The 113,100-nt window shown below is 45.8% G+C and overlaps 5 protein-coding genes across 15 annotated transcripts; 2 read left to right on the forward strand and 3 right to left on the reverse strand.

Annotated features, from left to right (window-relative positions):
• Window positions 1–3,760: 3,760 nt before the first annotated feature.
• ZNF597 (zinc finger protein 597) lies at window positions 3,761–16,156 on the reverse strand. Its single transcript, XM_079121031.1, has 3 exons — window positions 15,798–16,156; window positions 14,890–15,016; window positions 3,761–12,685 (listed from the first exon to the last, which is right to left on the reverse strand). The coding sequence occupies exons 1-3, from the start codon at window positions 15,828–15,830 to the stop codon at window positions 11,571–11,573; spliced, it is 1,275 nt and encodes a 424-aa protein (XP_078977157.1). The 5' UTR covers window positions 15,831–16,156; the 3' UTR covers window positions 3,761–11,570.
• Window positions 16,157–36,982: 20,826 nt separating this feature from the next.
• Window positions 36,983–42,825, forward strand: NAA60 (N-alpha-acetyltransferase 60, NatF catalytic subunit). Its single transcript, XM_079120803.1, has 5 exons — window positions 36,983–37,100; window positions 38,429–38,558; window positions 40,348–40,444; window positions 41,324–41,558; window positions 42,529–42,825. The coding sequence occupies exons 1-5, from the start codon at window positions 36,991–36,993 to the stop codon at window positions 42,683–42,685; spliced, it is 729 nt and encodes a 242-aa protein (XP_078976929.1). The 5' UTR covers window positions 36,983–36,990; the 3' UTR covers window positions 42,686–42,825.
• CLUAP1 (clusterin associated protein 1) lies at window positions 36,983–86,988 on the forward strand. Of its 10 annotated transcripts, none has more exons than XM_079120789.1 (13): window positions 36,983–37,100; window positions 59,032–59,143; window positions 60,369–60,453; window positions 61,429–61,608; window positions 64,155–64,250; window positions 66,724–66,807; window positions 71,686–71,819; window positions 74,011–74,152; window positions 76,125–76,197; window positions 77,183–77,290; window positions 79,783–79,838; window positions 80,109–80,165; window positions 83,086–86,988. In XM_079120789.1, exons 2-13 carry the CDS (start codon window positions 59,043–59,045, stop codon window positions 83,233–83,235), a joined length of 1,266 nt encoding a protein of 421 aa, XP_078976915.1. In that variant the 5' UTR covers window positions 36,983–37,100; window positions 59,032–59,042; the 3' UTR covers window positions 83,236–86,988. The 10 variants fall into 10 exon arrangements, with proteins under 10 accessions (XP_078976915.1, XP_078976916.1, XP_078976913.1 ...); XM_079120790.1 differs by lacking the exon at window positions 36,983–37,100 and adding an exon at window positions 38,429–38,558; XM_079120787.1 differs by lacking the exon at window positions 36,983–37,100 and adding an exon at window positions 56,287–56,442.
• Window positions 45,114–55,728, reverse strand: LOC306649525 (uncharacterized protein C16orf90 homolog; the record flags this gene model as incomplete). The annotated part of the gene is made up of 3 exons (XM_079120533.1): window positions 45,114–48,638; window positions 49,216–49,640; window positions 55,652–55,728. The coding sequence occupies 3 exons, from the start codon at window positions 55,726–55,728 to the stop codon at window positions 48,481–48,483; spliced, it is 660 nt and encodes a 219-aa protein (XP_078976659.1). The 3' UTR covers window positions 45,114–48,480.
• A 2,215-nt stretch (window positions 86,989–89,203) lies between the features above and the next one.
• NLRC3 (NLR family CARD domain containing 3) lies at window positions 89,204–111,059 on the reverse strand. Of its 2 annotated transcripts, XM_079120086.1 has the most exons (18): window positions 110,810–111,059; window positions 106,307–109,146; window positions 104,459–106,208; window positions 103,279–103,365; window positions 101,171–101,254; window positions 100,576–100,659; window positions 99,204–99,287; window positions 97,815–97,898; window positions 97,142–97,225; window positions 96,457–96,540; window positions 95,843–95,926; window positions 95,139–95,222; window positions 94,649–94,732; window positions 92,573–92,656; window positions 92,173–92,256; window positions 91,446–91,529; window positions 90,976–91,059; window positions 89,204–90,711 (listed from the first exon to the last, which is right to left on the reverse strand). In XM_079120086.1, the coding sequence occupies exons 2-18, from the start codon at window positions 106,482–106,484 to the stop codon at window positions 90,621–90,623; spliced, it is 3,198 nt and encodes a 1,065-aa protein (XP_078976212.1). In that variant the 5' UTR covers window positions 106,485–109,146; window positions 110,810–111,059; the 3' UTR covers window positions 89,204–90,620. The 2 variants fall into 2 exon arrangements, with proteins under 2 accessions (XP_078976212.1, XP_078976213.1); XM_079120087.1 differs by lacking the exon at window positions 97,142–97,225.
• Between the last annotated feature and the right edge of the window lie 2,041 nt (window positions 111,060–113,100).

Raw genomic sequence — 113,100 nt, forward strand, 5'->3', positions numbered from 1 at the left:
GGCGGGCAGGAAGCGGGCGAGTCAGCCGCAGGCCTGTCGCGCCCCGCACCCGGGCCTTTCACTTGCCAGCACACTGTGGTCCGACCGTTCCGACCTGTCCAGGCGATGACGGCGGTGAGCTCGGGAAACGCCGAGCACCGGCAGGGCCTGGCACATTACCAGCCACTTTATTTTATTCTAATTATTCTCTGCGGACTTACCTGTTACATTTAGTCCAAACACCCACCCTCTCTTCTTTTCATAACAGTATCCCAAGTATCTCTTGCAATCACCTCTTTCTTCACGTTAACCGTGATTTGGGGTCTCCTGGGCCAGGTCTCTAGGAGGGCAAATGAAAACCAAGTCTGGTCCACCAGCCACTCCATCGTCCTGGCCACCGCGGCTGGTTTAGGGATGGGTCCATGAACCAAGTAAATCATATACTTTTTAAAACATATAACCACACATATTTAAGGTGTACAGCATGATTCTGTGTGTATGATTGCTACAAACTAACATACCCATCTTCTTGTGCAGTTACCTTTAATTTTTTTTGTAGAACACTTGAAATCAACTCAACATATTTTCCAATACTACATAACTGTAGTCATCTTGCTGTACTTATTCATCCTACATATTGCAACTCTGTGCTCTCACCCATATCCAGGATTCTACAGAACGCCCTTAGTGACCACTATTCTACTTTGTTTCCATGTATTTCATAATTTTTAGTTTCCTCCTGTAAGTGACATCATGAAGTATTTTTCTTTCTGTATCCAGCTTATTTCACAGTGTAAGGTCCACCAGATTCATCTGTTGTAAATGGTAGACTCTCCTTTTTTAAGGCTGAATATTATTCTACTGTGTGTGCGCATATATACACATTGTATATGGGTTTATCACAATTTCTTTATTCATTCACCCATCCAAAGACTGTTTCCTTTATAGTTTGAATATTGTTACAATAATGTTTCCATTATTCTTTGTATAATGTTGCAACGAACCTAGGAAACTTAACTCTACAAGGTGTTGACTTCATTCTAGTGACATATATACCCAGAAGAGGGACTGCTACTCATGTGATAGTTCTATTTTTAATTTTTTGAGTAACCTTCATACTGTTTTCATCATGACTGCACCAACTTATATTCACATCAATAGTTTACAAACATTCCCTTTTCACCACATCCTCACCAACACTTTTCTCTCTTCCCTTTTTGAGAACAGCCATCTTAATAGTTATGGGGCGGTGGTTTGATTTGCATTTCCCTGATGATTAATGATGTTTAGCACCTTTCCATATCCTACTGGCCATTTTTTTTTTTTTTTTTTTTTGAGGGAGTCCTGCTGTATTGTCCAAGATGGCCCTGAACTCCCAATCCTCCTGCTTCAGCCTCCCAAGTAGGTGGAGGGTGTGCTGGGCTGTGCTGGTCTGCCTAGTGGCTATTTTTGTGTTTTCTTTGGAAAGATATCTATTTGGATCCTTTCCCCTTTTTTCAATCAGGTTGTTTTTTGCTATTGAGTTGTATGAGTTCCTTATATTTTTTATATTAACTCTTTATCAGATATATGGTCTGCAAATATTTTCTCCCAGTCCATAGGCTGACTTTTCGTTTTGTTGATTGCTTGGTTGTGAAGCAATTTTTTTAAGTTTAATGCTTACAACATTTGCTTTTTTTGTTCTTGCCTGATATTTTGGTGTTATTTAAGAAAAACAGAAAACAAAAACCACTGCCAGGACTAATGTCAAGGAGATGCTCTGGTTTCTCCTAGGAATTTCGTAGCTTCAAGTATTACACACTTGGATCTTTAACCATTTTGAGTTGATTTTTGTGTATGGTATAAAGTAAGGATCCAATTTCATTCTGGACATCTGGTTTCCCCAAAACCATTTATCAAAGAGATTCTCATTTCCCCATTACATATTCTTGGTACTTTTGTCAAATTAGTTGACTATATGTTTAGGTTTATTTCTTGGTTTTGTATTTTATGCCACTGGCCCATGTGTACATTTTTATTTTATATTTTAATTTATATTTTATAGTTTGATTGCTATAGATTTGTAATGCAATTTGAAATTAGGAAGTGTAATGCCTCCAAATTTGTTCTTCCTTCTCAAGATTGCTTTGGCTATTCTGGGTCTTTTGTGGTTTCATTCAAATTTTAGAATGTTTTTTCTATTTCTGTTAAACATACTACCCTGGAACAGTCTGCTTCAAATACATGAGAATCAGCACCAAGTTGCTGTGAAACTAAAGAAAAGAGGCAAAAATATCCAGAATTATACAGAATGCAATTTATTTGGGGACTTACTGACAGAGTGTGGTTCTGAGTGGCAGCAAGATTAATGGATCCCCACAATGTGAGGCAGAAGTAAAGGCAAACATAATGCCAGGACAAAACTGACTGTACCTAGTTTATCTCAAGTAAAATCAAAGACTTCAAGTGTATTCCTGGTACTGAAAGTGCCTGAGTCCAATCACAAAGCTTCACATGACAAGCTAATGGTTTTGTTTATAGTATGCTGGGAAACTGTAGGGTTGGAGAGTGAACAGGGTTATTTAGGTGCAATCATGGTGGTTCCAACTTAAGATGGCTACCATGATGTCAAGCTGAATCCCTACACATTCCATAGGAATTTTGATAAGGATTGTATTGAACCCAAACCGTTGGTAGTATTCATATGTAAGCCATTTTAATTCCTTCAACCTATGAACATAGGATCTCTTCCCATTTATGTCATCTTCAATTTCTTTCATCAAAGTTTTTGAATTTCCAGTGTAATTTATTCCTAGATATTTACTCCTTTTGATGCTGTAATAAATGGAAACTTTCATTGAATGTGTCAAATATTTTTTCTGCATGTTGATATGATCATGTAGTTTTAATCTTTTATTTTTTAATTTTATGTATTTATTTTGTACTACAGATTAAACTCACGAGGTTACAATCCCTTTTATTTTGAGACAGGGTTTTGCAAAGTTTCTTAGGGCCTCGATAAGTTGCTGGGGTTGGCCTCAAATCTGCTATCCTCCTGCTTAGCCTCCCGAGTTGCTGGGGTTCAGGTGTGCACCACCATGCCCAGCTAGTTTTAATCTTTCATTCTGCTAATGTGGTGTGTATCATATTGATGGATTTGCATGTGTTAAGCCCAGCTTGCATCCCACTTGGTCACAGAATTTAAAATTTTTGATGTGTTGAGTTTCTGGCATTCTATTAAGTATTTTTGTATCTATGTTCATTAAAGATACTGGACTACAGTTTTCTTTTAGTGTTCTTGTTTTTTTCAGTATCAGGGTAATGCTGGCCTTATAAGAATGTGTTTGGAAGTATTCTCTCTACTTTTATTTCTTAGATGCACTTAAGAAGAATTGGTATTAATTCAGCTGTAAAGTCATCAAGTCTTGGGCTTTTCATTATTGGGAGGTTTTTGGCTACTATTTCAATCGCATTTGTTAGTGGTCCGTTCAGACTTTCCATTTCCTCTTGATTTGCCCTTGGTACCCATCTCCTATTGACTACCAATTTATTGCTGTATAATTATTCATAATATTCCCTTGATCCTTTTTATTTCTGAGGAATCAATTGTAATATCTATTTCATTTTCTATTTGAGTCTTTTTTTCTTCATGGTCTACCTAAAGGTTTGTCTATTTTGTTTAATTTTTCAAAACACCAAGTAATGTTTTATTGTTTTTTTTCCATAGATTTTCTAATTTTTACTTGATTTATTTCTGTTCTGGTTTTTATCATTTCCTTCCTTCTGCTAATTTTGAGTTCAGTTTGTTCTTTTTCTAGTAACTGAAGTGTAAAGTTAGGGATTTTTTTTTTTTTTTTTTTTTTTTTTTTTTTTGTATTGTGCTGGGGAACAAATTCAGGTCCTTGTGCATGGCACTCAATCACTGAGCTACATCCCTAGTCCTGAAGTGAGATTGTTCATTTGAGGGTGATAAACTGCCTCAGTTTTTGTTTGATACCATCTTCTATCTCTCCTTTATTTTTGGAGAGTATTTGCTATTCATAATATTTTTGGCAGTTTCCTCCCCCCGACCCCAGCATTTTGTACATATCATCCCTCTGTCCTAAAAAGTTTGTGCTGAAAAATCTGCCAATCTTAGAAGTTGCTTTTCTCTTTATTTTTTTTTCATAATTGTTTTTAACTTTTAACAATTCTGATAATATAGCTTGGTGTGTGACTCTGAATTCATCTTATTCGGTGGATTTTTGTTTGTTGGTTTGGTTCCAGGGATTGAACCCAGGGGCACTTAGCCACTGAGCCTGAGCCACATCCCCAGACATTTTTATTTTGAGATAGGTTGCACCAAATTTCTTAGGGCCTCAAAGTTGCAGAGGCTGGCTGTGAACTTGCAATCTTCCTACCACAGCCTTCTGAGCCACTGGGATTACAGGAGTGCACCACCATGCCCGGCTTCTATTTTGATTTTTGCACATTAGATAAGACAAACCATTCCCCAGTCTTGATGACTAGCCTTGTATAAGAGATGAATCTCACCAGTGAGCCTGGCCACAGATTCTAGGTGCCTCTTGATCTTTTGTGCTTCTCCAAACTGCTGTCTGTTCTCAGTAGCCCCAAGAGACCAGAGTGCACCAAATGCCATCATTACCCCAAGACAGGTGAAATAAAAGCCAACTGCTGGAGAGACAACTGAAAAAGTTGGGGTGGCAGATGTATAGTCTAGTTGCTTCTAACCTCAGGGAGAAGTTGGGAGCTGGAGTTTTATCTTCTTACTCTGCACTAAGTTGGAGAGAAAATCTGTGGCAAATTCCTAGTCATTTTTAAACTGCATTCTTCGGCCCATTACTCTGCTCTTTATTACTTTCCAGGGCCTAGAAAATGCCAGGTCCTGTATGCTCTGAGGCAGGTGGGTTAGTTGGAAGCATGTATTTATCTCTGAAGTTAGCCAGCAAGAGGAAGAGTAGGAAGTGCCTGCACACACTGCAACTCCCAAAAGACTACTTATTGCCTGATTTGTCAGTTCCCAGATACAGACTACTTAAAAGCCTGACCCACAAGCAGCAGCCATGAAAAGTTGAGATATTAGGTGTGCAAACCCTTTCCAAGGAGAAAGCTGGGACTGAGCTAGGGGAAGTAGCTGCTGGTGATTACATGCCTTTATGAAACCATTTGTTTGTTCTCTGTGATCCAGGGGGACTCATCAATGCAGAGTCCCCTCAATTCCCAGGACTAGGTGATTTAGGAACCAGTCCTTCAGGTGAGAGCTATAAAAGTTAAGATACTACATGTGAGGGCAAATGCCTTCCATGGAGAAGCTGGAGACCTGCCTTACCTAAGGAGGGAACAGTAGGGATACGAGGTGAGGGAAGAAGTGAAGTGACTACATGCCTATTCAGGCTCCCTGATGTTTGTTGTTTACTCCCCCTATCAGCTACAAGACACAGGCTAGTCAAAAGCCAAATCCTCAGGCAGCAGCATGGAAAACGTGCCAACTAATCTCTTCTAGGGAGAAACTTAGAATTGGGTACATTTGCCTGTTTGCTCTGCACTGAACTCTGGAAGTGCTCATGAACAAGTTTAAAACTGTTTCTTTTTTCTCTGTTGTCTTAGGGAACTCACAAATGCTGAACTCTGTTTACTTCCAGAGCAGGTGATTTAGGAACCAAACCCGGTGGAAACTATATAAGTTGGGGAGCTATGTGTGGCCCAAATCCGTCAATCCTCAGAAAGTTGGGATTTTGAAATTCATTTCCAATTGTATGATGCTATGCCTAGGTTGGGATTTGTGGTGCCTGTGTCTTAGCTTTTCCTACTCATTTTGATGTGGATATTTTTTCAGTTGCCTAGTGTGAAGGAGTATCTCACCCAGTTTCTGGATTTCTCTGAGAAAGAACTGACCCATGTTTAAATGTTTATTTGAACATCTATGGAAGAAAGGAAAGTCAGGAGCTTTCTATTCTGCATCTTTCTGAAGTCTAATCAGTCAAATGAAATCTGACTTCTAACAGAAATATGGACCTACATGCCAAGCACATTTGTTCCACAGTTTTCATGTTATCAGCAGTCTCCCCTCTAGGAATTTCCCAGGTGTCTTATCCTTCATGTGTAGCACCATTTTGCCCACTCTGGATACTTGTTCTACTCCTGCTAGAGGATCTTCTAGGATGGGGATAGAACAAGCAACAGTGTTACTGGACTAGTTACAACTCTTATCCTGTTTTGGTGCAAGCAGAGATGTAAGCTACTTTAGTAACTAACATTTTACTACCAGGAGGTTCAAGGAATCAGAAGACTCAAATTGTTCAAGTGGCCTTCTCTGTTGTATTAGCTCAAAAACAATTCTATTTTAAAGCACAAAAATCATTTCAACTCCTTTCTTTAGGCTTAGCAATTGTGTAGTTCTGCTAAATTATGCCCTTCAATCCTGTACAACATCATTACATCTTGATCCTGGGTACTTCTTCAGTCAAGGTTTTTTTCCTAAACACTGTATAGCTTCTCTGGGTCTGTCCAGTCTACTTAAAACTGGCGGCACAATTCCCCTTTCACTTCTGACAATCTCTTAGCTGCAACCAATAGAACAAAAGTGAGAAACCACAGAAAGTCCACTCATTCACTAAATAATTTTAAGCACCTACCATGTGCCTGGTTCTTGCCCATATAGAGTTGATTAAACCATAAGTTTTAATAATTACAATTCAATCACAAGTACAGTAAGTGCTATAAAGATGAATCAAAAGAAGAACGGATGGGAGGAATACTTTAGGTAAAAGAGAAAAGTATGGGACTCAGCAAAAGTCAGAAGTAGAGCACTTGCCTAGCACGTGAGAGACCCGGGTTTCTACCCCCAGCTCCGTCAAAAGAAAAGTATGTGCATGTTATTAAAGAAGTAAAGAGTTGGTATATTTGAGGAGATGAAATAAAGTGCAGTTAGAGGGGACAAAAAGAAGAAAGAAGGTAGAAGTTCAAGTTCAAGTTGGCAGGGAAGTACAAGAAATCGTCAGTGGAAGTGTCAAGTTGGATGGTGACATGATCAGTTGTTTTAGTTGTGCTGGAAAAGAACAAAATGATAGGAGACAGGTTAGCAGGCTATTTCAATCAACTGTGGTGAGTACTGTTGGATACAAAAGAGGCGAGGACAGTGAAAAGAAGCAGTTAGGTTCAGGAGGTATTGTTGGTTTCATTTTTGCAGTGCTGGGGACCAACCCAAGGCCTTCACACATGCTAGGTAAATGCTCTACCACTGAGCTACATCTCCAGAATATTTAAGAGATTTTTGAGGTAGAATTCAAAGGTCTTGATGACTTAATGGATGGTGTCTCTATTCATTCTGGCTATTACTAATTATACCATAAACAGGGTAGCTGACGAACAACAGAAATTTATCCAGGTTCTGGACGCTGGGGAGTCCAAAATCATGGGGCTGGCAGATTCCGTGTCTGTGAGGTCACTTGCTAGATGGCACCTTTTTGCTCAGTCCTCACACAGCAGAAGGTGCTACCTAGCTCTCTGCATTTCTTTTATAAGAGCACCTATATGGGCTCGTATTCATGAACTAATCACCTCCCAAAGCCCTGTGCCTCCTAATACTAGGCCCTTATGGGGTAATATTTCAACAAGTTTCTGGAGACACAAACATTCAAACTGTAGCAGGAGAGGAGGAAGCAACAGGGTGTCTGTTATTAGCATGTATAAACATATGGATATCCCATACTGGAAGTAACACATCAGGGTCAAAGCACCAGTTCTATTCTGGGCCTGTGTTTGGATTTCTCAAAGACACCCAATGGATGATCTCTCCCAGGCACCTGAGACTCTACAGGGGACCGGGTAGGTCTGGCTGACATCAAATGAGGTATGAGTATTCACAGAAGTGGTTAAGGTAACTTGGGGAAGCCATTATGCAAGATGAGTCAAGGGTATACAACAACTATCCAAAAGCGAGTTAGAATATGGCTGCAAGGAGCCTGCATTGGTGTTGTGTTACTATAGTTCTAGCTACTTGGGAGGCGAATCACTCGTGCCCATAAGTTCAAGACCAGCCTGAGCAACAGAGCTACGTCCCATTTTAAAAAACAAAAAAACGGCCTTGGGTCACACCTAAAGTCTGACACTGGCGTTGGTTCTAGAGAGAACATATTGCACCCAGAATGATTTTGAGACGCATAAAACACCCCTTTCAACAAGCCAGAAACACTGGGAGGACAGTTCCACAGCTCCCGTGTTGGGATGGGGCCAGTGCCAGGAGGTAGGCCAGGGCTCCTCCTCCCGTCCAGCGCCTGGCATCACGGGACGGAGATGCCCCTCCTGCGAGTGCGAAGGAGAGTCCTGTGGGGCCTCTGTGCGGACACTCGCATTCCCACTGCCCAGTTTCTGCGGAGACCCGTGGTGCACTGTGGATCTGAACCGGAGCCCACTCAAACTCCGCTGCGGGATGCCGGCCGCTCAACGCCCCACCGGCCCAAGGAGTGCGCAGGCGCCGCCGGAAGCGGGCACCGGAAGCGGCCCGACTTCCGACTTCCGGCCAGCGGATACCTTGGAAAACCCCAACTGGTAGGCATTTCCGGCAGCCTGTAGGGTACTGGCCAAGCAGGAGACCCCGATCTCTCCCGTGCCGCGCGAAGCCTTCTGGGAGAACTACTCACCATTTTCCTACCCCGGACTCCGGCACTGGGCGGTATCCAGTGCTGGACAGCTGCTGCCCAGTGGAGCTGGAGGTACTGGGCCCTGTACCGCTGCTATGCAGCAAGACTGGAAGGCAAGTGGGCGTCTAGAGCTGTCTTCCTGGAATAGCGCTGGAAGTTTCTGTCGAATTCCGGGGAGCAAATGATTTTACTTACTTTATTAGATGGCACAAAGTCATTCAACCCCTCCAAACCACAAATCAGTAAGTCTTCAAAATTCACATTATTACCATTTAAAACCACTGGCGTACCAAAACAAAAAATTTCACTTCCTTGCCATCCTCATTAAAAAAAAAAAAAATTTATTAGATGACAAATTGCACATCAGATACACATCACCACTGCTGAAATATTGCAATCTAGAGCTAAGACCAATGAGAATGCACCAAAAACAGTAAAGTTGAAACATTAAACAAACAGAAGTGCTTACAGCAAACATACTCTGAGGTATCCAAAGGAACTAAAGATTACAGCATATTCTTAGGTTTATATATGACATATGTTGTATCCCTCTCTTCCCTAGATTATTCATGCAGGGAGGGTTATCAATTTTAAAATAAAAAACACCTGAAGTCAGATGGACCTTGGAAAGATGGATAATGGCCATCAACAGCTCTCCTAATCTACAAGACAAATACAGATGAATATGCACATATCTAATTAAGATCATTTACTTTTTAAACAGATGGTCCAAGCAAAAATACTTTCCTACTAAGTTCTCACAGGGAAAATGACATTAATGAACATTCAACATGAACTTTTTATTCAGACCAACTATAACCTGCTGTCTCCCCTTGAACACATTCACAATAAATTGCCGCTTATTTTGAGCAAGATCTGCAGTTTCAGATTGTATTACATCTTCTGTTGCAGTCACCAGAAGACTGCCACTTTATTGTATGGAATCTCAGGAATAAAAGACTCATAATTGGCATTTACTAAGAAATGTCATTTGTTTTTCGTTTTAACACACTGAATAACTGAGTTAGTCATTTTCAGTGTTACACAGGGGACTATGAATAGACTATTACTTGTAACAACACAACTCTGAATGAAACTATTTTTAGTTCAGCTCCTTCAAGGAAAACACAATTTCACCATTTCTTAAATTATAAAATGTAAACTGTTGGCATCTCAGTTCCATTAGGAAAATGTTATTTTCATCAATGATGACAGTTTAGCAGAAACTGATATTCCAGCAATCACGTTGAGGAACTGTATAATATACATTTTCATTACTGTATCAACAACCAAACCAACTAATTAGTTCAAAACCACCTTCCAGATACTACTTCCATCCAACTGGTCCTCAAGAGGCCTTTATTTCTGCTCATGAGATTTCCCAGCAATAATTCCACTTTAGTAAATACTGTACTTTTATACTATTTGAATAGAGTAAGACCATTCTTATATCCCAATCAAAAGACCACGTAAATGTTGTTTTGCTGATGGGTATACAATCAATTTTGCTGTAAAGAGAAATTCTATTTATATATTTATAACATCTCTGCTTAACATTAATAACCATACTATTTAATATTTTGCACCAATATTTTTCTGTATAGTAATATCTAAGAATCTATATGTTATCAAGTATTTTGGTTAAAATTCTAATAATTTTCATATGTATTTGTCTTTTGAGATGGAGAGGAAGTATTATGATTTTTTGGAAGCTAAAAGCTTACAGAGCTTGAAATCTCAAATCTGATTGTAGGGATGGAAATTCATACTTCAAGTCCTGGAGGGTCTTCTGTTGCTTTATAAGCATACTTGAAATTCAGGCTTTGGATAAAGTGCAAAGGGAATGAAGGGGTTCCATTATGCAAGAACACAGGGTGGCCTCCATAATAACCAACCTTCCTCCACGCCTCAGCCTCCCTGGCTGCTTGCAGTGCTAACACACGGTAGGAATGCCAAAACATAACAAAAAGTGTTGCAGAATGCAAAGCCTTTGGAATTAGAAGACACCCAAATTTAAATGGCAGCTTTGCCACGGTGCAATGCTTTGTGTGCTTGGCAAGGTACTGACTTTACTCTCTGAGGGCTTCAGTTTCTCATTTATGAAACAAGGACAGCCCTTTCTCTGTCACATATTTAGTCTTAAGATTAAATTAGATAATGTATCTAAAGTATCTAGCATGCTCAGAAAGTTATGACTGTTCATAACAAGTCAGGGAATGTGCTTCAGTAGGGGTCTGGAGGCAAATCCCCCTAGAGAGGATCAAATACCTTACTCTCTTAAATTAAGTCTAACCTCCAGAAAAGGGGTATAAGACTGCTGAAACTCCTGGCAAATGTTTGAGCAACAAATGCCAAGACCTTCCCCTGACATCATATCCGAGAATGGGAACTCCATAGACACTAGTTGCCATCAAGATGTCAACCAGTCCCATTCATTTTGGAGATTTTAATGCGGTGGGGGGAGAGTGCTCTAAACTCTTCTAGAAATTCACATGTAAAACAATAACCTCATACAAATATTACATTCAAATAGTTGTAACAAAAAAGTATAAAACATATAAAATGATTCACTTTCCTAGGTACTATATGTGCAAAACTGGCAATAAATAAATTTTCCTCTTTCTAAAACTTACTCAGAAACCACATACACAAAATTTTAAAAGAACTCTAGCAATAACCTTCATTTTAATGAAAACTGAATTTTTTTTAAAAAAGTACTTTGTTTCTCTGGCTCATACACATGGAATGTGAATAGTAACTAAGTTCAAATCCTGGCTTCATTCACTAACTATGTGACACCAATGATGTTTCCTTAGTTAAAAACTAGAAACAATACTGCTGAAATCAAGGTTGTGGTGAGAATTAGCTATTACATGGAATGTATGTAAAGTGCTTAGCACAGTGTCTGGCACAAAACAGTAACTGTTTCCACCATACAGATACTGAAAAGCCCAAGCATTAAACTTATGTTTACATGGTGTGTTTTCTATGGGTTCGCTTATGAGTAATAAGATGCGTATTCACTCTAAAACTCTTCCCACACACAGTACATTTGAAAGGTTCCTCTCTTGTGTGGCTCTTCTGGTGGCATGCAAGTTCTGAATCCAAAGCAAAACTTTTTGTACATGTTTTACATTTATGGGGCTTTTCCACTATATGAGTGTTTTGATGAGAAACAAGCTCAGAGAAACAAGGAAAGGTCAGGTCACAGTCAGGACACTGTAAGGGTTTGAACCTGGAGAATGAAAAAAAATTTTCATCATCAATATGGCATTTGTGAGAGACCTCCTTGTGGTCCTTCTCAGGGAGGTCAGGGTACAGGGGCTGCCTGAAGTTCTTGACACGCTGGGTATACTGGTATGGTGTAGTTGATGTGTGTGTCTTCTCATGCAAAGCCAGATTTGTTTTCTGATCAAAATATTTACTACCATTAGCACATTCATATGCTTTTTCAACAGTGTGGCTTTTCTGATGCTGTGCCAATCCTGGGAGCCACATAAAACCTCTCCCACATGTGTCACATGTGTATGGTTTTTCCTTTATGTGGCTATTCATATGCCGGGACAGATGTGACTGCTGGCGGAAGCTGGCACCACACTTGGTACACTTATAAGGCTTCTCACCAGTGTGGATTCTCCTGTGTGTCCTCAGGTTGGCTCTATGATTGAAGATTTTCCCACAGTCACCACATTTGTACTTTTTCTCTGCTGAATGAATTTTCTGATGTAAAACAAGGTATGAATTATCACTGAAGCTTTGGTCACATTCAGGGCACTTGTACACATTTTTTACTTCTTCCCAGGGAAATTCAAGAATTTCAGAAAGTGCTCTGGTTCCTAAACATTGAGAGAGTTCTACTAATGGGGTATGGTTGTCAATGGTAACTAAAAGGCTTATCAACTTTTTCTTGCAAGTGGAAGTTCCATCTGAGAATTTCCTTTCAGGGACTCCAACTCCATCCTCAGAGGACTTTTCTGGGTAATGGACAAGGGGTGCAGCAATGGAGTACTTTTCTAAGGAAAGTTCTTCAAGTTCCAAAGACTCTTGGTTTAATTGCTGATTAATCTCAGTCTTCCCTTCCCCTCCTGTTGATTAAAAAAAGCAAAACACGAAGAACACCTTCAAATGATACTAGGGAAAGCAGCAGCTAAGAAGCAATTACACAGAGGACCAGGAAGCTGCAAATGGATTACCTTATAACCTAGACACTGACAAATAAATAAAATGAGAAGCCAGGAGGCTTTCCTGGCTTCCCAAAAGATCCAGGTCCAGGTGAACCTGTAAGGGGAAGGAGCAGAGAATGGCTCTCACTAAGTCCAAGTCCAGTGGGATATATATTAAGGATAATCTTGGTATGCACTGTCTAGAGATGTAGAGGTGTAGTCTATTTAAATCTCAAGAGTTTTTCTTCATTTAAGCTAATTCAAGTGACAGCTGAACAATCAAAACTGGAATGAGACTGGGGTTCATATTTATCAAAAAAGAGGGCAAGTATTTTTCTACTATAATAGAGAAACAGGTTACAAAATATAGTTTTATTTCACCAGGAGATGTCTCTAAAATTTCTGGGCCCTTCACTGAGGAATGACAGAAGTATGGCTGCTGAGTGTACAGCAGACCAATAATGGTCAGTCTTACCTCAAGGATGACTGACAAAACTTGGACCCGCCAAAAAGAGTTCCTTTTGAATATTTTTCCAAATACAGCCAGCCCTCACATGTTATGGGTTCTGTATGTGCAGATTCAGTCAACCAAAGATTGAAAATATTCTAAACACAAACTGCATTATACTGAACATGTACTTTTTTTCTTGTCATTATTCCCAAAACAACATGGTATAACATCTATTTATGTTATACTTACATTGTATTAGGTATTATAAAAAGCTAGATGTGATTTAAAGAACATGGGAAGATGTGCATGGATCATATGGAAATACTAGGACACTACATAAAGGGACTTGAGCATCTGCTAATTTTGGTACCCTTGAGTGGGGGGCAGTATCCTGGAACCAGTCTTCTGCAGGGACAAATATATTCTTCATTTATAAACCTAATATGTTAATACAAAAAGGACACTGACTATAAAAGGTTTCTGGGCTATCGTATAGTGCATGGGAATTCAAACAGTACCCATTGGATTTTCTGATTTGAGGAGACTTAGTTCAGAGACCTGGGATGCCAGGTCAACAGGATTTGAGAGCAAAATAGTAAAGAAGGAGCAACTTCTTAGAGAACTTAAGCATCTACATAGGGTCCCTTAAAGACTTTTGCTGGGTATTCATCTGCATGTACATGGAGAAACTATCCAAGGCCATGGAAAGAACCACCAAAAAGAAATGCATAGAACAACACACAAAGTTCATACAATAGTTCATATTCCCACCAGCCAAAGTGGAAAGACCCACTAACACACAGGACATAAAGCAGTCTCCTCAGGAAAATAACTCCCTTACAAGTATGACCAATCAGCTCTAGAATACAGGTTGATCTAAATCCACACTAGCAAAGCAAAAATGCAACCCTGAAAGAATCAAACTGACCCCAAGAAATTTAACTGCATCCCACCAAAAAATCCAAAAATATTTTTATACAACAAAATCAAGCAACCAACAAAATAAAATTTACAAATGTCCAAAATCCAATCAAAGCTTACCAGACATGTAAAGAAACAGGAAAATATGACCCATAACAAGAAGAAAAATCTATCACTAGAAACAGACCCAGAAGTGACAGACAATAAAACTAGCAGAAAAAATATTAAAATACCTATTATAAACATACTCTATATGATCAAGAAGGTAAGGGAAAACAGACATGACAGAGAAATGGAAGATATAAAACAAGTTATGGAATAGTTTAGATACTCAACCCAGTTCAGAGGTAAAATATACTCAGGCATAAAAATACTGCAAAAGTCCCCCATGGGTGAGAAAGCACAGCACCCCCTTAAGAGCAAAACACTTTTCAATTTTTAGCAAATGACAATAATTTATAGTAATGGGGTTTCCCAAGTGAAACAGTAAATTGACTGAAACAAACATTTGGGAAGATTGCCAGACATTGCCATGTGTTATGTGAAATCACAGGTACTATATTAGACTGGATATTTATCTCTAAAAAAATCATCCTAGACTTTGAAACTTGTTCCTTCATGCAATCTTCTATCACATCTGTATAAGTCATCCAGCAATGGGTCCTGAACCACCATATCAACATGTGGACAAGGAATGAAATCCTCATCCTAGAACTGACAAAATTCCCAAAATGCAGAAAAACAATTGCCTTACCCATCAAAACCTCATCTTGAAAACACTCCTGTTTGATTTCTCTGCTGAAGGACTTCTGGGCAGGATGCAGGCTCACACATTCCTCTTGAGAAAAATACACAGCTAGGTCGTCATACAGGGTCGATCCCTGAAACATGAGAACCCATCTCAATACAAGAGTCTAATTGGTCAGCCCCTCAGTCTAGGGAGGCAGAGAATAGCTAAAAACATCAGATGCAAGGGGAAAAGGGTTTAGCCTAAAAGGTTCCTGAATGCTAGGATGGGATATAAACAGGGTCCAGGGGTAGGGTGGGGGCAGGCAGGACAGAGTAAATATGGACATAAATTTCGAGGCAGTAACACGAGGGTCAAGAAAGTGTGTTGGGAGAATGATGGAGTCTCTCTTTCCTTTAGAAAGGATGCTCTAAGAGAAAGAAGACTGGCCAGCCCAGGAAGACCCATGAGAGAGAGGTTTTAGGACTCTCCCAGTATCTCTTCCTTTGCTAGTCTCTCTTCCTTCCCCATGACACTCATTGTTCAGCTCCCTTCTCAGTGCATCTGGGCCCACTCCTCCTTCCCTACGTTTACAGAATTTTGCTGTGATTAGGAATCACCTGGGTATATTACTGAACGGGTGTGGAGTGAAGCCTCGAAATTTGCAATTTCCAGCAGCATTCCAGAAAGACTGTGACAAACTGCTATGACTCCCTCCCAGGGGCTCTGCTCCCTGGTGGGTGGTTCTGAGAAGAATTCGGTAAACCACTTCTCCCGTGAGTCTGATCTAGGAACAAAGAGCGCCAGGTGAGGGGCTACTCGGGGATCGGGGTACTCCCATCAATACAGGCGTACCTAGCCTTTCTCCGAGGAGGTCAGGCGGGGGCCGGAAAATAACGACTGAACTCGGACGGGGAAAAGGTAGCTCGTCTCACCTGGGCGTCGGATGTCGCGAGCGCAGACGCCATCTGCAGAGTGGGGGGCACCTTCTGCAGACCGCCTCGGGGACGTCGCAACAAAGCTTGGAGGAGAAGGAATAGTCCCTGGAGGGGCCCACTCGGTGGCCACGCTCCTCGTGCCTCAGCCTCCCTCGATCGCCTCAAGCTCCCTTGACAACCAGAGCCAACTGCCCCTCTCCCCGTCTAGCCTCGAAAGGAGCCCGCTCCCGGCTCCGGAGTGGAGAGCCTCGCCCCACCCCGGTCGAGGCAGCAGGAAGCAACGCCCAGTGGAGACACGACGCCCAAAGACCCGGCCCCCGCAAACCTCCCACGCGCCCATGCTCCCCACGCAGGCGCCGTGGGGAGCCTCGGGGAGGGACGCGCTGCGGCCCCTCCGCCGTGCTGCGCTGCGATTGGCCAGCATTCCCCGAGGGGGCGGATCTTCTTCCGAGTGGACCAATCGAGCAGCTTGACCGAGGTCTGGAAAGCGGGGCGAGCGGGAGACCTCGGTTCTCCAGCCTTTCTACCAGCAGCTACTTCCGCTTCCGCTGGCGGGGTCTCCCCTGTGAGCTCTAGGCCTGCTGATCCTGAGAGACGGGGTGTTTACGAGAAGGCAGGCATGAACCCAGAAAGACTCCAGGACTCGAAAGACAGTCGGTAACGAAATCTAGGAGCGGCCAGCAGCGCCTTGTGCACCTCAGGGGCGGGCCTGGCGGGGGCGAGGGACTCGGCCCGGCCTAGCCGCGGACGAAGCACCCGGTCTTCGGGGCGCGGGGCCGTGGGTGTAGACGGGTCTCCTGCGCCCACGAGGTTCAGTTCAGCGCAGGCCTGGTTTCTCGTCTCCAGTGCGCTTACCAGTGGCTGCAGCCCAACCGAGTGACTCAAAACCACGGCGGACCTCTGGACCTCTGGCGGGAGTAGAGCCTGTTTCCTGCGCGAGACTTCGGTCCACTCCTAATCCCTCCCATTCCGCCTTTCCAGTGCCGGACAGGTCCCACACCACGGGCGCTGGGTGCGGTGGTTAGAAAAGGTCAGAAAGCCGAGCTCTTTCCCGAACTCTGCCACTGGTTGCCTGTGTTATCTCGACCAACTTTTAACTTGGCTTAACTCAGCTTTTTAAAAATTTTACTCTTTCTGCTGAACAGAGAGCTCAGAATGTCTCTTTTCAGTAACTTAGAGGGCAGTTTCAAAGATGAGGATGTAAGTAAAAGAAATTGTCAGTTTATGAAATTGTTTCAGAGGGCAAAAAAAGAAAAAGAAGAAAACAACGACAGGTACCATAAAAATTCTAAGTGAATCTCAGCATATTTTCTTATTCTAGTGCCAGGTTACTCAGGGAATGATTTCACGCTTATTAAAACAGTATTAGAAGAGTTGACAAGTAGCAGGATTTGGTGGAATATCAACAGGATAATTTCAGCTGCAAGTAACAGAAAGCCCAACAAAACAATGTTCAAAAATCAAACAGTTGGTTAATTTAGTGACAGCATCAAGGTCCCAATTCCTCCATATTTCTTCTCTGTTATTCTTAGCCTGTTAGTGAAAGGGACAATGCAATCTAGATAATACATGCAGACACGTATTATGCCATGTACTTATGATAAACCAGTCATTTTCAAGGTAAAAAAAGACTATCATAATTGGGTTTATTCCATTATCTTCATGCCGTGTCATTGGGAGCAAGACCCAGCCTTCCCTTACCATCTACTTGTACAAAATCAGGGCTCTATTAGAAAAGAAAAGGAAGTTGGATAAGTAGCAAATAGTTAACACATTACTAGTGACATCTATTGACAGCTATGAAGGAATTCTTGTTGAAATGGGTCACAAAAAAGGTAGCTGAGGGTCCCAGAAGGAGAAAGGTGCTTCAAGGACAGATGGAAGAATAAGAACAAACTTCCCTTTAGGCTAGACCAGTCCAAAGCATATATGTAGAAGAGCAGATGGCCTGGTATATGGAGGACTAAACTAAAGGTATCTTCATCATAAAGTCATGGTACAGCTCATATAGTCATCTTTCTGCTTTTAATTTATGCTTCATGCTAATTTTTTTCAGGGATACCTTGTTTGAGGATTCAGAATCTTCTAATCTGGATTTGCAGCTCTTTCACAAAGAACAGTAGGCTTGCATGTCTCTTGCCTTTGAACCCCATTCCCATTACTACAGAAAGATAAGCACAGTTTCCAATGCCTAGATTTGAAGCTTGTAGTATTCACTTTTTAAATAACAAAAGAAAGTTATCCCTGAAACGGCAGAAGAAACAAAATCTTCCCTAGCCCTTCTAGCAGCTAACTACCAAAACTATAAACAAGTGGACCAAGAAAGAGGAAACTTGAAAACTTGATGAGATGGAGTCTAAGCTACACTAAGATTGAAAGAATAAGACTGAATTATATACCTAACTCAATTTTAAAAAACCAGAGATGTTTGATTGTATGTATACATATGATATGCTCAAGTGACGTATTTTAATAATTAAAATTTTAAAATCCACCACCTCCTTTTGGAAGGTTCTCCGTTTCCACCTTTAATATACAAAGAATAATACCAATCTCTATGTATTGAAACGCTTTTGGTAGCCCAACATCTGCTTTCTCTCATAAGATCACATCTTTTTTCATTAAAAATAACTTGCTGGACAATATGGTGCATGTCTGTAATCCCAACAGCTCAAGAGACTGAGGCAGGAGGATTGCAAGTTCAAACCCAGCTTCAGCAATTTTGTGAAACCCTAAACAACTTAGCGGGACCCTGTCTGAAAAAAATAAAAAGGGTTGGGGATGTAGCTCAGTGGCTAAGCCCCTCTGGGTTCAATCCCCAGTAAAAAAAAATCTTTTATTATTATAAAAAGAATTATAAAAAGATTATAAAAATAATCTTTTATTATTATAAAAGCAGTATGTGTGTTTTAGAAAGTTCAAAATAGAGATAAGCAAAAAGAATTTTTCAAAGCACCACATTCATATCACCTGGAGATTACCACTGTTTACTCTTAAGTACATATTTTTCCTTGATGAATTTCAAGATAATTTCCAGAATTAATTGCTCATTAGATTTGGAATGGTTCCCTTCAGAGATAATGCTGCTTTTTAGGATCCATTACTTAAAATTAAATGTATCTCGTTCTTATGTCTGTTACCCTATCAAAAATTGGCACAGGGCCCTCTCATGGTACACTAAAGTACAGGTAAGGAAGATTATCTTCCTCCCAACTTTAGAGAGGCTCTTCTCACAGGTATCCAGAATGCTCAACAGAGCAGTTAGAAAACTGGTATTCTCTGATTCCCAGTACCTTATCAAGGGAATGATGGCTGCATCTTATTCCTGCAAGTTTTACTTTCACCAAAAATTAGAGGCTCTAATGATTGCAAGACCAGGGTTATTTCTAGCTGGATAGGAATCTCTTCATCAGAGAGATGGTGCTGTAAAATTTCCTCCAACATGTTAATATCATTACTAGAAACTAACTTTGCTCTGTCGATTCCAACCAAATGGTTTTTCAGTCACTGAGGCCAGAGCAGCTTCCATTCAAAGATTCTGGACCTGCCAGTACTGATTAATTCTTTTTTTGACACAATACCTTTATTATTTTTATGTGGTGCTGAGGATTGAACAGTGCCTCACATGTGCTAGGTAGTCACTCTACCACTGAGCTACAACCCTAGCCCCTGCTTGATTCTCATTAAATGAAGCCTCAAACAGAGACTCCTGAAGGGTAATGAGACCCACAGAGAAAGCAGGTTAGACATAAAGAGGACAGAATGAAATGACAGGATGGATAGTAGGTTAGAAGACCAAATGTTTAAGTTATTGTCCCTCATCAAATGGTTCATCACATTGGGACTGCTGAGATCCAGGATTTAACTGAGACTTATTGCCTAGGAGTTACAGAGATGAGATGGCCAGGGGTAAAGTGATGGCCTTGCCTCTTTCTGCCCTGAAGCTCACAAAAAGCCTGAGCATGGTGGTGCATGCTTGTAATCCCAGTGACTGGTGACTGGGGAGACTGAGGCAGGAGGATTACAAGTTCAGCCAGCCTGGACAACATAGTGAGAACTTAACTCAAAAAAGGACTGGGGATGTTGCTCAATGATACAGTGCTCCTGGGTTCAATCCTCAGTACCCTGCCCCCTACACACACACACACACACACGAAGGCTGTTTTTTAATAATGTCATTGCATTTTAATATTTTTATTTTTATATAGTACTGAGGATCAAACCCAGTGCTTTACACATGCTGGGCCAGTGCTCTACCACTGAGCTACAACCTCAGCCCCCAAAAGACTATTTTTTACCCTGAAGGATGAGGCATGGATCCAACCTAGTGGGCAAAAGAGTTCCAGGAGGGGAGTCAATGCCTCCTCTGTCCTACTTGGAATGTTGCCCTTGTATTCAGAGGAAACTAACTTAAGTGAAATCCATTTTTTTAAACTTTATTTCATGTTTTATATGATGCTTAGGATCAAACCCAGTGCCTCACACATGCTAGGCAAGTGCTCTACCACTGAGCCACAACCCCTGCCCTGAAATCCATTTTTGACCTGTCAATTATTTTACTTTTTAAATTATTACTACTGAATGATACCGGGGACTTAGTAAAATAAAGGCTTTCACTTACTTGGTAGGAGGGTAAATGAGTGTATTACTTTGATAAATAAAATGGATTTGAGTATTCCAGTCACTTTTAACTGTATGCAAATAAATACTTGATTTAAGCAACAATCCCTTGTGAGTCTGATTGATAAGCCCGATCTTAGGGTACACTAACAGTATAAATAGAGAAACAGACCCTTTGTTGTACTGCCCTGACCCTCTGAGACAGGAACTATATAGCCACGTGGTCCTTCTCCTCCTCTGTTTTGGTTCTGATCACAAGAAGTAGTCTCATCCTTGATTATCCATCTTATACACATGCATTATTTCACACCAAAAGAGAATTTCCAGATATTTTGGACAACTTATAAAATTAAAAAAAAAAAAAAAAGAATAGCATCCCATGATGGCAAGGGTGTGGGCCATTTGTCCTGATGTAGCAAGTGTAGAGTCTTCTTGCTCTTGGTATGAGAACACATTAGTAAAAACCTTTCTGGCAGTCTGGGATTTGTTTCCAACATTAAAATGTGGTTAATTAAAATAATCTAACCAACATTCTGGAACTTTTTCCTAGGGAAATACAGATAGTCCCCAACTTACTATGGTTCAGTTTAATGATTTTCCAGCTTTACAATGATGCAAAAGCAGCACACATTCAGTGGAAACCACAGTTCAAATCTTGGATCTTTCCCAGGATAGCAATATGTGGTACAATACTCTCAAGATGGTGGGAGCAGGTAGGAAAGAAATATTCATTGGCTTAGACACAGGGGAATGAAGGGAAGGGGGAATGTGAATAGGAAAGACAGTAGAATGAATTAGACATAACTTACCTATGTTCATATATGAATACACAACCAGGAAAATTGCAAATCATGTACAACATCAAGAAAGGGATCCCAGTTAGAATAAGTTATACTCTGTATATGTGTAATATGTCAAAATATACTCTACTGTCATATATATCTAAAAAGAACAGGTTTTTAAAGTTGGAGGATAAAAGATGTTGGGCAGTGAAAGCCACAGCTGTCAGTCAGTCATGATCAGGAGAATTAACAATCAATATGCTCCAAGTATTCAATATTGACAGTGTTTTTGTAGATACAGGTATTCAATAAATTACACGAGATAGTCAATATTATAAATAGGCTTTGTATTAGGTGATTTTGCCAAACTATAGACTAATGTAAGTGTTCTGAGCATACTGAAGGCAGGCTAGGCTAAACTATGATGTTTAGTAGATTGGAAGTGTTAAATGTAGTTTTGACTTAATATTTTCAGTCTATGAATATTAACCATCGTGAATTGAAAGCATCTGTAATAAAAAAGCGTGCAGGTGTGTGTACAGGGCTGTGAGCTGTGGTTTCACCACCTGAATGTCCAGGTATTGGTGAGAAAACTGGATTGCCAGTCCTTGCTGTCCTCCCTCCCTAGCTATAGGCCATCTTACTGATCACATTTTCCAAATGGAGCAGTGGGCCATAAGTGGGCAGCATCCAGAGAAGGGAGGCTTTGGGATCACCTGGGCTTGGAGTAAGAGAGCAATACTGGACTTTGATCCTATGTGGACCAGATAAGAGCCTCATGACAATGAAGAAGGGTGGGTGAACATGAAAATACCACTATTTTTAGAGATTTTAGTCTTGGAGCATCTTCAGAGGAGGACAGAGACTGTCCATGCAGATGGTACCTTGCTACTCTCCTTAGGCCAGAGGAACCTGATTACATCCTTGTCTCCAAGGCTAGGAGAGAGCTGGGCAGCTGAGGACACAAGAATCAAGGGCTTCCTTTTAAAGGCCCTGCTTGGCAGGTTGGTATGTGACCAGACCATGGGAGAATGCAGTTTTCCACCACCAGTTGTGCCTTCTGGTGTCTCTCTACTTGACCCAAGGCCAGAGGGTGAAAGGATCCAGGAGTAGGCAAGATAATAATAGTGATGTCCCTGATAATACACTTAGTGCCAGGGGGAGAAGAGACAGAGCTCTCCAGAGGGCTCCTGATGAAACAGAACTTCTAGAGGAGTGAGGTCGCAGCTCTGCGCTGACTTCACAACTGGAAGGAATTCAGTTATAGCAAAACTTTCAGTTCAGTAGATTAACTGAAGAGGAAGATAGTCATTACAAAGCTAGTAATTTGCTGAATTAAGTGGAAGAAGTAGAATACAGCAGAGGGAAACCAAGAAGGTGAAGACTTGGGGGACAGATCAGAACTGCACTTCCTACAATTAGCTGTGATCATTCTTGAGACAATCCCCATGACCAGGAGATGCCCCTCACCTTCTCTTGCTTACACCAGGGTCATCTGAACTATCACGGTACCAAGGGAGAAAAGTGTGATCTTAGTTGATTAAACCAGTTAGGGACCACTTTGGAACCGAGGGTGGAGCTAAGGCCACCCCCAGTGGGAAGGGTGGGATATTTTCTTAGGGAATTTTGAATATCCCTGTAGCAACACATGGTGCCCAAGGTATCCTGAGGATAAATGAGAGCTTGTGTAAAATACTTGACACAAGGCCTGGCACATAGGAAACCCTTGGGAAACTGTAATCATTTTCTCATTTGTGTTTAAAAAGAGTGTTTTCAGGTTTGAGTGGATGTATATGCCAGTTCATCTCAGTGCAATGCATGGAGCCCTAGAAACAACAGAAATGTCCTCACTGTGCCATCACCTAGGGAGTGTGTCTCAAATTTTAACATGCTTACCATTGTTCACCTGGGGGTCCTATCAAGTGCCAGTGCTGAGCTAAATGCCCTTTGATTCAGTTGGTCTGGGTGAAGCCTAAGCTGCATTTTTAACAAGTTCAAGGTCAGATTCTGAACCACAGCCTATGCTGGGGAGCAAGGACCTAGGTTGGTTTTTGCCTCTTATATATATATCTGAAGGGGTTTACTACTGTGTTCATGTCCTAGCAAATGGGAGAGGTGGGAGAGAAGCAGTGGAGAGTAGGTGATTTCCTTTTTTAACCCACCATTTTTACTTTGAAATTTTCAGTCTTCCTGAATATCTGAAAGAATAATGTAACCACCTATGTATCCTTCACCTAGCTTCACCAGTTAACATTTTAGCAATGTCCTTTTAAGGATATGACCCAGAAGTTGCCTTTCCTCACTTTCCTTCTTGGTTACCAGTAAAAACTTTAGCATAGAGCCTGTCCTTGATGCAAGGGAGTCTAAGTATAAGGTTATCTTGACAATGATTTGTTTTGCTATAAGGAATGGGATTCTGTCACTACAAGAAGATATGACAGCATGGTGTGGTGGTACATGCCAGTAGTCCCAGCGACTGGGGAGGCTTAGGCAGGAGGATCTCAAGTTCAAGGCCAGCCTCAGCAACTTAGAGAGACCTTGTCTCAGAGTTTAAAAATAAAAATAAAAAAGGCTGGGGGTGTAGCTCAGTGGTAAAGTGCCCCTGGGTTCAATCCCCAGTCCCCCCCCCCCAAAAAAAAGGCAAAAAGAACATATGACAGATTAGAATTCCTTCAGCTTTCTTTTCTGAAAAAGGAAGAGGTATGGGATAATGGATTTCAGGGGATACTTACTCTCTCAAACAATGGTTAGATAAATCTTGTAACCAATTGTCTTCAAGGTGGATTTTGGAAAGCTTGAGTTAAAATTGCAGCATATGTTTAGAAAGTAAGTAGGACTTCATAATGTGCATTTTACATGCCCACCACATTCTAGTTTTCTAACCTCATTTTCCCTTTATCTTGCCATATTGTGTGAATCTTCTAATCCATCCTAATTTTTGTAACATGTTTAACTAGGAATAATTCAACGATGACACACTAAATATAATCCAATGTTCAAAATGTCTTAAAAAGGTCCAAATACTCACTACACCTGCTGCTAACAACAGACTGTGATACTTAAAATGTAAGTCTACAGAGTTGTAAATAGTATATCGATCTTCATTTTGGCCAAGTGATTTTTCCACCCTTTTTTAAAAGTTAGAAACTTACAGAAACTGTTGCGAAAATAAAATACAGATTGCTTTATGGAAATCAAGATTCTGCTAGCCACTATATGGACGGCAATAGATTTAACTATTCCTTGTTGATTTAGTGCCTTGCCGTATTACTCTTTGTGTAGTTATATCAAATTACCTTTAAAACTTATAACATCTTCAGGAACATTTTCCTTCTCAAAATGTCAAAAGTATTTAATTTTAATATTTCTAAGTACTCGTGTACAGTATTGGGGGCACAAAAGTGTTTGCGATGACTTATTCTCTTGGATAGTAATTAAATCCTTTTAGGGTTACTCGTTTGAGCCTGGCCTTACGCAGGTTCTTGTTCCATCCTTTGGGTATGTGTGTGGATCTTTGTCGCTATTTGAAAGCAACGTATGCGTTCCTGTGAAGTCTGCTCTGCGTGTCCCCAGCAGCAAGCTCTGGACGAGTTCCTCGATGCTGAGGAACCACCTGAGGCCACCTCCCACCCGCTGCAGGAGCCCGCAGCGCTGACGGAGGGCTCGGGCTGCGGCGGGCGCCCGGCTCGCACTCGCAGCTCTCCGCGGCCGCGCCCCTCCCCGCCCGCTTTCGGGGCCTGCCCGCTCCCAAGATGGTGGCGCTGGCGTCAGGGGGCGGTGTCGAATCCGCTTCCGGGCTGCGGCGCGGCCGGGCGCGGGAGGCGGAAGTGCCGCGGGCCGCCGCCTCCGTCCGGGCTGCGGCCCCTGCCGGTTACATAACTCGTTGCGGGCCCCGCGCGGTCTCAGGTCCCGGCTCCCTGATTCCCCAGGATGCGCTGAGTCCCGCGACGCCTCAGCTGCCACCGGCTCCCGCCCGAGGTGAGACGGCGGGCTCTGGCCTGCAGTGGGGAGGACGGGCGGCGGCACCGAGGCTGCTGCGGGCCGGGCCCCGGGGAAGCCAGCGCGCCCTCGCTGCTCAAGCGTACAGCCCGCGGGCGGGTTCCAGTGGCGGCCCGAGTGCGCCGGCCGGGAGGCGGGCGAGGGTTGCGGTTGGCCAGCCGTCTCCTGGGGTCATTTCCGCTCTGGACCCCAAGGCGAGTGGTCGGGGAATTTGAGAACTGCCGGGCGGTGCGCGGTGTCCCGCCCCCGGGGCGCCGGAGGCGGAGGGCCCGGCCGGTGTATCCGCGGCCGCCCCGCGCGGCCCTCGCCTCTGAGTACTTGTTGCGCCGCGCTGACTGGGTGGACTCGTTGACCCTCCTGTGGGCTCCTGAAAGCCCAGGACTCTGCCTTGGTCCCTCACGTCTTACTTTCCCAGCCATACCTGATGGTGTTAAGACAGATGCTGGCCTTCCGGGGAACTTACGGACCGGCCATGCTGACCCTCCACCACCTCTCCAAATTGGGCACTTGCCAGAGGGATGAGGGGATCTGTAGCTTGTGTGGTTTGTCCCCCTAGCAAAATTAAGGGAAAGCTGTGGGCCTTCTGTGAACCTCCAACAAATAACCTGTGCCCTGCTGGTGTCAGCCCGGGGCCTGGAGATGAGGTACAGAGGTACTCTGCAATAATCGTGAACTTTGGCTACTTCCTTGATCGCTTTTCCCTCTACCAAGTCCTTGAGCCGTGAGCTTCTGTGCCACTGTTGTCACTCCTTGGTCCTGAAAGAAAAGAGTATCAACCCATCAGAGTGACTCTTCGTGATGTCTAGAATGGTACCAAATCCCTGGAGAGGTGGTTTCCAGTTACAGAGATTTTCCTTCTACCAAAGTATCTAAGGTATAAAACCCTTGGATGACACATACTACAGAATAGGGCAAGTTGTGTGACTCAAAATGCAAATTCTGTAGTCCATGTGACACTATGAAGTCCAGGGAAGTTGTAGAAGTTCTGCAGTGGTATTTCTGACTGGACAGGAAGAGGAACACCTTCAGCATCGTTGAGTTAAAGGGGGCCTGGAGCAAAAACAGGTATATTCTCTGTGTTTGCATTTGTCAGTGAATTGGCCTTAGCTGCAGTAGAGCAGATGGAAATAAAGACTAGAAGAAAATCAAGGGCTGTCTTATCAGGCCAACAGATTGATCTCAGTAGGGAACACAGATCTTCATCCTCCTTGTAGAATTTAGTACCCATCAGAAATAACATGCAAATCAATCCTTTGAGATTGTGGCATTCATGGGCTCCTCTGCTGGGCTGTGGTTTGCTGGAATTCCACCTCGTGGAGCTAGGAGATGTGCTAGGTTTGTGTTGCAAAGTCAGGCATGTTCTGGTGTCAACACACCAGCATAAAAGCATAGTTTTTTTCTTTTTTTTTAAAAGTCTCCGTGTGTCCTATCTTTAGCCTCTCCCAGTTGTAACTTAAAGTGACTTTATCACCCTGTTTTAACCACACCCACGCACAGCGTGGAGAGCCTCTTTAGATGTGCGTTGTCCAAGTTGCTTAGCAACAGCATGCTTCTGACTGGAATGGAAGGAAATTCCTGGATGTCAGGAGATTTGAAAATAAAAGATACACCTGAAGCAAGACCAGGAAGAGTGCTGGTGCTCATGACCTGCAGGTCACAGTTTGCTGATGACCTGGAGGCTGCCTGTGCCTCAGTGTACCTGTTGACAGCATTGTGGCATCCAGCAGCCTGAAAAGTGTTTAGGTCACATTGGTATAGAATCCTTACCTTGGCAGTCACAGGAAACCGATGTAGACAAAGTCTTCAGAACACCTCTGAGTTCAGGGCAGTGATTGTCTTTGCTCAACCAAAATAGGCCAGAGGTCCCATTTCTTTGGTGCCAGCTTCCCCGCCCCCCAACCGAATGTGGCTGCTTATTAGGCACATCTCTTAAATGGTGGCTTCATATCTATGTTTAACTCTCCTTTATTTCATCCTCATCCCTTGCAAGGAACTCACAAAGCCCTCCTGGTTTGGACACCTCTGTTTCTCTTTTGCAGAAAGCAAGGCTGAGGTGTGGACTCTACTGAAATGTGTGTCACTGGAAATACTTTCAAGCCAAATGCTGGTCTACAGAGTGATGCTAGAAGTGCTGGCTCTTTTAGGCTAATTTCAAATGCTGACTGATTCAGCAATGGTTGTATGTGCCTGTGGTACTCCAGAGTCGGGCCTCCTTCCCTATGATCACTCTTTTCAGCATAGCCTCTGGTAGGAGCTGGCAGAGCAGTTCAGGGACTGTCAGGAGCCCAGCTGTCACAGTGCTGATTTAAAAATGTCCTGCATGTCCAAACACACACTTGAAAGAGATTATACTCTGCTACGCACAGCAGGGCAGTTGCTTTGGGCACTTGTGGAGTGAGGAAGGGGTCTGAATGGAGAGCCAGGGCTTTCTGCAAGAAATGGTTTGGGGTCCAGGTCAGTGTCAAGCAGTGCAGCTGGAATGCCCCAGTGCGGAAGCTGATGGGAGAGCACGACAGTCACCCTGAGGTAGCCATAGCTCTGAGCCATAATGGTCAGGTAGTTGGGGGAGAGACAGCAAATGAGTGCCAGCCCCCTCCTCTCTTTACCTCAGTCAGGCCCCATGTGGCCTGGAGGGGCCAAGCATACCAAAAACAATGGTGAAAGCAACCATGAGTGTGACAGCATAGGAATTTCAAATGTCTCTTCAAGTTATAAGGAGGATGACTACTTATTTTGCCCTAAAATAGACTTTTTTAGTTCTGGCTTTTACACCTGGTGCCCTTGAAATAGCATGGCATTTGGGGCACCAATGCCAGAAATAAACACAGATTCAGAGTTCCAGGGAAGTAAAGATGTGGTCTTAGATAGGGACACAGATCAAATGTTGGAGAAAGTCCCTGTTTCTTTTGCTTCTATAGTAGACAAAAGAAAGATATTCTGTCATCTTTAGCAAACTCCATATTCAAAAAATTTTCCAGCTCTATTTTTTGTGATATAGTTATTATTAAAAGTCAAGTGGAGTTCCTCTTTTTTGTTTATTCCTAAAGTAGGATTGATTAGGCAGCAAAGTATTGAAATTTGGGCCTGTCTTGAAAAGATTAGAAGAAAGCTATACCACTTTTGTAGTATTTCCGTAGATACTGAAAAGGAGTCTTCTGGAAAATGTTGACACAGCACTATTTCCATCATTCCCTTGGCAATCGTGGAATGTCCTTGGATACTTTTCCCACGCTTGTTTCTCTTTGAAAGGTGCTTGTTCAGACCGCCCTTGTAACCTGTTCCAGGATGATTCACTCCTGGACTTTGTAGCATTCGGCACATCTTACCAGTCAGACATTTGTTGCTCCTCTTTTATCCAGAGTGTCAGATTACCTTGCTTACCCTCAGGCCACCCTGGTAGCCTTCTGTTGAAGTCTACAGGGAGAAAAGGAAACTACCTACCCAGTCTTCGTGGCTCACCTGTGCAGCCTGCAGGCCCCTTACCAGGCAAGACCTTGCCTGTGTCAAAAATGTTTTTCTTATACCACAAGAAATCCATGACCATTATTATTTTGGGGAGATGAGTACAGAATTCTTTATTTTTGCTCCTGAATCATTAACTTCACTATGAACGTGGATTACTTTTACACTTTTATACTTTAAAAACAAAAATATTCCATTCTCCAAAAATAAGCCCTTTTGGAAATGGTTGTCTTAAAACTTCAAAATAATTTTTAAAATTGGATTTTGGCTAGCCATTAGAGTTGCTCTTCTGTGGTCACAAGAACCCTGTTAAATGTCTGTGATCCTCCCAGCTGACCTGTCCACAAGCTCCTCTACAACTTGCAGTCTTGTTGAGAATTTTTATTTCTGGCATCAGTGCCCCAAGTGCCATGCTGTTCCAAGGGCACAGGGTTTAAAAGTCAGTGCTTAAGTCTATTTAAGTACTAATTCTACTCATAATTTGAAGAAACACTGTAAAACTTCCCAGTCATTACTAATTTTAAATATCCCATAAGACTATTTTAGCATGTGTTTCACAAACCATCTAAAAGTATTTATTTATTTATTAGATGATTAAAAACAACCCAAGATCATTGCAGAAAACTTAACTAAGAGGGAAATGAGTGCCATAATTCCAGAGGCAAATTCAGACAGGAGTTTGAATTACTTCTTAATATCATTTTAGTTATAAAAGTTAACCTCAGGACTGGGGTTATAGCTCAGTTGTAGAGTTCTTACTTAGCATGCATGAGGCCACGGGTTTGATTCCTCAGCACCCAAAAGAAAAAAGAAAAAAAGTGATCATGATCAAGTGGTAATTTATGCCAAACTTGACCCAATTTCATATTTAGCAAGTATTTGATTCTGGAAGATCTTAAATGCAAACCTAGAGAAGGAGCTATTTTAAAACAACAATAACCCTCAGTAGAAATCCCAGCAGAAGGGAAAGAGCAATGGGGCAAAGAGGGCTGGGTAACTGAAGGGAGGCAGGGGAGGTGAAGTTTTCTGAAACTGAACTCCCCCTGCTGCAGCGCTCTGCCCCTTCAAGCTCAGCAGCCACCGTTTCCATTGCACCCTGTGCCCCCAAGCAGTGCAGAGTACCATTTGTTCCCTTACAGGAGTAGACAAGCTCCAGGATGGGTGTGAGCCCTAGATGGGGTCCAGTCTCCCTGTTGCGAAAAGTAATGATGAAACAAATACGTTCTTCTGTCTCTTGATTCCTTCCCCAAGATCTAGTATCATCTATAGACAATTTTGTTTTCAAACCAAAACCAGGTGATTCTCTCACCCAATCTAAATTTAAAATTGCATTGTGGGTACACCCCTCAGACAGCTTCTACCAAGATCCCAGTGTGAAGGGCCATGGAGGTGGGGGAGGAGGGGTGAGTGCTGTCCTATTGGCCCCAACCCATGCTTTGTTGTCATTGCTTTGAGCACTGACTGCTCTTCCAGAACCGACCGCAGCGTGGGGAAAGCAGGATCATCCTTCACCCTGTTTTCTATGTGGGGAACATGAGACTCCCCTGAAGCTTTTAGGCAGCTTGGCCATGGGGTCTGGTTTTGGCTTCACCCTTTCTGACCCCCAGTCTCCCATTCTCTCTTCCTCCTGGGTGGTCTTCTCTCTCTGTTCTTCCTCTTTGTCCTTGTCATTCTGCAGTTCTGACACTGACTGAGGGGGCACAAAAGGGGTACCATTTGTACCCCTTCCTTGAATCTGACTTAGCCCACAGTCTGGCCCTAAACCCCTCTAGTAGAGACCCCATAGTGCCTAGGGGGTTCAGCTGATTAGTGAACAGGAAAGCACTGCCAGCCTGGCAAGGCAGATGCCCAACACTGAGGCATCTTCCGCCAGCTTTGACCCTGTGTACCTCAGGTGTGGTGTCCAGGAAGGTGCAAGGGGATGAATTTCTTTGTCCCTGTGGGGAAGAGTATCCCTGTCCAGGTCAGGTGACAGCAGTGTTCGCTGGTGTGCTGTTTACCATGGAATCCTCTAGCCAGAGCAGCAGTTTCTATGCTTAGGTCATGGTGCAGGACAGCTCTGTGGCTCCCATAAGCCCCTCCTGCTGTGGTTGAGATTCTGACTGCCCATTGATGTGACTCCAGTCCCCAGAGCAGGGCCAGCTTTGATAAGTTAATGGGCAAATGAATTCACAATATGAAGTGAAAGGAATGTTCAGCCTGAGGAAGGACTGACTCTGGACCTGGAAGCTGACCAGAACCATGTGGTGCTGTTTTTAACTGAGGCATAATGAACATGGGGCCAAACCCACAGCTTAAGGGAGCAGATCCATGTCGAGTTTTTTGTTTTGTTTTTTGTGATACTGGGGATGAACCCAGGGGCACTCTTGACACTGAGCTACATGCTCAGCCCCCTCTTTTATTTCCATTGTTTATTTTGAGACAGGGTCTTGCTAAGTTGTCCAGGCTTGCCTTGAACTTTTAATCCTCCTTCCTCAGCCTCCTGAGTGGCTGGAAGTAGGTGTGTGGTCCAGCTCCATGTGGTTTCAACAACCAGAAGATAGAATGTAGCACCTTCCCATCATCCTTCTCTAGCCCTCTCCCTTGACCCCACTTTCTGATTGCTAATACCATTCCTAAACAGAATTTCCAACAAACAGAATCCTCCAGTGTCATTTATTGCTGTTAAAGATGTATCTTAAATTGTATGTGGTCAATATATGGGCTTCCTTCAGAGCAAAAAGATTTGAGTAAAAGGCCACTCTTCAGAAAAAGAGAGGTGGGTGTTTGTTTCTTGTCACCCTGCAAATGATTCATCTTCCTACTACACTGAAATTTTGGAAGAAACCCAGGCTGCTGTGGAGATGGCTTGCTTAGCCAGGGCAGCTGCTTACTTGAACAGACGAGCAGTGAAAGGTGCTGTTGCCTCCTCCATGCTCCACTTTCAGCCCTTAGCGTGCAAGACAATGTCTGTAGCTGTCACTGGCATGTTTTTCCTTTTCTCCTCCATCCATCCTAAAGGCAAGAGCTGAAAATTGACTGTTGTGGGTTTTCCCAAGCCAGTAAACCTTTTGTCTGCAGAATCTTGCATTCCCCAGGCCTTGCTGTCCAGCTCCTGTGCATGGAAGAGCTTGCCCATCTTCCTTCACACTTTGCTTAGGAGGAAGCCTGATGTGCCAGGGCAAGGGCAAGGACAGTGCTCTGTCATGGGACAAAGGGACATGAGAGTCTGAGAAGCGCTCCAGGGAGTTTGGGGAGGGGTTTTCCTGAGTTAGCGGCTGCTGGGTCTCAGAGAGGGGCAGCTGGGGTACACTCTCCTGAGCCACAAATAAGTTGTTGAGTGAAAGAAGAGAATGAGGGAGGAAAGCAGGAGGCGGGCAACAGCTATTGTGCTACAGGTCATGACATTGAAGGCGGAGGAGGCGTCAGGAAGTCCTGTAAAAAGGGGTCTTGCACAGTGTGTCTACAGTCCCCTAGAAGGGATTTTGTGCAACAGTAAAGATTTTAAAATGCCAGGCAGGGGCCTGTGTGGGCCAGGGAGGAAGAAGATGGAGAGCTGGCCAGGGCCTTGTGAAAGTTGCCGTCTCACATAATCTCCCTGGAAACTCAGAGGGAGGTGATAGAATCCTCTTAGAGTCACAGGTAAGAAGCTGAAGCACAGAGCTGGAGAGCCATCCTGGGACACATGGTTGCTGGGACTGACTTGGGGATCTGGGACTCCAGATCCCTGCAGGGCCTAGGAGCACAAGGGGCACAACATAGAAGTCAAGTGGCAGGCCAGCCTGGCCCTGGCAAAGATGAGCCGTGGTGAGAAAGAGAAGGAAGGGCAAGGTGCTGTGGCCGTGCTGGCCAGACCCAAAGGCTGCTCCTGGAGGTTGATGGTGGAGTCCCGTGCACCTCTCAGGCAGTTAAGAGAACAGGATAGTCTTTCAAAATTCTGCTGGTTCGTCTGGTAACAGAAGCAGCATCTCTGAAGAAGGGGGATGTCCCTTGGGGCATCAGGACCAGGCCTGCCTAGGAAAGCAATCTCTAGGAAATAGGGTTGCTCCCACCTTTCTTACTTGGGGTGTGAGTGAAGTGCTTCTTCACATCATGACAGTACCAGGAAACCCCTCCTCCCTAAACTAGAACATACTGTATTCTATGTTCCTGGGATCCTGAATGCCCCAGCACTTTGCATTGGTGTGTGGCAAGGAATGTGCTTATGCCTGTGGATGTTGGGGCATCTTGCAGCTGTTCCACTGTTTCCCTTTGTGGGCCAAGCACATGGAGGCCCTGGGAAGTGGTATTGGTGAGGAGGGTGCCCAGCTTGGCTCTGCCAGCGGGGATGGTGACAGGTAGAGGTGCCAGCCCCTTCCTACTTCCACAAGACCTCAGGGGAAAACAGCCTTCAGTCCTGTGACTGGAGGGATTATTTCAGTGTGAAAGGGGTGGGAGTGGTTTGCAAACAGCCTCACAAAATTTGGAGGAAGGAGTGATTAGTGAGGAAACCAGAGCCAGCTGGGCACAGCTCCCAGCAGGGCATGCTCTACATTTGGGTCTTGGAGGATGCCCTGTCTGCCTCTCTTTAGATTGCTTCACTTACCCACGTCCTGAAGGCAAAGGGCCAGGACATCCAGGGAGGAACTCTTCACAGCTTGTGTTCTGCCTTGAAAAGTCAGGTGCACTTCTGATTCTCCTGTACACTATGTCTGTGCTTGTCATAGAGAATATGTTTCAGGCCTTTTTAGAAAAATGTACAAAAAGATGGCTCGTATATCTGTGACTTCGGTGCCTCCATCTCCCAGCACAGCCATGGTACCTGTTCCATTTGTAGGGCCTGAGACAGACAGTGCCAGCCTCCAGCTCCGGGGACCTCTGTGCTGGCTCCGCCCTGCTGATCCCTTTTCTGTAGCTGAGTCATGGAAATTCTTGTCTCATGTCTAGGGATAACTTTTGAGCAGTGGAGCATAAGTATTTGTTTTAAAGTTCCAGGTGGGCACATGAGGGTCCCCACAGGTGCCAGCACGAGTGTTGGTCACATGAATGGCACATGAAGTCATCCATGGCTCAAGTCTGCTCTGCTCTTGTCTCTAAGCTAGTCACTCTGTCCTTCCAGCATTGGTTGTGCCTGGTCACCTGAGGAAAGCCTCTCAGATGAACAGAATGCATCACCGTAGGCCCTTTGCCCTGGGCCTGTAGGCTCTCTGGGGGCCTGGAGAGTTCTTTGACCAAGCCCTGTGTCAAGAGGGGGCCGAGGTGGGTTGGTTGGAACATTCTTTGCCATCTGCTGAGGCTTTGGCCCTGCGGTTTCTAGGGCTCCCACACTTTACTGGTTTGATTCAGTATTGTTTGGCACAAGAACTGGCTGTTGACAGCACTGAGGGCCTGGGAGATGGGTGGCCCCTTGTGAGCACACAGTGTGACTCAGAAGAGCAGCTTCCTGTGTGGTCTTTCAGCCTGTACAGATAGAGAAGCTTTGGTATCTGTTCTCACCTATTCTCACAGGCACAGACCTCCCACAGAGCAGGTTGGATGACAGCAGTGATCCTCGCAGATGTTCAGGCCCCTGGACCCCAGAAATGACTTGCCAGACCTGAAAGGAGGGCCCTGCTTTGTCAAGAGACCTCCTTTAACCAGCTCCATGTCTTCTTTCCATATTCGGACCCAGGATGCTATTTGCAACCAGCCCCTTCCCCTCCCTAAGGCCTGCCTTCCCAGGAAAGGATGTGTGGGGTGGGAGCAGGGTGAAGAGAAATGGGCCCCAGCCCTGCCTCAGGGAGTCTGCCTCTAGATCAGCACAGACCCCTGATCTGAAGGGAGGCTGGCAGACCACAGGCCCGCAGCCCCACCCCTCCTCTCATGGCACAGTGTAGCCAGTGTCTCCCACCTCTTTGCTGCCTGTCAGATCAGGCACTGTGGTTGCAGTGTTCTCCCTCAGTCGAATGTGGCTTGTTTTTGTTTTTACACCGAAGCCTCTAAAGAACAAGCCTTTGGAAATGTGGAAATGCTTTTAATAGGAATGAGAGAGTCTACAGTTGTGCTTCTCACAGCCTGTTTTTTTCTTCAAAGTAGAACTGGGAAGAGCCTGGTATCCCAAGGATACTAGGGGGAAAAAATATGTAAATCCCAGGACATAAGAGACCCTAGTTTAGTATGGATCTCTCCCTTTGCTATCAAGCCTCAACAGAAAGTTTTAAAAAGCTTTTAAATCATTATTATTTGTAAACATAAAGACAATGTGAGTCTGTTCATAGAGTTCAATGAGTTTGGACGGGTGTATATGGGTATATGGAGGTGACCATCACCACCACAATCAACGTACAGACACTTATGACTCCAAGTAGTCGTTCCCTGACCCCCAGGACCTTTGTGGTCAGCCCCCTCCCCCAGGCAACCACAGAGGTCCGAGCCTTGCTTCTTCTACTTCCTGTGTGTCAGCCTCTCCTCCCTTGAGGTAGGTCTGTCTGTGGTCACCCAGGCCGCGGCTCTGCTGATGGTGTCAGTCACCCATGCACATCCTGCTCTCTTTGGGAGAGCTCAGCAATGGTTTCCTGTTCAGAATTGGCTGTGCTGTGGGAGTTCCACTGATGTGCCTTCTAGAGCTCCGCCCAGAGGGAAGTGACGGGCAGGCATCTCTCTTCATCCTTGCACTGGGGCCCTGCAGGCTGTTGAAGCTGAAGGCAGTCTCAGACATAAGCTGTGGTCAGGTTGGCTTGAGCAGCTGAGTGTCTCAGTCCCTTAGCTCTCTGTACAGTGTGTGCACTATGGCAAGTAATGATAGTCCTTCCCCAACACCAACATTTATCACGAGAAATTTCAGATATAGAAAAGTTGCACATTCAGGGTGATAGATGCCTATGATGTGCCCTGCCCACAGTTGATAGCCTTTTGTCTTACTCGCTTTATAAGTAAATTTTGGGGGGCTCAACCATTTAAAATAGACATGGTGATGCTTCACTCCCAAGTATTTCAGCAGCATCTCCTTAGGAAAGACGTCACCCTCTGCCTTATCATACTAAGAAAATCAGTAGTGGTTTCATGGCACCACCTCTTGGCCAGCCTGTTTGTCTCCCCAAAGCGTTGTTTCGGCTTTTTCTCTCTTATAGGGTTTACTCATCACATCTAGTTCTCCTTGTCTCTTCTCGTTTACTTTATCTGTGACTTTGACTTCCTAAAGAGAACTAACGTAGAATGTCACGCATCCAAGTTTCTTGGAGGTCATTTCTCTTGTTCTGTGCTGGGTGTCACCTGCAGCTAGGACTTTGGGTCTAAAGGCTCCATTGGGTTCAGGACCAGTTTGGGGCAGGAATGCTTGAGACTTGGGCCATTGCCCATTGGTCGCAGCCTGAGGCCTGGAGGCAGGAGGGCCTGGCCTGAGGCTGGGGAAGGCCCTCCCCTGGATGCCTGTGGCAGCAGGGCATTGCCTCCCTGCCTCTCACCTGCTGGTTTAACAGTCTTTGATGGTTCTTGGCTGGGTTCAGAGATTTCCTTTCGTGGTTTTAAAATAGTGACTTTCTGATTCTGTTTTTATTTCTACTTTGATTGATTGTTATTCTTTTGTTATAAAGAACTTTTCCTCAAAAGAAAAAAGAAATGATAAATTAACACATGAAACAACTTTTCCTCAGCCATTTAAGGTGAGCTACACAGTTCCTCCTAGGAAGTCAGGATGAATGTGTAACCCTTTCCCTTCTGATTACCAGTCTCCAACTAGAAAAAAAAGAGGCAACTGTTTTCCCTTTTGTCAGAGCCCAGCACTTAGCCTTCCTCACTCACTTGCCTTTTCTTCCTTTCTTCTTTCTCTCCTTCCTTCCTTCCTGAGTAAAAAGGAGGCTGCTCCATCACTAGCCTGGACTGAGTGTACTTTCAGGGTTTAAAAGTTGTTGGCAGTTGATTTGAACTCTTGGTGCCTTTGAGTGTCTGCTGGACGATGGAGGAGTTGAGTGTGACCCATTGTGGTACTAAAGCCAGCACTGCTTGCCCGGGACATCCAGCCATTCTCTGGCCCCAGGAGAAAGAGCCCCATATCTGTCTTTGGTTGCTGCCGAGCCATGCCCGAGAGAAGTCGGGCTGGCTGGGACTGTTGTGCTGTCTGAAGTGGTGGGATGTAGTCAGGAGTCGTGAAGCCGGGGCACCTTAGAACAGAGGAGAGAGAAAAACAGTCCAGAGGCAGCTTGCCAGCCCTTCCTCATCTGCAGAGAGGAGGTGACCATGACACCTGAGCCTGTGTGGATTTGAGGGAAGACACTTCATTGTGGAAAGCCCTGGGTGCTCTCCCGCCTCGCCTGCCTCCCAGGGTCAGTGTGTGGAAAAAAACAGGTGAAGGAACTTCGAGGTAATGCTGGCTTCTCTCCCTGCAGGTGTGAATGACAGAGGTGGTGCCATCCAGTGCCCTCAGCGAGGTCAGCCTGCGTCTCCTCTGCCACGATGACATAGACACTGTGAAGCACCTGTGTGGTGACTGGTTCCCCATTGAGTAAGTGTTGAGCACCTGCGTCTGTCCCAACTGCAGGGTGCATAGGTGAGGGGAGAACATGGATCCATAGGTCCTGAAACTGGAAGAGGATCTATCAGGCCACGTTGTCACAATGGACAGTCAAGAACAGGCTTGGAGGGGCTGTACTGGTCCAGAGTCACCAGGTGGGCAATGGAGCTCAGCCCCTGTGCCTGTGTGCTCCAGGGCTCTTCCCACCTTGCCTCCTTCCTCATATGAAGCTCACCAAAAGAGATGTGCTCTTTTGTTACAAAGGTATTCAGTGAAGTGCTGCATATAATGCAGGGGCCTCTTCTCAGAGCTCAGTGGGCCCACGCCTCCAACTCTCAGGAGGTAGAATGGTGGTCTGTGCTCTGGGCTGAGGGGGCAGCACTACATCCTGACTACAGGACCAGCTGTGTACCCCTGGGGTTCGGAGGAGCTTAGACAGTACTCAGGCCTTGTGAGGGACTTCTCAGTGGATGGTCAGTGTAGCCTTTGCAGAACTGAGCAGGGCAGAGCACTGTGCCCCTGTGTCACATCCTCCTGCTCTTGGTCTAAAGAAGGTGTCCGATCTAACCTGTTAGGTCTCTCAGCTTTAAGGAGGAAAACCCAGGGCTGGGCTTGTGGCTCAGTGGTAGAGCACTTGCCTAGCCTGTGTGATTCTTAGCACCACATATAAATAAATGAATAAAATAAAGGTCTACCAACAACTAAAAAAAAGGAAGAAGAAGAAGAAGAAGGAAAACCCAGTCCTTTTGTTTGATCCGTGCTGAATCTGCCTATCCATTATCACATCCTGGACCTTTGCATGAGGTGTTCTCCTTGTGCCCCTGGGGGCAGGGGGCACATCTCAGCTTCCTTAGTGAGCAGGCCTAACCACACAGTGCCCTGGAGGTCGTGTCCCCACCCCTGTCCAGGGAGGTGTTGGAAACTCAGAGCCACTCACCTGTGAACTTGGTTCTTCCTCAGATCACTACCCCCCACCCCCTGTCTTCAGTGCCAGAAAGTCTCACAGAATTCTTGCAGGGAATCACCAGGTGATGATGGGTTCCCAGGCCTAATTTCTCACCTTTCCAGATGAGAGCAGGCCACCTTGAGCAGCACCACGTACTGCTCCATGGAGGCAACTTTATTGAAGTTTTCTTTCCTCTGTCGTATTATAGATCTGGTAATTTCTGCATCAGAAATTCCCACTCCTGTCTGGAATGTTGTCTGCTTTTAGAAGAGGACTGTGACAGGTAGTTAAGTGATGACCAGAGCAGCCTGGGGTCCCCAGTGGCTCTGGCATTGTAAGTGCCACAGGCTTACCTGAGTGCCTCTTTCCCCAGGTACCCAGACTCATGGTATCGTGACATCACATCCAACAAGAAGTTCTTTTCCCTTGCTGCGACCTATAGAGGTGCCATTGTGGGAATGATAGTAGCTGAAATTAAGAGCAGGACCAAAATACATAAAGAGGTACGTCTGTGTGGTGATGGCCACCACAGTCACCGGACATGGCTGCAGGGGGCTTACGATACAATCATGATGAGTGCACTGTGGCCCTTTGTCTCAGGAGCCTGTGACCTGAGGGTCCAGAGCAATGCATGAGACTCCTGTCCAGTTGGTTTGTGTGTGTGCATGAGATAGGAGTACACGTGTCTTCATGCATGCAGCAAGTAATAAGAACCAAGCAGACCTAACAAGGATAATCATTTTGTAGTAGGAATGAGCAGAAATGATACATTGAGTATCTATACAGTTGTCATAAGAAAATGTCTGATTTGTGTGGGTAGCAATGCCATAGAAACTGCCAGTCCTGCTGTGGTTTGTTGAAATGCTAAGTTCTAGCTCAAGTCTAGTGAAAGTAAAGATATAATTTCATCCGACCTCACAGACCCTCCTCAGGCCTCCCTCCCGACCTCAAAACCCATGAGCATCTGCAGCACCCTCAGGTTAGCAAGCCCTGCTAAGACCACAGGCACACACCACATTCCTACTGGCTGACTTTGATCAAGACTGCTGGTAATTGTGATCACAGTGACTGAGTACTGTTTACCACGCTTGTATTTACTCCAAGGAGGGGGAAACCGAGCGCCTGCCTAGCTGGTGTAAGGCCCTGGGTTCTACCCCAGCACCAAAAAAAAAAAAAAAAGCAAGCAGGTGAGATGTCTCTCCCACTTAAGGAGCCAGGTACTCTGATTCTACACTGTTTTGTGTGTTATTGTTTTCCGGCACAGTTGTTTTCATCTGAGAGTACCTCTTTCTAGCCTAGCTTCTCCTGAGCTGCTTCTTCCATTGTTCAGTGCTAACATATGGCAGAAAGAGAGCAAGATCGATATTCTTTAGATTTTTTTCCTCTTCCATGGGATACCGTCCCACCTTTCCCTACCTTGTTACCTGATTCTCCCTCCTATAGATTTTCCTAGATGCCCCCAGGCCATCAGCCAGCTCCCCCAGTATGACTAGAAATCTTTGGAATATGTTTGTTTTCCCTCTAGGCAGGCTTGGGGACCCTTTTGCTTCAGCTCCTGGGCCTCATGAGGGGAATCTCTACACCCCAGCACTCACCTAGGCCTTGCTAGGAGGCTGGGCACCCTGGGGCAAGGCAGGTCCAGTTAAAGATCATCAGCCAGGGCTTTGACCAGAGTCTGCCATGGCCTGGTTAACTGTGAATGGAGTGCTGACTCGGAGTAGGGCCCCTGCCTACCTCACCCCTGACACAGTTGGGGAGCAAAAAGGCTGAGTCACCCAGCATCCACGCACCTGGCCAGTCCTTGTTCTTCATGAGGTGGAAGAATGTAAGAAGCTGGTGTGCTCCATTCACTACTCCCCATGCAGTGCTCCACGTGGAGATGCTGCATGGGTGAGCGGCTGCCCACCCCGCTCCTCAGGACCGCCTGGGCAGCACACACTTCTTTTAACCTCCATACTTGCCCCATGTTGAATGCCTGCTCCATGTCCATGCTGGGCAGGTTAGCCTTTGTACCTGCTGTGAGCTACCTGGCTCTGGCACAGAGCACCCTCCTGACCTGTGAGCAACCCCTCAGTGCATCCTCACTGTGGCAGCCTTGGACCAGCAGGGCCAAAACCCTCTCTGTTCCATGGGCAGGCGGTGACTTTCCCTTGCCCTCATTGTTCTTTGCTTCCCACCCATGTGTCTCCCAGTCTCGGGGCCAGTGGGTGGGCTCATAGACCATGGAGGACTCTGCCGTGAGCTCGAGTACCCTGAGCCTTACCCTGACTCTCCCTCTGACTTTCTCTTTAGGATGGAGATATTCTAGCCTCCAACTTCTCTGTTGACACACAAGTTGCGTACATTCTAAGTCTGGGAGTAGTGAAAGAATTCAGGAAGCATGGCATAGGTAAGGGGCAGCAAGCGGGCTTGTGTTTTGGGCAACCCCCACCCCCATCATGTCATGTCCCTTGTCCTGATGAAACCAGCTTCTGAATGATCCTCAGTCACCTCCTCATCCCTGTCTTGAGTCAGACCCCCATTATCTCTCCTCCCAGCACGTCTCCCATCCCATGGCCTTCCCCATCCTCTGCACACATCACAGACCTCTCCACAGTAGCCTCCTTCCTAAATCTGTCACAGTCAGATTAGCAGCTGCTCCTGGGCAGCCTCACAAGGGACCACCCCTCCTGCCCCTCATGCCACCACACACACAGCTCCGTTCGGTCGGCTAGATGCTCTCTATTAAAAGTAGAGAACATAAATGAAGAAAAAGAACTTGCCAACATTCTTCAGATGCCATGTCATCAAATTCCCATCCCACTCAGTCATAGTGGTGAGCGGCAATTAATTTTGAGCTCAGGGGCTTCAGTTTATACTTATTATCTGGAAGGTTGGTATGTCTGCACTGTGGGTCCAGCCCACAGGAGAGCACCTCCAGGCCACACAAGTGGCCCACAGTGGTCTGCAGCTCACAAATTCCATCTGGCCCTGAGCTTTCAGGGGCTTTGACGGTGGGAGGTGATATGAAGCTGGTGTCTAATTTGAGGGCAGGGACCTCGGGACTCCCACAGAAGTCACAGCCCCATCCTCATCACCCTTTCTAACTGGCCTGCCATGCCAGGTGCAGTGGCACACACCTGTAACCCAATGACTCTGGAGGCTGAGGCAGGAGGATCATAGCTTTGCGACCAGTCTGGGCACCTTAGCAAAACCCCCAGCAACTTGGGCCCTGTCTCAAAATAAAATAACTGCTTTGCCGTGTGTAACCTGCATCTCCTCTCTTAAGGTTCCCTTTTACTTGAAAGTTTAAAGGATCACATATCAACCACCGCCCAGGACCACTGCAAAGCCATCTACCTGCATGTCCTCACCACCAACAACACAGCGATAAACTTCTATGAAAACAGAGACTTTAGGCAGCATCACTATCTGCCCTATTACTACTCCATCCGAGGGGTCCTCAAAGATGGCTTCACCTATGTCCTCTACATCAATGGCGGCCACCCTCCCTGGACCATCTTATATCCTTTGCTGCAGGGGGAGGACATGTGGCTTCCTGGCTGGGGGCTGCCGAGTCAGTGAGTTAGCTGGGGCCGTGCTCACTTTCAGTTCGTAATCAGCTGTGTACAGATCAGATCTGGTCACATGATCTGGTCACATGTGAGAAAAGGAGGTTCCCAACTTGAGCCTGGCAGGAGGGATGGGTTTTAACCCTTTTGGCCTAAGAACCATGCATCCACTCCATAATCATTGATGAGGAACCTCCTGTGCTGGGTGTGCACAGTAGACCAGAGCCGCTGCCCAGGCAGCCTGTGCTGGCAGGGGAGAAGAACAAGTGAACACTTGGGTTCAGACCTTCCTCATGGTAACACACAACTTCAGAGGTGTCCCCCACCCCCATGCCTCCTCTAGATCTTTGTCCAGCCTTGGCAGAAGGGAGACCAGGAGATACCACAGCAGTTTTGGGGTGGAGGTGGGGGATTCAAGTGAGTAAGTGTAGGGTTCATTCACCTCAAAGGCAAACGTGGAAGAGGGAGGTGACCAGAACCACAGAGGCCTCTGAGCTCATGTAAAGTCAGGCCCCTGTGGGCATCCAGGCAGCACCATTGAGCCCCACCTTGAAGGGAGAGGGCTCTGTCCCTCGTGTGCAGAGCATTGGGAGTCTGTGGAAGGACCAGGAGCACTTGTCTCCTGCCAGACCTGTGCCTCATTCCCTGTGCATCACCTTAGAAGTGGCATCCTGTCTGCAGGATAGAGGCTTTGCTCAAAAGGTGCTTTTATTATCAGCCTCCACCATTGCTGTTGTTCAGAGTGGAAGCCTCCTCTACCAAGGCTTTCCAGTGCTCTGCAGTGTTCAATGGGTGCTTGAACCGCCTTTGAGTGCAGTGTGCAGTCTGCACACCAACTGCGTGTCAATGAGGGAGCTCTCAGGACAGTATGTACAGGCGGGCAGGACTGAGGAGGAGGTCAGTCTTCCTTGACAGAGCCCACGGACTACATCCAGCACCTGGGCTCAGCACTAGCCAACCTGAGCCCCTGCTCCATCCCACACAGGATCTACCGCCAGGCCCATAGCCTGCTCTGCAGCTTCCTACCATGGTCAGGCATCTCCACCAAGGGTGGCATTGAGTACAGCCGCACCATGTGATGGCAGCTGGGCAGCCTCTGCCAGGCCGCACCCCTCAGCACCCTGCAGAGCCTTCCTTCCTGTTCATCTGACCTTTGCTTTCCTCTGCAAGGAGCTGGCGGCCACCTGCCAGCCTGTTGGCCTGCCCCAGCTGCAGGCCCGGTGCTACGCAGGCTCAGGAGCAGAGCATGCATCTGGTCTCCAACAGGTAGGAGCAGATGGTAGGGCAAAGAGAGCCTGGCACATACAACAGCAAAAATAGAAGTCCCTAGATTGGCACCTGTATGAGGGTTTCCCATCCAGCTCAGAACCTTTGCAAAGGAGAGCAGGAGACCACTTTTTGTTGTTATTGTTAAAATAATGCAATTAAATGGTTCAAAAATCGAAAAGGTACGAAAAGATCCAGTCCCTCCTACCTGTGTCCCTAGTTGCTTAGCTTCTTTCAAGCAGTGCCCAGTGACCTCTGTCTTGGGTCTGCTTCCAGAAGTTCCACATAATCTCAGCTTTATCACCAGCACCACTGCCAGCATCTTGCCACGTGGCATTTCCAAACCAAAGCCCCATGTGTAAGCACCACATAGGTGAAGCTTCTGCTCACATGGGGCTGCACTGGTCACTATGGTGTCTTGAGCCTGTACTCCAGGCCCCAGAGGACATCAGAGCTGGAAGGGACATAGGGATCCAGAGCCACTCCCTGTGTACACCACGTGGGGTGTTGGTAACTTAGGCCAAGCTCACATAGCAGGCGCTGTGGCTATCTGGTTGTACACCCAAGTAGGGAGCCATTAGTGCTTTTATTTGCACTGGGACTGAGGGGAGCCTGGTGGCCACTGGCAGGACTGATGGACCCAGAGAAGAACTCGTGCTTTGGGGGCACCCTGGCCCCCAGCTGCAGGTCATAGGCCAGACAGTGGGGATGGGCAAGTGTCCCACAATGCCTTCACCCTGCCCTGCTCTCCCTCTTCCCTGCAGGCTCCCCGGCTCTCCTGCCTGTTTTTGGAAACCTCTGCCTCTACCAGGTGCCCTGGTCCTGCCTCCATGCACTTGCACCATCCCCTCTGCCCTGCCCGGTGTGGCTGCATTCGCCAGGTAGGGGCTGTCCCACCAGCCTCTCCCACTCCACTGCCTGTTCCTTCAACTCCTTCCTGCAAAACCAGGCTGAACTTGCTGCTGTGAAGGAGAAACATAAGTATTGTGGACACCCTTGACCCTGAAGACACGGGAGCCTCAGAAGAAGGGGGTGCAGTAAAAGGAATTCCAGGCTTTTATCCAGGACCAGCCCCAAGAAGCCTGGCAGGGACACTGCCCCTACCCTCCACAAGAAGCTGTGGAGGGGTGGGCAGAATGGGGTTGATGGTTCAGGAGAGTAGAGCTCCAGAGCCCAGCTCTGGCACAGGTGGTCAGATAATGGGACAGTTCCTTCTTCCTCAGTGGCCTCCTGCTGTCTGCTTCCTGCTTCTTGTTTCTGGAGAGATTGTCCTGCCGGCTGGATTGTGGCGTGCTGCATGCAGCTGACCTTCCTGGGAGCAGGACTGAGGACAGGTGCCCATGAGGCCCTTGCCCATCCTTCCATGAGGTGAAACTACGAAGCTTGGTCAGATGCAGGCAGGAGGGTGCTGAGTTCTGCATTGGGCATCATGGCTTCCAAGGGTTTGTGGGGCCTGGCCTTGGGGTCAGGGACAGTCAGTGCCTGAGGCACCTCAGCCTCTGAGGGCCAAGGCCATGTCAGCAGTGTGCGTGTCTCCCACTTCCGGCATCCCTCACCCTGCATCTCCCAAGCTACCAGTGTTCTGCCTGGTGTTGCTACAGTGTCATAGGAGCCAGTGCAGAGGGTCCTCCTGCCCCTCGATTTGCCAGCCCTTAGGAGGGAAGAACTGCTCAGCAGATGGGGCCTTGGTGACTGTGCCCCCCTCCCTCGGTGTTTTCCAGCCCGGGGCTCTTGGTGCTGGAGGTAGCCCAAGGCCTCTGCTTGTCCTCGGGCAGTTCAGGCAGGAAGAGTGTCCCCCTCCCTGGACAGCTCTGGCCAGTGGGTGGCCCCTAATGTGCTGACTGATGTCAGCTGTATGCTGAGGCCCCAGCTCTGTGTCCTCTTCCCTCTCAATCAACGGTGATCATGTGATTTTCATTTCTGCCCCACGCAGTCCAGGAAGAGTCTTCCAGAAGGTTCTGCCTTGGACATTCATAATCCAGCTCAGAGGCCTTGCCCCACCCCTCCCTCCTTCCCCTAATCACTGCAGTGTCCAGCTCAGTGTTGAACAGATTGTAGTGTTTTGTCTCATTATAAACAAATAAATAGATTTTATCTGGTCGCATCCTGTTCCTAGAACTCAGCTTGATGCACTTCGGACCCTGCTCCTGTGTCTTCAGCCCAGAGAGCTGCTTGCTGCTGCTATCCTGAGGATGGCTTCAGTCAGATGAGCAGTGGCTGTTAACCCAGCCAGGGAACACAAGACAGGGAAGGGCTTCTAGACTTGAGGAGCCACAGCTGGGCTGTTTCCTAAAGGGTCCTCAGCAGCTACCCGTCAGTTTGGTCTGGCTCCCCAGCTCTTCACTTTGAGCTGGCACCTGGTCCATGTGGATAGCTCTCCTGAGAGCTTGCTCCTGGTTTGGAGAAGGTTCCCAGAGCAATTCAGTGCCACAGCAGAGGCCCTAGATCAGCACATCTCACCATGGGAGCCTGTGGTGGGTGCCCACCAACCTGTCCTTAGAACCTCTGGTCACCCGCAGAGGGATCATGTTTGCTTCTCCATTAGGCAGGTGAGGAAAACTGGCTTGAGGCTGAGAAGTTACCCAAGATCTGCAAGTGACTGGTGAACCCTCTGAAGCCCAAGTGTGCTCCTCTGATCACGTACCTCTGGTCTCAGCCAGCAGCAGGGACATGCTGCTTCCCGAGGGCCCTCCCTGGGAAGTGTCAAGTCACCTACAGAGTAGAGTCAGGGTAGGGGCTGGTATCACTGCCAGACCATGAGGCCCTGATGCTGCCTAGGCAGTCAGGCAGCTGGACATGAGTGGCCGAAGCAAGTAGAACTGGAGAAGACTGCTGAGCTTGACCCCACCAGAGTGGCATGCTTCTGAGGCTCAGCCTTGGTTATTTAGGCAAGGACAACTGTCACTTTTGCTGCAAGGTCAACTTTGGGGTGAAGGGATGATTCCAGAGGCCCTTGGTCAATTGTGTGTCCAAGAATCCGGGGTTTCTGCACCCTACCCTGAAGGCAGGCATGGCCCTCCCAACTGGCCTCCCAGCCTGAAACTGCCACCTGCCTGCTGGGCCACCTGTGATACCTGCTGCTCCTGGACTCTCAGCAGCTTGCCCCCACCCCAGACCATAGCCTTTTTTAACTCCCAGTTGCTCAGGGGCTTAGGACAGAGACCACTCAAGAGAGCCAGCTCTGCCTCTGGCTGAGGGGGGATTTCCCAAGAACTCACACGTGCCTGCATGTCTCCCTGCTGGGAGGGCTCAATCACCTCAATCTCTGCACACTACCCAAGGATCTACAGGGCCAGCTTGAAGAATCTCTCAGCAGCCGTCACAAGGGGCCCTGTACTTCTAGGACAGTTTCCCCAAGTGGAACAGACTCCTGGTCATTCAGCTCCCAATCCACCAATATTCAGGGAATCACAGGCAAAGAGTGCCCAGTCACATTTCCCCAAATGTCTGCTTGTTTGGGGCCTATGGGCTGCTTCTACACACCAGCCCATTTCCAGAACACTGTCACAGTGAAGTTTTCCTGCTTCTTATCAAAAGTGCTTTTCAAGAAAGTTTGTGCAGGGTGTGTTTTGGTTTTTGGTACCAAGGATTGAGATTGAATCCAGGTGCTCTACACTGAGCTACAGCCTCAGCCCTTTTTGTTTTGTGGTACTAGGGATGGAATCCAGGGACACTTTGCCACTGAGCCACATCCCCAGCCCTTTATTATTTTGAGACAAGGTCTCACTGAGTTGCTTAGGGCCTCACTGAGTTGAGGCTGGCTTTGAACTGTGGTCTTCTAGCCTCAGCCTCCCAAGCAGCTGGGATTACATGCCTGGCTGTGTGCAGGTTTGTCTAAAGGCCAGTTTGGAACCATCTCTCTGTGGGGCCAGCATGTGGCAATAGCAGATGTCTTTCCTGTGGGGAAAGCGTGGTCTAAGGCTGCAGACTAACCCAAACCTGCAGCATGAACAGCAGCCACATCACTGTGATGTGGTAAGCAGAGGTCAGTGGGGAGGGCTCACCTGCTCTATGGCACCAACTTGGGCAAGCTGACTGGGCTGGAGGATCTACTCTCACTGCTGCCAGCATTGACCATGGCCTCAATTGATCTCCCACTGTGTGGCAGCCTCAGGACTATCAGCTCTAAGTGACCACTCATCTTTACATAATCTCCCCCATAGTACGCGTTGAAAACAGCCAGATCTCCTTACCACCCAAACATGACACCACATTACTTTGACATTTTACTGGTAAAGCAAGACCCAGAGCCAATCCCTATTCAAGGGGAAGGGACTGTGCAAGGGCCTTAGGCAGACAAGTGGCCACTGACTGGCCACAGCCTGGGTATCACAAGGTCTTGAGTCTGGGGCAAACTGCTTCTGAGCCTCCACTCTTCAAAAGTGAGAGAATCCGTCCCTTGTTGGTTTCCAAAGACCTTGGATTGCCGGCTTCTGCCCAGCAACCTTGGCAGCAGCCTCAGCAGGTGGTGGGGGCAGCAGACTCTGTTTGCCTTCCTAACATCTCTCTTGGGTAGTTATCTCTCAGGTCCATCTGACCTCCAAGTCCAGGAGGAGTGTGGTAGGAGAGGACAAAAGCAACTGCCCTTCTGTCACCCACTGGGTGATCACTGGAACCAGGGTGCAGGAAAAGAGAAGGAGACCTGCTCCCCCTGACACCACCACGTGTGTTCTGGCAAGAGCCTGAGGTGGGGCCAATGCTCAGCCCAAGCCTGGCCTGAGCTGCTCAGACTGGAAGTGAGACAGATAGGCAAGGGCCATTGGAGCAAACCCAGGAGCTCCATCTCCCCAAAGGACTGAGCCCCCATGGTGCAGAGTGAGGATTCCCTACCAGAGCAGATGTGCCCCCAGGGGATACTGGTATGATATCTGGAGACTCTCAAGAGTGGTCACAGCTGAGAGGAGGGTACTGTTGGCATCTCTCCCAAAGCTGCTCATCCTGCAGTGCACAGGATGGCACCACAGCGAAGATCAATCCAGCCCAAGGGTCAACAGCCTGGTTGAGATACCCAGTTACAAAGGAATCCCATGCCCGCCCGGTGCCTGCATCCAGGCCAGCTGGGAGAAGAGCTGTACCTGTCCTATTGAGATCCCAAGCTCTCAGTAGGGGTCATGCAGGGTCCAGACTAACATTTCTGCCTCCTTTGCTCTCCCCGGCATCCTCCTGAAACCCAACCTCCTTTCCTTTCCCCCTCTTTGCCCCTGGACTTGGAGTTGACATGAAGCTATTTTTCTGACTGAGCAGACACACACAGATGGACAAGAAGGTGCAGGCCTTGGCTTTTACTGAGATTAGACCTGAGGGCTCCCTGGCCTCTCAGGAACCCGATTCTCCACTCGGCCCGGCCTCCCAGGTGCAAGTGGCTGACTGGAGTTTGAGCAGGCTGCAAGGGCAGGGCCATGCTTCCATCTCTTCTGTCCCTCTCTCAGGACCTCTTCCTCCCTCTCCCTTTGCACTTTCCCGAACTGACCCAGATCTGGTGCTGGGCAGCTGTGGGGCTGTCTCAGTGAGCAGGGCTACTGTGCGGTCTGAGCCCTTCCTCTTTGGACCTGCCTCCTCTTCCTCGGCTATCCTTCCCCTCTGTCCCCAGCCCTGGCATTCAGGATCCCTATGGCCTCTCCAAGGCCCCAGAGCGGGTTCTCTTGCACAAGGGACACATGGCCTCCTCCAAGGCCCCCCAGGACCTCTTGGGCCTGAGCCCCAAGCCCTCGGGGGGACCTGGCTGGGCAGGGACACCCTTGGCTGGGTCCATGCTGGAACTGGAAGCTGAGGAAAGAGGAAAGAGAAGAGCCATTCAAGCCTCAAGGGAGACTGGCAACCCACCCTAGGGTTCCCAGACCCTGACACCTTCAAAACAGAAGGGGAGGATTGGCACTCCTTCCTTGGGAGAACTGGGAGACGGAAGTGGGAGGTGAATGGTTCAAGCTAGAAGGACCCTCACCTAACCTAAACACCTCATTTCACAGATGGACAAACAGGCCCAGGAAGAGAGAGAGTTGTCCAAAGTTGCTCATCAAATGCGGAGCTAGAACAGGAACCCAGAACTCATTCCCAGAGCCTTCCCTTTGCTTCATACCCACTTGCCCTGACACTCTCCATCCCTGGCTCATCTGTGCACCACCACCACTGAGACCCCATGGGCCTGGGAGTTTTGTGACCTGGGCACATCCATAGCCTTAATCCAATAGTAGGGAACAGGGATGGGAACAGATTCACCAAGATCTGAGCTCCTGAAGCATAACATCACTTCTTGGGGTTGTCCCTTCCTAATCCCTGAAGAAGCCCTATCTAAGTTCCTGGGATCTTCCCCTCCTGTCCCCAGTGTTGCCTCTGCAGAGCTCACCTGTATCTCCCAGGCTGTCCCTGGGTAGTTGGGCTTCCAGAAGGGTTGAGCAGTGGTTGTTACCTGGGCCCAGAGTCCCTTGTGGCAGGTCCAGGGGCCAGGTGGAGCCCTCAGGCTGTGGTAGGTAGCCCCCAGCCATGAGCCGGCCCAGCCAGTGGCTCTCACACTGGCCAGCAGGCTGCATATGGCCTGGCAGGTAGAGAGCCAGGGTCCGGAGGTGGCGCAGCCGGAAGTTCTTGGGCTTATTTCCCTGGGCACTGGGGCACTGCTGCTGCTGGGCCCCCAGGCCCCCCTCGTAGATGTTGGGTGGTGTGTCCAGGTGACTGGGGCGTCCTCGGGCCCAGCTCACTGCATCTGCAGGGGAAAAGCAGGAGGGTGGTGGCCAGCTGGCCCAGCATCCATGAGGGGAGAATGCAAGCACCTGTCTCTAAGACCAGCTCATATGATGATCCGCACCCTAGCCTGCCTAGCCTTAGCTTACTTATCTGTCAAATGGGCTTGGCTTTCTGCCTCTGCCCAGCCCCTGCTCATCATATTACCCTTCTTCTCTCCCGTAAGCCAACAGGGAGGCCTAAAGCCTGACCTTGGCACTGAAATCCCTTTTAGCACTTCAGGCCCTTTGTGCCCCTACCCTAGAAAGAGTATTTCGGTCTCAGTATAGAAGTTGCACAGTGGGTCCAAGAGGAAGTGACCAGCCTAGGATCACATAACCTGAATCAGTGAACATTTTCCTCTACCAAGTATGCATGTCCCTGAGGCCACACCAGTGGCTTTGGGCCCCAGCTGAGACAAGAGAGCATCTATCCTGCCACTCCTTCCCCCAGCCCAGCACCTTCTCTTATGCGCAGCTCAGAGAACGCACAGACCAAGGCTTCCATGGAGGGCCAGTATGGTGGGGAAGGAGTGGCCAGGCCTTGTGCAGCAGGGCCCTGCTCTGCCCTGCCTAAGGGTGGGCTTGCAGGTCTCCCATGACAACTGGCTCTTATGATGTCACAGGGAAGACTCTAGCCTTCCTGGACCCCCTAGTTTGGGAAAGGATGATGCCCAGGGCAAAGTCAAGGTGAGAGGAGGGCATGGGAGGTGGCTAGAACCCCATAGGAAGTCCCTGTTTGCTCTAGCCTGGCAGGCTGCAGAGTCATTCTCTGGGGTGACCTCTTGGGACCTTAGCTTCATCACTGGATGGGAAATGAGAACTTGGTGAGTCATGGACCAGTGCTTTGACTATGCCAAGAAGGTGGCTATGGGTTACTGGCAACTCACTTTCCTATCTGTCCATTTTTCCTTAAGTTTCTAGGTAGTCTGTAGATAATACCTACTGTTCATAAAGATATGGAGAAACTGGAACTGTCATATAAATATACTGCTGTTGGTAATATAAAATGGTACAACCACTTTGAAAAATTGCTTACTGGTTTCTTAAACAGTTAAACTGGGCTGGAAGTGTAGCTCAGGGCTAGAGCATGTCCTTAGCATGTGCAAGAGCAACCTGGGTTTAATCCCCTGTACCACAAAAAAATAAAAAATAAAGCACAAAAATTACACATTAACTTTTCTCTATTCACAGATGACATGATCTTGTATGTGCAAAAAGCTTATGGATGTCATAGCTAACTAAAGAATCCACACTAGAAAGAAAAAAGGAAGGGAAGGGAAAGGGAGGAAAAGAGAAAGGAAGAAAGACCACCTAGTATTGGGGCTAAAAAAAATGTTTGGCAAAGTCTTAGGGAAAAAGGTCAACACAAAAGTCAGTTGTATTTCTATAGATGAGCAGAGTACAAAAAGAATGCAACAGGTACAAAATTAAGCAATACTAAATACTAGAAGACACTGATGAGGTAATTGACAGAAGACTTAAGTAGACAGAAAAGCATTCCATGTTCACGGATTGAAGACTTGATGAGGTCAGGATGACAATATTCCCGAAGTATTCAAGGCACTCCTTATGAAAATGTCAATGGCTTCTAGATAGCGTATTAGGGTTCTCCAGAGAAACAATCAATAGGATACACAGCTATTTAAGAGAAGATTTATTAGGGGAATTGGCCAAGAAGTTCCACAATATACCATCTGCAACCTGGAAAGTCAATGGGTTAATTCAAGTCTAAGGGCCTGAGAACAAGGACGGGAATAGAGATGGCATTGAGTATAAATCTAATATCCAAGACCCCAAAACCAGGAGCTCCAATGTCCAAGGGCAGAGGATGGATGTACCAACTTAAACTTGTCCTTCACCTTTCTAATTGGACCCCAGTGGATTGAATGATGTCTACCCATTTTGATGAGGGCCACCTTGCATAATTCAGTCTACCAATTCAAATGCTAATTTCTTCTGGAACCATGCTCACAGGCACACCTAGACACACTAGTGGTATGCTAGCTTTCTGTATGTTCCTTAGCCCAGTCAAGATTATATATAATATTGTCACAGGCAGAAATGGAAAAACTTATCCTAAAATATGTGTGGCATTATAAAGGAGACCAAATAACCATAAAAGTCTTGAAAAATGAAAACAAAGATTGAGGACTAAGGTTCTGATTTCAAAACTTACTATGAACTTACAGTGATCAAAATAGTGTAAAACTGGTGTGCTTGTGTGTGTGTGTGTGTGTATGCATATATATATATATATATATATATATATAATGGAAGCTCAGAATTAAACTCATACATCTAGTCAATTGATTGACAAGGATGCCAATATCTTCCTTTGTGATGTATCTGTTCACATTTTTCATTTTTGTCCATTTTTAAATTATATTGTCTTCTCATTGAGTGTCGAGAGTTTATATATTCTGGATGCAAGTCTCTTAAATCAGATATATGTTCTGTGACTATATTTTCTTTTTTTTATTAAATTTTTTATTTTTACAGACTGCCTTTTGATTCATTGTACACAAATGGGGTACAACTTTTCATTTCTATGGTTGAACATAATGTAGATTCATACCATTCATGTAATCATATATATACATAGGATAATACTGTATGTTTTGTTCCACCATCTTTCCATCCCCGACCCCTTCCCTCCCCATTTTCCTCTATACCATCCAAAGTTCCTTCATTCTTCTCTTCCCCCCAGCACCCCCACTTGCTATATATTGTCATCCACTTATCAGAGAAACATTTGGCCCTTGGTTTTCTGGGCTTGGCCCATTTCACTTAGCATGATATTTTCCAACTTCATCTATTTTTACCAGCAAATGCCATAATTCCATTCTTCTTTATGGCTGAGTAATATTCCATTCTGTATATATACCACAGTTTCTTTATCCATTCATCAATTGAAGGGCATCTCAGTTGGTTCCACAATCTAGCTCTTGTGAATTGAGCTGCTATGAACATTGATGTGGCTGCATCACTGTAGTATGCTGATTTTAAGTCCTTTGGGTATAAATTGAGGAGTGGGATAGCTGGGTCAAATGGTGGGTCCAGTTAAAGTTTTCTGAGGAATCTCCATACTGCTTTCCAGAGTGGCTGCACCAATTTGCAACTCCACCAGCAATGTATGAGTGTGCCTTTTTCCCCACATCCACACCAACACTTATTATTGCTTTGTTCTTGATAATAGCCACTCTAATTGGAGTTAGATAAAATCTTAGAGTTGTTTTAATTTTCATTTCTGTAATTACTAGGGATGATGAGCACTTTTTCATATATTTTTGATCACCTGTATATCTTCTTCTGTGAAGTGTCTGCCCAGTTCCTTAGCCCATTTATTGATTGGGTTCTTTGTATTTTTGGTGTAAAGTTTTTTAAATTCTTCATAAATTTTGGAGATTAGTGCTCTGTCTGAGGTGTGTGTGGAAAAGATTTTCTCCTACTCTGTAGGCTCTCTTTTCACATTATTGTTTCCTTTGCTGAGAAAAACCTTTTTAGTTTGAATCTATCCCATTTATCAATTCTTTTATTTCTTGGGCTATGGGGGTCTTGTTAAGGAAGTCTGGTCCTAAGCAAATGTGATGCAGATTTAGGCCTACTTTTTCTTCTATTTGGTGAAGGGTCTCAGATCTAATTCCTAGATCCTTGATCCATTTTGAGTCAAGTTTGTACAGGGTGGGAGATTGGGGTTTAATTTCATTTTACTGCATATGGATTTCCAGTTTTGCCAGCACCATTTGTTGAAGAGGCTGTCTTTTCTCCTTTGTTTTTGGCACCTTTGTGTAGTATACTATAACTTTACTTATGTGGGTATGTCTCCGTGTCTTCTATCCTATACCATTGGTCTACCTGTCTATTTTTGTGCCAATACCATGTCGTTTTTGTTACTATTGCTCTATAGTGGAGTTTAAGTTCTGGTACTGTGATACCTCCTGCATCACTCTTCCTGCCCAGAGTTGCTTTGGCTATTCTGGGTCTTTTGTTCTTCCAGATGAATTTCATGATTGCTTTCTCTATTTCTATGAGAAATGTCATTGGGATTTTATTTGGAATTGTGTTAAATCTGTATAGCACATTTGGGAGTATGGCCATTTTGATAATAGTAATTCTGCCTATTCAAGAACATCCATCTTCTAAGGTCTTCTTCAATTTCTTTCTTTAATGTTCTGTAGTTTTCATTGTAGAGATCTTTCACCTCTTTGGTTAAATTGATTCCCAAGTATTTTATTTTTTTTTTGAGGCTACTGTGAACGGAGTTGTTTTCTTCATTTCCCTTTCAGATGTTTCATTACTTATGAATAAAAAAATGCTTCAGCTTTATGCATGTTGATTTTATATCTTGCTATTTTGCTAAATTCATTTATGAGGTCTAGAAGTTTTCTGGTGGAGGTTTTTGGATCCTCTAAATATACAATCATGTCATCAGCAAATAGTGACAGCTTGAGTTCTTCTTTTCCTATTCGTATCCCTTTAATTTCTTTGGTCGGTCTAACTGCTCTGGCTAGTGTTTCAAGGATGATGTTGAGTAGAAGTGGTGAAAAAGAGCAGCACTGTCTTTTTCCAGTTTTTAAAGGGAATGCTTTCAGTTTTTCTCCATTAAGAATGATATTGGCTGTGAACTTAGCATAAATAGCCTTTACAATGTTGAAGTATGCTCCTACTATCCCTATTTTTTTCTAGTGTTTTGAGCATGAAGGGGTGTTGTATTTTGTCAAATGCTTTCTCTGCATCAACTGAAATAATCATATGATTCTTAATCTTATTAATGTGATGAATTACATTTATTGATTTCTGGATGTTGAACCAACCTTGCATCCCTGGGATGAACCCCACTTGATCGTGGTGCACTATCTTTGTAATATGTTTTTGTATGAGATTTGCCAGAATTTTGTTAAGGATTTTTGTGTCTATATTCATCAGAGACATTGGTGTGCCTATATTTTCTTCAGAACCGTGATTTGTCTTTTTGTTTTCTTAATGATGGTGTTAAATAAAATTTATGGGGGATCATGTTAATAGAACAGATCAAACCAGAATGGAGTCACTGGTGCTAGAGGCCACATAATCAAACTGAACTTGGAAATAAGTCCCTTTCCAAAGAACAGGAGATTCGCAGCAACCAATCATAAGCAGCCCAGCCTGAGTCAGTCCTGTGCTTTAACCAACACAAAGAAAGCAACCTGAAGCAACCTGGTGCCAACCAGTCCACTTCTTGCTTTATGCCCTTTCCTTGTTGTTCCTCAAGCTACCTTAAAAACCCCACTATATATATTTATTCCAGTGCTGAGGAATTGAACACAGGGCCTTGTGTTGTGCTTGGGAGGCAAGCACTGTACCAACTGAGCTATATCCCCAGCCCCTATAATTTTTTTGTTATCACTTTTTAATCTTTTTTAAAAATTCATTTTGATTCATTGTACACAAATAGGGTACAACTGTTGTTCCTCTGGTTATACACGAAGTAGGGTCACACCATTTGCGTAATCAAACACGTACACAGGGTTTGTCACATTCTAAAATCCCACTATTCTGCCATGCCCATTGTAGCATATATCTCAGAGAAGGGACGCTGCCCATTCATGAATCCCTAACGATCTTTTTTTTGCGGTGCTGGGGATTGAACCCAGGGTCTTGTGCTTGTGAGGCAGGCACTCTTACCAACTGAGCTATCTCCCCAGCCCTGACTGTTCCTTTTGAAGAGTAAATTTTATTTTGATGAAGTCTAATTTATCCCAGAGGAATTTTTTAGAGGTCGTACTTTTTGTATATCTAAGAAATCTTGCCTAACCCAGTCACAAAGCTTTTTCCCTAGGTTTCCATGTGGACCGTCTATAATTTTAGATTTTACATATAGTCTGTGATCTACTTTTAATTTTCATATATTGTGGAAGAATGGAGGTTCATTTATTCGCCATGGGTTTACAAATGCTCCAAAACCACTTGTTGCAGACTGTTCCTGCTCCTCGCAAAGGCACGTCTCCTTTGCTGCACTGGCTGCGAGGCTTGCCGTGGGCCCTATGAAGTCGGCGGCTGTGACTGGGCCGTACCACGACCTACGCGTCCTTGGCCTGGCGTCGCTCGCTTGGGGGTTTGCCTTCCTCTTCGTCCACCCTGCCAAGCTCAGCTCTTTTCATTTCCCTAGCGCTTCTTCGTCGCCAGTCTCTCTGACCCGCGGTGGACGCCAGGGAGGACTCCCTGCTGCGCCCTGGGAAGCCGCGGCCATGACACGCGGCGTCTTGGCCCCGCCTCGCAGCCTCGGTGCGGTCGACCCCAGCGGAACCCGCCACGGTTGCTACAACAACTGCCAGACAGATTTTCGGCCGGTCGTAAAAACCGAGGAGGCTGCGCGTGCGCGGAGTCCGGGAAGCCTATCCCTCGTTACCCCATGCACCCAAGTCCTCCTCCCCTGCGTGCCGCAGACGCTTTTCGCTGTGTACGTGCCAGAGAGGAAGCAGGCTGAGGGCAGGACCCAGGAGGAGCACCCTGCGTCCTGAGAATACGCTCTGTACAAAGTGAGGAAATCGAGTGTGGGAAGCACCTAGCGCTCTGTGGAGCACAGAGTAGGCACTCAGAACACATCAGCCAGTGCCAGGTGTTCGCAAAGCGTGTAAAGGGAAGCATGGCCGGGATCGCCCCGCCTGCAACCCTCGGCCTCCCCCGGGGTGCCCCCTGCCGCTGTCCTACGTATGCGCATGCGCGCGTCGCGGATGCTCCGCCTCTGCTCCTGTTTGGCCCAGTCCGCGCGCCGTCTGGGCGTGTTGCCGGAGAGACGCGCAAGTGCTGAGGGGAGGCGGCGACCACCGCGGCTCCTGTGGACCCGCGCACCATGTCTTTCCGCGACCTCCGCAGTAAGGCCGCCCCTACGCCCGTGGCCCCGGGTCTTCCCGGCCGGGTCCCCGCGCCGCCCCGCGCCCCCGCCGAGAGCGCCTCTGGTCCGGGAGATTCGGTGCGCCCCGCGGCGTGGGGCTGCAGAGACCCGAAGTGTGCGGCGGCCGAGGCCCCAGCTGTTCGGTCTGCCGTGAACTCCGTCGTTACCTGACGGCCGCGGGGCTGCTCGCTGCCGCCTCGGCAGCCTTCCGAGTCGGGCGCCGCCGAGCGCTGGGGGAAGAAGCGGCAGCAGCCGGGAGGGGGCTGGACGATGGGCTAATGGCGGCTAACAGGGTTTATTGTTTTTGTTCTCAGGTTCTCCCCGTGCTTTTCTGTGTATGTGCATAATTTCCTTAATTCCCTGGACAGTTCCGTGCCCTTCGGGGCGGCGCGGAGAGGGCCGGTAGCTTGCACGAGAGTCAGACTGGTGGTAGCAAGTGGCACGGGGTTGCGAGGCGGCTTGTTGGAACTCCAAAGCCTGCATTCTTCTTCTTTTTTCTTTTACATTTTTTTAGTTGTTGATGGACCTTTATTTTATTTATTTGTATGCGGTGCTGAGACTCGAACCCAGTGCCTCTTTGGTGCCAGGCAAGTGCTCAACCTCTGAGCTACGACTCCAGCCCTACCTGCGTTCTTCTGAAAGGGCTGGTGAGAAGGGACTCTGGTCTGGATGTCTTTGCTAGAAGGGCAGGGACGTGGAAGAAGGGCGCCAAGAGTTTGAGGCCCTCCCCCTTGAGGGGCTGTTATTCACCAGTTTTCATTCGATGTCTTGTTTTAATCCTCGCTTTATTGATGAGGTGGGTGGTTTGGTAGATGAAATACTTAGAGGCATAGAGAGGTAAAGAAGCTTGCTTTGGGTCACACAGCTAGAACTGGTTGCAGCTAGGATTAAGACCTAGGACTGTGTGACTCGGAAATATCTTTTATACACTGTCATTTTCTGAATCTGAAGCAGTTCAGCTAATTGGCTTCACCTGCAGAGGAGTAGTAATAGATGATTGTCAGCCTGGTGCAGTCTCAGGCCACTTTTCTCACCAAATTGTTGGTGCCTCCAATTTCCGCTTTAGAGAATACTCTTTTCTGTTATGAACTTCACTTTTTCTGTGGTTCACATATACAGGAAGATACATCACATTTCATTGATGTAGCTCTTAGCATTGTAGGATCATATCTTCTGGAACGAGAGTCCCTGGTGACTGCATGGTAAAGACGGGTATCTCCTACCATATACTTTTTGATTGAGCCACCACTTTTCCAGGGGACATTGAATGGAGAAGTGCAGGGGAAAGTGTAAAAAAGAGAGGAATTCAAAATAAAACTCTGAATTCTGTGTAATTGTGCAGTGTATGGTGAAATCTCACCCAAGTTAGTCCCCATCCAACAAGAAAAATGCAAAATTAACAGAACTTGACCACCACTAGTACTCCTTAGCAATAAGAAATATTTAGGCAATGTTTGTGATGAGGAAGCTGCGACTTCATTTTCTGTCTATTCATATTTCCCAAAAAACCGTCACAAAGTGACTTCTTTTCCCTGTGCTCACACCTTGTCTTCCACTATCTGGTGGAAGCAGACCTGACTCTCAATGCCCAGGTAGGTTATTTGTGAATGTCAGTGGGACATGTGGAACTTCCCTCTTCAGGAAGAACGAGGACAGATGTTACATAGCCTGGAAGCACATGGAAGATTGGTCTTGGTTCACCATGGAAACTCGAAAAAGTTCTATGTGTGTTTCCAAATCTTGCTTTCTTTCAAGCACTATTGATTTTTCCTTATGCATTCCTAACCTACAGTATCAACAAGCATTAGTATTAACTATTTCTTAATCCGTTTGATAATCTAAATATTGCTTGCTCTATCATTGAACTGCTGTCTGATTAATCTTTTCTTCTGTTCTTTTTCCTTTTTTTTTTTTTTTTTTTTTTTTGGGGTACCCTGGGAATTGAACTCAGGGGCACTCAACCAATGAGCCACATCCCCAACCCTGTTTTGTATTTTATTTAGAGATAGGTTCTCACTGAGTTACTTAGTGTCTTGCTTTTGCTGAGGCTGGCTTTGAACTTGTGATCCTCCTGCCTTAGTCTCCCAAACCACTGGAATTAGAGGCATGTGCCATAGTGCCCAGCCAAGGCAATTAATCTTTAAAATTTGTGTTAAGGTCCTGTATATTCACACACAAAAAGACAACTCAGAAACATGAACCTTACCCTATTCTACCCCCAAGAAATAACTTGTTGACATTTTAAAATAGTCTTTTCCTGTGACATTTTATAAGGCCAAGTGTTTCTTATTTTGAGTGGTAAAGAGATGTCAAAGAGAAAGCCACAGCTAATTCCTAAACCCCATTTTCCTGTATAGCATCTATTTCTCCCATTGAATTTAAGTAGGTGTTTTTTTAGGTAACAGATTAGGTATTTTCAATTTTGTCTCCTTTTTCTTTCCCTCTTACGAGTTGCGAGATAGCCCCTAAAGCTGTTAGATTGAGAGTAAGAAGGGAAACCAGAAATAATACCTAAGGTCATAGCAATTGCCATTTGATGAACTGACTGAACTGTTTTTTCCTTGGACAGATTTCACAGAGATGATGAGAGCCCTGGGATACCCACGGCACATTTCTATGGAAAATTTCCGTACACCCAACTTCGGGCTTGTATCTGAAGTGCTGCTCTGGCTTGTGAAAAGGTTAGGACCACACTTTATTGAAATCTAAGGATGAAGACTAGGTTTTATTAATAAGCCAACTGGAAAGAGGATACTGTTGTGATGCTGAGGAAGAGGTTAGTGCAATTTGAGTTTGGAGATCAGTTTGTGACCTGTTGAGAACTGGCTGAATTCAAAGAACGCTCTGGGAAGGGAATGCCAGGGGTTTCCCTGCATACTTGGAGTATACTGGATTAGGAGTAGCTTAGGTTTCTCTGTGTGTAAAAAATCTATGATTGATGGTAGGTGACCTTTTGTGCTAAAGGCCAGATAGTAAATACAGGTTACGTAAGCTCTCTTTTATAAAGGATATGTATAGTTATGTGTGTTTACACATATATCTTCTCTATACATAGAGAATATATTCTTTTTTTGCTGTTTATAAACTGTAAAACACATCCTTAGCTTACAAGCTGTAGAAAAACAGGTTGAGGGCTGCAGTGTGCTGGCCCTGGTGAATTATCAGTAACTCAGTGAAAGTAACTTCAGCAACTCTGCTGCTTCTCCAAGTGAACTGTTTAGTCCCAGTAACTATGGTCAGGATTATGGGCTGTTAGCCAGTCATTGTTCTGATTATTTTCATCAAATGTTGAGATCAAGGGGCTGGGGAGATAGCTCGGTAGAGTGCTTGCCTTGCAAGCACAAGGCCCTGGGTTCGATCCCCAGCACCAAAAAAAAAAAAAAAAAATGTTGAGATCTGACATACATTTAATTTTGTAAGCTGAGCCCCATGTTTAATTTTTTTTTTATATATATATATTTTTTTTTTAATTGCAGATGGACATAATATCTTTATTTTATTTATTTTCATGTGGTGCTGAGGATCAAACCCAGTGCCTCACAGGTATGAGGCAAGTGCTCTACCACTGAGCCACAACCCCAGCCCCCCATGTTTAATTTTTATATCAGTTAAATGTGTTGTTAGGTGGGGATTTGCTCCCTAGATATGTTTTAAAATATTTTTTAGTTGTAAGTGGACACAATACCTTTATTTATTTTTATGTGGTGCTAAGGATCGAACCCAGTGCCTCACATGGACTAGGCAAGTGCTCAACCCCAGCCTGCCCGCTAGGTATTTTGTGTTGCTTTTGAAGTTTTTCTTAACCATATGACCTTATCTGGGGACTTGGAGATTCACTGTCCTGTTAGTTGCCCGCTTTCTCTTGAGGGCCTTCTGTTGGACCGACATGTTTGTTCTGTGTCATAGATACGAGCCTCAGACTGACATCCCTTCTGATGTTGACACTGAACAAGACCGAGTTTTCTTCATTAAGGCCATTGCCCAGTTCATGGTTAGTTCACAGTTATTTTGTGGAGTTGTGAAATTAGATTAATTAGGGGTGAATTCTAGTTAGATTTGCTTCAAACCAAATAATTGAGTTTACTTTCTAAAACCATTCCATTGCCAGGGTTTTGTGGAGCCATTTCACACAGTGAAGCTTTTTGTTTTTTAATTAATTATTGAGATTTTTGGATTTTTTAACTTTTTAATTTAATTAATTTGTTACTGGGGATCAAATCCAGGGTCTGCCACATGTTAAGCATAGGGTCTACCACTGAGCTTTGAGTTGGTAATGTATTTCATGGTTCACAAATGCTAAAAATCATGAAATTACATAGAATAAAATGACTTTTTACCCTGTCAGCATGGTCCCAGTTGTATTCCCTGTGACCACTATTTTAAATGTCTTCTACAGTTTTTTTATGTATATTCAAGCAAATGATATGTATTATTATTTTTCTTCCTTTTACCATGTGGTAGTATACTATATGCTCCTGTTTGGTATCTTGCTGTCTTCACTTAATGGTATATTTTGGAGAACTTTCCAGATATATACAGAATTTTCTCATTCTCTCTTACATTTGAGTGGTATTTTTTTGCATAGATATACCATTATTGATATAATTTATGTAGATAAGTATTTAGGTTGCTTCCAACTTTTTGCTCTTGGAAGCAATGCTGCACAGAATACCCTATGCATATCATTTGGTGTGTGAGTATATCCCTAGAGTAAGTTCTTAGTAATGGAACTGCTGGGCCAAAAGATATGTGCATGCGTAATTTTGGTATCTTATCAAATTGCTATCTGTCAAGATTGTATCAATATATATACCTGCTCACAGTGCATGAGTCACTTAGAAATTTTACTCATAGTACTAAGGTTGTCTCCCAATTGTCAGCAGAGGCATTTTCAAATTACCTGCATAAGATTTAGTGTAGACATTACTTGGAAAGGACCTTAACTTTTTTTTTTTTTTTTTAATAGGCCACAAAGGCACATATAAAACTCAATACTAAGAAGCTTTACCAGGCAGATGGGTACGCAGTGAAAGAACTGCTGAAGGTCACATCTGTCCTTTATAATGCTATGAAAACCAAAGGGATGGAGAGCTCTAAAGTAGGAGAGGAAGATGTCAGCAAATTCAAATTTGATCTCGGCTCCAAGGTAAGGACTGAGGGAGTGCTTATTTCTTGGTCTTGGGAGTGGGGTATGCGTGACACAGCACCACCACTGTCTTTCCTCCTTGACCAAAGGCATTTGGCCAGTTTTGTACTCATCAGCATTGGGATAAAAGCAAAGTCACAGTAAATTAATTTGACTTTTTATTGAAAGCCTCATATTTAATAGGAAGTGTTCAAGTGCTGGGGATATGGGTGTGAACAAAGAGGGCAGCATCCTGTGTTCCTGCTGCTTAGTTGAGGGCGTCAACTATGAACCCCAATGTTAAAGGTGACCACCGTGGAGAATAACAAAGCAGGATCAGGGATGGAGAGTGCTGGAAGGTATCTTCCTACCGTGTCCAGGGAGGCCTCATGGGTTGGGTGGCTTTGGAGATCTGAGAGAGGGAAGGAGCAGCCATATAAGTGGGGGTGTTTACATGTGTCCTGAGATGACAGTGTGCTTTGCGTGTTTGAGGAAGAGCAAGGAGTGTCTGGCAAGAGCCAGGAGGAGTAGCCCTCTGGTCCCAAGAAATAAAACCTTTGATTTTTTACTTGAGCTGGAAAATGATGGTATTTTGAGCAGAGATGTATATGCTTATATATGCGAAGGATTCTTCTGGCTGCTACGTAGCCACCAGCTGAAGTGAGAGTCGAGTGTGGAACTTAATCAGCAACTGTGGTGGTCTAAGAAGACTCTAAAATCAGGGGAAGGGATGACTGCCCCTGTTCCATTTTCCCCATAGAACGATATACCTACCAGTCAAGGGCCAGAGCTCCCAACAAAAGGCTCTGCCAGTTTTATGGACCCTGAAGTGGGGTGGGGAGAGGTCGAGAAGTGGAAAAATTCTAGATACTGGTAGCGTGGGGAAGGTGTCTTTGAGCCCCATACCCCAGGAGAGGCACCTGAAGAGACTTTGGCCCAAGGCTCAGATGAGGAGACTAAAGTGAAAGCAACCAGGCTGGGAACACAGATTAGAGCATGGCTGGGCCAGGGGCTTGGGTCTTCAGAGACCAGTGCATCAGGTGTGCCCAGCGTCAGGGACCAGGACAGCTTTCCTTTGTGAGGCTTGCCAGGGAAAGCTTTGTGATTACCATGGTCAGGCCTGAAAAATCACATATTGGTTTTTGTTTGTTTGCTTTCTAATTTTATTATTAGTTTCACACATTGGTTTTTAACCAGGAGCCTGACCCCTGGTAAAGAGGAGTGGCTAGAGGTGCAGACATAGTTTGAAGGTAGATTTTATGGAACTGACTGTGGATTGAGGTAGGTGAGATGATAGTAGGAAGATCCTGAAGTAGCACCATACTGTCAGACTTGCTCTGCTGATGGTCTGCATCTGTGCTATATTCTGCAGGAGCCATTGACTAGCACAGCTGAGGAGCTGAGCTCTAAATTGTACTTTATTTTTAAGTCATTTAAATGTGAAAGTGACCATATGTGGCTAACAGTTATAGTACTAGACATTACAGCTCCAAAGTTGGTCTGAGCACCTGGAAGGATGAAGTTGCCATTAACTAAAGTAGAGGAGAGTCTGAAAGGGCATAGGTATGGTGGGGAAGATGAGTTTGATTCTGAACCTGTTACATTTGGATGTCCAGGTGGATAAGCTGAGCAGATAGTTGGTGTATGAGGTTGGAGCAGGGAGTTAGGAACACATAGGTGGGATTAAAGTCACAGGGTTAGGAGGAGTTGCCGGTAGGAGAGGAAACATCCAGAGACTAAACTTTGGCATATATCACTGTCAAGAGGTGGGGAAGGTGAGGAGAATCCTGCAAAGCAAGTTAGAAACTTGCTGTCAGTCAGGTAGGAAAAGCAGCTGGAACTGGGGTATGAGTATCCTGAAGGAGAAGCTAGTGCTGGAACAGGCCACGTCCTCAGACTCTTGCTAGTGTGTTGAAAATAAAAGAGAAGTTGGGGATTCTTTGTTCTGGAGAGAGGGAGAATGAGCTAGCAGGTAGATGTTTATGTTTAGATTCTGGGAAATACCACACGTTCAAGAAAGAGGGGAGCACGCATACCCTAAGAAGCCTGGTTGTGAAATCGGCATCATAGTTGCTGGCATTGTCTTCCTGGCAGTAGCCCCCACTTGTGGGAGCTAGAAACTGTTGTGAGTACTTAGTGGATGTTACTCATCTGAGTCTCACAGCAACCCTGTGGAGGAAAGTCTGAGGCAGAGAATGAGGAGACGGTAGGGTGGACAGGATGCTGCAGTAGGCAGATGTCTCTTAAATTGCCCCTTTGGTCACCCACTGCTATCAGTGGACTCATTGTGACCTGTTCCATACAGGAAGCATGTCAGGTTTCTTCTTCCTTTATCTCCTGATTGTGGATTCAGATTGACTTGACATTTGTTTTTTGGAGATACCAGGTATCCTGGAATTGGTCTCATTTGTACTTAGGTCAATGTTTCCCAAGCAGATGTCCTGCAGCATGTGAATGTGGAACTACTAAAATACATGTTCGTCCTGAAGGTGACAGTTGATGGTTAGCAACTGGCTACTGAATGCTCATTAAAAACTGAAATTCCTGCTTCTGATATTTACCTCCAGATTGCAGATTTAAAAGCAGCCAGGCAGCTTGCTTCTGAAATCACCGCCAAAGGAGCATCACTATATGACTTGCTGGGCAGGGAGGTCGAATTGAGGGTAAGAGGTGTTCAGAGAAAGAACACAGATTTTCTTTTTCAGTTCTGCGTCTTGCTTTTTCTTCTGATTTTATCAAATTCTACCTGATTGGATGAGATGATATGTGGAAAGTGATGTAGAATGTTAGGTCCTTTTCTTCTTCTACTGGTCAGAGATCCACTGGTTTTAATATTTTGAGCTTCTAATTTAGGGGTGGCAAATATTGGCATGTGGCTGGGATTGTCCTTGTGCCTATGCCTAACCTTGCAGATCTTAGTGCTCTTTTCCCCGTGAGCTCAGCCTCAGAATTCTCAGCCATGCTCACCTCAGCCTGTGGTTCCCAGACGTTGCCCTGGTGGCCTCACTTAGGGAATCTTTACGAATTTCTGAAGCCAGGCTTTCATTCTGATGACATTGTTATGAAATATAAGTATTGAGTTTCAAAAGTCTTCCCGATGATTCTAACATAGAGCAAAGTTTAGGACCAGTGATCTAGGCAGTCGTTCCCAAGCAGTTGGAGTAGATGTTACTTTTGAAACTTACTTGCAGTCCTTTATTCCAGCTGGTGCCAGCCAAGGTTGCCTGTTGTGAAGAATGTGGTTACTAAACTTTACTGAACCTTAGACTCACTGAATATCCAGGTTGTCCTGATACCATTGAGTTAGTGTTTCAGGGGCTAAGAACCAGGTTCAGGGCTTAAAGTTCTCCAAGCTGTTCCAGCAAGCAGCAGAGTTGGGGAAACCCTGGTTTAAGAAGAAATGAAGTAGAGTTGAATCCTTACCTGTAAGGATTGATGACATTTGAAGCATACATGTCCAATCTAGGGTTTTTAGAGTAAACGAATCTCATGTCCTGGCTTTCTATCAGGTATGCCAGCCTCAACCCCTCTGTCTTACTGCCTTGCCTGTGTTCTGACATTGCTGCTATAGTGTAAAGGTATTTTCTCCCTTGTTTTTCACTGTGACCTAGGAACAAACTGGAAGTGAATTTCATTGTAAGACTTCACCAGCATCTACCAGGCACTCTTTCAGCACTGTCCTATAGGGAATAATCAATATCAGTGACTGAACTGTTCACAAGGAAACTGTGGGATCTGAATATAGTGCTCCTCTAAAGTGGTATACAAGCCAGGCACAGTGGTGCACACCTGTAAGCCCACCTATTGGGAGGAAGATCCCAAGTTCTAGGCTAGCCTGGGCAACTTACTTAGACCCTGTCTGAAAGTAAAAAATAAAAAGGACTGGGGAGGTAGCCCAGTGGTAGAGCACCCCTGGGTTCAATCCCCAATACCCCCCACCAAATGTGTGTACAGTCATGCTCTGAGGAAGAAGTTTACCAAGTTTACACACTCAGTAAACTTTTATTGAGAGCCAGTGCCAGCCACAGGCACAACAGCATCGAGCTCTCCCTCCTTAAGGAAGCCATGATCCTTTACACTGCTTTATACTGCTTCCCACCAGTGGGGGAGATGAAGTGCACAAGAGTAACAGAAGCGCAAGGTAGAGCCTGGTGGGTGTTCCAGGTGCTGTGTCTTAGTCCACTTGGGCTACCACAACAAAATATGATGGACTCGGTAGTTTGAAAACAATGTAAATTTATTTCTCACAGTTCTGGAGACTGGGAAGTCCTAGATCTAAGTACTGGTGTATCTGGTGTCCGGTAAGGGCCTTTTCCTTCTAGGTGATACTTGCTATGTCTTCACCTGGGTGAGGGAGCACTCCAGGTCTCTCTCATAAGGGTGCTAAGCCCTTCATGAGGTCATCACCCTTGTGATCTAACTCTTACTAAAGATATCATCTCCTTACACCATTACCCTGTGGGTTCGAATTTCAATAGGATTCTCAGGAGTGAGACAAACATTTTCTCTAGTCAAGCTTATAACTACATCCATATTAAAATTCCCTGGTTCCAAAGTTCCCAGATAGTCACAAATGCCCCCTTGATTGGTTTATGATTAATACTAGAGGCAGGGCCAAGGTGACCATTCTTATCTGCTTTTGTCAGTAATAGGCAACTTAGAAGGACTTAATCATAAAAAAGATTATAGCAGAAATTCAGACATAAGTTATGCTGTGCTTAGTTTGGGGCTCACCTGAACAGAATGCAAATGAAGTAAACAGAATAAAGTAAATTTGAGAAAAAAGGTAACAGATGCTAAGTTCAGGTTTGCACGCAGAGTTAGGGGCATGTCGGGCCTCGAACTGAAGAGAAAAATTTTGAACTCTGGGAAGAGACCAGGTAGGTATCAGAAGACATTTGTAGGTGATGGCAGAGGTCTTTTTACATCAGAAATCCACATTATCATGAAACTTTTTTTTTCTTTTGGTGCTGGGGATTGTACCCATGCTAAGCACATGCTCCACCATCAAGCTGTGCCCACAGCCCCTGTAATGAAACTTTTGAGAATTAATTCATAAGCCAGATCTAGATCTAGGAACACTGGTTTTGAATATTCCTTTTCTGAAAATATATGTAAATGATTTTATTCTCTTAGGAACTGAGAACAGAAGCCATCGCCAGACCTCTGGAAATAAATGAAACTGAAAAAATAATGAGAATCGCAATAAAAGAGATTTTGGTAAGATTAATGTGCTTTTATTTAATGTTTTTATGCCTGGAACTCAAAAATACGTATTTCCTGCCTGCACAAGACAGAACAAGCTACACCTGTAATGGATATTTCAGAGGAATTTAGAGGGTTATTATAGGAACCTTAGGTTACAGGCTGCTGTTGTTTTTCTCCTCATTATGGATAAGAACAATTTCTTCTGTTAATAAAAATTTATCAGTTTGGGCTGGTGTTGTAGCTCAGTGATAGAGCACTTGCCTAGCATGTGTGAAGCACTGGGTTGGAGCCTCAGCACCACATAAAAATAAGTAAATAAAATAAAGGTATTGTGTCCATCTACAACTAAAAAACATTTTTTAAAAAATTCATCAGTTTTGGACTGGGGAGATAGCTCAGTTGGTAGAGTGCTTGCCTTGCAAGGCCCTGGGTTCGATCCCCAGCACCGCAAAAAAAAAAAAAATTCATCAGTTTTAATAATATAGCAATTTTAAATTCTTCAGTAGTTTTAGTAAATAATGCTTTATTTTATTTAATCAATTCCTTACTGCTGGGCATTTAAATAATTTCCTGGTTTTCCCCTCCCCAACATACCTCTTCCCTTGTGCTGGTATAGAACCCAGGGCCGTACACATGCTACCACTCCACCTGAGCCACACCGCAGCCCTTCTCTAGGCTCTCTTATTTCTAAATAGCACTGTAAGAAATAGAATGATCACTGTCTTTTACTGCTCACCCACCATCAACTATTATTTGCTTCTCTCATCTAGAGCATTCAGTTGGAAGACTAATCAGGGGAACTCTGAGCTCAGAGTGCTTGGGTATGCATCCTGCTGCGAATTAACTTCTGTCCACAATTTTTTCATGTGTAGAATGGGGAACACAACAGTACCAACTACATGGGGTTCTCATGAACCTAAGTTATAGCAGTAGATGTTAAGAGTAGTCTTTAGTGCATACTAGGTATTCAGCCATCATTAGTGATTCTTTCTTTTTTTTTTTATTTTTATTTTTTTTATTTAAACAAATGGGGTATATGTTGTTTCTCTATTTGTACATGGAGTCAAGGCATACCATTTGTGTAATCATAAATTTACATAGGGCAATGTCATTTGATTCATTCTGTTATATTTTTTTTTTCCCTTCCCCCAACCCCTCCCACCCCAGTGATTCGTTTTATTCAGGAAACACAGGCAGGGGGCCATATTTAAATTAGGAGTAGGCATAAAACCAGACTTGGCCCTGAGTTATACAGAATTATAAAAGTCAGGTTTCTTTCTTTTTTTTTTAAATCCTGCATTTTTTTTATTTTTTAAATATATTTTTTAGTTGTAGGAAGGCACAATACCTTTATTTTATTTTATTTTTATTTTTTATTTTTGTGGTGCTGGGGATTTGAACCTCGGGCCTTGTGCTTGTAAGGCAAGCACTCTACCAACTGAGCTATATCCCCAGCCCCCTTTATTTTATTTTTATGTGGTACTGAGGATCGAACCCAGGGCTTACATGTGCCAGGCAAGCGTGCTACCACTGAGCCACAACCCCAGCCCAAGATTTCTTTTTTAATAATTCTTGTCATTAAACAGTAATACGCCCTGTGCAGCCCAGAGAAGGGAGTCTGAGCTTCCTTGGGTGAGAAGGGTGTGGCAGTAGGATTGGGAGATTGGTTTTCACAGGCAAATCAACCAGATAAGTCAATATATTAAGGATAACAGAACAGAGTTCCTCACCATTGGAGAAAACAGTTATAAATGGTAGAAAGTTAGAATGAACCCTTAAATTGGAAGTGTTGTTTAAAGGCATGATATTTGGTATATGTATTGATAATATAGGAATAAGTTTTGATATACATATGGGGGAATGTATGTGTATATATGTCATTACATGCATACACATAAACACACCCACACTCACACATTTCTGAGCCCTGAGCACAGCCAGCAACTGCATCTTGGTTTCTACATACCATTCTCCACTGAAGGGAGACAGGGCTCTTTGGGAACGTGACTGATTCCAGAACTGGGGCAGGAGAGTGCAAGCTTGCGTGTCAAGAAAGTGTTCAAAAGACGACAGGGATCTGTTAAAAAGCCATAGTGCCAGGCCAGTGGTCTTTTTTGCTGACCAAACCAGAGACAGTGTAAGCATCAAAGTAAATTATAGTAATTCACTTTACAGTGCAGTTGAATGATACAGACGACCACAAGTTCTTACTGACATAAGAAATAAGTGTTCAAAGTAGCTCCTAACAGAATACTTATTAATTACAAAGAGGAGAAGAGTACCTTCTTAGAAGCCTGGCATCCCCTTAATGAAGTGATCAAAGTGAACATCACCACAGTGAAACAGATCGAAACTGTGATGCCTGATAGCACGCAAACCTTTCTGCAGTTCCCTGCCAAGGATGCATAATTGGAATCTAATCAAACAGACTGGGGGGCATTTCATATATGAGCTGGCCTGTACCCCTCAAAACTGATAAAACCAGAGCGTCACAGAGAGCTGTATAGCATTCCAGACTGAGGATTCCTCAGAGAAAAGACAGCTGGGTGCCATGGGGCTGCTGGCTGCTGGTGGTGGTGGGGAGACTACCCGGATGACAGGGGAGACTGAGCTGGCTTGGGCTTGTGCTTGTGTCTACTGTGCTGACTGCATCGTGCTTATAGAGGAGAAAGTCCCTGTCTGTAGGAGTGGTGGGACGTCAGGGCAGCAGCTCACTCTCCCCTGGATGGAAAAAAATGCTTGTATTATACACCAGCTTTTCTGTGAGTTTGTGACTTTCTAAATTTAAAAAAATTTAAATTCATCCTCATGCTTGGCAACCTTGTGGGGCATGAACGTGCCTTTAGTTCTCATACGTTAAAAATAGACCCCTTCCAAAGGAGGACTGAACCAAAACAACAGCGTGGGTAATTGAAAGGGGATATGAAGTAAAGACCACATATTTCAGAAAACAGAAAAATTGTGTTTATAGAATGTTGATCTTTCATATTTGAGGAACAGATACCTTTAAATGATAGTCTTCATTTCTGAGGTCAGAAAAATTCACTAGACTTTAGTCTGACTGATTCAGAGAGTAGTTGATAACCAGTTGAGTTGTTCAGGAAGGACCCACCTTTCCTCTGGCTAGAGCAGACTCACGTTTCTACTTGAGTGTTTAAAACATTTGTGATTCATGCATCATTAGTGATTTTTTAAAATATTTTATTGTTGATGAACCTTTATTTATTTGTATGTGGTGCTGAGAATCAAACTCAGTGCCTCACACATTCTAGGCAAGTACCCTACCACTTATCCACAACCCCAGTCCCTCATTAGTGAATTTTTTTTTTTTTTTTTTTTTTTTTTTTACTGAAAGCATCTTAGAAGTGGTTAATGTAATTAGACCAAGTTAAACCATAAATTTATTGACAATTAAATGTGGTTGCTTCCAAAAATGTACTTACTGTCTCTGAGAATCATCGAAAATATCTGGGTTCTCAGGTGAACTCCACAGCTTTTCAGAGGCCTGTGGGTAACCTGTCAGGAAACCTTTGAGGGGCACTGACATGGAGACTTACTGAAGGGGAACCCTACCTCACCTTCAGAATCTTGATGGAGGGTTGGGCAGTCACAGCAGTGAGGAGGGCGTCCACACACAGCCCAGTTGCTTCTGGATTACTGTTGTAGCTCACTGGCACTCTGAGCCATGAGGCGCCCACTGGCCAGCTTCCCAGACAACACAGATGTGAGCACTGGGCAGTTGCTCTCACAGGACTTGCTTTAAGCCAGGGCATAGGAGGATCTGTGGCTGTCATCAGTGGTCTCCGCCCCTCCCTCTCCTCCTCAGCCTCATCGCCCAGGGCCTCTATCCCATTCTGCACAGGTCCCTTCCAAAGGGCGAAACAACAGCACATCTAGTGCTTCCATGGAGGTCAAGCTGCTCTTTTTGTTTTGTTTTGTTTTTGTTTTGTTTCTAGGATTGAATTCAGGGGTACTTGACCACTGAGCCACATCCCCAGGCGTATATTGTATTTTATTTAGAGACAGGATCTCACTGAGTTGCTTAGCGCCTTGTTTTTGCTGAGGCTGACTTTGAACTTGCAATTCTTCTGACTCAGACTCCCAAGCTACTGGGTTACAGGTGTGTTGGGATTACCGGCTCAAGCTGCTTTTGTGCTGATTCCACCAACACAGTGGTTTTTCTGTTATTTTTTAGTCTATAGTCAAGCTTCTGTTACCATGAACAGGAAAAAAGACCTTTCTCCATCCCAGCAGGTAGTCAGTTAGGGCTGGGGTCAACTCATGTTTCTTTTTGTCCCCTCCAGAGTAGAGCCATACTTTGGAGTGTGCGTTCTTTAAGTAGATATTTGTCACCAGGGGAGCAGCCCAGTGTTGGAAGGTAAGCCCACAGTGCAAGTGCTAGTTCTAACCAGGCAGGCTAGACAGGTCCTTGATTAGGACACTTCTCTTCATCTTCATTTATTTTCCTGGGCAGAAAAACCCACTTTTCATGAAAATAATAATTTTTACTGGGCATAGTAGCACACGCCTATAATCCCAGCTACTCAGGAACCTGAGGCAGGAGGATAACAAGTTTGAGGTCAGTCTGAGCAACTTAGACACTATCTCAAAATGAAAAATTTAAAAAGGGACTGGAAATGTTAGCTCAGTGGTAGAGTACCCCAAGTTCAATCCCCAGTACTGTTGAAATAAGAATTTTTTCTGGATCTGTGCCTCATTCTCCCTGGAAATAGTTGGTGAAGTGAGTCATTGCTTGGGGGAGTGGCTGTTGTTTGCACTTTTGTTTGTTCAGTGTGATTTGCTGTGTCTGAAGATTTGAGAAGTTGCCATCTTCAAAGAGTTGGCATGGTGGTCCTCACTGGTGTTTGTCTCATTTCCTATTAAACGTAGGCACAGGTTCAGAAGACTAAAGACTTGCTCAATAATGTGGCCTCTGATGAAGCTAATTTAGAAGCCAAAATTGAGAAGAGAAAATTAGAACTGGAAAGAAATCGAAAGCGACTACAGACTCTGCAAAGTGTCAGGTAGGTGTGAACACTTCAGTGAGTGGAAGAGTGAGTAGAAGTTATCTTGTAAAGTTAGAACAAAGGCTGAGAGTTAAGTGGCTTTAACTCCTCAAGCAGCAAGCAGAACCCCCTTTGGGGCACCGCGGCCCACCTGGCCAGCTGCCTGCTGCACCCATGTCTCAGTGTCTAGGAGATGGCTTAGTTCCTGAGCTGCTCTTTAAATGTTGATCATGAGACAGAGCAGGTAAATCCAAATGGTGGTCTCCTAAGACCTTACCTTAAGTTAGGTAGAAACAGAACATGCTCCCACCTCTGGATTTGAGTAGACTTTTTTTTTTTTTTTTTTTTTTTGCGGTGCTGGGGATCGAACCCAGGGCCTTGTGCTTCCGAGGCGAACACTACCAACTGAGCTATCTCCCCAGCCCTTGAGTAGACTTTTTAGACCTGGGTGATTCCTTGCCTGTCAGCTGCTCGCCCTGTCTTCTGATTCCATCTCACTGGAGCACGTTTCTGGGGAGCAGGGTGGAGAGCACGGGACAGCTGCTGTGTCAGTGCGTCTTGTGTTCTTGGAGCTGCCGCTGTCCTTGCTTCGCTTGTCCCAACCCTCCTTCCCTCCCGGCCATTGCTCTGCACTGCCTGGGGAGCAGCTCTTGGTGGCAGCAGAGAGCAAGTGCTTGAGCCGTGTGGCACTGCCCAGCAAGGACAGCACTCCTTCCACTCCTGAACTAGCACCACCAGCTCACTTGGTCTCATTATCAAATTCTGCCTTAAGGCATAAAGTCATTCTGCTGAGCCCATATCCTTTAGTAGACAAGTTTATTTGTTTTATTTTAGGAGATTGTTATTTTTAGTTTGTGGATGTATATATCATGTATTTGTGTACATGTATATTATTATTATTGGTGCTAGGAATTAAACTCGGGGCCTCTTGCTTCCTAGGCACATAACGCTACCACTAAGCTACATCTATCCCCAGTAGTATGTGTGGGTGTGTATTTAAAAAAAAAAAAAAAAAAAAACTTTGGTTCTTTACCACTGAGCTATACCCCTAGCCCTTTTTCTTTCTTATTCAAGACAGAGTCTCGGTAAGTTACTAAGGCTGACCTCAAACTTGTGAGCCTCCTGCCTTAGGCTCTGGAGCTGCTGGGCTTATAGGCATACGCCACCATACTGTGCTTGAAACAGGTTTTTATGTAATGGTTTATCTTAAAGTTTTATATTGTTTAAAAACTGTTCGGGCTGAGGAGATAGCTTAACTGGTAGAGTGCTTGCCTCAAAAGCACAAGGCCCTGAGTTCGATCCCCAGTACCGCAAAAAAAAAAAAATAAAAAAAATAAAAACTGTTCATTTGCAGTAGTCTGTGTTTCCCTCTTTAGAGGACTAATTAAACATTGGTACATCCCAACAGTAGAACATTATATTTAACCAAGATAATAATGCATATATTTCATTTATTAAAGTTAGCAGTATATTAAAGTATCATTTATGGTAACATTTAATTTTTGTTGAAATACATTCCTGTCTGTACGCATCTGAAAGTCTAGAGGAATGTATGTCACACTTACTTAGTGATGAGATTTTGAGTGATTTTTATATCGTTCTTTGTAAACTCAAGATTATATTTTGAGTTTTTACAAAGAACACATCTTATTCACGATTTAAAAAAAAAAGTTTAGAAGAAATAAAAAAAAGGAAAAAAAAGAATGAAAAAAACAAAAAAATAAAAATAACAAAAAAAAAGGAAAAGAAAAGAAAAAATAAAAGAGAACCAAAAAAAAGAAAAAAATAAACAAAATTTAAAAAAAAAAAGTTTGTAGCCAGCATGGCACTCCTGTAGTATACACCTGAATCCCAGATACTTGGGAGTCTGAGGCAGGAAAATCACAAGTTCAAGGCCAGCCTCAGCAACTTACCAAGGCCCTATTCTCAAAAAAAGGACTGAGGATATAGCTCAGTGGTTTCTGAGTTTAATCACTGGTACTGCAGAAAAGAAAACAGGGAAGTAGGGAATGGCAGAAAAGAAGGGAAAGGAAGGCTCATTCATGGGGCGTAGCGGGGAGAAAAAGGACAGGAGTCTTAAGCACTTATCAAAGTAAAGGACCTTCTGTAATTAAAGCTTTCCAAAGAAAGCCATCGTGGAGTTTGGAGCTGAATAAAATTTCATACCACTGATTAACTTCTCATTTTTAATTTCATGTGCTCATTTTAGGCCAGCCTTTATGGATGAGTATGAGAAGATTGAGGAAGAATTGCAAAAGCACTATGATGTTTATCTAGAAAAATTTCGAAATTTGGCTTACCTGGAACAGCAGCTTGAGGATCATCACAGGATGGAGCAGGAGAGGTTTGAAGTGAGTTCTTGGCCTATTCCCTGTGCAGACCACTCCTCCTGGTGTGTTGTTTTGAGCTTGGTGAATATGTTAGTTTGTAGATACCATTTTGAAAAAAATGCTAGTCCGAATGTTGCTTGTGTGATTCTTTTGATGATGTGTTATCAGCCTTTGGTCAGGAGGACAGACTGAAGCAACAGAGACCTGTGCAGTCACACAGCCCTGTGCTTACCAGGGCCTCACTTGCTCTGCTGTCACCATCTTGAAATGCATCATAATTTGGAAATGCATTTTATTTTGCACTGATTCCCACAAATTATGCAGGTGGTCTTGAGTACAGATCTAAACACTCTCGGTACACTTGAAGATTTTCAAGCCCTGATTAATTGAACCACCCACAGTAGCTAATTGGGTGCTGCTTTATATTGGTTGACTGTGGGCCTTATATGGAACCCAGAACTGAACAGCTGTCTTATGTAGGAAAGAGTATTTTAGATATCAGCACAAGTTGATAAATGTGAAATTTATCAAAGGAAATTAGACTCCATAGTGATCACTTTTTCTTTTTTTCTTGTGTACGTATGTGTGGCAGTGGCGACGGAACCCATTGGCGCTCTACCACCAAACTACATCCCTAGCCCTTTTTGAAAATTTATTTTGAGACGAGGTCTCACTAAGTTGCTCAGTCTGGAATTTGCTGTCCTCCTGCCTCAGGCTCTCGAGTAGCTGAGGACACCACTGTGCCAGGCTGTGATCATGTTTTCATTGGATTTGTTCCTTAGAAATAGATCTGTTTAAGCTTAGAATAGTCATTTAGCACCTGTGTTCAAGGTGAAACACAGATCTGCATTCTCCCTTTCTACAGTCTCCCTGATGATTTCTGGTACTAAGGGAATGCTAATCATTTACAGACTTGTGCACGTGAATTAGGTAAGGCAGTTTTGTTGTCCAGGATTGCTGACTGGGAGTATACAACATGTTTGGACTCAACTAACTCACTGCCACCATTGCTGTGTGGCAGAGGGGCAGCCATCCAGGAACAGGGTATAGAATGGGTACATTCTGAGGACAACGAAAAGAGGAGTTTAGGACAATATAAACAGTGGCTATCTGAGAAACCACAATAAAAACCCTGTGAAAATAAACTTTGACTTAGTATCACAAAAAAGTAAAATTAAAAAGAAAAATATTAATGGCCATTTTGTTTACCTGGGTTGAGCGAAGATACTGAAGAATATGCCTCAGAAGGAGAGTAGGCAGTCCAGGTTGCTTGAGGATGCCCTCACCCCCTTCTTCCAGCAAGTCCTCCTCCTCCCATTCTGCTGTCTGCTCCTGCTTTCTGTTGTTGTGGAATCTGTTCCCTCAAAATATCCCATGCCTGAAATGCTGTGCTTTATTTTTAATGTTTAGAACATCAACAACAACAGTTTGAAAACTAACTTCTGCTCCCATTTTCTCTCTTGAAATAATCAGGGTTATAGTTTTAGTTTGTTTGTTTTTTGAGATGGAGTCTGGCTTTGTTGCCCAGGCCACCCTCCCACCTCAGTCTCCCAAGTGCTAGGACTATGGGTGCATACCACCATGCCTGGCTTAATCAGGGCCAGGATCTAAGACTACTGTTACCTCCTGTCTCTTCATGTACTGACCTGTCCATTAGCATTTCTCAAGATGAGTGGTGGAGGCAGCCCAACGCAGAAAAATGATAACATCGATGCCTCTGCCTTTTGTGAGGAGCTTGTGCCTGTGTGTCCCTGCTGCCAGCTCACATGGCACCTGTGATGGCAGCAGTTGTATCACTTGGTATAGTAGAAGGAGTATGAGGACCACAGAGAGGAAGGGCCCCTGGTTTGGAGGGCCCTTGCCCAGGCACCCTTAGTTTAGATCTTTCCAGTTCTTTGTCACAGACCTAGCAGAGCTTACTTCACAGTAAAGAAGACTAAGACTGTCTACCAGAGGGTCGTGGCTTCTCAGTCTGGTTTTTCTTCTCCCACAGGAAGCTGAAAATACTCTCCGTCTGATGCAGAATAAGCTAAAGGAAGAGGAAAAGCGACTGCTCAAGAGTGGAAGTAAGGCTGAGCTGGGACAGAGCTGCTTGTTCTGCACTAGCATTTTCAGCCTTGAAAAGTTTGCATTTACTTTTTTTTTTTTTTTTTTTTTTTTTTTAATACTTTTTTAGTTGTAGATGGACACAGTACCTTTATTTTATTCATTTATTTTTATGTGGTGCTGAGGATCAGCAGGGCCTTGTGCTTGCAAGGCAAGCACTATACCTACTGAGCTATCTCCCCAGCCCCCAAGATGTGTTTTTATAATTGTTTCTTCAGGGCTGGGGATATAGCTCAGTTGGTAGAGTGCTTGCCTTGCTAAGCACAAGGCCCTGGGTTCAAATCCCCAGCACCGCGAAAAAAAAAAGTTTCTTCAGTGAGGAAAAGAGCATCGTGCCCACCAGCTTGCACTGCCAGCCATCATGTCGCCATTTTTCTCAAGACAGCTCACTCTGCCACCTAGCCTGATGATTCCTTCCTCTAGTCTTGCATAACTGTCTTTTCAGTGGGCTCCGCTTCCTCACTCTTCCTCATCATCCTATGATCATGGAGCTGAAGTTGGGGTAACTGCCTGATACTGAACAGAGAGTGTTTTTTTGTGGATTGGACCTAGGGCCTTGTGCATGCAAGGCAAGCACTCTACCAACTGAACTACATCTCCAGCCCCCAGAGAGTGGTTTTTCCCTCAGCTAACCAAGAACTTCACCTTCCTTGATAGGTGGTGACTAGGATTTTAAAATGTCACACTGTCATAGGGTTTCTAACTAATACATCTGACCCACTTTTTTCTTGCCTTGGAAAATTGCTTAAAACGAATGCAGCACACTATTGTCTGCATTAAATCTGCACTACGCAAACAGGTTGATCTAGGGAGTCTCATAAAAAATCTAATGCATCCTAAGAAAGGCTAGGAAGTACAGATGGCTTTTGTGCAGGAGCCTTACTAGAAAAAAAGCTTGTAATGATAGAGCTGCTGTTTTGTTCTGCCTGCTTATATTCCCACCAGGTAATGATGACTCGGACATAGACATCCAGGAGGACGATGAGTCCGACAGTGAGTTGGAGGAGCGGCGACTGTCCAAGCCGCGGACAGCCATGGAGGTGCTTATGCAAGGTAGCATGGCTTCTCTCACTTGCACCACTCCCTGGGCCTGTTCCACAGGACCCCAGGGCCAGGTTTGGGTCAGGGCTGAGGAGTATCGAGGTCCACAGTGGACCATGAATGGTCCCTGGAAGCAGTTCCTGCCCCAAGTTAATCCTCTGTTGTCTGTCAGAATCTGGCTCTTAAACTGCTCAGTGGTCAGTGTTACTTTTAACGCTTTTACCTGCAGTTCTCAGAGCAGCTGATTCCTATTTGTGGCCTGGTATTTCTCACAGAGGCCATGGGAATACACTGCTTCTGCCATTGAGCTCAGTTCTGTTCATGTTCAGTGAGTGCAATTGCATCCATTATGGTTAGTAAATGAATGCACTGAGAAGGGATCACATGACTCCACCTTTAAAAATGTTCTTCTGATTTTTGCCTTCTCATTGCAAAAACCCAAGCAACAGGATTTTTGATGCAGATGGGATGCTTCCCTGAGGTCTTCATCATGCCCCACTCCCACCATGGAGGTGTCACAGCTAGTGACTGGGGACCATGTCCTTGTCCTTACAAATTGCCTCTGTGTATACACACACACACACACACACACGCACGCATATACATGCATATACACACATACAAACATGGGCACAAAGATCACCTCAAAATTCTTTAAACCAGATGGGACCAGATCATATTCATGATTTGCAAGTTGCTTTTGTTTTTAAGATTATAAATACATTGTAACGCTCCTCATGTTTTCTTTCCTTTTCATGGCTGCATCATATTCTGCAGTGTGACAACACTCCTAACTAGTTTGAGCATCTCCTGTAATATACTTGACTTGTATTTCTACTCTGTTCCTTGTGTACACTTCTGCAAGTGTTTCTTTAGGCTGCAAGATGAAAAATGGAATTCTTAGGCCAAAGGTTCTATAAACTAATTTTGATAGTCAACGTTACTAAATTGACCTGTATCTACCTTTAAATACATTTCTTATCTAACACCCTTAATGTTTGGAGGACAGTTGTGTTTTTGTTTTGTTTTAATTTTTAAAATATTTTTTAGATGTTGATGGACCTTTATTTTTTTCATTTATTTATTTGTGGTGTTGAGAATCAAACCCAGTGCCTCACACATGCTAGGCAAGCACTCTACCACAACCCCAGCCCCAATACAGTTGCACTTTTATGCCTGATAAATTTAAGGGTAAATCATTGTCCTTTCATCATTTTACATTAACTTTTGTTGTTAACTGCTTTCTCTTATTCTAATCCCAGCTCTGTTCTTTTATTATGTTTTACTTTTTTTCATAAGATAATTAGATGCTCTGGTTCCTTTTTTTTTTTTTTTTTTAACAACTTCATGGTATAAATAGAGATTAGTGGTTATGACTCCCACTTGATGGATAGGAGCCAGGGCTGTAAAAAGGCATGGGTGAAGTGCTGATTCTCCTAAATTCTGTTGACCATTTAACCTGCAGAGTACAATGACATAGTCCAGTTCCAGAAGCTAAATAAGGACTTGGAGCAAAAGATTTTGCATTTTGTCTGTAAAGAGTGCTCAGTCATCTCAGCCTATTCCAGGTGGGCAGCACTGCCCATGCTGCCTTTCACCTGGTCCTGGCTTGGGGGTCCTGCTTGCTCCTTTCCCATGCCCCGTCTCCCGGTAAAGGATAGCCCCTGAGTTTCTGCAGAAGTCACACCTAGACACTGTTGATTTCTCAAGAGAATCTCTGAGATGATAATGAAATGATGCTTGAAATATGAATTAGTAATTATGGTGCTTAAAATTTTTTTAACTTTTTCATTTCATTTCAAAGCTCAGACTTATATCCAAGTACAAGTGACATTGGTCCATAAAGGAAGATGTATTTCTTCACTACAGATAGCATGCCAGTTCTACTGCATGTAAACTCATAATGGAGTTCAGTGGTTTACTCAGGATGTTTTTGTTTTTAATTCATGATTAATGGTCGTTTTTGGTTTTTGTGCTGCTGGGATTGAACCCTAGGCCTTAAGCTTCTACTGATGAGCTACACCCCCAGCCTTACTGGTTTTTTTTGAGATATATATACAGACACACACGTATGTATGCGTATGTGTCTGGATGTATATTTTTTGTTGTCATTGTTACTAGGGATTGAACCCAGGAGCACTTTACCATTCGCTGCATCCTCAGCTTTTTTTTTTTTTTTTAATTTGAGACAGGGTCTAATTAGGTGCTGAAACTGGCCTTAAATTTGCAATCCTCCTGCCTCAGCCTCTCAATTCACTGGGGATACAGGCATGTGCCACCACAGCTGGCTCTCAGGTTTATATTTTATTGTCTTTCTTGTTTCTTTCAAAGAAGTACAGGGAATCCATTACTGTACTGACAGTTCTGGTTAGTGGAATATTGGTTAAGTGAAATTTTAGTGTGGTTCTTTTTCCCAGTTTTCTAAGGGAGAACAAATCTTGGATGTCATTTCCTGTCTTACTTGCTAAGGTTTTCACGTTTCCTGCATGCCTTTGTTGTTCCAGGAAGACCAGGCAAACGCGTCGTGGGCACAATGCAAGGTGGAGACTCTGACGATGATGTGAGTCCCAACCAACTCCCCTCCCGCCCCAAGCAGTTCTGTACCTTCTGGTCTTGGGCTGTCCTCAGAGACTAGATTAGCTCAGGAGCTGCTGGCAGCCAGGGAGCTGTCTGTTGCCAGCCCAACAAGTCGTGATAGGGGGCAGAGTTTGGCCTACTGTGGGGCTGAACTCTTCTTTGTGTGTTGATAGCTCATTTCTCATTTCACACAAGTATGCTTGCCCTGCTTTTTTCGCCTTCTCACTGTTCTTTCCATTCTCGCTTTCCAAAGATGGAAGCAGCACCAGCTCTCTTAGGTAAATGCAAGACTCCCAGCTCCAGGAAGCAGGTTGGTTTTCTTTTTTCCTCATCTGTTTGTTGGTGTGTGTCAGCCCATTCAGCCAGCAGAGCCTCTCCCAGGGACAATGCTTCCTCTCTACTGGCCAAGAAGCCACTCAGAACAGACCCCACAGTGAGAGGCAGAGTGGCCTCGAGGTCCCTGTGCTAAGGAGGAAGGGAAAGTGCCAGGCCAGAGATGGGAAAGGTTATAGCTAGGAGTCAGCAGGCCCTTGAAATCAAGGGACAGCGCCATGGCCAAGACCAGCCCTGTCTTCTCCCTTCTGGGTAGCAAACATTATAAAGATGCTGTCAGACCAGGACTCAGAGAAGCTGGGCAAGAGCTGAGACATCACCTTGGGCTTTACTGGGTGGATAACTTATTGGGAACTTAACTAGAAGGGAAAGCAGAGGAAGGTATCAAGTCATTAGGGATGCCCTGCCATCACCCTAGGCCTTCATCCTGTGAGAGTCCCTGGTAATGCTGCTTGGTCCACATGACAAAGGTGTCCGAACTGACTTAGATCCCAGACCAACTCTGTTGGAAGATCTGCCTGTGTCTGGGCATAGCGCTGATGACTGTATAGGGACAAAAGTAGAGGCTTATGCCTCTGTACAAGGATTCATTTGCTAAGTACCTGCAGCATGAACTGTTAGCAGACATTCACAGGAGGAAGCCATTGATCAGCTGTGCCGGGCAGGATGCACAGAGAGGATCAGGCCTCAAGTTCCTAGGAGGCAGTCTAAAAAGAAACAGGAAAAGCACCTCAAAAATCACTTTTTTACAGGTAGGATATAGGTAGTGAGGTAGCTTCCATCCATCTGTCCTGTATACCTGAGTCTGACCGGGGAGCCAGTGGTGCCAGGAAGGCAGTGTGTGTTCCCTGTTAGATTTGCTTGTGCACTTTTCAGAATGAGTATGGGGGCTGGGGAGATAGCTCAGTTGGTAGAGTGCTTGCCTTGCAAGCACAGGCCCTGGGTTCGACCCCCAGCACCCAAAAAAAAAAAAAAACAGAATGGGTATGACAGTTAGAGCTCAGGTCTTCCCTTGCCTTTCCACTTGTCACACACACCCCAGGCACAGACTTGGTCCTTCATGTCAATGCTTAGCCACTCAACAGCCATATTTTAGGTGCCTGTCATGTGTCAGGCACTGTTGTGGGTGCTGGGAATACAATAGGAGTCAGAGACAGCCTTTGCCTCAGGACGCACATTCCAGGGAGAGCAGTCAAGCAGATGTACCAGAGTCATGGGTACTAAAGAATCAAAGCAAGTTCCAGAGATGGAGTGACAGACAGGTCAGGGAAGGCCTCTGGTGTGGTGACATTGTATAGAGACCTGAATGGAAGGAGGCGATGGGCTGCATGGGAGTGGCACCTCGGCCTAGGGAACATGACGGTGAGGAGCAGGGCACTGATGTGATGGAGGGAGGGAACTAGCTGGGGGCAGGGAGAGGTGGAGGGGCCATGCAGAGCTTGGCAGATGCCATGAAGACCCAGCCTTTTCCCTGAGTGGGACCAGCAAGTGCTTCAGCCCCAGAAAGCCAGGAACTAGCTCATCCGTGAGAAACTGACGCGGAGGCGGGCATAGTATTGCAGGTCAGAGGTGACAGTGGTTCAGCCTCGGGGAGTGGCAGTGGAGGTACTTAGAGGAGGTCAGGTTCTGGATGTTTCTGAGGTGGGAACCATCGTGTTTTGTTAATGGGTCGGACACAGGTGCTGAAGAGAGAGAGGAAACCTCCTCAGTTGTGGTTGAGTCAACCTAGTGCAGGGTTTTGTTTCCTGAGATGGGGCTAATTGAGCAGGAGCACAGAGGGCAGATCAGAGTTTGGTTGTGGACATTTTAAGGGTGAGCTGCCTGTTAGACATCCACCTGTCAGTGCTGAGTAGCCAGTTGAATTCAGATTATTCAGGAGTAGGTCTGGGCTGGAGATGGAGTTGAGGAGCCATCCATACATAGATCGTACTGAAGCCAGGATAGAAGAATTGCTCAGATGGAGAGCAGGAAGAGAAGAGAGGAGGCAAAGATTGTGAGGCGAGGGAGACAAAGTAGATGGCACAAGAGCTGGGGAAGAGGCCAGAGGAGTGGGTTTTAAGGAAGGAGGGGTGATCCTGTGTCTGGTGGGGCCCATAGGTTAAGCAAGGTGATCACTGTGAATCTGTTGAGTTGGAATTCACTGGTAAGAGCAGTGTGGGTTGCCAAGAGCCTCATTAGCCTGTCCGTGAGAGGGGAGTGAGCGGGACAGTGAACTCAGCAACTCACCTGAGGAGTTCAGCCAAGAGGAGTGCAGAGTAACAAGAGGGGATGGTGGCATAAGCTTTCTGGTTATTGTTTTGTTTTGTTTTGTTTAAAGTTTCTGATTTTTAACAAGGAAATTACAGTGTGTGTGTGTGTGTGTGTGTGTGTGTGTGTGTGTGTGTGTGTGTGTGTGTGTGTGTGTGTGTGTCCCCGTCCGTCCATCTGTTCAGTTTTAAAGCCGGACTGAGTTGGTCTCCCTGGGTCCAGGTGATGGAGGCACAGGTGTGCCTTTCACTTTGCTCTCTACACCCATTTCCTGTGTTGCTTTCCATCCCCAGCTGGAAGGAACCAGAACAGGCCTTCCTTCTTTTCCTCCTTGCTGTCCATTGGGTCTGTAGCATCCAGGGCCTGCAGTGTGCATTCAGGGTGCTCCTGTGAACCATGGGTCAGCCAAATCCTGCAGCACCAAGCTCAGCTGCACATGGTGTTTAGGTTGTTGGATGAGCCTCGTGGTGTGTCCCAGCTAGCAGGGTCTGCTGGGTCCCCACTGCCTGACTGCAGCGCTTCCCCGCTCATCCCCCGGGTGAGCTGCTTCCGGTTATTGTGCTCTTAACCCTGGAGCTACAGCAAACTGAGACAGGGTCTCTCAGGACAAGGTGGGCTCCCCAGTGCATATGTTGTCTTTTTTCCTGTAGGAAGACTCGGAAGACAGCGAAATTGACATGGAAGATGATGAAGATGATGACGATGATTTGGAAGATGAGAGCATTGCTCTCTCACCTGCAAAGCCCAATCGAAGGGTTCGAAAACCTGAGCCCCTGGATGAGAGTGACAATGACTTCTGACTCTTGCCAAGGAACCCAGGCAGATAAAAAGCCTCAGATTCATAGGTAAATGGGAAATTAGATGGCAAGAAAGGTAACATGTATTTTGTTCACTATGCCAGCTTGGCTTATTGTTAAGAAGCATTACTTGTTTCTGCTTTATCCTCTTGTATTTGTGTTCCACAAAGTCTAAACAAGAACTGAAGCAAACCCCAAAGATGTTTTTTCTTTTGCCTTCTTTATTTCCTAAAACTTCAGAAATGCGTATGTTCTTAGTAGCTCAAACCCACAGGACAAAACCAGGCTGATAGTGTGTAAGTCTTGGCTGCTGCTGTTATTACACATTACCCTCAAAGCCCAGCAGATCTGGGCACAGAAGTCATTCTAGGAGTTGCAGGGGAATGAATAGCTGGCTGCTAATCACTTGCATAGTTCAGAACATTTACTATACATCAGCTTTTAATTCTTGGCTTTATTTCTTTATTATTTTTTTCTCCTCACAATTGCTCACTCTACCACTGAGCTACATCCCCAGCCTTTTTAATTTTTTGAGAGAGGTTCTTGCTAAGCTACTGAGGCTGGCCTTGATCTTGCAAGTCCCCTGCCTTGGCCTCCTGAGTCATTGGGATTACAGGCATGTGCCACCACACTCAGCCTAGATGTATTTTAATAACTGAAATTTTCTGAAATAGTAGCTAAGTTAGATGAAAACCAGCTATCCTTGGAAATCATGCAACAGAGAGATATTCTAGATTTATGAATATGTAGTTTTCTTTCAAAAGTCCTACATTCCCTGGGAGTCAGATGCACCTTGGATTAAAATCCCCTTTGCGTTTCCCCAGTTTGCCAAATTTGGGAACCGCAGACCTGGGCTACCCCTTCAAAGATTCCAGAGTCCTGCAACAGTGGCATCTGGTACTCTCCTCTCCTTCCTTGGTCTTGTCTGAAGTGTGGCAAGACATTTGTCCATAATATAGGGACAAAGACAGTTTCTCTGCATCTCCCTACCCACATGTGTCTTTAGGAGAGGGAGTTGACTAAGGAAAAACTGACAATTTAGATTCATGTTTCTGATTTAAAAAATAAGCCAGAAGAGATGGGCATGGTGGCACACACCTGTAATCCCAACAACTCACAACGACCAAGGCAGGAGGATTGCAAGTTCAAAGACAGCCTCAGCAACTTAGCAAGACCCTGTCTCAAAAAATAAAAGAGACTGGGATGTAGCTCAGTGGTAGAGTGCTCCTGAATTCAATCCCCAATTTAAAAAAATAATAATTAGTTAATTAAATAAGAAAATAAACCAGAATTAAATTAGGTGGAGTAGCACTAAGAAGAATTTTCATTCAAGAATAAAGAATGACAGGTGGAGCTGGTTTTTTGCTTTTTGTTTTACTTTTGTATTGGAGATTGAACCCAGGGATACCTTGCCACTAAGCTAAACCCCAACCTTTTTTATTTATTTTGAGACAAGTTCTCGCTAAATTGCATAGGACCTTGCTGAGTTGCTAAGGCTGGCCTTGAACTTGCAGTTCTCCTGCCTTAGCCTCCCAGGTTGCTGGGATTATAAGTTTGTGCCACTGTGCCAGGATAGAGTTAGCTTTAATATGAAAATCATGGAACAGGTTTCATTTATTTTATAGTCATAAAGTTAAGATTTGTGAAGTTACTTAACTTATAATACAATGTATTTAACGTCATAATTTTGGTGGTATTTTTACTTGAAAGTATTTATTTGTACTTATAAATATTCAAGAAATTTCACAGGTTAATGTGATACATGTAAGTTTTAGGACACTGACAAATATTTCTATCTTTGCTTTTTTCCTCTGTTCCTAAATTTTATATATGAGACTATCTTTCTTAAAAAACACTTAGCATTCAGCTAATTTACCATAATTCAAAATGTTCTGCATAGTAAGCAGTGGCTTGAAGAGGAAATGAGTGTGCTGGGACCCTGGTGGCCACTCAGACCCCATGGGCTTCTAAGAGGCAGAAGAGTCACTGTGTTGTGGATTTCACACATTTGGCTTATATTTTGCTAAAACATACATACATAGTTCTGTTTTCCTTCCCAGATGCTTCCTTCTAATGTGCCTTTTTTCCCCACACTTTTTTATTGGTGCATTATAGTTGTATGTGTTGATAGAATTTGTTGTTACATATTCATACATGCACACAATATAACTACATAATATCACGCCCCAGTACCTCCCTGGGCTTTAACACAGACACTACACAGAACCACAGATGCAAGCAGCAGCTTCTAAGGGTATTTTGTGGTTTCACCTGCTTCTGTGTCATCCGGTCATCATACAAAGTCTCACCGTGGTGCAGCACTGCATTGCATGAGCAGGTTCTGTAAAAAGGGCTTCATGTGTTGATCCTTGTTCTTAAGTGTTTCAGACATTAACAGAGTGAAGTCAGATATGTGCCAGTACTTTGTGGCCTGGTGCCGTGAGCATGCCTCAGGCCCTAAAAAGGATGGTGAGATTAGATCAATGAAAAACTAGCATTTTGGTCATTGCTGGCAATTTTTTTACTATATAATTAAAGGGCCTCTTAAAATGTTTAAGATACATGCATTGGCAGGAAATATAAAGTTTTTCAAATCCTCTATTCTTTCTATTGTTGGTAACCATCAAGAACAAAGTCAGGGGGCTGGGAGTGTAAATCAGTGATAGAGCACTTGCCTAACATGTGAGGCCCTGAGTTTGATCCCAGTACCATGCCAAAAAAAAAAAAAAAGGGCAGAGACTTCCAGTGGGAAATGCGAAGAACTGTTTCCATTTTATCTGGGACATGAAGAAATATGAGCTCTCTTGCATTATAATTTTTAAATTAATCGGTGTCAAATATTTGAAAGAAAGGTGTGCCTGTTTAGGTTACCCAAATAAATATCACAAGTGTTAGAGGGACCCAGGGGCCTCTTAGGTACTAGGATCCAGGACTTGTTAAATTAGAAGGAAGCCAAAGGTTCTACTTCTTACCTAAAACAGAAGTTCATTCTCTGGGTTTATGAATTAATTCTCTTCTCTATGATTTCTGATTGGGTCTGTGTGGGCCACCTGGCCAGGTGTGTCTGATCACAGACTGAACCCTAGATGTTTCACATAGCTTGAAAGGGTGTGGTCACTGCTTGAAGGGGGAGGAAGGGAGGCCTGGTGTAAAATATAATTAGTGACCCTGTCAGTTTGTGGGTTAAGGCATGGCACATTTAAGTGATTCAGAGGGAGTATTTGTTTTCTAAGAACATGATAATACAGAGAAAAGAATAGTCATAATGTAGCAGTTTCAGGAACCCAGTACATTGTCATATGGAGTCTGTCTGGCTTTGACCTCACAGATTGTTTGCTATGGATGTGCTTCTTGGTGCTTGTTTCCTCTATGCACCAAACATTTTTTGAGTACTTAACTGTTTTCAGCTACTTTGCTAACACTGGAGTATTCAAAGATAATTAAGTCTTAGCATCTGCCTTTGATAAGTTGACAACCTGGAAAGAAAGAGAATTTGATACTATAATATGATATGATGCATGCAGTGTCAAGAGTATTATTGTATACTGTCCTGGGAATCCACAGTTAAGAGCAACAGTCCTTGCCTGGAAGAGTTGACAGAGATTTCTGTGACTGTCATTTGATGGCGTCTTAAAGGCTGAGTAAGTTTCCATCAGATGGAGCGTCAGGTGTGGCATCATAGTGGGCCTGAATATATATACACAGGCACAGAGCTGTCAAAAGGCACAGCCTTTTTAGAAAGTGACAAGTGACACATGAAGGCTGAAGTATAGAGTACATAGCGGGGGAGTATCCAAAGGAACTACCCTGTAATGCTAAGGAATTGGTTGTGTTTTGTTCTGTGGGCCAATAGCAGAGACCAAATCTTTCCCCCAAAATATTATCTGGCATAAACTGGGACAGAAGACAGCAAGATGGTTAGCAAGCTCATGGCGATGGCCTCAAGAACTAGGTTCATTTGTCAGAAGGGACCTCAGGAGAATGGATAGGCTCTGGGGCCTGTTATGTAAGGAGGCTTGGTGAAGAGGAGAGATTGAAGAAGGGGGTTTTGTTTTGGATGCTTGTTAACTGAGAGATACAGGAGAAGAGCATAAGGAATGTACCTCTGGGTAGTAATATCCTGTGATCACTTAGAAACTTCCAGTTAAGCATGGTGGACAGAATACATTGATGTACCTCTGTCTTCCTGAAATTCCACTCAAATTTTATATGAAAGAAGAAAAATTCTTTTTTTTTTTTTTTTTTTTTTTTTTTTGTGGTACTGGGGATCGAACTCAGGGCCTTGTGCTTGCAAGCCAAGCACTCTACCAACTGAGCTATCTCCCCAGCCCACAAAAATTTTTACAGAGGTAAGGTTAACAAGAACCAGTATGGAGTGGATAAGATGGCAATTTTTTTTTAGAACATGAAAAACAGAGGTGTTAGAGCTGAGGAAGCTGAGACCCAAGGGTCATCTCAAACAAAACCGCCAGAGATTAAAAAAGTCTGAGATGAAAATATGTGAGATGCAATTAACAACAGATGACATGCTACCCTGAAAACACAGTAGAGACTGCCCAAAATTAAAAATGGGAAAAGACAAAAAAACTTATTCCCTTATCGATTTTTTGCCTCAACTCCAAATTTACCTTTTCAGTCTGCTCTTGTGATGTGATAGCTAGACTTTGTAAATGTTTCTCCTTTGCCAGCCAGCATGCCATAAAGGCCTTGTCAGTGGGGTGCTGGAGAGGCTTGGTTGGAAAAAGGGGTTGGCCTTCTAGTTCTAAGTGAGGCTTGCTTTCAAGTCTCTGGAGAGGGCACCCTTTTATTCTCCACAGCTTTGGCCCCACAGGCTTCTCCAGTGCTTATCTTCTGCAGGGAGTGACTTCCCCCAGCTTTTGGCTGCTGCCTCTCTTGTCTATTATGCTGAGTCTCAACTCAGGTTGAAACAGTGCTAACAAGAGGTAGGATAGCAGTCTCTTAAAAGTACCAAAAGAAAAACTGTCTCCTAGAATTCTATACCCAGCAAAAATATCTCTAATGTAAGACCGTGTTCATGTCTTCAGTTTCTAAATAATTTTTTTTTTAAGAGGGGGCAGGTACCAGGGATTGAACTCGGGGGCACTCAGCCACTGAGCCACATCCCCAGCCCTGTTTTTTATTTTATTTAGAGACAGGGTCTCGCCGAGTTGCTTTTTATCACCTTACCTTTGCTGAGGCTGGCTTTGAACTCAAAATCCTCCTGCCTCAGCCTGCCTCAACCTCCCAAGCTGCTGGGATTACAGGCGTGTGCCACCATACCCAGCAATAATATTCCTTATAGAGGATTATTTTTTTTTTTTCCTATAGTCTAGGATCCAGAGATCTTGCACTAATAGTTGTTAGGTCTTTTTAATCTCTTTTGTTTATAACAGTCTCCATCCTTTTGTGTTTACCATGACAGTGACATTTTTTAAGAGGTCAGGCTGCTTTTGCAGAATGTCCCTCAATTTGGATTTTGTGCCTTCATTCCTTCATAATTAGGTTCAGATGAACTTTTTTTTGACTGCCGTTTCCTGAAGGCAGTGCATCAGGGTCCATGCTATCTATTTGTCCCTTGATTATGATGTTAAGGTAGGATATGTCAGATTTCAAGTTCCTAAGGCAGGGGATATAGCTCAGTTGGTAGAGTGCTTGCCTCGCATGCACAAAGCCCTGGGTTCAATCCTCAACACCACCAAAAAAAAAAAAAAAAGTTTAAAAAAAAAAAGTTCCTAAGGCACCTCTTCCCCTTTGTAAACAAGGACATTTTTTTTTTTTTTTTTTTTTTTTTTTGTACCAGGGATTAGACCCAGGGGCACTTAACTGCTGAATCACATCCCCAGCCCTTTTTTTTTTTTTTTTTTTTTTTTTTTTTTGAGAAAAGGTCTCACTAAATTGCCTGGCTAAGTTGCTGAGGCTGATTTTGAACTTGCAATCCTCCTGCCTCAGCCTCCCTCAGCCTCCCAAACTGCTGAGATTACAGGCAATTGCCTGGTTGGATACCTATTTTTAAAGAAATGTTTTGAATAGCAGTGATACCTTCTCAGGCTTTTAAGTGATAATCATTTCATAGTCTTCATAAGCATTTTTCTTGGTTGTTTAGTTTAGAGCTATGGTGTTTGTTTGGATTTTCCCCTTTCAACTCAGACAGCTATGGAATTTTGCCACATGGAAGCTCAGCTTACTTAAATCTGTAGGGAAGCCATACCCACAGGAGAGGTTTTGGAAGCCTAACACAGGAAAACAACATCAAGGCACCAACGTTGACTAACCAATGTGCCAGGCTTCAGATAATGTGGCCATCCTAGTCCAAGAGATCTTAGAGGGAATAAAAACTGACAGTACCCTTGGAGATTCTTGTCTCCATCTCCAAAATCTTAGAATTAAACCCTTCATTTATCTTCACAAATTTCTTGTAATTTTTCCATATGTCTATAAGGATCACCCAAAAACTTTTCCTTCTTAAGAAAAGGAAGCAGGGCACAGTGGTGCACACCTGTAATATCAGCAGCTCAGAAGGCTGAGGCAGGAGAATGGTGAGTTCAAAATCAGCCTCCCAGGCTGCTAAGCAACTCAGTGAGACCTCGTCTGTAAATAAAATACAAAATAGGGCTGGGGATGTGGCTTAGTGGCTGAGTGCCCCTGAGTTTAATTCCTGCTACCAAAAAGAAAGAGAAAGGAAGAAAGGTCCCCACTGTCACCCCTGCCAAACTGATGTCCTTCATGGACTTGAAGATGGCATCGCATTTCAGAGAAAAGGATGATTTTCATTAGATGAAGGGACAAGGGCAGTAATAAATTTGGGGGGGGGGGTTGGGAATGGGAAGGGAGGTTTTAGTACTAGAGATTAAACCCAGGGCTTCACACATGTTAGGCAAGTACTTTACCACCAAGCTACCTCCTCATCCCGTTTTAAATTTTATTGTGAGACAGGGTCTTGCCGACTTGCCCAGGCTGGCCTCAAACTTGCAATCCTCCTTCCTTAGCCTCCCAAGTAGCTGGGATTACAAGCTTATATTACTGCGCCCAGCTAAATTTGTTTAAAGTTGGGACTTATTAATACTCTGGACATAAATAAGGTGGAACCAGTGTCCTACATTGCTGAACTTTGAGACCTTTGTCCTTAAGTCCCTTGGTAGCAGCCCCTTCCCTTCTCCCTGCTATTGCAGAGTTTCCATCATCCACGGTCAGGATTTGCCCTGGGGCAAGAGAGATGCCTGTGACCTCCTTTGTAGCACCTTTTCTTCCTCTGTGCAGGAGACCAGCTCTTGTACTGGATCAGCAGCATTCCCAGATTGCAAGATGGTGCCCAGAGATCACTCTTGCAGTTCAAAAGCTTCCATCCTCCAGAGTCTCTCTTCGTCCTCTCCATCAGTAACTGGCTTTGCTTACATTTCCACAGTGCATGAGGGAGCTTTGGTCTTGATAGCTTCTGAGATCATCCTGGCACCAGAGTCCCCAACTTGATTTCCCTGGAGACTAGAAGAGAAGGGTTAAGACAGGGCTCAGCACCCACCTGTTCCCTTGAGTAGAGCAGTGGGTCACTGAGGAACCTTTGTGTTTCCACAGTCCCTCCCACAGACAGTCTCTAACTGGCTCCTCCTCACAGCGCCTTTCCCTGTGGAGCTGCTGGGATGCCGCGGTGCTGGCTCCCAGAATTGGGCTAACAACAGGGCCTGACCAGGGAGCAGTTCTGAAGGTGGAGCAAGAGTGGAAAGGGACAGTGCCACTGAACCTACTCACTTGATGTGCTGCAGCCCATGGTTCCCAGACAGAGCAGTGGCAATGCATATGGCCCCATCCATCCCCAAGGAGTTCTCTTGAAGACTAGGCAGAGAAAAGGTGGAGATACCACAGTGAGCCATCAGGACCAGAGAAATGCCTGAGGAGGCACTACCTTGTCAGGAGCAGGGGAGACAAGCAGTTCTGGGTTTGACTTGGTTGCAGGTCCCACAGCTACTGCAAGGTGGCATTTGACCCTTGGGACTGGTGTCAGTTAGCCAGGTTGCCCTACCCAGATTTTAAGTGACTTCTGACTTAAGCAGAATGAATAAAGCCACCAGCAAAGGAAGTGGATTTTAATAATCAGAGGAGTTTGAAACATTTATATCCAGAAGGAGCAGCTAGAGGAAATCAGGACCATTTCAGCCCGTGGGAAGATCCAGCACAGAAGTGTGCTGCTCCAGGACACATGCAGCTTGACAACCACTCACTTGAGCCGTCGGAGACTGGAGTTAATCTTCAGTGCGCTGGCCAGGGCCCTGGCTCCTGCCACCCCAATGGTGTTTCCTCGTAAGCTGTCAGCAAAAACAGGGACAGGCTAAGAAGGATGACACCTCTCCAGATGGATGTGGGGTTACTTGGCCTTCAGCAGTCATTGGAGGTAAGGGCTGCACCTTCCTCACTTTTGGGCACTAGAACTGGGCTGGGCTCTAGGGAGCAGGACACACGAGAGAGAGGTGAGGCTAGCCCAGCCCTGGGTGCTTTGTTGGATCCCTAGTTCTCCCTTTCCATTCCCATGAAAGGCTGGGATGAGATGGGCAAGGCAGCATTCCATCCAGCAAGTGACCAGTGCACTTTGCCTCACAGGGAACCATAAGCAGGGATGACCTGGACACACCTGAGCCTCACTGTGCTCAGCCCTTAACACCAGAGCCCTTAACATCTGGTCTTCTCAGAGACCAGGATCCATGGCCACTGGCTACCACGAAGACCTAAAAAGGGCCTCTGGACATGCTTAACCTCAGCCAGACCAACTCAAAGAGCAGGACAAACTAGTGACTCCAGAAAAAAGGCAGGGAGTGGGAATTGAGACACTGGGGCACAGATGACCTGAAATAATGAAGATAATCTGTGACTGTCCACATCCACTGTTATCCACTATGAGTCTATAGCTTGGTTTCTTTGAGCAAAACATTTGCTGGAGACTGAAATACTCACTCAAGAATCTCCAGTGTTCTGTTCACAGCCAGGGCTTCCCCCAGCGCCTGGGCCCCTGGTGCACCAATGGAGGCTGCCTGGAGGCTGTGAGGGGAGGTGCAATCAGTGCAGGCAGGTTAGGCCTCCCTCCATATCCACCCCTTTAAGAGCAGTCTGTGACCCATCCACAGAACACTGCATCTCCTGCCTACACTCTGATGCCTGAGATAGGTGTGAACACAGGGGTACAGAAAGCACAACAGTCCCCTTGTGCACTGGAGGAGGACACATGGTAATTCATGCTTCTAGATGTTTGATTTCCCAGTTACCAATATTGGCAAAATCAGACACCTTCATTGACTGGTAAAGATCATGGGCAGCATGGGAGGATGGTGAAGGGCCTGTCACTGCAGGTACTTACTAGAGAGCAGTGAGGACTGTGTTTGCCTTTAGTGCACTGGCCACTGCAGAAGCTCCTTCATCCCCAATGGCGTTTTCCTGTAAGCTGAATGTAGAGTGACCTCGTTAGGCACAGGGACACAGGTGGGCACTCTAGCAAGGACCTGCTGTTTTTGGGCCTTCCAGATTCAATTCATACCACACACTAGCCATGAACAAACCATCAGAGTCAAGCAAAGAACACGTGGGAATTGCTATTAACAAGGGTTTGGGACTAAAAGAGGAATGCTTTCCAAAACCAAACCAGAAACTAACACAAAACTCAATCCCCAGACCATTCTTGCTGATTAGGGTTTTATAACCACCCCTCTTCAAAATTCAAGGAAAATAGGTGCTGGCACAATAAAATGACCGAGCTTAGGTCCAGTGGATATGGCATGTAAAGAGATCAGTCTGCAGTCATATTTGATCATGCCCTGTGTGCCAGGTGTGTGCAAGGCAGCAGACAGTTCTTCCCTGTTGGAACTCAGGTCGGAATTTGCAATTAAATGAGCAGTTAGGCCAAGCACAGTTGCAGGGAAGACCTGTGGAGTCTCCTATCCCAGTGTGGTGCCCAGAGACAGATCTGAGCCAACACACAGGTAATAAGGGGTAAGGAGGGCCTGGCACATCTGAGGAACCCACAGAAATTGAACCGAGTTCCTGGAGTGATGAGAAACAGACTGGGAGTGTGTAGGAAGTAGATCTTTACAGGCCTCCCAAGCCATGCTGAGGGTAATACTTCACTCTGCAGGCACTAGGCAGCCATTTAAGGATCTCACCCAGAATGGGGAAACTGTCCAGCAATGAGGGGATGGCCTAGATGTGGAGGCTGCCCGGAGAGGCAGGTGAGTAGGGATGTGGCCTGGATGTTGGCAGTTGGGGGAAACAGGCAGAGTGGGAAGGACACCAAAAGGAAGAATTGACGGGACTTGGAGGCAGGAGCAATGTGCTCTAGCTCCACAGGAGTTTGTCCCAGGAGCCAGACTTGTGGGAGAGAATGTGGCAACCTGTTGTACCTGTGGGACAGAGGGGACAGGCCAAGTGGGTGTGAATTCCACAGTGCTTGGGAGAGCTGGAATGTTGATGTGGAAGTCATTGGGATTCTGAAGGCAGTGGAGCCCTGGGAGAGGAGGTGAACTCGCAGGAAAATAGTGTCACTACAATGGCCTGGGCCAGAACCCTGAGGAGCCTCAGTGTCCGAGAGTGGAATAGAAGAGTAGAATGAGGAAGACCAGCCAGAGAGGGAGTAGCCTGAAGGCGGAGAGAGAAGTGGTCAGGGTAGAAGCAGATGGGGCTCAAAAGGTTAAGCATCAAGTTACCAGTTGACCCAGTAGTTCTGCTCCCTGGTCTATACCCCAGAAAAATGAAGCATGTCCACACAGAAAGTTCTATGCAGATGCTCACAGCAGCAGCATGACAACCAAATGTCCTCCAAATGACAAATGGATAAATAAAATGTGTGTCCACACAATGAAATATATTCCACCATAAAAAGGAACAAAGTACTGATGTGGTGCAACAAAGGTGAACCTGAAATACGGAGGGAAGCTCAGTGGTAAGAGTGTGCTTGGCATGCTCCAGGCCCTGGGGTTCAATCCCCAACCGCCCCCATCCCAATAAAAAAGGTCACAAAAGATCACATGTGTGACTGGATTTATGTGAAATGATGAAATGTCTAGAATAGGCAGATCCATAGGGTCAAATAGATTCATCTTTGAGGGATGGGGGAGGGGGAAATGGTGTGTGCTAATGGGTATGTTTCATCTTGGAATGAGAGATATTCCAAGATTGATCTTGTGTTTGTGCACTTGGGACTGGACCCAGGGCCTGGAGTGTGATGAGTATACTACCACTGAGCTTCCCCAGCACACCTTGGCTTATTGTGCATTTCCAGGTTCATTGTGTCCTACCATGTGTCAGTACTTCAGTCCTTTTTATGGCAGAGATGGCTGTGTACCACCAAGGGTCATCCATCCAGCCCAGCCCTGTGCCTGGAGGCTCTGAGTTTCAGACCTCCCTGCTTACCCCACCTCCCCTCAGCCTCTGCCACACTTACTCTAAGCTGGTCAGGCTGTTGTTGAGCAGAAGTGCTTGTCCCAGGGCCCTGGCAGCACCAGCCTGGATGAAGTTCCACTGCAGGCTAGGCAGACAGACACATGAACATGTGGGCCAGGGGCAGAGCCAAGGAGGCTCTGGAAGTTTCTAGAGGGTCTGATGCAGGATGAGTCCCTGTAGGACATGCCAGAAAGATACCTGATGCTCCCCTCAAGCTTAGTCCCCAAAGGGTTAGCATATACTCTATTAGTGTAACTACAGGGACAAGCTTAAATTTTGTCCAGACAGTCCCTGTATAAAGTGTGGCGCCCATCCCCCACCACGGTTCTGTTGTCTGAGGATCAGCTTCAGGAATCTGAACAGACTACTTGAAGAAGGACAGCCTGGAAAGACCCCTGAGACCTGGATGAGGGCATCCCAAAGCCGGACTGGGTCTAGTTGTGCAGCTCTGCAGAAGGGGCATGGGGGGTTGGGGTGGGGCACAGACTCACTGAAGGGACGTGAGGGCATGGTTTCTTCCCACTGCCACTGCAATGGCCTGGGCACCCTGATCATGGAGGAGGTTGGCTGTCAGGCTGGGAAGAAAGGGAAGAAACAAGTGAACGGGAACCTGTCCTGAAGCTGCCTGTCGCTGGTTACTAGGGAGTTCCACCCACTCCCCCTCTTTCTGAGGACCACCCAAGTCTGTGCTGATGTTAGTTATTGGGCTTACATCTGAGAGAACTTCGGTGTCCTGGGCCAGGCATGTGCCCAGGAGTATTATCCCAAATCCTGACAACAACCCAGGGGCAGGTCCCAGGCTCAGATCAGTGGGTGCGGTGACAGGTCACATGGCAGAATGTGGTGTAGCTGCCCCAGGGGCTTGCTTCCCAATGTCATGGCCCCACATCAACTCTTGAGTCCTCTGTCTTGTGCCAGTGGAGCCCAACAGATTGTCGCCCTTCCTCAATTGTGTCATTTATACCACAATGGGGGGGATTCATGTGAAGGTTGCCACCAGACACCAAGGCTACCTCCTCCCTATCCAGGTCCTTCTCCAGCTTTGTAAAAATGGTGAAGGTGCCAAGCACCTGACCCATTATGATGGTGCCCACTAGCTCTGAGCTCTGGGTAGGCGAGGGGGCGGTGGCATAAATGATCCCAAGGAGGCTGTCTCTACCCTGTTCCCCACACCCTCCCTGATCCCATCACATACTCTAGGTGCTTCAAAGTGCCGTTGATGCAGAGAGCATGAGCCAAGGCCTGGGCTCCCTCAGGACTAATGGAGTTTTCTCGAAGGCTGAGAAAGAAAGATAAGACCCCTAGCTTCCAACCAGGTAGGTAAGGCCTCTGGTGGCAGACTCACCCAGGTGTTTAGGGTTTCCTGAAGCCCAAGAAACCTCAGGTGGATCCTGGGCCTCCCAAGTGATCTTGGCTGATATGAAGGAGCCAGTTCTAGCAAACCAGGGCTCCAAGGGCTGCGAGCCAAATGCTCCCACTCAGGACTAACAAACATACAAGAACATCCAGGAGGAAGAGGATAGGATGACAGGACCTTTGAGGTGTAAAGGGCCAGAGGAAGGTGAGCATGCTGGCACCCAAGGGTTTGCACATGGGAAGGGAGAAGCCGAGCAGGCGATAGGGCTACAACTATCCCCTGTCCTCAAGTGGGGTGAGCGGCAGGATACCCAGGTCTAGAACCAAGCCTGCCCTGGCCACAGGTTTCCCATAATAGGCTTCCCAGCACCAGCTCTTCTTTCCAAGTCCCAGGGTTCCTGATCAGCCTCTGGTCAAACGGATGCCCTGGGTGGGAGGGAGTCCAAGACTTACTTGAGGCTGAGGAGGGTCTGGTTGACACCAAGGGCCCCCATCAGCATGGCCACTCCTGCATCACTGATGGAGTTGCTTTGCAGGCTGCAGACAGAATGTGGCATCATGGCTTGTCCCAGGACCCTGAGAGAGCTGCCCTGTCCAGCCTGGGGCCACAGGCACTGGGTTCAACAGGGAGTTGGGAAGGCCTGGAGATTGCTCTTCTCATCCCTCTTTCCTCCCATTGCTTCACCTTCTGGCCCCCTGCCAGTTCAGGGCAGGTAGGTTTAGCACAAGCACCAAGGTCTAGACTCTGCCTTTGCATGGCTGGTTCCACATGTCCTCAGAGGAGGGCACATTGGTTCTGCAGCCCAGAGAAAAAGGTGCAGCACTCACCCAGCACTCCTGCCCAGTCAAGACTGTGGCAGCCAGCTCCCTCCTTGCCTGCGCACTCATCAAGAGCACTGGGAACTTGTTCTCAAAACTAGAGGTAATCTCATCCCTGCTGTCCAGAGACATGGAACTGGTGGGCAAGGTGGACACAGGGACAGACTGAGAGCAAAGTGCACTCAGGGCTGGAATTAGCAAGGTTCTGGCAGGGAAGTGGTGCTGACTGGCAGCCCTCTAACAGCACTACCAGCCTGTCATCTGCTAGATGGAGAGCCCAGGAATGATTCATCCCTGGAGGGTGTTCAGACAAACTCACTCCAGGCTCTCCAGGCCCTGGTTCACCTTCAGGGCCTCGGCTAGGGCCGTGGCACCTCCATCACCAATGCTGTTACTGGAGAACCTGCAAGAGACAGAATGGGTGAGCCAGCCTCCTGCAGCAGCTGTGCAGGGCCAGGCCTGGGGGTCAGGGCCCAGGGAAGCCTTCAGGGAAAGCAGCCTCTTCGTATTAAGGGTGCCTGGGGCAATTTGCTCTGCCTGGGTCCTGTCGATCTGTAGTCTTTGTAAGTGATCCCCTATCCCTGTAAGAGATCAAGGTAGCAGTGTTCTCCTTGACTCCCTGGCAAGGGCAGGAGGTCACTATCAACCCTTAGTGAGAGGTATTTGTGGTACTTTAATGTGAAGTTTGCCAAGAAATGTGCCAGCTGGGAAGGCAGTAAGCATGAATCTGAAAAGGTGAGAATTCACCCCATCCTGGATATCTGGATCTCCATTCTTCTGCCCCAGTGCTTTGTCATCAAAAGCCAGCTGTCCTGCATCTACCCATCAGTCTATCCATCCATCCATCCATCCATCCATCCATCCATCCATCCATCCATTCACCATCAACCCATCTACACCCATCCATCCATCTTCCCATCTGTCTATTCATCCCTGTGCCCACAAATATTTAGGATGGGATGGCCTTGGGTTGGCCCTTCTGTGTTTCTCACATGAGCTCCTTCAGACTCCTGTTGTGCCTCAAGGCCTCTGCCATCCGCTGGGCTCCTGAGGGCCCGATGCTATTCTTCTGCAGGCTGTGGGAAACAAGAGTGGTCTATCAGCAAAGCTGGCCGCAGCCATGGTCAGGCCAAGGACAGTCTGGGTTTAGGGCAAGAGGTAGAGAAAAGTGGGATCCTCCATTTATACAGCAGTGGGAAGGGATCTCAGAGGGTTTGGTGATGATTTTATGTGGGAGAATAAGGAACAAGGGCAGCTGGTGCCTCCATTGCAAGGTGCCAGAAAGCAGAGACCAGTGGCTGCTGATAGTGCCAGCAACCTCCTGAGTGGGGAGACTTACATACACAAGACCTGCTGGCCCCTCACCTATCAGTCTTCCATCTAGACCACCAGCAGCCTGCCTCCCACCTTGAGAAACCTCCCTGGGGAGAGGGGAGGACAATCAACAGGACAGGGCCTCCTGTGTGAGACTGGATACTAGCCTAAAAAAAAATGTAAACTTCCAAAAAGGAAAGAGACGGTCCCCACTTTCTTAGAGGACACTTGAGGTTGCAAGTCTTCTCTGTCCCATTGAGAAATACGTAAGTCTCTAAGTGCTCAATCAACCTCCTGCCCACTTCACAGCCCAGGAATTTCTTTCTCAGGGTCCCTGTACAAGTAAACATCCAGCAAGGGATTGTCCCTGTCTTCCTGCTTCTGTTGGAATTAGCCTGGGTACCTGGCTCCAAGTTGTGAATACCCGCTTGTCATAAAGATAGGAGATATTTTATTTTATTTTTCCCTTAGATAAAAGCAATCGAGAAATAGATGGTCACTCCTAATTATCTGGTGAATGAAGGATGAGTTATGTGTGACAAATGGTTGTCATCAAGCTGCTCAGGAGACAAGCCAGGATTGCAAATTCGAGGCAAACCTGGCAACTTGGCAAGACTGCCTCAAAATAAAAAGAGCACTTGCTTAGCATGCATGAAACCCTGGGTTCAATCCCTAATCAAAAAAAAAAAAAATGTCTCGTCCTCTTATAAGTTATCATTTACCTTGAGAATGCACAGGATGGGTGCGTTCTCAAGTCTGCTGGACTGCCGGAAAGAGCTACAGCAGATTGCCTACGGTGTGCACTGCAGTTGTGTAATGTTTATTCAATACAAAACTGTTGTGTTCTTTCCTGTTTGTGGAGAGGATTTTGTGGTTGGACAAGAGGTCTTATTTCCAATAATTTTCCCACATCTATTCTTTGGGAAAACAGCATCAAGTTTTCCAGGGGCCATCCAGAGGAGTCAGAAAGCTTCAGCCTTGCCCCATCCATTCCTCCTTGCAGGAAAAGGAGAGAGAACAAGAGCAGGGAGGTAGGGGGAGAAGAGAGGGTAGGCATGTCCACTCACTGCAGCAGGGAGAGGATCTGGTTGGAGGCCAAGGCCTCAGCCATGGACCTAGCACCATCATCCTTGATCATGTTGCTTTGGAGGCTGTGGAGGCAAGGAGGAGCCTATCACTGATGGAGCACAAGAGAATGCTTGGTGTGACCTGAACTCCCACCACAGTGGAGGAACCTCCACAGGGTGCCTGCTGAGAGGGCAGCCGCTGACCTCAGTGAGAAGAGACCATCATGTACCCTCCTGACTGCCCACTACAGTCAGTCCTTCCTGAGGACTTCTCTAAGCACTTGCCTACCAAGTGGGAGCAAGATGCCCATGTTGTCTGGATCAAACAATAACAAGATCATTGCACCTAAAAGCAACAGTACCCAATTACTGGCAGGAATGATGAGAAACTGGAGCCCTCACACTGCTGTTGGGGGATGTAAATGGCCCAGTCTCTATGAAGGATGGTCTAGCAGCTCCTCAGAAGGTTAAACAGAGTTAGCAGGTGGCCCAGCAACTCCATTCCTAGGTATATACCCAAAAGAATTGAAAACAGGCACTTGAATACTTGTACACAAATATTCATAGCAACATTATTTTGATGATGGCCAAAAGTTGGAAACAGCACAAATACTCATTGACAGGTGAATGGATAAACTAATCGTGGCCTCTCCATACTACAGAATGTTATCCATAAAATGGAATGAAGCACTGATGCATGCTACTATTGTAGGGACCATCCAGATGGGTCAGAAGCTTGAGGCTCACCCCATTCATTCCACCTTGCAGGAAAAGACAAAGGCGCCAAACGGAAGAGAAGAGAGGACCTGGCACCATTGATGACATTCATATGAAATGTCCAGAATGGGTGAATCCAGACAGGAAGGATTGGTCATTTATGAGAGGGGTTGGGGAGAGGGGAGAATGGATGGTGACAGCTAATGGGTATGAGGATTCTTTGTGGTGATGAGAACATTTCAGAACTAGTTGGAGGCAATGGTTGCACAGCATTGTGAGTGTACCAATGCCAGTAACCTGGACACTTCAAAATGGTGTTATGCAAGTTTCACCTCATTAGTAATAAGTGGAAAAACAGAACAGTGGTACCTTCTCAACTAAGAACAACCATGGGCTTCTAAAAAGTACAGCAAACCACACCAAATGTTGTCCCTTGAAGAAGGCAGCTTACAGGAGAAGTCTAACACCGTGACTGTGGGGGTTATAGAGGCACAAAGAGGATGCAAGAGCTGGAACTTGAAGCTTGCTTAGTATACACAAGATATCTGGTACCCAGTGGGGTGGAAGCTGGCGTCCCAAGCCCACCATTTTGAATTGTCTCCCACTTAGTAGATGCCTCCTCCTGGAGGCTGAGAGCAGGAGACACGATACATACCTCAGAGAGGTCAGAGTGCGGTTAATCTTCAGAGCATCAGCCAGCGCCTTGGCCCCCTGTGGTCCAATGGTATTACTGCGGAGGCTAACAGAGCAAGAGAGAAAAATGACTCCCAGGGAAGGGAGGAGGGACAGAAAGTACACAGAACTTCAGATCTGGGATCCAAGAAGGGAATGTTATCAGGGTTAGCATTTCACATCTGGTGTAACCAGGGCAGAGATCCTTAATAGGTGAATAAGGAGGGAGTGTCTCAAGATAGCCCGACATGATGGAGAAAAGAAAGCAGGACCTGGCAGCCCAATGGGCTCAGGCACAGTATGGAGATGAGAACCATGATCTGAGTTCAGGGCTGCTGTCGAGCGTGGCTCAACAGCTGAGGAGCTGTGACTTTGTTAGCGCAGTTGTCCTTCCAGCTATCCAGGAGGACATGTGGGTTGCAGGAATGTGAAATCGCTCCAAATGGGACAGGGTGCCCTGCCCAGATTCTGCCAGGGCTGAATCTGGGGCATCAGGGACAGATCAGACCCAGTCACTTCACAGGAGGGAGATGGCATAAAACTCTCCTTGTTCCAGTGGCCTCAGGTGTCCTACTTACTCCAGAGCCGTCAGACTTCTGTTGACCAGGAGGGCTCTGGCCAGAGCTTTGGCCCCTTTGTTACTGATCTGGTTCTCAGTCAGGCTGCCCAAGGAAAGATAGGAGTGGTTATTCAGGTGCAGGTAGGACTCTCACCACCTCTTCAGTGCAATGCCTGTGATTAGCCTCAAGTATCTGAACCAACAGAGCCTGAACACAGGCAGAAACCACGTGACTGACCCCTGGAGCAGAAATTTGACCACAAGAAGGCCCCTGAGCCTGGGCAAGTAGGGCCAGAGAGGACCCTGCAAAGAGTCTTAGGGAGAAGTTTGGCTAGAATATAGCACAATAGCTTCTACCCAAATGAGAGCCAAGAGTTAGGGCAATTACAGAAGTCTGCTATATGGCTCCCAGGCAGCAGTATGATGGTAAAGTGGCCCTCAGGAAGAAAGCAGTGCATGCACGTGCACACGCGCGCACACACACGCATATGTACGCACACACACTACCCTGATGCGTAGCATTTGTCAGTTTCCATGGTGATTTAATCCACCATGGCCAATTTCAAGCACCCCAGCTTGCAAATTTCTGAAAATCTAACAGTTCTCTCAACTGGTGCAAACTAGATCCAGCACTCCATGAATCCTAGTTTTCCTTTACTACAAAACAGCAAATGGTAGTCACCACGAAGCTAACTTTAAAGTTAAAAAAAAAAAAAAAAGAAAAGCAAAAACAACAAAAGCCCTGTATGTATCTTGAAAGGATGATTCCAGCAATACGCAGGCAGATTAATGTACTGTTGCTTCTAATATCCACATTCAGGGATGGTAGGGATGGTGCAGTTGAGGCTTTTTTTTTTTTTTTTTTTTTTTTTTTTTGTGGCGCTGGGGATTGAACCCAGGGCTTTGTGTTTGCGAGGCAAGCACTCTACCAACTGAGCTATCTCCCCAGCCCCAGTTGAGGCTTCTTCACACTTCTGTAGGCCTTCAGCACATGGGGTGCAGTGTTCAACCACAGTCCCCAGGCACGTTCCCAGCTATGCTCTAGGGCCCCACCTGACTCTGGGGAAAGCTTTAGGGGCCAAAGGAGGATGAGGGGGAACCAAGTGGGCCAGGCTCTGGGCCCCCCACATCCTTTCTTTCAATCCTGAAGCTCCTCTTTTGTCTGGTTTACTCATTGGGTTTCTGCCTGATATGTCACTTTTTAAAGGATTCTATTGCTTTAAAAAAAAAAAAAAAAAAAAAAAAAAAGGCTGGGGAGATAGCTCAGTTGGTAGAGTGCTTGCCTTGCAAGCACAAGGCCCTGGGTTTGATCCCCAGCACCACCAAAAAAAAAAAAAAAAAAAAGTCAAAGAACATCCATCCAGGCCTTCTCCTATATAAATGTTCTCAAATTCTAGACAACTAGGGGCTACATAATGTCCTATAATTAATATTTCACAAGCAGTTGTGTTTTTTTTGTTGTTGTTTTTTTTAGAGGTTTTTTGTTGTTGTTGTTGTTGTTTTGGACATTGGAAACAGGGAGGTGGCATTGAGGACCAACTGTAGAGTAGAAGAGGGGAAAGAGAACATGTGGCCATAGTATAAATGTATCTAGCTTCTGCCTTTTTTTTTTTTTTTTTTTTGAACTGGAGGTTGAATCCAGGGAGGTGCTCTACCACTGAGCTACATCCCCAGCTCTTTTTTATTTTCCATTTTGAGACAGGATCTGGCTAAGTTGCTGAGGCGCCTGGCCTCCAGTCTCCTGTGTAGATGGAATTATAGACAGGAGTCATCATGCCCAGCTGCACTAAATTTTAATTAAATTAAAATTAAAACTTTTTGAATTTTAATTAAATATGCCAACCCTGTGCCCAAAATACAGCTTGAGAGCAAACATTGTGTCAGGAGCCCCGGCAGCACACACGGTGCTCAGAAGCACTCCTGTGTCCACGACAGTGTCCGAACCCTGCCAGGACGTTTCTCTCTTCTTAAATGTGAGATGCCTGAGCCTCTTTCTAGAATGGGTGAAAGCAAGCAGACTGCATCCTGAGCCACTGGCCAGTGGAGCAGAAAGGCCAGTGGGAAGGGAATCCCACACCCCATGACCCAGGCGGGAACCCCAGGTGGGGTTTCCCAGGTCAGTGTTACCTGATCTTCTGAATGCGACAGTCCTTCCCACTCAGCACGCTGCCTAGCAACTCCATCACGGGGTCCCGGAACTGGTTGGTGTCCAGCCTTATGGGGAGTAGCAACAACAGGGGAGTGAATGGTTCAGTGCGGCCCCCCCATCCCACGCAGCACATCTGCAGCTCAGATCTACCTCAATGCAGTTCTAGGACCTCACCTACAGGGGGAGCCCTAGGGCCCAGTGCCTGCAAGCCCTGTGTATCTTCCAGGGGCTATTGTCCCAATAACCCATGCACAGGTGCCTGTAAGGGACACAGTCTGCTATCTCTTCTACTTTTTTTTTTTTTTTTTTGTAACTGGGATTGAACCCAAGGGTGCTTAACCACTGAGCTACATCTTATATTTCATTTAGAGACAGGGTCTTGCTGGGTTGCTTAGGGCCTCACTAAGTTGCTTTGAACTCACAATTCCCCTGCCTCAGCCAGAGATTCTGGGATTACAGGCATGTGCCACGGGCTGGCCCTAACCCTTCTACTTCTGAGGATGCATAAGCAAGTTGCCCTCAGGACCTCATCCTACACCATTTCCTCCCCACTTGCTGAGGTCCAGAGCAGAGAACAGACCATGGGCTGAGGGTAGAGTCAGTGGGCGTGGCTTCTGTCAGCACTGGATGGCTCAGAGGTATTCATTAAAAGGTTGGATTGTGCTCCCCAAAAAAGCATTTGTCGATGTACTAACCCCCAGCGCCATAAGAACAAGGCCTTATTTGGAAATAGGGACATTGTAGGTGTAATAGTTAAGAGGAAGTCCTGCTGGAGTAGGGATGGTAATCTACAGTCGTGGTGTCCTTACAGGCAGAACCATGTGAAGACAGAGACACACAGAAGATGGCGACTTGACAACGGAGGCCAAGTTTGGAAGGAGGTGGCTACAAGCCAAAGAGCACCTAGGATTGCCAGCAGATGCCAGGAGCTGGAGAGGCAAGAAGGGTCCTCCCTACAGGTTTCAGAAGGCGCACAGACCTGCCAATGCCTTGATTTCAGACTTCTGGCCTCCAGGACTGAGAAAATGAATTTCTGTGGTATTAAACCACTGAGTTCTGGAACTTGGCTATGGCAGGCCCAGAACTAACCCAGGGGACATGGTGGAATGAGGAACCATTCCAAGTCCTGCTCTTCCTCTGCCCACACTCCATGCCCACCTGAGGTTCCGGCAGTAGAGCAGCTGGGGCAGTAGGCTCTGGAGGACACTCTGGCTGAGGCACAGGGACAGGTTGGCCTCCTGACTGCAGGTGTCAGACACCTGCAGGAGATAGGCCAAGGCAGCACGGTGTGAAGGGCTGGTCAGCCTGGTGAGGGCCCCACTCTCCATGGCCTCCTCCACACTGCAGGCCAGCTCCGTATACTGCAGCTCATTCAGGCAGTGCAGGACGTTGATGGCACGGGCACAGACTGCAGTGTCAGGCTGCAGGCAGCCCTGTAGGAGCTCAGCCACCTGGGCCCTGCAGCCCTGGTGCTCGCCCTGGGCCAGCAGGGAGCCAGCCAGCAGGGCATTAACCCTTGGAGACAAGAGGCCAGAGAGGAAGCGCAGGAACACGTCTAGTCTCCCGTCCTCAGCCTGCATGGCCCGCTGGGCTGCACTCCTGAAATGTGTAAGGAAGCCCAGCCTGGGCCAGGACATGCCGCTCTCAGTGAAGAGGTCAAAGATGGCTCTCCTGGAGGCACTGTAGTAATACGCAGCTGCCACAAACTCCTGCAGTGACAGGTGGGTGAAGCAGTAGGCCACCGAGGAGGCCAGCGTCTCCTCCTGCTGCAGAAAGCAGCTACACAGGGCGCTCTGCAGCAGAGTGAGGTCCACACCAAATGCCTTCATGTCTTGCTCATAAAACACGTACTTCCTCTTGACCAGCCCATGGAAGGCCAGCCGGCCCAGCGTCCCCACCATCTTGCGACCACTGTGGGCTACCTGCTCGAGCCGAGGGCTCACCTTGCCCTTTTCCTGCCCTTCCCTGCTGAGGGCCATTCTAAAGTACCAAGAGTAGAGCTCACACAGGGTCCGTGGAGGCCACAGCTCTGCGTCCTGGAGTGTAGGCCTGCTGCGATACGAGTGGCCCAGCGCCACCCCCGTGAGGCTGCAGAAGGCTGGGACGGTGCACATCAGGTACAGCGCCCTGTCAGCCTGCACCCGGCTCAAGACCTGGTCCAGAAGGGTCTGCTCCTCAGGGAACATCCGCTCCAGACACACCTTGATCTCCTCCTCAGTGAAGCCTCGGAGCTCAGTCATCCGGTCCACCAGGCCCCCTGGGATCTGGCCAGCCACACTGGGACGGGAAGTAATCCAAACAGAAACTTCTGGAAAGAGGTTGCCTCGGACAATGTTGGTGATCAGATGGTCCACCTGGATCTCCTTCTTGGGGTCTGTACAGGCCACAGTGTTGGAGAAGTCCAGAGGTGTTTTACACTCGTCCAAGCCATCCAGGACCAGGAGGACTCTTCCTGGGGCTGCCACATCCAGGCCAGCCTCCCCAATGTTTGGAAAGACAGAACAGAGGAGTCTGTCTGCAGATAGCTTCTCATGGACATTGAGATCCCGGAAGGTCAAGGGCAGTACCAGCAAAAAGTTCTTGCCCAGATGCCCCTGGGCCCAGAGGCGGACAAAGTGCTTCACCAGTGTGGTCTTCCCCATGCCAGCCACCCCAACAGTGATGGAGATTCGGGGTGGGATGGATACCCGGGACAGAGGCAGGAAGAGCCTGTCCAGCCCGATAGGCCGAGCAGGGCGCCGGCCCCCGCGTGTGGCCTCCACTTGTGTGAAGTCGTGCTCTGTCAGCTGCAGGTCTGTCAGGCCCTCCACCAGCAGGAGGCTGCCCAGCCGGTGTGAGGGGCTGCTCAGTTCTGGACCGCCTCCCATCCTTCTCAGCAGGGCCTCACGGTACCTCCGGATCCTTGAGTCTGTAGGGCACAGGTCGGAGGGCAAGATGAGTAAGGGCCAAGGCCAGGGAAAGAACCCGGTATACCCCTCCAACACCAGCCTCCCAGCTGGGGCTTACCATTGCTGTGGTGGCCCAGTGGGGAGTCTGGCAGCCTGTCAGGAACCTGTGGGATCTGACCACCCTGACTGCCCTTCCAGGCCAGCAGGTCCACCAGGGCTTTCACCTGCTCAGCTGGGGAGCTGGTGCCATAGGCCTGGCTGGCCGCCCCGCCTGTCCGCACCTCCTGCTTCCTCATGGAGTCCAGGATTGCATCCAGGACCTGTGGAGACAGGGCCCAGACCTGCTGCCTGCTGCCTGCTGCACCCGTTTGGTGTCCTGGAACAGGTGAGCAGCCCTAGGCATGGGGCAGGAACCACTTTCACTTTCTGTGGGGGCCCACTGGCCTGGCCTCTAGGAAGGAGCTGGAAGGGCTGTTTGTTCCTGGATAGTGAGAAAAATATGGGTATAGGGGTCAAGTGGGCAGACCCTGAATCTGCTGCTTACCAGCTGGGCGACCCTGGGCAGTCTGCGTCACCTCTCTCCACCTTGGTGTCCTTGGTGTCCTCATTTGTGACCTGGAAATGATGAGGTTATGAGCAGTTTTGCTGGAAAGGAGGGAGGAATGGAAGTGGCCTGCCTGGGAAGGACACAGACTATATGATTCCAAGTAGTCGGCATGCTGGAAACCACAGGAGTGTGGCGATGTGGGAGGAGCCCTGGCAGTGACACACTCTGTGTGACACTTTATCATGGATACGTGTCATTTTGCATGTGTCCAGACTCAGAATGTCCAATACCAAGAGGGAGCCACACTAGATCAGGCTCTGGGTGTAGGTTCCTGGTCATAGCAGGTGGCCCCCTGCAGGGGTGCAGGGCGTGGAGGTGGGGAGTCTGTGGCGACTCAGGTGCTTGAATGGCTTTCCGAAGCCTTCCTGGAAGTGGGGGCTCCCAGCCCTCAGGCAGAGACACCAGGAAGCAAAGCCATGCTGAGACCCACTCTCCGGCACCCTTCGCCCCTCTGGCAGTCCTCCTGCAGCCCAGGTGAGGACCCCAAGGCTACCTCAACCTCTGTCCCTCCTCACCTGGCTCAGGGGCCACAGCAGTCCCTCTAGCAGGGCCCCAGGGACTCAGGAGGTGGGAACCAGCCACCGTGTTCTATGGTTCTAGGAGAGAAAACATGATGTGAGGTCAGCAGAGATCACGGTTTATTGATGCTTCATTAAAAATGATCTAGGAGTTGTCACCACCGAAACATTGGAACCAGACCAGGCGAGACCACCCTCGTGAGCTTCAGGACCCCATTGACTCCCCTTCTTCTTGCTCTTCTAATCATCAAATGCAGTGGGTGCATGCAGGTGAGGCTCTGATAGAAGGGGCAGTGTGCAGATTCCCGTGGTGGTCGGAGGTTCTCTTTAGCCCTTTCGGTGAGACTTGGTGGTTTTCTTACCTAGATCTTGCCAAATAAGAATTTATCATTTACATCTACACATTTTTAGTTTTGTTGTAGTTACAAATATTCTTGGTATAAAAGAAGATTGATTTTGCATTTTATCTCATAGTTGATCCATGTATTAACATTGGTTCTTGTTTGTCAATTTTCTTTGAGCTTTCAAATTCCTTTTACAAGAATGTTTTTATATATTTATTTCTAAACTGTCACTCTTGTTTTGAATGGTTTGACTCCATCGCCTGCCCCTCTTCCCTGGCCAGTGCTGGCCGTAGCCACTGTGGCCAGACTGTTGAGTGTGGCAGATTTTTATGACAGATTTCTAGTTAATTTTCTTCTCCCATTGAGGAAGATCCCTGCTTTCCTGTTACCACTCAAATAATGCTCTGTGCTGTATATTGAAGTCTATGGGGTCACAGACATTCTGCTGAGCACTGTTTATGCTACTTAGTTCACTTCTTGAGATATCTCATTAGCATTACTTCTTCCATTTTATAGACGAGGGCACTGAGACTCAGATGTCAGGTGACTTGTCTAAGAATACGTGACTGGGAAGTGGTTGAGCTGGAGTGACAATCAAGACCTCACTGACCCCAGTGCTGTGCTATATTATCTGTACCACTTGTGATAGGTTCACACATCCTTTACAAATTAGGAATATTGGGGCTGGGGTTGTGGCTCAGTGGTGGAGTGCTCACCTAGCCTGTGTGAGGCACTGGGTTTGATTCTCAGCACCACATATAAATGAATGAATAAAATAAAGGTCCATCAACATCTAAAAAATATTTTTGAAAATCAGGAATATCTGTTAAATTAGCAAACAGCTTTTTATATATATTGATATCATCATTGATTTATTTCTATTCATTCATTCGATGAGAAAAAAATTATTAAGGGCCTCTTGTGTGTTCTAGGCACTGGGGTGTGAAGCTAGTTGATAAGTCCTTATCCTGTGAGTGTGGGGCAGGGTAGGGGTGGGGACAACAGAAGAGCAGTGCTGGGGTGCAGAGCCCAAGAGGAGGATGAGTACATCAGCCAGGGCTCCTGGTGGTGACCAGAGCTGAGATGGAACACAGGAATGGGAACGGGCTGGAGGGCTGGGGGTAGGGGTCTCCGCACACAGTGTGCAGGGAAGGCCTCTTTGATAAAGCTACAGAAGAGCAGAGAAGGGCAGGGAGTCATCAATGCAAAGAGCATTTCAGGTAGAAAACAGCAAGTATCCTGTGCTAGAGGAGGAGGCCAAGGCCAGAGGTCCTGGGGCATAGTGAGTGAAGAAGTGGGCCCACCCTCAAGTGAGGAAACAAGGTCAAAGGGGATCAAAGGGGAGCTGAGACCCAGTAACCGTCACCAGGTTTGGCTTTATGCTAAGTGTGGGGGAGCCCCTGGAGGGAGCAACGTGACAGGTGTAGGTCAGACCTCCCTGCTGATCCATGAGCTGACAAGTAGATTTCTGATACTTAGACAGCCTTGCCTCTAGAATATGGGATGGCATAAGGGTGAACACATAAGCCAGTGGAATAGAAGGCAGAGTCCAAATACACATGTAGATTCTTCACACGTAAAGGAGTTTGGACCTGTGAGAAAAGTAGCATTTCAAATCAGTGGAAATGGGATTGGGCCATTGACCAGCATACGAGAAAAACTAAGAGCTTTTAGTTCACATTAATATAAAATGTAATTTTAAAGGGCTAAAAAATTTTAAAAATTATGAAACCATAAAGTTCCAAAAGAAAATATGAGGAATATCTTAAAATAGTCTTTGGGTAAGGAAAGGGTTTTTTAAGGTTAGCCATAAAACCCAAAATCCATAAAAAGGAAGACTAACAGATTTGCCTTAATTTACTTAAAATATTAATTAAAGTATTTCCAAATAACAGATACTATAGTTAAAACTGGAAAAAACACACAAACCAGAAGTAACATTTATGAGATACATGAAAGAACATTACTGTCCTTAATATATAAAGAACTCATGAGCTGGGGTTGTGGCTCAGTGGTAGAGTGCTTGCTTCGCATGTGTGAGGTGCTGGGTTTGATTCTCAGCACCGCATACAGGTAAATAAAGGTTCATAAACAACTAATAAAAATATTTAAATATATATGTGTGTGTGTGTGTGTGTATATATATATATATAAAATTTTTGTATATATATATATATATATATATATATATATATATAATTCTTACAAAGCAACAAGAAATAAATAACCCAAAAGATTTATGGACACAAGGTTACCATAGCAACTCCAAAATCCAGTGAGCCATCATATGCTTCCAAATGTCCTGCTCTGTGGAGTGATGGGGGAGGGCAGTTTTGTTTGTTAGAATATTTTAAATTAAGGAAAGGATAAAATAGCAAATTAATAGGTAAAGATCCATCTTAGAAAAAAACAGAATCATGGACATAGTAATAGAAAAAAAAGACAGATAATTCACAGGAATATAAATTACCAAGGTATTCAAAAGATGTTCAGTCTCACTAAGTATCAAGAAAGAAAGCAAAACTTGAGCTATCATTTTTCATCTAATTGGCACATCTGAAAACTTGTGGGGATTTATCCTAAAGAAATACCTGGACAGGTGCTCAAAGACTCCACTGGGAGAATGACCCAGGAACATTGTTTATGGCAGCAAGAAATGGGATGGGGAGGAATGGATTCCCACCCAAAGGGACTGGCAAGGTAGGCGACAGCCAAGCTTGCAGTGCTAGGCCCGAGACCACACAGGACAAAAGGCAGTGCCGGGTCTCCGTGGGAGGGTGGCCACAGCACACTCTGGTCTCTCTCTTTTTTTTTTTTTTTATTGTAAACAAAACTCTGGTCTCTTACTATAAGGTTCCAATCACTTCCTTTGAGTTTCTACTGCACCTTTCAAGTACACAGTCCATGAGTTCTGACAAATGGATCCGTCTAAGCAACAAATGTCACAATCCGTAAATGCTTTGTTCTCCAAGATTTTCGCAGCCCCTTTGCAGGCTCTTCCTTTCCCGCTCCTCAGGCCTGAGTCCATGGGTCCATTATTTTGCTATAATTTTGCCCCTTCGAGAAGTTTGTATTAATAGAATCCTATGGCATCCACAATGTATTTGTATGTGGAAAAAATATCAGTTATGATTGGTGCAATTTTTACCTACCTATAGGAAAAAGTTATAAGACAAAAGCTGGAAGTATATGATAGTGGATTAAGGAATTGTTTCTTACTTTGTGAATTTCAAGTGCTCAACTTTTACTAACATTACTTCCCCTCTCCAATTTAAACAGATTGCTTACAGAATTATCAATGTAATAATGCCCACTAAAAAACATTTAAATAACTGGGCGTGGTGGTGCAACTCTGTAATTCCAGTGACTTGGGAGACTGAGACAGGAGGATCAAAAGTTCAAGGCCAGTCTCAGTAACTTAGCAAGAATCTGTCTTAAAATAAAAAATAAAAAGGGCTGGGGGTACAGTTCAGTGGTAGTACACTCCTGAGTTCAGTCCCCAGTACCTCAATAAATCCCATAAAAATCAAATGCCTATGAAAAACTTTTTAGCAAAAAGTTTGCAAAACCTGTATACTGAAAAATTATTAAACATTTCTGAAGGAAACTTTAAAATACCCTAAGGAGGCACTGGCCTCCTTAGGCTCATGGTTGAGAAGACTCAATATTATTAAGATGTCAATTCTCTCTAAATTGGCCTATAGATTCAGTGGTATCCCAATCAAAATCCCAGCAGGCTTTTGTGGGGACAGGGGCTGGAAATTGACAAGCTGATGTCAAAACACAGGTGGAAATGTGAAGTGCCCCAGAGTTTCCAAATCGTTTTTTTTTCTTTTGGTCCTGGGTATCGAACCTGGGAACCCATCGAACCTAGGAACCCGGGTGGGGAGGATCTACCACTGAGCTGCACCCCAGTTCTTTTATTTTTTAATTTGAGACTTAGTTACTCAGGCTAGCTTCAAACTGTGATCCTGTGCCTCAGCCTCCAAGACACTGGGATCACCGGAGTGCACCACTGCTTTCAAAATGATTTTGGGAAAATAAAGCCAAGGACTCCCAGTAGACAATGTCAAGATTTACTGTGGAGCAGTGGGGTACTGGCACAAGGTAGACAGACCAGTGCAATAGCACCCAGGGCCCAGAAGGAGACCCACATCCCACCGTCACCTGACTGACAACAGTGCACACAGCAATTCGATGAGAAAGGATGTTCTTTGCAGTAAATTGTGCCAGCCAGTGAGATGCCCACATGGGCAAAATGTACCTTGACTCCCTTCCTGAAGCCATATATAAAAATTAATTTGATCTGGACTATAGACATAATGTGAAGGATAAAAATGTAGGAGAATATCTTTATGAACTTGGGCTAGGTAAAAAGGAAACATGAACAACTTTGACCCATGGAAAAAAAAGGAAATTGGACTGGGAGCATAGTTCAGCATGCACAAGACCCTGGCTTTGATCTCTAGTGTTGAAAAAAAAAAAGAGAAAAGAAAGCTGGAAACTGGGCTGGGGAGATAGCTCAGTCGGTAGAGCTTGCCTTGCAAGCACAAGGCCCTGGGTTCGATCCCCAGCACCCCCCCCCCCCCCGCCAAAAAAAAAAAGCTGGAAACTAAATCGGAATTAAATCATTAAAATTAAGACCATTGCTGGATGTGGTGGCACAGGCCTGTAATCCCTGCTACTCAGGAGGCTGAGGCAGGAGGTTCACAAGTTGGAGGCCAGCCTGGGCAACTTAGTACCAAAATAATAATAAAGAATAATAATTTGGACAAATGAGGAGATGCAGGGGGCCCTGTCACCCTTCATCTCACCCCAGCCCACCCCAGGGCAGCCACCTGTCTGCCTCTACTTGCTGGCCCTGAGGGCCCTAGACGCTGCCCCTGTGGGCTGGAGCCTTCCACAGACCTCTGAGCCAGCAAGGTCAGGAGGCCACAGGTGCCATCACAGTTGTTCCCAGAGTAAATGGCTTCCAGGGAAGTGGCAGGGGCCCCTGCAAGCCCAGTTGACAGAGGGGAAGACGGGGCATGTGGGCTTCATGGGGTTCTTGGAGGATCTGAGTTGTTGGATAGGGCAAGGCTAGAGGGACAAGGGGGTGGTCACTCCATCTCCTTGGGAGCTTTGCAGGTGTCTCCGTGGCCTGTCTCCCCAGCTCTGAGTGGGGAGGGTGGATCTAAGGACTCCATGGGGTTGGTGTGGCTCAGACCCTGGCTCAGGCGCAGCACCCGGCTCACCTCACTCCTGAGGAGACATGGTCCGCTGTCCCCTTCTCCCCATCAGTTTTGTTTCATACTTCACTCCGGGGGGCTCAGTGCTACTGAGCCTGCCAGGCCCTTCCTGAATGGCTGCCCCTGATCTGCCCACCTGCAACTTGAGGACTGGGTAGCCTCCGTTAGTGACCACTGCCTAGTCGGCCTGTATCTCCGGCCACAGTGCCTGTGTT

Source organism: Sciurus vulgaris (assembly GCF_902686455.1).
Source record: "Sciurus vulgaris genome assembly, chromosome: 18".
Taxonomy (NCBI): Eukaryota; Metazoa; Chordata; class Mammalia; order Rodentia; family Sciuridae; genus Sciurus; species Sciurus vulgaris.

Bases quoted from the DNA above. Each gene is read 5' to 3' on its own strand.
- ZNF597 (XM_079121031.1), bottom strand. From the start codon at position 15,830: ATGGCGTCTGCGCTCGCGACATCCGACGCCCAG. The intron at 15,017-15,797 runs GTGAGACGAGCT...CTCATGTTTCAG, and splicing joins TCGCGACATCCGACGCCCAG to GGATCGACCCTGTATGACGA. The intron at 12,686-14,889 runs GTAAGGCAATTG...TTTAATCAACAG, and splicing joins TCAAGATGAGGTTTTGATGG to GAGGGGAAGGGAAGACTGAG.
- NAA60 (XM_079120803.1), top strand. From the start codon at position 36,991: ATGACAGAGGTGGTGCCATCCAGTGCCCTCAGCGAGGTCAGCCTGCGT. The intron at 37,101-38,428 runs GTAAGTGTTGAG...CTCTTTCCCCAG, and splicing joins GGTGACTGGTTCCCCATTGA to GTACCCAGACTCATGGTATC. The intron at 40,445-41,323 runs GTAAGGGGCAGC...TCCTCTCTTAAG, and splicing joins ATTCAGGAAGCATGGCATAG to GTTCCCTTTTACTTGAAAGT.
- CLUAP1 (XM_079120784.1), top strand. From the start codon at position 56,983: ATGGACCTTTATTTTATTTATTTGTATGCGGTGCTGAGACTCGAACCC. The intron at 59,144-60,368 runs GTTAGGACCACA...TCTGTGTCATAG, and splicing joins CTGCTCTGGCTTGTGAAAAG to ATACGAGCCTCAGACTGACA. The intron at 71,820-74,010 runs GTAGGTGTGAAC...TGCTCATTTTAG, and splicing joins CAGACTCTGCAAAGTGTCAG to GCCAGCCTTTATGGATGAGT.
- NLRC3 (XM_079120086.1), bottom strand. From the start codon at position 106,484: ATGAGGAAGCAGGAGGTGCGGACAGGCGGGGCGGCCAGCCAGGCCTAT. The intron at 95,223-95,842 runs GTATGTGATGGG...CTTTCTTCCCAG, and splicing joins GGCACTTTGAAGCACCTAGA to CCTGACAGCCAACCTCCTCC. The intron at 92,257-92,572 runs GTAAGTACCTGC...CTCCCCTCACAG, and splicing joins ACAGTCCTCACTGCTCTCTA to CCTCCAGGCAGCCTCCATTG.